This window comes from Dromiciops gliroides, chromosome 3, assembly GCF_019393635.1.
Source record: "Dromiciops gliroides isolate mDroGli1 chromosome 3, mDroGli1.pri, whole genome shotgun sequence".
In the NCBI taxonomy this organism is placed as follows: domain Eukaryota; kingdom Metazoa; phylum Chordata; class Mammalia; order Microbiotheria; family Microbiotheriidae; genus Dromiciops; species Dromiciops gliroides.
Genome location: NC_057863.1, coordinates 135,727,366 through 135,871,544, shown reverse-complemented (window position 1 = coordinate 135,871,544; position 144,179 = coordinate 135,727,366). Strand labels below are relative to the sequence as shown.

General features: G+C 34.9%; 1 protein-coding gene and 1 pseudogene across 1 annotated transcript; one reads left to right on the top strand and one right to left on the bottom strand.

Moving 5' to 3' along the window:
- The first annotated feature begins 43,160 nt into the window (after positions 1-43,160).
- Positions 43,161-48,379, top strand: LOC122751428 (ubiquitin-like protein 5). The gene is made up of 2 exons (XM_043998483.1): positions 43,161-43,180; positions 48,187-48,379. Exons 1-2 carry the CDS (start codon positions 43,161-43,163, stop codon positions 48,377-48,379), a joined length of 213 nt encoding a protein of 70 aa, XP_043854418.1.
- Positions 48,380-82,943: 34,564 nt separating this feature from the next.
- Positions 82,944-126,914, bottom strand: LOC122747236 (annotated as a pseudogene).
- Positions 126,915-144,179: the final 17,265 nt, after the last annotated feature.

The following is a 144,179-nucleotide window of genomic DNA, read 5'->3' as shown; positions in this document are numbered from 1 at the left end:
TTTGAGTTTTATCTTTAATTTTTTTATTTTTGTTTCCAAATGATATATTTCCCTTCTATTTTAATATCTCCTCTTTGAGCTTATATTAGCTTTATTATTTGTTGGCTTATATATATATATATGCATATATATATAGATATACATATACATTCAGTTGATTAATAATTTTTTTCAGTTTCATTAATGAGTTTTTATAAGGATATAATTTTTCTTCTGAGAACTACTTTAAATAAATTCCAGAAATTTTGGTGCTTTGTTTCATCATTTTCATTTTATTTTACATAATTATTATTCTTATGCTTTATTCTTTGCCTCACTGATTACTTTTGAGTTTCATTTTTGAATTTCCATTTTTTTCTGTTGCTTTCATTTCTGGTCCCTGGATCAATTTCTATTTTTGTAACATTATGGCTTATAAAGTATGCATTAACAGTTTCTACCTTTTTACAAAATATCTGTTCCCAAATAGATTGTCAATATTTATTAAAGTCTCACGTAGTACTGAGTAATATGTATATTCTTTTGATATCCAATTAGAAGGTGTCATAAGACTTTTGATTCTAATTTCTCCAATAATTTGCTCAGTTCCCCCTTTTCCCTTTTTGTTTACATTAGTTTGCCTTATCTAAAACCAAAAAAAAAATGACTATCAAAGTCTTCTTTCACTGTTCTGTTGCTGTCTTTGTTTTTGGAGTTAATATAATATTTCCTTTATTAATTCAAATTATAAAGTAATTAGAATATACAATTTTATTACTGATATTAATCAGTTTTTACAGTTCTTATCAGCACAATAGTTTCCTCATTTATCTTTTTTTATTGTTCAAATGTTTGTTTTGCTTTGTTAGATAGCATGATTGAAAATCCTCCTTTTTTGGATTCATTTGATGCATAGTTAAAAAAAATATATATATCCTCTGAGATTTACTTTATGTATGACTTTTTAAAAAATTGTTTCTAATAAGCAATGGATTTTAGGGTTTTGTTTTCATATTCAATCTGTCACTCTTTTTCATTTTATTGAACGTTTATTCTTTTCATTAAATAAGAGGTAGGTTTAATCATGTTCTTCCATCTCTAATATTATTCATTTTTTCCAAATTATGATTAATTTCCTCTTCTGCTGTAAACACACTATATTTCTTCAATGGTTTTACCTTAATATTTTTAAGATGCCCCTGTTCCCACTGATTCTCTTCCCCTGGCCCTTGGTTTTCTCCACTCATTTGTTATCTCTATCCCTTTGAGGTTTTGATTATTAGTTCCTTTTTTTTCTCCCATTTTTCTCTCTTTATATAATCCTGCCCTTTTTCCCTCTCAGCTAATCAAGTAGATACCTTTCTCTCTTCCTCTTTTAGTACTAGTATTCATTAATTGTTATTTTTAACTTTATTTTTGTATCCCTTTTTTGAGAATTTATCCCAATCTCTTCATTATTAAAACTCTATGCTCATTTTCTGATTTGTGATACCCATAATTATCTAGTCTCCCTATTATCACTGTATTTCTTCTCTAATAAAAGCTTCCAAAGTATCCATTTAAAGGTCTTTCCTCTAGGCAATTTCTACCACTTCCTTTTAGTATGTGCCCCATGGATTTTGTTTTTTCCTTTTTCCTTGTTCCCAGAATAATGACACTTATTGCAGATGTCAAAGAGGATATTGCCCCATAATAGGGCCCCTCCCCTATTATACCCTTCGCTGGTTATTTCACACACACACACACACACACACAATTGCCATAAAAGCACCTCCCTGGGTGCATACTCTCTCACTCCTCTAGGTGCCAATTGTTCCCTGAGGTTCCAACTCCCCATCTGCTGGTGTAGGAATAGTATACTTTTCAAAGCACCAAATCTCATAGGCCATATATATCCCAATATAAAGTCCTCATTTTCCATTACTGACCATCTCTCTTTACCAATAGGAGCATTTATCAGTGGAACCCTTTCCTATCATGAAAGTAAGGTCTCCTTAAACTTCTCTTCATTGCTAATCCTTTCCTCTCAAGTTGTAAGGTATCTTTTCTACCCCCAACACCCCCCAAAAAGGTTTAGATGTAGGCAAGATATCTTCTAGGCCATGTCAGGAGAATTTATCCCTGAAACCTCTGAATAAACTGCAACACCAGCAACTTCTGGAACTAAGCTCATGGTCTGATGAGAGAGATGAGAAGTTGACTGGGGGGAGATTACAGGGGTTTCTGCTGGAGCTGAGGTAGTATTTGGTTGTTCTACCCCAGCTGAGAAATAGAAAGCAATCTTGAGTGGGGCATGGGAACAGGCTTGCTGGAGCCTGGAACCACAGCAAACAAAATTTTGTTGCCTATTTGAATAGCAAATAGGCTTGGGGTTATTTATAGAACAGAGCACAGGACAGGTAAGTAAAGGACCTGCCTCTCTTTAAATCATACTACCATGGACCCTCTTAAGCTTGAGACAGTGCATTCTGGAAGCAGTGCCCCACATTAAGAAGGAGTTAAAAGTCAAGAAATAGCTTGGCAAGATGAGCAGGAAGAGAAAGATGCAGTCAGAGCCAAGATGGTGGAGAAAAGCCAGCAAGTTGCTTGATCTCTCCTGTGGTTCCTTCAAAAAGAATATTAAATCAGGCCTCTAAATGGATTCTGAAACTCAAGAACCTACAAAAGACAGAGAGACACAATCTTCCAACTTGAGATAATTTAGAAGACTTAGGAAGGGTCAGTTTCACTTGAGCAAAAAGCGAGCCAGCACAGCTCAGCAGGGATCTGGGCAAGTCAGCAGGAAGTTCTTGGCCACAGCAGAGCAACTGAGGCCTGTTGATACTAGCTCAGCAAGCTGCTGGCACAGTGGGCCAGTTGTGAGATCTTCCACCACCAGCTGAGAGGGCAGGATGCCACTTAGAGGGCCACCCATGGGAGAGATATGATAGGACCGGGTCATCCCAGTACCTGGAGGAAGTGCAGGGGGAAAGTCCAGGGTGCTGAGGAATCCACCAGCCAGAGTAGAAAGTCAGTGACAGAGCCCCAATCTTGCAGCATAAGAAGCTTGAAACCATGAACCTTGTTCCCCAGCAGCCTACCTCAACTTTAAAAAAATGAGCTACAGTTGAGAACTATCTTTACATGTAACAGAAAAAATAAAATACCTCATACATTAAAAAATAAATAAATTTAAAAAAATGAGCTACAATATGAGTAAGAAACAGAAAAGGGTGCTTACTATTGAGAGCTTCTGTGTGGACAGGGAAAAGCAAAACACAAACTGAGATGAAGACAACACTCTCAAATTGCCTATATGTGAAGCCTCAAGAGGGAAGATGAATTGGTCTCAAGGAGAAAAAAAAAAAAAACTTTCTTGGAAGAGTTCAAAAAGGATTTAAAAAATCAATTGAGAGAGGTAGCAGAAAAATGGGGAGAGAAATGAAAGATACACAAGAAAATTATGAAAAAGGAATCAACAACTTGGAAAAAGAAAAACAAAGATTCAACAGCTTGCAATAGTAAGTACAGAGATTGACTGAAGAAAATAATTCCTTAAAAATTCATATGGCCAAATGGAAAAGGAAGTGCAAAAACTGACTGAAGAAAACAATGCCTTAAAATTCGAATTGGATAGATGGAAGCTAATGACTCCATGAAATACCAGGAATCAGTTAAACAGAATCAAAAGAATAAAAAAATAGAAGAAAATGTGAATTACCTCATTCAAAAAACAACTGACCTGAAAAATAGATTCAGGAGAGTCAATGTGAGAATGATTGGACTACCTGAAAGCCATCATCAGAAAAAGAGTCTAGACACCATATTCCAGGAAATTATCAAGGAGAACTGTCCTGATATTATAGAATCAGAGGATAAAATTGTCATTAAATGAATCGACAATCACCTCCTGAAAGAGACCCCAAAAGGAAAACTCCAACGAATATTGTAGCCAAATTCCAGAATTATCAGGTGAAGGAGAAAATACTCTAAGCAGCCAAAAAGAAGCAATTTAAATATCATGGAGCCATACTCAGCATTGAACAAGAACTGGAAACTTCAACATTAAAGGATCACAAGGCTTGGAATAGGATATTCTGGAAGGCAAAGGAGCTTGGATTGCAATCAAGAATCAACTACACAGCAAAATAGAGCATTCTCTTTCAGGGGGAATAGATGGACATTCAATGAAATAGGGGACTTTCAAGATTTCCTGATGAAAAGACCAGAACTGAATAGAAAATTTGATCTTAACATACAAGACTCAAGAGAAGTTTAAAACAGTAAACAGGGGTGGGGGAGGGGGAGAAGATATTCAATAAGGTTAAACTGTTCACATCCCTATATGGGAAAATAATACTTATAATTCTTGAGAAGTGTATATATATTTAGGCAGACAGAAGGATTTTACACAGAGGTTATGAATATAAATTGTCTTTGATGTTATGATATAAAGAAAATTAAGCAGTTAAGAAAGGAGTTTATGGGAAGAAGCGGAAAGGGGAGGTGGAATGGGGTGAATTACATCATATGAAGTGGTACAAAAAACTGATTACAATAGTGTGAAAGAAGGGAGGGGTGAACATTGTTTCAACCTTACTCTCGCTAGATTACCTCCTGAAAGAGATCCCAAAAGGAAAACTTCTAGGAATATTATAGCCAAATTCCAGAGTTCCCAGATCAAGGAGAAAATATTTCAAGCAGCCAGAAAGAAACAATTCCAGCACTGTGGAGCTACAGTCAAGGTAACATAAGATATAGCAGCTTATACATTGAAGGATAAGAGGGCATAGAAGATGGTATTCCAGGGGCAAAGAAATTGGGATTACAACCAAGAATCACCTACCGAGCAAAACTGAGTATAATCTTTCAGGGGGAGAAAATGGGACTTAAATGAAAAAGAGGACTTTCTGGTATTTGTGATGAAAAGACCTGAAGTGAATAGAAAATTTGTCTTTCAAATACAAGATTCTAGAGAAGCGTAAAAGGTAAACAGGAAAAAGCAATTATGCAGGATGTTAAAAGGTTAAATTGTTTATATTCCTATATTGTAAGATGATACATGTAACTCATAAGAACTTTCTCAGTATTAGGGCAGCTGAAAGGAATAAATTTAGATAGAGAACACATGTGGGAATTGATTAGGAAGGGATGTTATCAGTAAAGAATTTATTTTTGTTTATCATTTCTTTGTGGAGTGGTCAGGGTTGGGTGGCATGCTTGGGGAAGAGGAGTTAGTGAGTGTCTTGTGGCTGAGGCTGGATTTGGGTTTGTGTCCCCCTCGGTCTCGGGTGGGTGTTTTGTCCGCTGTGTCACCTAGCTTCCCTATGATGACATCGTTAGGGTAAAATTGAGGAGGGAGAGAATTGCACTGGGGAAGGGGGAAGGGGTTTTAGGGTGTGGTGATATCTCACATGAAAGAAGCAGGAAAGGGTTTATAGAGTGGGGGGAGTGATGGAGGAGGCATGAGGCAGTTAATGAGACTTATACTCATCAGAATTGGCTCAAAGACCTTATTCTCATCAGAGTTGACTCAAGGATGGAACAACAAGCAAACTCAATTTCCAGCAGTAGGAGGGTAAGAGGATAATGATGGTGGGGTGAAAGAAGAGAGAATATAGTGGGGGATGGGGCAGTCAGAAGCAAAACATATTTGAGGATGGATAGGCTGAATGATGATAGAAAATAGAGTAAATATCAGGGGTGAGGGAATAGGATGGAGGGAAACAGTTAATAATTATTGTGAAAAAATTTTGAAGCAGAGGCAAGAGTAATGTAAGACGATGATGGTGATGATGATTGATAATGATTGGCATAAATGAGGATTGATTGATAGTGAGGACTGATTGATCATGAGGAAGACTGATTGAAAATGAAAATGAGGATTAACAGATTATGGTTGATTGTTGGTGATGACAAAAAGTATGGTACTTTGCTGGGCTATTGTGAAGAAAATTCTTTGTCAGCTATAAGATACTCTATAAATGTTATCTATTACTTTTGTTGCAATAATCAACCTCATGGATTTATTGTAACAAAATCTCTCTTTAAAGTACTATATAAATCTAGGCTACTCTAAAATATGATGAGCAGGAAGTAATCTGAAAAACCTGGAAAGGCCTACATGAGCTGATGCAAAGTGAAATGTACGGTATACAAAATACCAACAATATTGTGAGATGATCTGTTGTGAATGACTTGGTTATTTTCTGCAATGAAATGATCCAAGACAACTCTGAAGGTCTTATGAAAAATTCAATCCATCTACAGAGCAAGAACTGATGGTATGTGAATACAGATTGAAGCATAATATTTTTGTTAGTTCCTTTATCTGTAGTCTTGTTTTAGTATTTTTTCTTTCACAACCTGGCTAATGTAGAAATGTTTTGCATGACTACTCATGCATAGTTTATATTGAATTGCTTGAATTCTTGGAGGGTGAGGGTGGAGACGGAGGGAGGAAGCAAATTTTGAACACAAAGTTTTAAAAAAAATTGATGTCAAAATTTATATTTCATATGTAATTTGGGAAACAAAATTCTAAATATTGAAAAAAAAATTAAAAACTTTTTTATGTATAGTTAAACTCAGCTTTGCTAGGTAGTTCACCCTGAACTTTATCCTATGCTTCATTATTCTTCAGAACACATTCCATTCCCTCCTAAATTTTCTAGTGGGTGCATTATTTGAATTTCCTTTCCTTTGTATTTGAAATTCTTTCTCCTATTTACTTGCAGAACTGGGTATTTTTTAAAATGAATTGTTAAATTTAATGACTATGTGTCTTGGAATTTATATCCTTGTGCTTTGTTTTGTTTTGCCTTTTTTCTGGAAGTCATCTGTGGATTGTTTCTATTAATTTTTCTCTGTTCTGAAGGTATGCGCAGTTCTCTTCTGCATAGTTGGATTATTGACTTCATTATTGTATTAATGAGTTTTGTCTGGTCATGGTTTCTGGGAGACCTATGATTCTTAGGTTGTTTTATGCATCCTGTCTTCCAGATCAGTATACATTTCTTATATGATGAGCATATGTTTTTGTTTTGTTTTGTTTTGTTTTTGCTTTTCTTCTTTTAGATTATCCTTTACTTCAATGTATTTGCATTGTCAATTTATGGTTCTCTCTTTTTGTTCCTTTGGTGAGGTTTGCCATCAGAAGATTTCAATTTTTCTCTTCTGCCATTTATTTTTGTTGTGTAAATTATAAATTTTACTCTCATAATTGTTATTTCTCTTTTGAACCACTAAGATATAGTGTGTTCTGGTATGATGTTCTCCTCATACTTTACTAGCTCCTCTGTTTCATCAAGTGTTGTATTGTTTTCCATTATTTTGCAATATTTATTCAGAGACAACTGAATTAATTTACTAGATCTGAACTCCATAATTCCTCCTGTTGTTACTGTTTTTCCTCTTATTTTATCTGTTTATATTCAATGTCTTTGAGTTTGCTTATTCCTGATATATTTGGTTATTTCATGCTTATACCCCATTTATTTCCCCCTTCACTAACTTCCTAATTTACTGCCTTCTGATTATAGTTTCTTGTAGGGCAAGGTCTCAAAGTATCTCATTTCTTCCCAACCGAGGTAATTTAGGGTTCACAAGCCTAAGATTCAAACTCAAGTGATTTGTGTAGTCAAAATTGACCCTTATTGACCCTTGCTTAATGCTGTACTTCTTTTTTTTGTTTGCTTTTTTGGTGGGGCTATGGGGGGGGGGCTTAAATGACTTGCCCAGGGTCACACAGCTAGTAAGTTTCAAGTGTCTGAGGCCAGATTGGAACTCAGGTAGTCCTGAATACAGGGCCAGTGCTTTAACCACAATGCCACCTAGCTGCCCCCCCGCAATGATGTACTATTTAATGCAAGATTAATTGAGCATTGCATAGCCATTCCCTACCCTACCATTACCTTCATCAACAGCCCATGGCTACCACCACCTCCACCAAACAGGGAGTGTGCTGTACTAGTCTCTTGCTTTCTTTTTTTTCCCTAATTTTTGACACAGCACTAGCAGTTCAGAGCTTTTCACATTGGTGTCTTTGAGTTATGGCCCCTAGCAGGCTTTTACTACTGATAGACTATGGCTGCCTGGCTGTCTTTTCAAGAGAAGACAAATTTTCATGGTCTGAATCTGAAGTCTCAATGGCACTATAACGATGGGGGAAGAAAGAAGATATGGGTGTCATTTATGTTGTTAGCTTGTGTCTTGCTTTTTGGTCTGATAGAATAGCCTTACTGATAGTTGTTTGAAAGTTCAGGGAAAAGTGCTGAATAAGTTCAGTTTCAGTTGACAGTTACCAGTTGACACTTTTTTTTGCTTTTGTTTTTTACCTTCTTTTGGATTCTGGGTGTCCTAAATCAAGGAAGCAGCTAAAGTTATTTCAAGCTTGGTGCATAATTTCTATTTGAGAGAGGTTTGAGAGGTCATAAGGATCACAGGAAATGGGTAGTACTCTGTCTTACTGTTCATGTGACTAGGAAAAAGCTGTATATTCATTAAAATTGAATTTTGTTTTCTATTTTCAACACTTTGGAATTTTGTCAGTTTTCTTGCATTATTTCTTGGACTGTTGTGCTGAGGTTTGAGGATTTACTATGTTTTCTTTGGAGACTTAATGCTTAAGTTGTCTTTACACATTCTCCTTTGAGATTAACGTTTTTCTTGTATAGTAATCATGTTTTCATAGAGCATTATTACCTTTTACTTCTCATTTAGATTTTATATCCATTCCATGTATTTGCATTCACAATCATTTGTTTCTCTTTTCTTTCTTTAATGGTTTTTGCCAGCTTAGAGATTCAATTTTTTGTTGTTGTTGTTTATTCAATTGCAAATATTTCTTCTTTGAAGACAATAAGTTCTACTATTACAATTCCTATTTCTCATTTAAACCATTCAAAAACATCCTGTGGATGTCTACTCTCTTGGGAAACCATAGGGCACATAAGTCATTGGATATTGATTCATTTTCCTTTGTCTTACCTTAATTTGTCTACAGATCTGGAAGCCATATTGCTCTATGTTATTGTTATCTTCTTGTTTGTTTAAATGCTTATGTTCTAGTTTTTTTCTTCCTCCTGAGATCTTTGGTAATTTCTATGATTATTTTATTACTCATTTTCGACATCATCCCTTTGTTGGTTGTGTCTCTGGGGGCTATATCTCAGAACTATCTCAGTCTCCTTCCATTCTAGAAAATTCATTTTTCACAAGCCCCCACTCTGTCTCAACTGAATTCTGAAAGAATAGACCTAGACACAGGGGGATGTCAGGTTGCTTTCCCCCAGATCTAGTAGAATTCCATACATTTGGTGACTTGCCCAAGTTCTCCCTTTTTCTCAATTCTCTGGCTAAGCTGTGTTGCAGCAATATTAAACTGAAATAACAATCAGACCAAGCTTCTGCGTTTGTTTTTCTTAAACATAAGGAATAACTAAAGCAGAGTTGTATTCTGTTGCAAACCCTTGGATTGTTTTGTGCAGGCTTGTCAAAGACAGTCGGTCTTTGGGCTAGGGAATGCTAAGTGAGTATAATAGAGAATAAAGGTCATCCTTCTCTGATTTTAGGTAATCATGATATTATCCCATTCGATTTCTTGGTTTTGAAGCCAGGGGAGAGAGCTTAAATTGCTTCGTATTGTGTATATTTACTATTTTTGAGAGGTTATGAGGATTGGAATGCCTGGTAATTTGTGTTGTTTTTCACATGACCTCAAAAATTTCTCAGTAAGCCTTGAAGAAGTATTAGAGTAGATACCTAAGGACTCCTCTGACTCTAAATCTTCCATGCTTTTAACCTAAATAGATATGTAGATTTATAGAATACACACACATATATGCATAGATATATGTGTACATGTACATATCTATGTGAATGTATATTTAGATAATTATATGTAGATATACGCTTTTTATTTATATATGAAAATCACTGAGGTTTTCTTAAAACTGAGATCATCTCTAATTCTTTCACTCGTCTCTGTTATCATGTATTTAAATTCATTATTATATGGCAGGTATCATCTCAAAACATATGCATCCATGGATTTAATCAACATGTTCATTTAAGGCCAACAATAATTTTACAGTGCCCTTTGGGGACTTGATTTCATTTTTAACTTAATTGTTCAAAGTAATTTTATGCCTTCCCCTATTTTTCATAAACTGGTCTGTGTGTGTTAGTTTTTCCCATTTGTAATTCCTTCATGAATTCCCTACAGTTTCATTTAATTCTAAATGTTAGCTGAAAGCTTGCCTTTTATTCCCTTCTTCTTCATGTTACTCCTTTTCTCTCAGATTATAAGAGAAACCAGCAATTTGCATTAATGAAAGTTGATCTATTTCACAATGCTAAAGCTGTAAACTAGAAAGCAAGAAAATAAACACATGGATAATAAACGCATGCATTGCAGAAAGCATTTTTGTTAATTTATTTTGATTTAATATTTTAAATTATTTATGCATATTCTTCAGCCTGTACTTATAAATCTTTTGCAATGCATTTTGTTAATTTAAAATAGTCTTGGTAATATGAGATTTTACAATAGCTTGTTGCTGTTAATTTTTTCCTTAGAAGTAGGATGTGACAACTGGGGGTTTTAGCATGACAATTATTGAGTTTGTGGATTAGCACAATGTGAATTGGTAAGGTTCTTTTGAACTTATTAAATAGCTCTGTGATTATATTCTTTTAGTACATAAAGTGTTTTGCAAAGTACTTTCAAAATACTTATGGTCTAAAGTTATATTGTTTTAAAGAGGAATATAGATGCTTCAAGGCTCTTAATTTTCAGGGCTCTGTTTAATATTTTAAATCCTATCTAGTCCCATTTGTTAATGCCCCCTCTATTTTCTCCCAGGCATTTTGGTTGACATTCAGAAACGCATGGAGGGAACACCATTGAAGAAGAGGCAGAGAACAATAATATATTCTTAATAATGTGTTGAAGTTTCAATGGACAAAAAGTGAAGATGAATATTGAAAGGGGACTAACTGTAGTATTTTTTTGAGAAAATGAATTATCACCAAAGCATTGGACAGAAGGATTTTGGAAAAAATAGTATCTGTGAGAAAAGCATTCTAGATTTTCTGCTTTCTTCTGGACTTAGAGGTTGATACTATTGCAAAGTCAAAGGTTGGACTAAACATTGTGATATGGCAGACAAATAGAAAGCAAACTGTAAGTGTGTTGTAATCAATTGTAGCATTAACATTTCTTGTTCCTAGAATATTCCAATGTCACCTCAGTCTGTATTACTATCATTTAACTTTCAACTCTATAATATCCTTTGTCTTCTCAGTCCATTTTGAATGCTATAATTGAGCACACCCCTCAGCTTGGAGAACTTGGCAATGAAACATATAAATATTTCCAAAGTATGGTGAAGCTATTGCAGCTTCAAATATAAAGAAAATTCCTTGGCTAAGGAAGAAAATATAGAATGCTACATCAATTTGTTGACACATAAATAAAATATTACTTCTTTAGGTTTATGAATAAGCTAATTTACTGCATGAAACTTTCTCTTTATATCATATGTACATGTGTGTATGTATGTTTATATATACATTTACGTATAAATATGTTTTTATACCTTGTGATATATACATATGTGTATTGTGTACATATAGTTATGTATACACACACACACACACACACATATATATATGTGTGTGTGTGTGTGTGTGTGTGTGTGTGTGTGTATGAATAGATGTATTCACAAAACAAGCAGCCCAGGTAAAATATAATGTAGGATGTAAAAGTAAGCATGATGTGAGGTCATGTAGGTTGCAACTAGGTTCAGAATTATAAGTGCATTAAAGGCAATGGGGAGCAATTGAAGGAGCAGGAAAGTGAAAAATAAGAAGTGTGCTTTAGGACTATCAATTGGCATTTCATAGTTAGGTATATGTTATATTATATTGGGAGGAGGTAGACACAATGAAGCAATGAAGGAGTTTCTGTAGCATACCACAAGAAAGGTAATAAAGGTCTGGAATATGGTGGGTGGTTTCTGTTTAAGTGGAAAAAGGCTATCAGATCAAATTATGTATTGGTTAGGATTTTTTTGGTTTGTTTTTTATTTTTCCTTCTTTCTTTATTGTTATTTATTTAATAATTGATATGTTCATTAATTTTTAATATGTGTATATATTTATTTCTTTGTGCATATATCTGAAACTGAATTTTAAGACCTTATACCTTTGTATTTTATCTTCCCTTAGGTAAACAGAAGACAATGTTGGTGGTGAGAAGGTCATGAGATGCACAAGTTTTCAGTTGTGAATAACTATTGCTGTTGCTGTTTCCAACTCCATTCCTCCTAAGGACACCCTGCCATGTCTGGTAGGCTGAGCCTACTCTAACATTGAAGTCACCAAATATTATAAGTTGGTCTTTTTTTGGCACATTGATGATAAAGGTATCCAGGTCTTCTTCATTTTTTTCTTTGACCTCATCAGGGTTTTTCATTGTGGGAGCATAGGCACAGATGACAGTGGCATGGCATTTTATGGCAAGTGGCCATTGCATTGTCATAAGCCTGTAATTCACTCCTTTTGGTAGGCATACAAATTTGTTGATTAGATTAGTTTAAATTGCAAAACTTATACCATATTCATGGTGCCCCCCTTCACTGTAGCCACTCCAGAAAAACATGTATTCAGCTCCAACTTCAGCAAGCTGGCCTTCGTTTGCCAGCCTTGTTTCACTCCTGGCATTTGGATGCCATACCTGCTGAGTTCTCTTGCAACAAGAACTGTTGTCTTTCAGCTCTACTAAATTTTGTGTTTTCTATAATGTGAGCATCTTCCATATACCAATGTAGAGTGGAATCATATTTGCAGAAGTTTTCATACATTGTGTGTGTGTGTGTGTGTGTGTGTGTGTGTGTGTGTGTGTTTATGTTTCAACCTCATGGTGGGATCCCTGACTGCCTTCATAATCAGGCCAGAGTTGGGTAAGCAGATAATTTTAAGACACCTTTTCTAGTCCCTTCCTCTTACAAGGAAATGAGGAGTGCAGTCATTAAAAGGCTACTCAGGGGGTTGTTTGATCCCACTGCTGCTTCCAGTGAGAAGAGGACTCTATGGCATAGGCTGCTTGTGTGCAGGATTGTGACTATAGCTCCCAGTGTATCTAAATCTTCTGCTTTGCAACTTGCCTATGGCCATAGCATGTTGAGATAGGCAAAAATGGTAAAAATGGTGGGGGTGATGTCTTTTGACTTGTGCATAAATTGTATTTAAGTGAGGCAGAGTTGCAGAGTCATCAGCATCACTCTCTTATAGAGTTGTCACAGTTTAGTGGCATGACAGCGTCAAGATGACTGGTAATGGCTAGAGATGCAGTGAATGACCTTGGTATCTTAGATGTCTAACTAAGCTCTAAGTGCTCCTGCCTCAGCTGCTTTCCTGGATGTTGGAACAAATTGTTCTCTTTCATCCATTCCACCAGGGGATATCTTCACATACTTGGGGTAGACCCCACTTTACAGATGGATTTGAGACCCCTCCATTGCTCTAAGCCTGGTTTAGCCTGTCTGTGAAAACTCTACCAGAGTGTGGCAGCTGTGCATGATATAACTTCTTGGAGCCACAGGTGAGAGTTAGATGGATCATTCAGACAGAAAGGGTGAAAAGTATCCTGGAAAAGGACTAGGCAGTCCTCACACACATCTGAAGTACTAGTGTTCCCTGAACATATCCTATACTCCATATGTGTATGTATGTATGTAGGTATGTATGTATGTATATAAACATACACATATATGAATATACACATACATGCACATATATACAGATTATATATACACATATATGTACATTTCTATATGTGTGTTCATATATATATACATACACACATGTATGTATATAATCATGGAAAAGGTTGGAGGAGTTACAAGAAACATAGGGAATTATGGATGGAACTATGTATTATTATAGATTTCTGAAAAGCAACTTGAAATTATGTATGATTCTCAAATTGCTACTCTTTCCACAACCTTTAATCTATAGATATAAGTACTAACTCTATGGCCCAAAGAGATCAAAGAAAGAAGAAAAGGACAAACATGAACAAGAAACATTCACAGCAGTTTTTTGGTATCAAATAACTGGAAACTAAGGGAAGGGTCATCTGCACAATTGCTGAATGAATATGGTATACTAATATAATGTAAAATACTATATAATGTAAGAAATAGGACAAAGTAGTTTTTGAGAAACCTAGGAATATCCCTATAAACTGATACAGAATGAAGTGAAAAGAACCAGAATGGTTTATACAGAAGCGCTATTATGTAAATAAACAATTTGGAAGACTTAAGGCCTCTAATTACTTAATATCTAACCATGATTACAGACTACTGATGATGAGTAGTATTACAGATCATTTGACAGAAAAGTGATGGGTTCAATATGAATAATGAGATATACATTTTTGGGCATTCTCATTGTGGCAATTTCATTCTTATTGTTCATATATTTTATCTATTTTTAATTAATGAAAGAAGGAAGAGCTGGGTGGGAGAGAAAATAAATATGCATTAATTCAGATGAATTTATTTTTAAAATTAGGTACTTCTAACATACTATATACCAATTTTTTTTCCTATCTATTATTCCTCTTTCTCATTTACTATTGCCACCTAGAGAGGCTCTTGATGTTCTTGTTATTGTTGGTAGGCTTTGATTTTTCTTGAATTTAAATATCTTTCAGGTTTTGATGTTTAAAATCTAACTGTGAGTCCTAACCTGCACACCCCCCCCCAGTTTGGGGTTGGGGGGCAACTGGCTAGAAATTTACTGATAAATTCAGCAAGAGTTTAGGCTTTTAAGTATTTATTAAAGAGTAAGGACAACACATGGGATCCCATAATGCCAGAAAAGTCTATCTACTTTCCATCTGTCTATCTACTTTCCATACTTTTTCTCTTTCTCCCACCAAGCTAAAGTCCTGAATGAAAAGAGTCCCTTTTGTTTCCTCTGTCTGCTGCCACATGCCAGTTCTTGAACAATAAGAGAGCTCTTCTACTGTTTCTCCCAGAAACTGTCTGTGAAATAGGAAGCAGGGTCATCCACACACAGAGATCCAAGCTAATTGGCTGGTAGTTTTGATTGACATGACTACAGACAGTTCTATAGACTAAACTTCTGGATAATAAGTCACATGAGGATGCCAAGTCACATGCTTTCTCCTCAGGGCAGAGCTGCCTGATATCCATTATTTTATCACAAGATTAAACATCTTCTAATCCTATAGTTTGTAAACTGTAAGTTCAAATAATCACATTAATCAAATAAAGCACTAAAATTACAGAGATAAAAAACAGATAGTATATGATAGTTGATAGATAAATGAAAGCTGATAAATAAGGTAGATGTACAATATAGCAAAAACAGATCAACTTACATAATAACTAGAATGAAGTTTCAGTTTTAGAAAATCAAAGTAGAAGAAATACAGAAAGTATTAATATAAAATGAAAAAGAGGCAATGATATACTGACAAAATACTACTTACCTCTAACATAGTCTAGGTACAGTCTGTTCCTTAGAAGGAAGCTGTAGAAAGCTATCTGGAATATGTTTGCATTTATGTATGTGTATGAACAGATAGCTATCTAGCTAGTTAGATACAGACAAATAAAGAAAAATATATGTTTGTAACTTCCCTAGATACATATATATGTATACATATGTGTGTGTGTGTGTGTATATATATATATATATATATATATATATATATGTAGGTGAGGCAGTAGGGGTTAAGTGACTTGCTCAGGGTCACACAGCTAAGTGTTAAGTGTTAAGTGTCTGAGGCTGGATTTGAACTCAGGTACTCCTGACTCCAGGGCCAGTGCTCTATGCACTCTGCCACCTAGCTGCCCCTTTTCCCTAGATATATTAAAAAGGAATGGATGCATCTTTTGTCATTACTTTCAAATTTCTTTAATTTAAAAATGTTTTATTTAAATTAAGTTGTTACATTTGGAGTGACGCCACCTGCTGGAGAGTTACTGTAGGATAGCTCCACCATGAGGAAAAGGAGTCTGAGGGCAAACCATGGGGCTTGGACAATCAGTTCCTTGGTATCAGGAAGTGGTTTGCTTGTGGGTACTGTCAATCAAATCTACCAGCCAATTAGCTTGGAGCTGTGTATGTGAGGATGGGATGTTTCTGGTTTTCACAGGAGACTTGTGAGGTGAAGATTGGTTTCTCTCTCACTCTCACTCTCTTTCATCAGGACCTCATGGGGAGTGGAGCTAGAAATCCTGACTCCCTGAGATAGATAGATGTGGGCATCTAGGCCCCTTTCTCTCTCTTCACCAAATTCTTATGCTCCTTAATAAATGCTTAAAAGTCTAAACTCTTGCTACATCTTCTAACTTATTGGTGACCACTCCTTAGATTTTTAGACAGTATAGCTAGAATTTTAGCCACATTACAGGTCATTCATTCACTGTTAATGAAAATAACTTTCTTTAGAAAATTATATACATTTCTTTAGATATACCTGGCTTTAAATCAGTCCGGTCAGCAAAAGGACATACAATGCCAAGAGAAAAATATTGAGGTGAATAATGATAAATAATGCTATATAATTGTAGATTATATCATGCATTACATAAATGCTTAATGATTTATTTAATTTTACTGCATAAGCCAAAAATCTTTATAGTAAATCATTATATGAGAAAACTTGGTGTTAGATTCAAGTTGCAACATTGCAGAATCAGAGAAATAGAAACTGTCCTTTTATTATGACAAATCATGCTGTTACTTCAAAAGTATACCAATTATATTTATTCTTATATATTTAAATACACATGTGAATATATTAATATTTATTAGCTATTAATCTTTCTAGGGAGTTGGATTTTCCTTTTCCTAGGAAAAATCTCTTTGTAAATAACATATGCCATAATTTCTTTTTCATTGACCTATCTATTGAAAAATCCAAAATTGTTTTATCAAGTTATATTACAATATTTAATGAAATATTTTGGCATGTAGTATTTTGAGAAAATAATTATTACTAATAGATTTACTGGGGACCCAGGGATCAATCTTCCCCCCACTCCAGAAAGTCAGCTCTCCTTGAGAAACTTTATCAAATCTCATCTGTGATAAAGCAACAGGAACAAAAAAATTGAAATAAATGCTTTTGTCTATATGGCTGAATGACTGATGGGATTAAACCACATTTAAAGAATGGATTTTGCCCTAAGCAACTTGAGTGAGAGGTGTTTTTTTTGTTTGTTTTGTTTTGTTTACATTCTTTTCCCTCATGTCAACCCTAGAGTTCATTTTAATGTAGAAAACCTTCAAGTCATGTCAACCAATCGAGTAGAATTATGGTAACCATTTAGATTTGTTTGATGTATAATGACCCAATTAGCTTTGATCAATATATAATAATCTACCTGTATCAAAAAATGATTAAAAACCCTTGAAACAACACTATGGGGGGGGGTCTTTTGCGGTTTCTAAGGCTTTTTTGGGTCTCTCTTGATTTTCTGAGACCAAATGGTGTCTGTCTTATTCTCTCTCTTTCCTCTGGCTTTCTGGGACCACATGGTCTCTGTCTCTATCACTCTTTCTCTCTTGAGTTTCCTTGACACCACCTACTTTCTCCCTGGGAAAATCACATGGATCTTTTGTTTTTTTTCTCCTGCTCATCCTAACTGGCATGCTAAAGCTCTCCCCCTACTTTCTCTACCATGTGACCTAAGACCATGAGAAGTTAGGGAGATATATGGCCAATCCTTTACTGTTATAATAATAAAAATAATAAATTAATAATATGCACACTCAAAACTAGTGTCTATAGTAATTATTTTCAATGCAACTATATATACACACACACATAAACAAAATCTAAATCAAATATCAGGTGTTACATAAAAAGTTATTTTCATTGTTCAACCTAAAAATTACAATTTCCATTAAAGCATAATGATGAATTAATGACATATCCACCCATGGGCACTTTGTTGTCTTCTGGAAATAGCAGACAAGTTTAATTAGAAATAAGGATTTATTTCTAGGATTTAAGAAATAAGGAGCTATAATTGTTTATAAAACATTGCAGTTTGTTTTCAAAATGTTCTTCAAATACCTTTTAGCCATATTGTTTAAATAAGTCAGAAGAGAAGACAAAGACGTAAGAGAACACTCCTTGATATTTAAAGCAAATCTGAATAATTTAAAGTAGTTCAGTATTTAGTAGAAATATATTTATATTCAGAAAACTATTTGAAGATAGAAAAGTATAAGAACTGATAATAAAGAGTGACTATTTCTGTAACACCTAAAAAGAGATAATTAAAGCTTGCAATGAAAAGCCTTCAGAAACAATTCCCCTAAGGCTCAGAAAAACCAGTTTTGCTTTTTTTTTTTTTAATTAGGAACTCTAACTTTAAGATTAGATATGGCTGTGACTACCTGGACAAAGGGAAGACTTAAGCTGTATAACTACTTGATTATATCACTCAGTAAAGACTGTTAATGTGGGGAAAAAAACAGGCCAACAAAACAATAATAAAGCTGTGATGAAAAGTAGAACTAGTTTTCCCTACTTTTCCCTTGGATTCTCCAAATATCTCCTTCAGTTCCACACTTTAACAAGTATAGACTGTTTCAAGAAAAAGGCCATGGCCCCAAAGATTTTAAAATGATGAAAATGTCACAAAAATAAATCTGCAATGGGATGCCCAAGTTTATCCAGATAATTACAGGCAGAACAAGGATTTGAATCTGCATCTTATTGCTGTTTAGTATTCTTTCCATTATACCATGGATAATAAACCTTAATTTCAACACCAAATCTATTCAATTTGGTAGACTGAGGGTACTACTATCCTTTTCTCTTGCTCACCCCACATAAACCACTGCTTGCCAATTATTGTAATTTCTTTCTGTACACTTCTCACCAATATTTTCTTTTCTCAACTTACACAAGAACTACACTCTAGCACTCTATCCATTATACCTCCTAGCAGCAGAATGATGAAATTAATAACAATTTTATAAATATCTGACCAAATCAGAATAAAAGGGCATTATCCTTTCCCTTCTTTGCATACTACTATTTTTTAATGCTTGCCTAAGATTATATTAGCCATTTTTTACTTCCTTATTTTATGATGATTCACATGGGGCCTTTTAAGCCACCAATTTTTTGTTGTTTGTTTTTTACTTCAATGTTTTTTTTTTTTAATTTAGATAATCCTTGGGGCAGCTAGGTGGCACAGTGGATAAAGCACTGGCCCTGGATTCAGGAGTACCTGAGTTCAAATTCAGCCTCAGACACTAGACACTTACTAGCCAAGTGATCCTAGGTAAGTCACTTAACCCCAATTGCCCCACAAAAAAAAAGAAAAGAAAAGAAAAGAAAGAAAAGAAAAGATAAGCCTCCTCTATATGTGCATCTCTGTGTGTTTTGGAGTCCAAATGTAGGGCAATAGCAGTAGAAAAAAGAAGGACCAGCAAAGGAATTTAAAGGAAAATCTGACAAGTATGAGGAGAAACAAGAGAAAGAAAGGTTATAAAAACCAAAGTTATAGAGAGTAGTGTAAAAAATTAATTATTAACTATTTAATCTAATCTGGAAAATTTTTATAAGTGTGCGCTATATGAAAAATTATAGGTTTAGAAAAATTATGATTGGGCTGTAAGTCCTGCCACAGTCGCCATTCAAATGTAAAAATATTTTGGCTAACTTGCCTAATTTGGGGGGCTAATCTAACTGGAGGACCAATCTTAGGACTTTTGACTGACTAGCTATCTGACTGCTATTAATTTAATATGGGCCATTTATAAAGTTCCACCATAGTGCTCCCAAATTGATAAGCAAAATATTAAAAAGCCTCTTAACTAGATAATTAAATCAGAGTTTATTTATGAGATACTATTTAAAATTAAGGATACAGGGAAATAAAATGTACAACCTGACTGCGTTCCTTTGGTCTCCTTCCACCTGATGGGCCTGGAACTTTTTTAATACACTTTCATGGTTCAGCTACTTTCTTCTCCATGCCCCTTTCACTTTGTAAATCCCCCTGCTTCTAACTTTACTCTCCTTGCTGTCACCGCTGAACCCCTGTGTTTCTCTCCTACTGACATTCTGTCTGTCTCTTCCGTCAGTCTGCCCTCTGCTGCCTTTGCCGCCCCTCTAATCTTGTCAGCCCCTTCTTTGTTCTCCTAATCTTGTCAGTCCCTCAATCTTGTCTGACCGTCCCCCATCTCTTATCTGCCCCCTCTTCTGTCTAACTCCCAGGTCTATATATCTTTTCCTTCTCTCCACTCAAATCTCAGGGCTTTTTGCACCCCCAAAGACCAAGCTAATTCACAAGCCAGGGCTGCAGCTGGGGCTGTGAGAACGCTTGAGCATCACATGCCTCAGCACAGGCTATGCCAGGACATGACCTGGACAAGCCTAGGATCTCTGGGATAGATCCGCTCAGGTCAGAGGGAACTGGAGGCTTTTTCCCCCCAGCTGTCTGACCTGGCATCTCATACAGCCCACGGAGTTTTTGCCTCAGCTGAAGCAGAGGGGGAGGGGCACTAGCTCCTCCCACACAGAAGAGACCCTGATGGACTAAGGCTTTCTAATCTCAGCTCAAAGGTAGGGTCCCCAAATCAAAATAAATTTCCACAGAATCAAGAAGTAAGGGGGAAGATGGTGGAGGAAAGGCAGTGAACTCCCAAACTAATGACACGATCACACCAAAAAACATCCAAATAACACCTTAGGAAAATGCCTGGAGCAGCAAAACTCACAGAAGAATGTGCTGAAACCATCTTCTAACCAAGAACAGCTTGGAAGGTCAGAAGGAGGGAGCTGCTGTGCTGATATGGGAGTTGAGCCCAACCCCACAGTCACCCTGACACAGATCCAGTCCCAGGAAGGCCTCACCAGAGAAGGAGACCCCCAGAGCCTCTGAATCAGCTGAAGCACCAGTGTTGTCTGGAACTAAGCTCACAGCCTAGTGAGTGGGCTAAGCCCTGGGCAGGAAAGAAACTACAGGGGTCTATGCTGGTGCTAAGACAGAACTTGGATTTTACACCCCTGCTGAAAACCAGGAGGTAGGCTCGAGTAGCAGTGGCACAGGTCAGAGAGGGGCACAGGCTCATTGGAGCTAACAACCACAACACACAAAGCTGGTCGATTGGCAAGTTGGTCTGGGGTCATCTAGGTCCAGGAAACAGGCCAGGTGAGTGAAGAAGCTGATTCTCCTTAAAGCATACCACCTGGGACTTTTTAAGCTTGGGATACTGCAGCCTGGAAAGCGTGTCCCACTTTAAGGAGCTAGAAGTCTAGTAAAAGAAAGGCAAGATGAGCTGACAGAGAAAAGTGAGGACCATAGAAAGTTTCTTCAGTAACAAGGAAGACCGAGGGGCACCCTCAGAGGAAGATGTCAACATTAGGGCCCATATATCTAAAGCTTTCAAGAAAAATACAAATTGGTCTCAGGCCATAGAGGTGCTCAAAAAGGACTTTGAAGATAAAGTTAGAGAGGTAGAGGAAAAAATGGAAAGAGAAATGAGGGTGATGCAGGAAAGACATGAGAAAAATGTCAACAGCTTGAAAAGTCAAATGGAAAAGGAGGTACAAAAGCTCTCTGATGGAAATAATTGCCTAAGAATTAGGATTGAACAAATGGAAGCCAGTGACTTTATGAGAAACCAAGACACAATAAAGCAAATCCAAATGAATAAAAAAATAGACAGCAATGTGAAATATCTTCTGGGAAAAACTGCCGACCTGGAAAATAGGACCAGGAGAGATAATATGAAAATTATCATTCTACCTGAAAACTATGATCAAGGAAAGAACTTAGATACCATCTTCCAAGACATTCTCAGGGAAAATTGTCCTGAAATTCTAGAAGAAAAAGCTAAAATAGAAATTGAAAGAATCCACTGATCACCTCCAGAAAGAGAACCCAAAAAGAAAACTCCTAGGAATATTATAGCCAAATTCCAAAGCTCTCAGATCAAGGAGAAAATGTTGCAAGCTGCCAAAAAGAAAGAATTCAAGTACTATGGAGTCCCAGTCAGGATAGCACAAGATCTAGCAGCTTCTACCTAAAAGACCGGAGGGCATGGAATATGATATTCCAAAGGGAAAGGAAATGGGATTACAACCAAGAATAACCTACCCAGCAAAACTCAGCAGATGGGAGAGGAGCAGGGCAGTAAATGAATTTTATACTCATCAGAAAAGACTCAAAGATCTTAAACTCATCCGAGCTTCCTCAAGAAGGGACTAACAGACACACCCAACTAGGTGGAGTAATCTATTTAATCTGGGCAGTAAGTGAGCCTAACACTCATCAAAATTGGCTCAAAGCCCTCAATTTCATTAGAATTGGCTCAAGGAGGGAATAATGTACACACTCAATTGGGTAGAATAATCTCTATAACCCTGCAGGAAAATAGGAGGGGAAGGGGATAAAGAAAGAGGGTCAGAAGAAGGAAGGGCAGAGTGGGGGAGGGGACAGACAGAAGCAAATCCCTTTTTTAAGAGGGATAGGATGAAAGAAGATGGATAATAGAATAAATATCATGGGGAAGGGAATAGGATGGAAGGGACATAGTTAACAATAGTAATCATGAAAAAGAGAAAAGGGGGGGGAAATTGTACAAAAAATAGTTATAGCAACTCTTGGTGGAGGCTAAGAACTGAGAATCAAGGAAATGTCCATCAATTGAGGAATTATGGAAAAAGGTGTTTTATATGATTGTAGTGGAATGGTCTTGTGCTACAGGAAATGACAAACAGGATGATCCCCAAAAAACTTTGAAAGACTAATGAACATCGATGTATAGTGAAGTGAGCAGAGCTGAGAGAACATTGTGTGTAGTGACAGCAGTATTGTTCAGTGAGCAATTGTGAATGACTGAACTACTCTCAGCAGTGCAATGATCCAAGACAATCCCAAGGAACTAATGAGGAAGCTTACTATGAACCCCTATAGAAAGAACTGATAAAAAGAACACTTGTGGATTGTACATATATAACCTGATTTCGATCTTATGGAGGGGGAAGGAAAGGGAGGGAGGGAGAAAAATTTGGAACTCTAAATCTTATGAAAATGAATGTTGAAAACTACCGTTACATGTAAATGGAAAATAAAATAAATGTTTGTTGCTAGAAAAAAAAAAAAAAAAGAAGTAAAGGGTAACTTTTTGGCCAGATAGTTGCTTCAGTAGAAGACATCTAATTTCTCACATAACTACTACAGCAAAAACCCAAAATTTATACTAGATCAAGCAATAATCAAGAAATCTAGATTAGCATATATCAAATTCATTACTATGTATTATAAATAATACCAGCAGAAAGTAATAGAAAGAGAAATTTGATTTAAAGTAACAGCAGTCAGTATAAAATATTTTTTTAATATACCTGGTAAAAATATACATAGACAAAACACAATAAATAATAGTTCTAAATAATTACAGGCAGTCCTGGGAGCTTACAGCAAGGTTTTTGGTTTTGTTTTTGTTTTTTTCTAATAAAGGTTTAATTTCTCAAATATATAGGAAACAGAATTTTTTTAAAATTTCTCAATTGATATGTGATCAAAGGATATAAATAGGCAGTTTTTAGTAGAAGAAATCAAAACTATAAATACATATATGGGGAAAACGTTCTAAATTACTAATCATTTGAGAAATAAAAATTAACATAACTTAGAGGTACCACATGACAGAAAAGGGAAATGACAAATTTTGGTTGAGATATGGAAAAAATTGGTATACTAATTCACTTTTGGTGGAGTTGTGAACTGATCCAAACTTTCTGGAGAACAATTTGAAACTATGTCAAGAGGGTTATAAAATTGTATATACTCTCTGTCACAGCACCACCACTATTAGGCCTATATTCAAAAGAGATCAAAAGAAAAGGGAAAGGACTTACATGTACAAAAAATATTTCTGACATCTCTTTTTGCAGTATGAATGAATTGAAAATTGGGTGATATCCATCAATTGGGGAATGGGTAAACAAGTTGTAGTATATGCCACTTTTTCCTTTTAAAAAAAAATATTTATTTAGTATTTTCCCCTAGTTACATGTAAAAAAAAACAAATTTTTTCACATCGATTTTTTAAAACTTTGTGTTGCAAATTCTCTTTCTCCAACCCTCCTAGTCCCTCCCTAAGAAATCAAGAAATTCAATATATGTTATACATATGCAGTCACACAAAACATCTCCACATTAGTCAGAGTAAGGAAGAAAATAGACAAAATAACTTTAGAAAGAGGAACTAACAAAGAATATTATACTTCAATCTGTATTCAGATACCTTTAGTTCTTTCTCAGTAGATGTACTACAGTTTTCATAAGGCATTCTGCTTATCATTTCTTTCACAGTTATATTCTTAACTGTATTACCCTCCATCCTATTCCCTCCCCTTAATATTTACTCTATTTTCTATCTTCTTTCTCCCATCCCTCCTCAAAAGTTTTACTTTTTACTGCCCCCTCCCCCAATCTACCCTCCCTTTTTTCACTTCCCCTATTATTCCCTTCCCCTCCCACTTTTCCAAAGGGCAAGATATATTACTATATCCACTTGAACATGTATGTTACTCCCTCTTTAAGCCAATTCTGAAGAGAGTAAGGCTCACTCACTCCCTGGCTCCTTCCCCATCTTCCCCTCTACTCCATAAGCTTTTTCTTGTTTCTTTTATGTGAGTTACTTTTTCCCAGTCTACCTCTCCTTTTCTCTTTCTTCCAGTGCATTTCTCTTACCCCTTAACTATATTTTAAAGATGTCATCAAGGGTCAGCTAGGTGACACAGAGGACAAAACACCAGCCCTGGACGCAGGAGGTCCTGAGCCCAAATCTGTCCCCAAACATAAGCCACCCCACCATGCCTGATCCACCAAAAAAGAATTTTAAAAAATGCTTTACAGATATCATCCCTTCATATTCAATTCACACCTGTGCCCTCTAAGTATATTCCTTTCAGCTGCCCTAAGACTGAGAAAGTTCTTATGAGTTAGACATATCATCTTCCAACATAAGAATGTAATCAGTTTAACGTTTTAATATCCTTCCTGATTGCTTTTTTCCTGTTTACCTTTTTATGTTTCTCTAGGGTCTTGTATTTGAAAGTCAAATTTTCTATTCAGTTCAGTTCTTTTCATCATGAATGCCTGAAAGCCCTCTTTTTCATTGAAGCCCCATTTTTCCCCTGAAAGATTATACACAGTTTTGCTGGGAAAGTGATTCTTGGTTAAAATCCCAATTCTTTTGCCCTCTAGAATATCATATTCCATGCCCTCTAGTCCTTTAATAAAGAAGCTGCTAGATCTTGTGTTATTTTTACTGTAGCTTCACAGTACTTGAATTGTTTCTTTCTAGCTACTTGCAATATTTTCTCCTTGACCTGGGAACTCTGGAATTTGGCTATAATATTCCTGGAAGTTTTCATTTTGGGATCTCTTTCAGGAGGTGATTGGTGCATTCTTTGGATTTCTATTTAATATTTTCCTTCTAGAATATCATGGCAATTTTCCTTGACAATCTACAATGATTTTCAATGATTTTCAAATTCTCTCTCCTGGATCTATTTTCCAGGTCAGCTGTTTTTCCAAGGAGATATTCGATATTGCCCTATATATTTTTTTTATTCACTTGTATTAGCTTTATTGTGTCTTGATTTCTCATAAAATCATTAGTTTCCTAATGTGCTCTATCCTAATTCTTAGGAATAATTTTCTTCAGAGAGCTTCAGTACCTCTTTTTCCATTTGTCCAATTTGGCTTTTCAATCTCTTGACTTTTTATTCACAACCTTCCTGCATCACTCTCATTTCTTTTTCTACTTTTTCCTCTGCCTCTCTTACTTTTCCCTCTACTTCTCTTACTTTATCTTCAAAGTCTTTTTTTGAGCACTTCCATAGCCTGAGACAAATTTATATATTTCTTGGAAGCTTTTGATGTAGAAGCTTTGACTTTGTTATCTTCTTCTGAGGGTGTATTTTGATCTACTTTGCTACCAAAGAAACTTTGATGGTCTGCTGCTTTTTCTGCTTGCTCATCTTGCCAACATATTTCTTGGCTTTTAACTCCTTCTTAAAGTGTAGGACTGCTTCCAGGACACACTATCCCAAGCTTCAGGTGATCCCAGGTGGTATGATTTAATTAGAGGCTTGTTCTCAGCCTGCCTCGCCTGTAAGTAACCTGGGCCTCCTTGCTCTTTAGCCCTGAAGCAGAAATCTGATTGAAATATGATTCTCTGTGGTTGCAAGTGTGATGTGCCTGTGCCCCTCCCCCACTAGGCCACTGTCACTTGAGTCTACTTACTGGTTCAGAACTCAGTGGTCCATGAGCTGAGTTTCAGAAGTAGCTGTAGATCCTAATATTTTCTGAGGCTCTGGAGGCACAGCCTGCCTGGGGGTGGATCTGCTCTTCACATTTTGCTCTTCTCTCACCCTGGTCCAGCAGAGCTTCCCTGCCACCCTTTTAAGAAGTCTTTGGCTGCAAAATGATCTCACTCTATTCTTTTGTGAGTTCTGCTGCTCCAGGAATTGTCTTACGGCATTTTTGAAGGTATGTGAATGGATTGCCAGAAAGTGCCAAAAGTTACAGCCTTTCCTTGGTCATCATGGCTCCACTCCCCTTCCCTCCATAGTATATGCCTTTGATGGAATATTATGTGATACAAGAAATGAGAAGGGTGATTATTTCAGAAAAACATTGGTAATTATCAAAACCACCTGGTGCTGGCTAAGAAATAGAAAGGTAGATTAGAGCAACAGAGTACAATAGTACAACAGAATACAATAGTAGTAAATAATTATAGAAACCTTGTGTTTAACAAATGTAAAGATATAAACTTTTGGGATAAGAATATACTTTTATGGAAAAAGAAAAAGATATTGAAAAATCTTAAAAGTAGTCTGGCAAAAATTGGATATAGATCATGTAACGATTGGAATAACGCCACCTGCTGGATACTAACTGTAGAAGAGTTCTGCCCATGAAGCGAAGGTCTTTGAGGGCAAGACCAGGAGTCTTGTCTTTGGTATCAGGAAGTGACGCGGACTAGTGGGAGGAGGAAGGAAGAGACTGGCGCTCAGTCTCGCGCTCTTTCCTCTGGACTCTGGCAGAGAAGGGAGCTAGAAATGTGCTCTCCCTTTAATAGATAAGAATCTAGGCCTTTTTCTCTCTCTTTACCAAATTCTTATTCTCCTTAATAAATGCTTAAAAGTCTAACTCTTGCTAAAGCTTATAATTTATTGGCGACCACTCATTAGATATTTTAGACAGATTAGCCCTTAACAATCAGTATCTTACAACATATATTAATATATGGTCAAAATCAACACATGTCCTAGGCATAAAGGGAGACAACTAAAAAGACCAGAAGAAAATGGAACACATTGGTTACCAGACTCATTGATAGGAGAATTTGTCAATAAACACAAGACAGAGAGTATTTTGAAGTATAAAGTGGATAATTTTGATTACATTAAATTTAAAAGGTTTTGTATAAATAAAAATAATGTAGCCAAGAAAGGAAAGTAAGAAATTGGGGGAAGTTTTTATAGATAGTTTTTTCAGATAAAGGTGTCATATCTTGAATATATAGAGAGAACTTTGTCAAAATTATTTAAAATATGTCATTCCCCCAATTGATAAATGGTCAAAGAATATGAATAGATGTTTTTCTAAGGAAGAAATCATAATTGTATATAGTCATATATAAATGCTCGAAATCATTATTGAGTAGAAAACTGCAAATTTAAGCAACTTTAAGATCCCATATTACACCTATCAGATTGGCTAAACTGATAGAAGGAGGAAATGACCAATGTTGGAAGGGATGTTGAAAAACTGGGACATTAATACATTGTTGTTGGAACTATGAATTGATCCAACTATTTTTCTTTCTTTTTTAAAATTTATTGTAATAGTATTATTTTATTTTTCCAAATAATTTTAAATATATTTTTCAACATTCATTTTTTTAAAGATTTTGAGTTCCAATTTTTTTTTCACTATTCCTATGGCTCCTCCCTCCCCAAGAGAGCAAGCAATCTGATGTAGGTTGTACAGTAAAATCATGTTGAACGTATTTCTAAATTAGTCATGTCATGAAAGAAGAATCAGAAAAAATGTAAACAAGAGAGCAAGAGAGAAGAAACAAAAAAAAATTATAAATAGTGTGCTTCAATCTACATTCAGATTCCAGAGTTCTTTTTCTGGATATGGAAAGCATTGTCCCTCATGAATCTTTCAGAATTGTCTTGGATCATTTTATTGCTGAGAAGAGCTAAGTCTATCATAGTTGATAACCATTCTCTGTTGTTACTGTGTACAATGTTCTCACCAATGTATTCATCATTTCTTACAGCACAATAGTATTCCATTCTATTCATACACCACAACTTGTTCAGCTATTCCCCATTTGATTCACATCCCCAGCATCCCCAATTCTTTGCATCCACAAACAGAGCAGGTATAAATGTTTGTGTACATATGGGTCCTTTCCACTTTTTTATGATCTCTTTGAGATATAGACCTAGTAGTGGTACTTCTGGGTCAAAGGTTATGCATAGCGTCTAACTACTTAGAAGTTCAATCTGGAATTATGACCAAAGTGTTATAGAACTGGGTATACTGTTTGAACCAGCAGTAGGACTTTTAAGTCTGTTCCCCAAGGTGATCAGGGAAAAACAAAAAGAACTTAAATGTTTGAATATAGGTATAACACCTCTCCTTGTGTTAGAAAAGAACCAAAAATTGAGGGAATACCCATCAATTGGGGAATGGCTAAAAGAAGTTTTGGTATATGAATGTGATGGAACACTACTTTTCTGTATGAAATGATGAGCTGGTTCATTTTAGAAAAACATGGAAAGATTTGCATAGATAATGAAAAGTGAAGAGAAGAACCAAGGGAACATTGTATACAGTAATAGCAATATTATTGGAAGAGTAATTGTAAACAACCAAGTAATTTTGAGTACTATAAATACTCAAATCAATTATAGAAGACCTATGAAGGAAGATGCTATCTACCTCTAGAAAAAGAACTGATAAATAAAAGTATGCACAGCATGGTTTTGGGATATATTTATAAACCTATGTCAAATAGTGGCCTTCTATAGTGCAGAGTGGGGAGAGAGGGAGGAAAGCAGTTTGGAACATAAAATCTAACAAATAAATTTCACTTAATTTAAAAAATGAAAACCTTAGAAAATTTATGTGAACTGATCCAAAGTGAGCAGCACCAACAGTAATGTACATAATGTACATAATGACAGCAATATTAAAACTATAATCAATTGACTTTACTTCTCTGATTAATGTTGTTCAGTGTTTTTCATTTTAGTTGTTTCCAACTCTTTGTGACTCCATTTGTTTTTTTGTTTGTTTGTTTTGTTTTGTTTTTGTTTTTTTTTTAACAAAGATACTTGAATGGTTTGTCATTTTCTTCTTCGGCTCATTTTACATATGAGGAGAGTAAGGCAAACAAGGTTTAGTGACTTGCCCAGGATTATACAGCAAGTAAGTATTCAAATCTGAGGCCAGATTCTGATTCCAAGTCTGGCAAGCTATCTACTGTGCCACCTAGCTGACCATTGTTATCAATAAAATGACTCAAAACAATTTCAATCTACCTCCCAAGAGAAAATTGTTCTCTGAGTTTAGATTAAGACTTATTTTTCTCATTTTTTTCTTGCCTTTTATGCATCACAGGTGATATGGAAATATGTTTTGCATAATATCCCAAATATAATGGGTATCATATTGCTTGCCTTCTCAATAGGTAGGGTTCCAATAATTTGGAACTCAAAAAAAAAGTTGTCAAAAAATGTAAGAAGGAACTAATGTAAATAATTTATTTAACCTACAAACTACATAAAAAGGCAGCTAGAACTGTGTTTTAAAGGAAACATATGTACAGAAAGATTGTAAAGGAGAGAGAAAGAGGAAAGGGAGAGGGAGAGTGAAAGGGAGATGAAGGAAGAACTAACACTAAAAATGCAGAGATAATAAGAAAAAAAAAGGTTAAAAGGAAGCCCATGGGGCAGCTAGGTGGTGCAGTGGATAGAGCACTGGCCCTGAATTCAGGAGGACCTGAGTTCAAATCCAGCCTCAGACACTTACTAGCTGTGTGACCCTGGGCAAGTCACTTAACCCCAATTGCCTTACCAAAAAAAAAAAAAAAAGGTAGCCCAGACACAGGATAATTTTTAAAATAAGGTGTGGAGTTTATTAAATCCTTTTTTTTCCCAGTTTTCATATATCTTTGTCTTCTCCAATATAAATGAAAATGTTCTCTTTGAGGGGTGTCAACGTTCTGAATAAAATTTAATTAAACAAAGAATTAAAAAGTGATAAATACTATTAATTGCTATAGAAAAATACAACTTAAATTAGGACTGAGACATTTAATTTGTCAATTGGGAGGTAACTGATGACCTTAAACAATGGAGTTTTAGTAAAGAAAAAGGAACCGGTTTCAGATTGTTATTTGTTTTTCATTTTGAAGAGTACCACTGACATCACAGAGTAATATCTTGACTTGTCCATGAAATAAATTTAAATAGAGTTGCACAAAGTTATCAGCCTTACTCACTCTTCCAGAACAATCAAAGCCAAGTAACATGACCAAAGTCAAGATGACTGGTGATGTCCAGGGTGCAGTGGATGAATTTGCTGTCTTAGATATCTGACTAAACTCAACACTCCATAATCCCTGTTTCATCAACCTTCATAGCTGTTGGAATGAATTATTATCTTCTGCCCATTTTGCCAAGGAATGTCTTCATTGGCTTGAGGTATTGAGGTAGACATCCCCCTAACTCATGAATGGGTTTGAGGCCTGTTGGTCACTCTCAACCTGGTTTATCCTGTCTAACAAGACAATTTTACCTACATGTTGGTACAAGGCATGCTACAGCTTCTTGGATACACAGAGGACAACTGGATGAAAAGTGAGCACCAAAAGTGGATAAGCAGTCTTGAAAAGGACTCACCAAACCTTCACACCAAAGGTGCTAGTCCTCCCTGAATACCTCATATATCTGTTTCAGATTTTATACTGGAAGTTTAGAAGTGAAGGGAGGAAAGATGTAAGATAACTTGAGGGGATGGCAAATAAAACATTTTATATTTAAAATATTTTTACATGTGCTCAAACAACAATGTAAGGACATTTGTTTTGTTCTGTCATTTTTGACCACCTAATTTTAGTGGTTAGTTGACTTCTAGCTAGAAAATATTTATTTAAATATTACATCTTCCTATATTTAAACAAGAGCAATAAATGCAAATACAATGTTTTTTGAGGTCTATATTAAATCTGTAAAATAAACTTAAAAAAATAAGGTGCCAAATAGCTTTAGTTTAAATGAAAAAATATTAAATGTTTATTCTATATTATATTTTTTTGAGAAAGTGATTATATTCCAGGTAAATGAAATACATCATATAAATGATATGACAATAACTAAACACATCTTATAGATTTCACTGAAGTATTTAGTTGGCAATCATCCACCCACCAGAATTCTAAATTTGCCTCTAAAATACTAGCTATCGAGAATATTGCATTGTTGTTTTGTTCAGTTTTGTCTGACTTTTCATGATTCCATTTAAGTTTTTCTTGGCAAAGATACTGAAGTGGGTAACATTTTGTTCTGCAGTTAATGTTGCAGATGAGAAAACTGAGGAAAACAAGTTGAAGTGACTTGGTCAACTAATAAGTGTCTCAGTTCAGATTTGAACTCAGGAAGATGACTTCTTGCCTGGAATTCTATTCACTGTGTTAACTAGATACCCTATAGAGCACAGTAATTAGTACAAATTCCACTAACACTGTGTGCCAAATGTTCACCATTCATACCAACAGCTACCAACAAATTCTCTTCTCCTCCCCACGGTAATCATGTGATTCTCTCAAATAAAGTTTTGCTTTTCTGCTTAAGTTCATTTCCAAGGATTTAGATTTTATCAACTCCTACTGCCACCTTTTTTAATTGATTAGAATAGTCAAAATTTGTCTCTGTGGTAAAAAGTTTTTAACAGTCGGTTAGCGATAATGGAGAGATGACAGTTTTTAAAGGACCACCCTTTTGGGGAGGAGACCAATGGCATGGGCTACGCACGCCAGTCCACCTACTAAAGCAAGGAGAGAATGGAAGTGGGATCTCTTGCCTGCTTTCCTGGTCGGATGACTGGCGTGACACACAGACGCAGACTGGAGTTGGACGCAGCGCGGCTTGCCATTAGCATCACGTGCTTGACTCGGTCTCTTTCTCTCCCCAAAGGTGACCCTGGGCTTTTGGTGAGTTTTATATGGAATATAGACTAAGCTTAGACTTAAGACTATTTGTTTTGTATTTCTACTTTCCTATCCCTCTAATCAACATCACCTGGCAACTACCACACAATAAAAGCTCTAACTAGAGACAGAAGTTTCTTCCATTTACTAGTCTGGGAGATAAATTAAGGGAAAGGTTAAAGAGGGGAAATTAATGCTCTAGGATCCAATTTTAAATCTCACATCTCCATTCTCTCCTTTCCACTGAAAAGAATTAAAATTGTTCTAGTTGATAATCACAGAGGAATTGAAAATTCAATTAAATTCATTTTAATAAATATTTGTTAAGATCTTATTACCATGTCAAATGATTAATTTAACTTCCATTTTATTCCAATCAGCATTATTCACTTCAGTGTAATTCCATAGGGATAATGATTATTTCTGTTTTACTTGTCCAGTAATATACATTTAGTCAGTCTAGTTAGCTAATATCAGTACATATGTACATATTTTACATATCTTATATTTACAGATAATTGTTGTTTACCCATCATTCTCCAAGAGGACCATGATAACAGGAGGTGATATCACGACTTTCAATAAATTGGATTTACATGAAAGTGGGCTGTGAAAATTCACCAGCCTCACTTTCTCCTTCAGAGCCATCTGGGACTGGTCACAAAATATATACCACAACAGGAGATGCCCCTGATACAGTGGGAGACCCTGCTTTTTTTAAGCTAAGGTCTTGTACAGGTCTCCATAAACAACAACAATGACAACAACAAAAATCCCCTTGAATGCATGATTACCATGTCATGATCACTATTGGAAACTGAGGACATACTATGCAACCTATAATCATATGAATCTATGATCTCATTTTTGTTGTTATTTCCACAAAACATAAAGATAATAATATATCCATACCTATCTATCCCACATAATTATGATACATTATTTCTTTTAAGTTTATTATATCAATTTCTCCTAACATATTGGCCCTCCCTTTTTCTTTCACATCATAGTAATACCAGTTGCATATGTAGTTGTCCATCTGTTATTCTCTCTCCAAATATGAATGGCATTGTAGTAGCTTTTTTTTCCATACTGAAATATGTTTGGTGACATTTTTTATATCCCTGATGATTTATTATTTGCATTATATTGCAGTTTGTGCAATCCAATCATATTCCTCTGCATGGTACTTTGAGAGATATTTTATTGCAAATGTTTGGAATTACATGTCTTATACTCACACAAAATCACTAGAATGATATTGATATCACATACATATATGAATACATCTATATATGTGTGCCTATTTATATCTATATGCAATTGTCCATGTATGCATGTAAAAATACACCAATAGATATGGAGGTATGTGTGCATATATATCTATATACAAATGTATCCATAAATATCTATATATTCACACACATATCTAGATCCATATCTCTTTTTCTCTATCTAACAATTTATCTATCTACCTCTATGCATATGTGGGTATATATCTTAGATAAGTTTTGCAAATAGGCTTCAAGTTGGATGCAGAATTGAACTAAAGAAAGAGAACAGAATGGATTTCTTTTGTGGAATTGAAAAGCTCTTTTAATGATTGTAATTTTCCAGGAAACAACAATCAATTTTTCTAGTACTAATATTATTTCTGTTCTACTGTGTGATTAAAATAATATATTTTCTATTATTCTTGGCTTCATATATATATATATATATATATATATATATGCATATGTTTTTACACTTACAAATACACACAAATAGCAATCAGAATTTACAATATAAAAAAAAATCAAAAGGAGAGGTACAAGTTAAAACAGTAGGCACAAAGTCCCTAACTTTAAAATTCCAGAAGCAATTGTACTGGGGCATTATCAGTGATTAAGGTTGGGGAACACACCATTCCATAGCTCTTGATTTATCAAAGGCCATTTTACTGAATGTGTGAACTCATTGAAGCAGATATTTGAACCTGTGAACAGTCTTAAAAGGGTAATCTTTTCTTCACTTATATTCAATCTGTACCTAAAATACAAGTTTGAGATCAATGTTGAATAAAAAATGTAATACATGGAATAACATAGAGATTACATTTTAGGTATAAGATTAATAATTTTTTAGTCATGCTATATATTGAATTATATGTAATAGAATGGATATGATGCAAATAGTACTACTCACAATATTTGCATTCTATGTCAGGTTTGGCACTACCTGGCTTTGTAACCTTCAGCAAGTCATTTAATCTCAGTTTGCATTAGCTTCCTCAAAAGTAAAAAGATACCTTGAGGAAAGTAAACATTGCAGGCCTTTTCAGTTCTATGATCCTATGGTTTTATCATCTATATAAAACCTGTAAATATTGTAATATATGTATTTATGAGGATCAGAAATGATTAGGGATTAAATCATTAGTTTAGTTAACTAATAAGTGTATTTTAAAAAAAAATCCTTCCCAAACATCTCATTTCTTCCTACTGAGGATATTTTGAAGACCAAAAAATGAATTACTGTTATTTTTTCTCTTTTTTTGGCTTATTTTCATGTTATTCAAAAACACAATATTATTAAACAATTACTTAGTCTACACTTGGAGTTAGCACTGTCTAGATGAACAAGAACATACACAACCTTTATAAACTTTTATATTTATGTTTTAAATTATAAAATAGGAGACACAGTAATAAATTACATTAGTAATGCAGTGTTTGATAAACCCAAAGACTCCAGCTTCTGGGACAGGAATTCAGTATTTGACAAAACCTGCTGGGAAAACTGGAAGATAGTATGACAGAAATTAGTCATAGACCAACATCTTACACCTTATCCTACAATAAAGTCAAAATGGGTACATGATTTAGACATAAGAGTTGATACCATAGGTAAATTTGAGAGGAAGGAATAGTTTACCTTTCAGATCTTTGGAAAGGAGAACAGTTTATGACCAAACACAAGATAGAGAATATTATGAAATGCAAAACGGATGATTTTGATTACATTAAATTAAAAAGTTTTTTTACAAACAGAAACAATGCTTCCAAAATTAGAAGGAAGGCAGAAAGCTGGGAAATAATTTTTATGGCCAGTATTTCTGATAATGGCCTCATTTCTAAAATATATAGAAAACTAAATCAAATTTATAAGAATCCAAGTCATTCCCCAATAGAGAAATGGTCAAAGGATATGAACAGGCAGTTTTCTGATGAAGAAATCAAAGCTATCTATTCCCATATGAAAAAAATGCTCTAAATCACTATTGATTAGAGAGATGAAAATTAAAACAACTCTGAGGTACCACCTGACACCTATCAGATTGGCTAATATGACAAAAAAGGAAAACCATCAATGTTGAAGAAGCTGTGGAAAAAATGGAACACTGGTGCATTGTTGGTGGAGCTGTGAACTGATCCAACCATTCTGGAGAGAAATTTGGAGTTATGCCCAAAGGGCTATAAAGCTGTGCATACCCTTTGACCCAGCAATACCATTTTTGGATCATTTACCCAAGGCGATCATAGAAAAGGGAAAAGAACCCTCATGTACAAGAAAATTTATGGCTCCTCTTTTTGTGATGGCAAGGAATTGGAGGTTGAGGGGCTGCCCATCAACTTGGGATTGGCTGAACAAGTTTTAGTATATGAATGTAATGGAATTCTATTGTGCTGTAAGAAATAATGAGCAGTAGGAGTTCAGAGAAACCTGGAAGGACTTGCATGAACTGATGATGAGTGAGATGTGAAGAACCAGAAGAACATTATACACAGGATCAACTGTGATAGACTGGATTCTTCTCACCAATACAATGGTACAAGAAAGTTCCAGGGGATTCATGATGGAAAAGGTTCTCCAAATCCAGAAAAAAAAAGAACTGTGGAATATGGATGCTGACTGAATCATACTATTTCTTTTCTTTTTGGTGCTGTTGTTTTTCTATTTTGAGGTTTCTCCTTTTTGCTCTGATTCTTCTCTTATAGCATGACTGATGCAGAAATATGTTTAATGTTGTCATGTCTGTATATATATATATAGATATATATGTGTGTGTGTGTGTGTGTGTGTATTTATATGTATATATGTGTGTATACACACACACACATAACCTATATTGGATTGCTGTCTAGGGGAATGGGGGAGGGAGAAAAATTTGGAATTGGAAATCTTATATAAACAAATGCTGAAAACTATCTCTACAATTCAACTGAAAAATAATAATATACTTTTATTTTATTTTATTTTTTTAGTGAGGCAATTAGGTTTAGGTGACTTGCACATGGTCTCCCATCTAGTAAGTGTTAAGTGTCTGAGGCTGAATTTGAACTCAGGTACTCCTGACTCCAGGGCTGGTGCTCTATCCACTGCGCCACCAAGCTGCCCCAATACTTTTATTTTATAAAAAAAATTTAAAATAATCTCAAGGTATCCTATACCTTGTAACCTCACAATAATATTCAGCATTTTCTATTGTCAGATGGAATTTCCACTTTTTAAAGATTTTTTTTAAGGGAATTAGGGAATGGGGTTATTCATAGGTAGAGGTCAAGTCTCATGTTCCATAGGAAGATAATTTGTAATATTGGAAACTCCTCGGATATCAATATTTTATAAAGTCACACAATTGATTCTAGAATAAAGTAATTTATTGCCATACAGTTTCAGTGTGGAACAAAAGCAGCAAAACCATTACTCTTCAGGGAATGTAGATAAAACACTTTTTAAAATCATTCATTACTTTGAATAAATGGACTGAAATTGGTGAATTTGTTCAGTTAACATTAATTCCAAATGGAGGTTTCATGTAAATCTTTCTGTAAAATCATAAATGTTCAACTTATTGAATAAGAGAGAAAATTGCAGAGATACATTGACAATTTATTTCTGCAGGTCTGGTGCAATATGAAGGTGAAAGAGGCTGCTTGCCCATTCACTATAGTTTGAGACCAACCTCAAGTTCACCTAACTACTTAAAAAATAATCTCCTTTATTACCCTTCCAGTTTTGTACTTTGATATCCTCCCTAACCTGAAACATTCAATATTATAATCCTATATAACACACATGAACAGAAACACTCATACATATTTCTTAAAAGGTTAAAGGGGAAATATGAAAATGTCTCTTCCAACTTTTTTCCATCATACAATTTTTTTAATACTTTAATCACACTTTAATAGGCATAAAGGCTAGAGAGGCAAATAACAGAAAGTACAGAGAAAAATGGCAAAAAGTTGATGCAGTACAGAGACAGATGACATGGAAATGCAAGTAGAGTGGTGGAGGATTCAGGAAAGTCCCAGAGAAATTGTAGAGTGGAGAATATCTCAAATGTTATGTCAAAACCATTGTACATTTATATTATTACCTTCTTAGAGAAAGAGCCTTTACTTGTTAGGGTACGATTCACAGTAGGTCACTGTCAATGTGCAGGGCCAGTGAACTAATTAACTCTGTGTATTGAGGGTAAATTAAAAATATCAAATTAGGAAGTTCAAGCCTTGGATGAAGAAAGGGAAAGCATCTGCTGCAATAAAGATAACTCTATGAAATGGGAAGAAATATACAAACATGTTTCCTCATTTATACTTTTGAAATCTAAAGAGATGTTGGAGGATTTACTGCTTATTATTTGATAGATGCTATGCTCCTATGCTCACATCTGGGAATACACACATACTCAAAAACACAGACTTGCCAGTCTTTGCTTTCTATGACCCCTATGAGCTTACATTTTACTGGAGGTGGAAAAACAACATGTAAAAGTATTTGTATTTTTAAAATATAGGTAATTTATAAAAAGTAATTTCAGTCAAGCACAGTATTAGCAACAAGTGTGTAAATGAGATCAGGAAAAAAAAACTTTCTGTAGAACATAGTTCTTAATCTGTGTATTAAAGGAAGTTAAATACTCTACCATTGGCATTGAGAATGAATTACCAGCAAAGGAAACAACTAGCAGAAATATGAGGCATATTTAAATGTAAAGTTAACAGCAATAAACTAGTTTGATTACAACATTGATTATTTAAAGAGGAACAATGTGTAATCAGTCTAGAAAAATAAGTAAGTGGATCACTGTAAAAAGTCCTCTTAGGACAGGGTAGGCTGGGCCCTATTTGAAGATTTGTCAGAGTGGTAGAATCAACTAGAAGATGTGTTACATTTGCAAAGACCTGGAGAACCCAGAGTTACTTCTACCACAGAATGTTAATGAGCACTTTTAAATTTTTTAAAGATTAAAAATAAAGGTGGAGCCAAGATGGCAGAGAAAAGGCAGTGCTCGTAACACAATTACTCCAAAAATCTCCAAACATAGCCATAAGAAAACTCCTGGAGTATCAGACCCCATAAAAAGATGGGCTGAGATCTTTTTTTCCAGTCAAAGATGGCTTAGAAATTTGGTAGGAGGGAATTACTGTGCTGGGCTGGGAGTAGAGTCCAACCCCAGAGGTCAAACAGAGAAATTTACCCCCAAGCCTATGAATAAGCTGCAGTTCAGGCATTTTCTGGAACTAAGCTCACAGTCTGGTGAGAAGGATGAATGGCTAGCTGTGGAGGGGGATGGGGGGAGACTACAGGGGTGTCTGCAGGAACTGAGGAGTAATTTAGTAATCCTACCCTAGTTGGAAATGAGGAAGAAATCTTGAGCGGCAGCATCCCAGGTAGGGTAGGGGCACAGGCTTGTCAGAGCTAACAACCACAGCAAAGAAAATGTTGTTTCCTGGTTGATTAGCAAATTGACCTGGGGTTATTTACAGACCAGAGCATAGGTAAGGAGAGTGAAGAACCTGATCCTCCTTAAATCATACCACCTGAGAAACCCTGAAGCTTGAGACAGTAAAGCCTGAAACCTATGGCCCATGTTAAGAAGGAGTTAAGAGTCAAATAAAAGATGTGTACAATGAGCAGGCAGAGAAAATTGTGTACCACTGAAAGTTTCTTTAGTGACAAGCAAGATCAATGGTGAACCCTCAGAAGAGGATAGCAACATCAAGGATCCTATATCCAAAGCTTCCAAGAAAAATATGAATTGGTTCAGGCCATAGAGGTGATCAAAAAGGACTTTGAAGAAAAAGTAAAAAGGTAGAGGAAAAAAGGGTAAGAGAAATGATAGTGAAGCAGGAAAGTCAGGAGAAAAAAAAGTCAACAGCTTGAAAAGCCAAATGGAAAAGGAGATACAAAAGCTCTCTGAAGAAAATAATTGCCTAAGAATTAAGATTCAACAAATGGAAACTAGTGATTTTATAAGAAGCCAAGATACAATAAAGCAAATCCAAAAGAATAAAACAAAAATAACTGTTGACCTGGAAAACAGATCCAGGAGAGATAATTTGAAAATTATTGGACTATCTGAAAACCATTATAAAAATAAGTGCTTAGACATCATCTTCCAAGAGATTGTCAGGGGAAATTGCCCTGGTATTCTTGAAGCAGAATGTAAAATAGAAATTGAAAGAATCCACCAATCACCTCCTGAAAGAGATCCAAAAATGAAAACTTCCAGGAATATTATAGCAAAATTTCAGAGCTCACAGGTGAAGGAGAAAATATTGCAAGCAGCCAGAAAGAAAAAAAATCCAGTACTGTGGAGGCACAGTCAAGAAAACACAAGATCTAGCAGCTTCTACATTAAAGAGCTGGAGTACATGGAATATGATATTCCATATGACAGGAATTGGGACTGCAACAAAAAATCACCTACCCAGCAAGACTGAGTATAATCTTTCAGAGGGAAAAATGGGATTTCAATAAAAAAAAGACTTTCAGGCATTCATGATGAAAAGACCTGAATTGAATAGAAAATTTGACCTTAAATGGAAGACCCTAGAACAGGATAAAAAGGTAAACAGTAAACAGAAATCATGAGGGATGTTAAAAGGTTAAACTGTTTACATTCCTACATGGGAATATGATATGTCTAAATCATAAGAGCTTTCTGAGTATTAGGGCAGAAGATAGGAATAAATTTAGACAGAGGGCACAGGTGGGAATTGAATATGAAGGGATTATATCTATAAAACATTTATTTTTTGTTTATCTTTTTTTTTTGGTGGAGTGGTCAGGATTGGTGAGTGTCTTGTGTCTGAGGCCAGATTTCTGCTTGGGTCCTCCTGGGTCCAGGGTGGATGCTTTGTTCACTGTGTCATCTAGCTGCTCAATGATGACATCTTTAGGGTAAAATTGAGGGGTGAGAGGAATGCATTGGGGGAGGGGAAAGGGGAGAGGTAGAATGGGCAGAAATCTCACATGAAAGAAGAAGGAAAGGGCTTTTGGGGTGGGGGGAGAAATGGAAAAAGAGTGAGGCAGTGAATGAGTCTTATACTCATTAGAATTGGCTCAAAGACCTTAATCTCATCAGAGTTGGCTCAAGGAAGGAATGACACACACAGTCAATTGGATGGAGTAATCTAAGCCTGCAGGAAAGTAGGAGGGGAAGGGGATAAGGAGGCAAGGCTGAAAGAAGGGAGGGCAAAGCGGAGGAGTGGGCAGTCAGAAGCAAAATGCTTTTGAGGAGGGATAAGGTAAAAGAAGATTAAAAATAGAGTAAATATCATGGGAAGGGAATAGGATGGAGGGAAATGGTTAAGAATAGTCATTGTGACAGATATTTTGAAGCAGAGGCAAGAGTAATGTCAGATGATGATTATGATGATGATGGGTTGATTGGTGGGTTGTTGATGATTGGAGGAAGATGAGGATTGATTGATGAGGAGGACAGATCGATGATCAGGATTGAGGGAAGAAGAGGTGGATTGATCAACAATGATGAGGATTGACTGAGGAGGAGGAGGAGGAGGAGGACTGATGGATGATTATTGATTGATGATGACAACAAAAGTTATGGTAATTACTTTGCCGGGCTATTTTGAAGAAAATTCTTTGTCAAGGTTAAGTTACTATATAAAAGCTATCTATTACAATCATTGCAATAATCAAACTCATGGGTTTATTGTAAGGAAATCTCTCTTTAAAGTACTATATAAATGTAGTTTCCTATAAAAAATGATGAGCAGTATACTATCAGAAAGACCTGGAGGGACCTGTATCAGCTGATGGAAAGTGAAATCTACTACATTCAAAATAACAATAATAATGTGAGATGATCTGCTGTGAATGACTTGGTTATTTTCAGCAATGCGATGATCCAAGACAATTCTGAAGGTCTTATGAAAAATTCAGTCCATCTACAGAGAGAGAACTGATGGTATTTTTTTAATTATAAAAGTATTTTATTATTTTCCAGTTACATGTAGGGATAGTTTTCAAAATTTGTTTTTATAAGATTTCTAGTTTCAAATTTTCTCCTTCCTTCTGCTCCCTCCCCCCAAGACAGCAAGTAATCCGATATGTACAATAATATTTCACATATTTCTGCATTAGTCATATTATAAAAGAAGAATCAGAGCAAAAAGGGAAAAACTAAAAAAAAGAAAAACAACAGCACCAAAACAACAACAACAACAACAACAACAAAAATGATGAGCAGGATGCTATCAGAAAAACCTGGAAAGACCTACATGGAGTGATGCACAGTGCAATGTACTATATACAAAACAACAGCAATATTGTAAGATGAGCTGTTGTGAATAACTTGGTTATTTTCCCCAATGAAATGATCCAATACTCTGAAGAGCTTAAGAAAATCGCAATCCACCTACAAAGAAAGAAATGATGGTATCTGAAAACAGATTGAAGCATAACTTTGTTTATAGTTACTTAATCTGATGTTTTGTTTTGGTCTGTTTTCTTTCACAACCTGGCTAATGTGGAGATGTTTTGCATGACTACTCATGTATAACTTATTTTTTTGTGGGGCAATGAGGATTAAGTGACTTGCCCAGGGTCACACAGCTAGTGTCAAGTGTCTTAGGCTGGATTTGAACTCAGGTCCTCCTGAATTCAAGGCTTGTGCTTCATCCACTATGCCACCTAGCTGCCCCACTCATGTATAACCTATACTGAATTGCTTTAGTTCTTTGGGTGGGCTAGGGAGGAAGAGAAGTCGGAACACAAAGTTTTAAAAAACTGATGTCAAAATTTGTATTTACTTGTAATTTGGAAAAATAAAATTCTGCATAAACAAAAGAAGAGATTATTGGTAACTGAGAAAAGTTTGAACAAATGTTTAGAAATGAGAATGAAATCTTCTGGAGAATATGGAAGGGCAATTTATGTTATGATAGAGAAAATAATCATGGTTTCTTATTAGGAAATGTGAAGAATGGAAATATCTTTTACATTAGAATCCCTATGTAGGGCTAAGGTGGAGTGAAAGACTAAATAAGTCATTATATTTGAGTAACTTAAGGAAATTTGGAGTAAGAGAGTTTGATGGAGTATCTAAATGAATAATAACAGTGCATAGTATAAGGACATGAGGTGGAGAAGAAAAGCATATGGTGAATCAGGTGCTAAACTCCTTAAGAAAAGAGAGAGAAAGACATCAGTATCAGGATGGATACTTCCAATTTTAATTATGGGATGTTCAAAATATTGATGAGTTAGGGGGGTAAGCTGAATCTCAAAGTGACAATGGGGAGCAAAGAGTATTCTGATTCTCCCTTCAGTACCATAATGTGCACACAGATGAAATGAATAAAAAAATATTGAAAGTGAAACAGTCTTTTAGGAGACATTGTAATCATTTCAAGTTGGGTAGTAATGGATGCCTATAGTGGGCTAGTAGGAATGGTTTTAGATAAAAGTAATTGAATATAGAATTTACTGTAGAAAGAGGTAGGATAAATAAGAATTTGAAGGTTGAAGAAGAGTTGAAGGGAAGACCAAAGTTTGGACAGGGGAATAATGATCACTAATAAACTTCAAAGAAATTTAGAAGTTTATTGGGCAAGATAATAAGTTCAGATTTGGACATGCTGTGTTTGATGTGCCAGTGAAATATTTGGGCAGGGATTTCTTATAACTAGTTAGAAATGTGAGTCTCTAGCTTAGAAAGGAGATCAGGGCTGGAAACATTAAGTTGAAAGTGATTGATAGAATGGCAAAGGAAATGCAGTGAGTTCTTGAACTCATGACAGGATCACTCCAAAAAATATTTAAATAAAGCCATAGGACAATGCCTAGAGAAGCAAAATCCACAGAAGAATGTGCTGAAATTATCTTCTACACAAGAACTGCTTGGAAGGTCAGAAGGAGGGAACTACTGTGCTGAGACAGGAGTGGAGCCCAACCCCACAGTCACCATGACACAGATCCAGTCCCAGATAGGCCTCACCAGAGAAGGAGACCCCAGAGCCTGAAGTACCAGAGTCATCTGGAACTAAGTCCACAGTCTGGTGAGAGGGCTGAGCCCTTGGCAAGGGGGAGACTACAGGGGTCTATGCTGGTGCTGAGACAGAACATGGGTTTTTCACCCCTGCTGGGAACCAGGAGGTAGGCTGGAGTAGCAGTGGCACGGGTGTGCGAGGGGCACAGGCTCATTGGAGCTGATAACCACAACACACAAAGCTGGTTGATTGGCAAGTTGGTTCGAGGTCATCTACAGAACAGAGAAGAGGCCAGATGAGTGAAGAACCTGATCCTCCTTAAATCATACCACCTGAGACATCAGAAGCTTGGTATACTGCAGCCTGGAAACAGTGCCCCACTTTAAGGAGCTAAAATTCAAGTAAAAGAAAGGCAAGATGAGCTGACAGACAAAGGTGAGGTGCATAGAAAGTTCCTTCAGTGACAAGGAAGATCGAGGAACACCCCCAGAGGAAGATGTAAATGTCAGGGCTCCTATATCTAAAGCTTCCAAGGAAAATATGAATTGGTCTCAGGCCATAGAGTTGCTCAAAGAATAAAAAAAAATAGAGAGCAATGTGAAATATCTTCTGGGAAATATCTTCTGCCAAAAAGAAAGAATTAAAGTACTGTGGAGCCTCAATCAAGATAGCACAAGATCTAGCAGCTTCTACATTAAAGGACCAGAGGGCATGGAATGATATTCCAGAGGGTGAAGGAATTGGGATTACAACCAAGAATTACCTACCCAGCAAAACTGGTCATAATCTTTCAGAGGAAAAGTGGGACTTTAATAAAAAAGAGGATTTTCAGGTATTAGTGATGAAAAGACCTCAACTGAGTGGCAAATCTGACTTTCAAATACAAGACCCTAGAGAACCATAAAAAATTGGAGTTGGGGGACATATCTGGGGTCATGCAGTGGGTGACTGTCTTGTGTCTGGGGCTGGGTTTTGGCGGGGATCCCCCTGGGTCCAGGGTAAATGCTTTGTCCACGGTGTCACCTAGCTGCCCCATAATGACATCTTTGGGGGTGAATTGAGGGGTGAGTGGAATGCACTGGGGGAGGGAGAAGGGCGGAGGTGAGGTCCTACATGAAGGAAGCAGGAAGGGGCTTGTGGTGTGGGGGAAGAGATGGGGGAGGAGCAGGGCAGTATATGAACTTTAAACTCATCAGAAAAGGCTCAAAGACCTTAAACTCATCAGAATTGCCTCAAGGAGACATTAACACACACACCCAACTGGGTGGAGTAATCTATTTAATTCTGATGAGCCTAACACATATCAGAATTGGCTCAAGGACAGAATAACATACACACTCAATAGGGTGGAGTATTTTCTGTAACCCTTCAGGAAAATGGGAGGGGAAGGGGATAAAGAGAGAGGGGCAAAAGAAGGAAGGACAGATTGGGGTAGGGGACAGACAGAAGCAAATCGAAAAGGGATAGGATGAATGAAGATCAAAAATAGAATAAATATCATGGGGAAGGGAATACAATGGAAGGGAAACAGTTAACAATAGGAATCATGAAAAAGAGAAAAGGGGGAAAATTGTACAAAAATATTTATAGCAACTCTTTGTGTTGGCTAAGAATTGAGAATCAAGGGAATGTCCATCAGTTGAAGAATGACAGAAGAAACTGTGGTATATGATTGTGGTGGAATGATCTTGTGCTATAGGAAATGACAAACAGGATGATCCCAGAAAAACCTGGAAAGACTCGTGAACTGATGTATAGTGAAGTGAGCAGAACTGGGAGGACATTGTGCATAGTGACAGTAGTATTGTTCAATGAGCAATTGAGAATGACTTAACTACTCTCAGCAATGCAATGATCCAAGACAATCCCAAGGAATGAATTGCCTTTATTCTGAGTTATCAGATGCCAGGTGGCCAAGATGCCATCCAATTACAAGAGGAATACATGCAAGAGCAGACACTGAAATGTAACATGAGGGGAGACATACATGAAGTCAAGGTATGGCTAAGGGAACGGCTTTTGACAAATGTTGAGGTTGGATTCTCTTAGTTTAATATTTTATTTTATTTTTCCCCACAATACTGTACAGATGGATGGAAGTTTTGATCCTACCCATCTCATTGCTACACCTAGCTTCTATGCCCCCTCCTATTTGCCTGATGCCACAGACATCTTAATCCCATGCATCTGATTAAGTCTGTCTTAGTTTCCTCCAATATTTTTGGTGTCGTGGACATATACTCCATCCACCTATTTTGTTCAAGTGTAAAAATGCTCATATCTCATGATTTCTCTGTTCTTTTATGGTAACCCCATAATTATCTCAGGTGTCATGATAAATACAGTGTTGAATTTGGCCTTGACACCTGTTACCAATTATATTAGATTTTTTAATTTCTCATAATGGCATGAGGATTACTAGGCAGATGATGCAAAAAGTGATGAAACAAAGATAAGAATTATTTTTAGAAATTAATATCACAACAATTGTCTTCTCAATTTACCCCCATAAGGGGGGATTATAGTAATATTAATTTTAAAGAATGTTTCAATTTTTGTTTTATGATATGTTTCACGTGTAACAACTAAGATTCTGAATTCCCTTAGACATGTTTTTGAGAACTCTCATTGTTTGATTTGATTAGTGACAAAGGTATTTTAAAGTTGTGTTAAGCTCAATTTTGTAGGAAATTTTCCTGACTCATTACCAGCATCCACACATCAACCCCTGAAAAGACTTCCATTCCACAACTACACCTAGAGGACATCTGAGAAAAGACTTTCAGAGACTTTAAATCAACAGTTTTGTTTTGTTGTTGTTGTTGTTTTTCTTTTTTTCTTTCTGTTATAATATACACCATCTGTAACATATACTCTCTGCAGAGGCCCTCCCTTTGCAAGACTAATGTCAAAGCGCCAGTTCATGAGGACAAAAAAAAATTGCCCCTCAGGACAAAACTTTCCTCTTTCCCTTTTCTATATTTTTATTAACATATTGTTAGCGAGCATAGGTTATTATATTCTGTTATTTTTAACTGTTTCATCACGGAAACGCCCGTCTCTTGAAGAAACAAAGCAGGGACTGTAATGTTTGGAATGACGCCACCTGCTGGAGACTTACTGTAGAAAAGCTCCACCATGAAGTGAAGGTCTTTGAGGGCAAGATCAGGAGTCTTTTCTTTGGCATCAGGAAGTGACGTTTGCTGGTGGGAGGAAAAAGGGGGGAGCCTGGCGCTCTGACTGGGGCTGTTCCTGGGGACTCTGGTGGAGAGTGGAGCTAGAAATGTGCTCTCCCTTTAATAGATAGATGAATGTAGGCCTTTCTCTTTCTCTTTACCAAATTCTTATTCTCCTTAATAAATACTTAAAAGTCTAACTCTCGCTAAAGCTTATAATTTATTGGCGACCACTCATTAGATATTTTAGACAGACTAGCTAGAATTTTAGCTTTAACAGGACAATGTTCAGGGCTTTAATTGGCAATCGAAATGGACAGAATATTAGTTCAGAAGGGAAATGGCATATCATCTATTTTATTTCAGGATTAATTAATATTAATATTCATTTAGATGCTGCCTCAAACTCTCTAACCACTTATTCACACATTACATTGTGTGAAGTTGCCAAAGATAGTGTTTTTTCTATAATGAAATATTCCATTCCCATATTTCTCAGGGACAAGTGGTCCTCATACTATCACCTTTGCATTTCTTTTCTTACATAAAACTACATTTATTATTAAAGTAATCAAGGGTATTGGAGGTGGACCTATACTTTTCAGAGGACAGGCCTTCACTTTTCTTACTTGGCTGCTCTCATCTTCTTCCTTATCTTCAGAAACTCATCATTTTGTAAAATAACATCAACTCTTAAACTCATACATCCTTAAAACACCCAACTGACAAAGTCTCTCCATCTTCTCATTTGTGATGTTTAAAATCTTAATTGTGGTCACCAAAAATTAAAAGGCTTCAGTACCAATCTTTGGCCATTAAACATTTATTAAAGCATACAGATATTTACAAAGAGTTCAGAAGGTTATGAAAAAGAAGTCATACCTAGCCTAGAGTTCCAGCTAGGTTGGGTTCTTCCTCAAGTCCTCCTTCACAAGCCTGCTTTAATCAGGAACTCCTTCTCAAGCTGACTGTGGAAGCTTTTTTATAGTTCTGGAACAGAGGCAGTCCTTACACACTGCTTCAAGGTTGGCGTCATCCAAATCCATTGGCTTTGAAGGTGTTCTCAAGTTGAGTTCCCAGTCTAGTTTCTGAGAACAATACCTTCTTAAGGGCTAGCCAGGTGTGATTACAATCCAATTAACTTGAAGTAGGCTTGATCAGCAGTCAATCACTCTCACCTGATTCAATCAGTCTCCATTAATCTCCAGGTGGGTCTTTGAGTATCTGCTAAATCCCATTATTTAATCGCATTCCCCCCTTTGTTTCTTCTGGGAACAGGTGTTCTTAGATGAAACATATTGTAGAAAGTTGTAGATAACATCTGGTATCTCATCCTAGATTTTGTGTTTGAGGAGAGTAGCCAGGGCATTCACTTCATGATTTCCCACTTGGCTGCTCTCCTGTACTTCAAGATCTCCTGAAGAAAGTGCTGGTGGTGCTGTCATGCAAAGTGAGGCAGGGGCTGCATCTGGAAGTAGAGGGAGCCATGAATGAAGCAGTATGTTGGGCAAAAAGTTCCATGTGAAATGCAACACGGATGACATGATAGGAGACCCGAAGAAACTGATTGCGGCTCAGGCAGGCACCCACTGGAACAAGATTGTCCTTAAGAAATGGTACACAATCATCAAGGATCATGTTTGCTTGAGTGACTATGAGATCCATGATGGAACGAACCTGGAGCTTTAGTATCAGTAGTGGCAGCAGGCCTGCCAACTCTGCAACCCACCCCAATTTTTAAAAGTCTCACTAATAAAAATAACTTAGATGCCATTTTCCTTCTCCAGCTCATTTATAGGATGGAATAACCAAGACAAACATAGTTAAGTGACTCACTCAGGGTAACACAGCTGTTAAGTGTCTGAGGCAAGATTTGAACTCAGGAAGAAGAGTCTTCATGATTCCAGGCCAAATACTCTATCCACTATACCACCTAGGCACCCATCTTTGATGGCAACAACTACTTTATGCCTTTATTTTATCCCTATTGCTTAGCATAGTGCCTGGCACATAGTAGTCAATTAATACATGTTTATTGACTGACTCAAAAAGATAATTCTGATATGTGATAAAGCCTTTGATTTCTCATTCTTTTTTATCTCAGTTTTGGCTTTGCAATGGAAAACATTATAACTATTTGCAATGGTACTATAGTATACAAGTCCACTATTAAATCAGTCAAATATTAGATAGGTAAAGACAAGGATAATAAAAGGATACCATTACAATTAAATATTACATGAATGTACCTCTATTCAGCTACAAAATTTATTACCTGTGGCCCCTCTTGATTATTTTTCTATATCATATTCTACCTATGCATTTCAGCCTCTTCCATCTCCATTGTTGGTTAAGACTCTGATTTCAAGCCTTCTTCTCATTCATCATCCCAATTTTTAAATATATAATTCTTGGGTGTTTCAAGAACTGTTGTAAGATGTGTGGCTCCTTTTCTAGCATTAGCTATTTCTACCACGTATAAAGTATTGCCTTTGGCACCATCTCCTTGGGATGTGGAACCTGAACTTAATGTCCAAAGCAATACTTTATGCTGTTTTATCTTTTTTCCATATTACTGTAACCAACAGGGGGTAGAGAAAGTTTGCTACTTAATGACTTATAAATGATGTAATAAAGTGTCTCCTTGAAGTTGTCTTCACACTTCATTAGTGAGGTGGTTATTTATTGAGCTATGAATTGTATTGTCATGCTATTAAGTTATTCAGTTTTAGTTAAATATGAAAAGGTTTTGAAGATATTATTTAGATGCAGCAGAAAATACTAACAGGGAAATATGCATCTGACAAAAAAATCATGCTTTTTCTCCTTTTTTTCAAATCATTATTTGTGCTTTGTTCTTGAAGAGGATCAAGATGACATCACAATGTCAGGTTCAATGTACTAAATAGTAGACTGAAAATTAGTACATAGTAAATTAATAATCTCTGGCTATAGCTTACCATATTAGGCACAAATAGTCCATATGACCATTTGGGAGGGAGATGTCTCTAAACAAGAACCTAATATTTCTTTTGAGCTGCCACAATTCTGCTTTGTGCATAGAGTATAGTACCTTCTCTGATGAAGGTACACCGTGCTGGACGATCCTATGACAGTGTCTACTGCATCTCAAATTCAATATCAAAGTTCTTCAGAGAGACTTTGAGAATGTCTTTTTATCACTTCTGACCACTGTATGAGCACTTGTTTTGTTTGAGTTCTCTGTAAAAAAAGTCCTTTAGGCAAATACATGCTTGGCATTCAAACAATGTAGCCAGCCAGTCAAAATTGTATTCCCTACAGAAGAATCTGAATGTTTCGCAGTTTAGCACAAGAAAGGACCTCAGTACCTAATACCTTATCTTGCCATATGATCTTTAGAATCATCATTCATGTGGAATTTGAATCATTCAGAAGATAATTCAGATGTACACGTTTCAATTTTCTGGCATGGCACTATTCTATACTGTCCATGTTTCACAGGTATACAATGAGGTCAGCACAATGCCTCTGTAGACCTTGAGTTTGCTAGGCAGCCTAATAGCTCTTCTCTTCCACACTCTTTTACAGAACCTCCCAAATGCTGAGCTAGCTCTAGCAATGGATCAACATGATCATCTATGTGTACATCCCTGGAAAATATACTGCCAAGGTAAGTGAGCTTATCAACAGCATTCACAATTTCTCCGCTTGCTGTAACTGATGGTTCCACATATGGAGGTTTGAATGCTGGCTGTTGGAGAACCTCTGTTTACTTGGGGATCATTATTAGGCCAAAATTAGCATGTGAAAAAGAATCAATCCATACTTTGGTGCATGACAACCTCAGAAGCTAGATTGAGTGCACAATTATCTATGAACAAAATGTTCTGTACCAACTCTACCTCCACTTTAATCTTGGCTTGTAGCCTTTTTAAGTTAAATCATTTAGCATCGGTGTGGTAGTTGACCTAGGTACTGTCTAAGGCATCTGACAACATTGCTGAGTTCATTATCTTAAAAAGCATGGAAGAAAGCACACAGCCCTCACTCCATTAATGACTGGGAAAGTGCAAGAGCATCATTAATTATATAGAACATAAGCAAGTCTGCTATTATGAAACCAGCATATAATATTGATGAACTTCTCTGGGAAACAATATTTCTCCATGATCTTCCACAAGCCCTCATGACTAACAGTATCAAAGACCTTGGCTACATTGATAAACATTGTGTCCAGACCTCTATTTTCATTCCTGGCATTTTTCATGGAGTTTTTGGGCAGCAAACACCATGCTGATCACCTCTTTGCCCTTTCTGAAATTATTTTGGCTAAATGCCCATCTTCCAGTTAAAGGATGAGCTGATTAAGGAAGACTTTGGCAAGAATCTTGCTGGCAATGCCTGAGAGAGCCCACCCCCACAAAGTAACATATTTCCTTTTCCTTTATATAAATGGACAATAAAGACATCCTTTATCTCTAGGGGGATGCCATCCTCTTGCCATATAATCTAGAAGATTTTAGTAAGCTTTTGTATGAGCAGTTGATCCTTTGTCTTGTAAATCTTAGCAGCATCAAGGTGCTTTGGCACAAGAGGAACCTAATGGCATTCAAAACCCCTTTTTCAGTTGGAATTTCAACTAGAGAGGGATTGCTTTCACCTGAGGAAAATGATCAGTGGCTTCAACAGTGGCTGATAATGTTCTGTTGAGAATACTATGGAAATATTCAACCCATCTCTCCAGGATCATATCCTTATCAGTAATCCAGGTGGCTCCATCTGTACTCAGTAGTTGAGTAGCACCATAGGTCTTTGGCCCATAAATATCCTCTAGGGCATCATAAAAGTGCTTCAGATTATTAATATCAGTGTAAAACTGAATTTCATCTGCTTTCTTGCTGAGCCCAAAATCTTGATTCTCTCTGAAAATCATTGTACTTTACTTTTGATGGAATTAAATGCTGCCTTCTTAGAGATGAACAAAATAGCTAGCTGGTAAACCCTGTGGAGTTCTCATTTTTTTGTTTAGTATCTTCTGAATTTCCCTATCATTTATGTCAAATTAATCTTAATGTTTGGGAGTATTCTGGCCCAGATGAATAAATGTTGTGCCATACATAAAATCTCTGAAATCTGTCCACTCCTTTTTCTGCTCCACTGTTAATGACAGTGTGTTGGCTGAGCTTTCCTTTCTAGTCACTAATAAACTGTTCACCCATGGAGAAGCACTCTTATCTATTGACTTGAGTTTTTGTCATGCCCTGGGACTGCCACTTTTGTTAAATACAAATGTTTAACTTGCAGAGGATAACTACAATTGGTCTAACAATCTGTGGCCCATATCACCTTTGTCACTCTCACATCCTGACACTCTTCTCCTTATAATGACTAGTCTATTAAATTCCAATGTTTGCATTAAGAGTGTGTCATGATGTTTTATTGCATTTAAGAAAATGGAAGATAGTGTTGATGATAAGAAGGTCATGAGACACACAAGTCTTCAATGGTAAGTGACTATTGATATTGTTTTTTACTGTATTCCTCCCAAGGAATCCCTGTCATGTCTGATAATCTGCACCTACTCTGTTATTAAAGCCATCTAGAATTATAAACTTGTCCTCTTTTGGCACATTGATGATGTAGGGTTCCAGATTTTTATAGAATTTTTCTTTGACCTCATCAGGGTTTGTCATAGTGAGAGCATATACAGTGACAATAGTCTCATGGCATTTTCTTACAGCAGCAATCACTTTGTTATGAACCTGTCATTCATTCCTTTTGGGAAGCATATAAGCTTGTTGACTAGATTACTTTTGATTGTAAAACCTATGACAGCTTCATGGAATTCCCCATCACTGTGGCCACTCCAGTAAAACCTGTATCCAGCTCTAAATTAAGTAAGCTGACCTTCATTAGTCAGCCTCATTTTACTCAGGGCTGCTATTTGTATGTGCTGCTTGCTGAGTTCTCTCATGGCAAGAGATGCTCATCTTTCTGTTCCTCTGTATTTCTTGTTGTTCATAACCATGCATATATGCCATGTACCAATGGTGAATGGAATCATCTGTACAAGTGTTTTTATGGTTTGATAACAGGGTAGGATATCCATGTGCTTCAGTAAGGTGCTAGAAATAAGTTAGGTGAAAAGGGTCATTTTGAAGGCATCTTTTTTAGCCCCTTCTTCATACCAGGTGAGCAGTGCAATCATTAAGAAGGCTACTTAGACACCCAAGGCGCTACCAAATCCCACTGCTGCTTCAATACAGTGACAAGATAACCCTATAAAATGGGCTATCTGTAACTAGGGCTCCTAGTGTATCTATACCTCCTGCTTCATTACTACCTTGTCATCACAAAAATTACAAGGTGGGTAAAATAGAAGAATAATAAAAATAAAATAGTTGAATAGTAAAATTATCAAAATGTAAAATTATCAAATAGCAAGAAAATATAATAGTAAAGCAGAAGGGTAGTGTCTTTTAATTTGTGAGTAAATTGAATTTAAGTGAGGCACAGTTGTATGAAGTCATCAGGCTCACGCACTCTTCCAGAGTCAAGAGTCCAGGGGTAAGACAAAAGTCAAGACAATTAGTGATGGCTATGGATATAGTAGATGACTAGTATTGTCAGTGTCAGATCAAGCTCTTAGAAATCCATAGCTCCTGTTTCCACCTTCAGTTCCCATTGAAACAAAATGTCTATACTTACCTATTGCATTTGGAAAGTTTTCATATGCTTGTGGTAGCTAACCCTCCAACTCACCAAGGGGTTTAGTGCCCATTGATTACTTTCAAACTAGTTTAGCCTGTCCACAGAGATGGTTTTATAGGGGTGTGTTTGTTATGCATATTACAGCTTCTTGAAGCCACTGATGAGAGTTGAATGACATGTGAATTCTAAAGGTAGATAAGCAGCCCTGAAAAGGCCCTGGCAGCCCTCATACCAGAGGAACTAGTCCTCCCTAAATATCCCAAACACCCGTCCAACCTCCACATAAAAGATATAGGTGCATCTCCCATATAGGAGACTTAAAATTACATGTATATATACATATTTATGTGCATTCATACACATACATATATATGTATATACTTATGTGTATTTAAATATATTACTATATATGCATATATAATATAAATTATAAACATTCATATATCCATGTATGTGTACATTATAAATGTTCACACACATATCTATACTTGCATATCTATATACCTATTTATTAAATACCTGATATATATAATGAGAGATAAAGTGTTATACAGTGAATTTAGAATTGCACACACAGTGAGGAAGACCTGGATTTAAGTTCCATGTTTAACTTGATCTAAAAGTCTCCAACATTTTAAGTTGAAGAACAGGTTATGATCTGAATTAGTAGAGAAAATTTTCTCATCATCACTTCTCTAGCCAATTAAAAAAAAGCAATTCCATCTTCGGGCGGGGGCTGGGGGAGCAACGAAGGGTAGGTGACTTGCCAAAGATCACACAGCTAGTAAGTGTCAAGTGTCTGAGGCCAAATTTGAAATCAGGTCTTCCTGAATCCAGGGCCAGTGCTTTATCCACTGCACCACCTAGCTTCCCCCAGCAATTCAATTTTTTTAAAAGTCCTCTGAAATCTATCATAACTTGGAGGAGAATCTAAGTTTTGAGGTGCTGGAATTTTATCAGGTTTTATTAAACTATAAAAGATATGAGCACTGAAACACTGCCTGCATTTGTTTTCTTAGTATTAGACAAGCTATATACAGAAAGGTCCATCATTTATAGCTTGACCATTGTTAAACCTTGAAAGACCATAAAATACAAAAAAAAAATGCAAAATAACTCTAAAACTAGTGATATCCCTTTGTTTTCTTGAAAATAGGGTGCTGCCGAACAAAACCAATACAACAAAATTTAGAAGGAAAAGATGAAACTGGGAAACAATTTTACAGCAAATGAGTTATAAAGGCCTTATTTTTTAAATAAATAGATAATTGCATCAAATGTATAAGAATACAAGTCATTTTCCAATTCATAAATGGTGAAAGCATATGACCAGGCAGTTTTCAGATGAAGAAATTAAAGCTGTCTATAGTCACATAAAAAAAAAAAAACTCTAAATCACTATTGATTAGGGAAATGCAAATTAAAATAACTCCAAGATACCCCCCCATACCTGTGTGATAGGTATTATGACAGAAAAAAAATGATAAATGTTGGAGGGTATGAGGGAAAGTTAGGACAGTAGTGCATGGTTTATAGTGTTGGGAATAGATCCCAATATTCTCCAGAATAATTTGGAATTATGCCTAAATGGTTATAATACTGTATATGCCCTTTGATCTAGCAATGCCACTGCTAGGTTTCTATACCAAATAGAACATAAAAAGAGAGCAAAGTACCCACATGTACAAAAATATTTATAGCAGGTATTTTTGTGATGCCAAAAACTGGAAATTTAGGGGATGGCTATCAACTGGAGAATGGCTGACCATGTTATGCTATATGAATGGATTGGCATATCATTGTTATATAAGAAATGACTAGCAGGCAGATTTTAAAAAAACCTGTAAAGTCTGACATAGACTGATGCAAAGTGAAGTGACCAGAATCAGGAGAAGATTGTACATAGTAACAAAAGCTCTGTGTGATGATCAACTATGAATGACTGAGCTAAGTATTTTGTATTAGCTAAGTGTATTGTATTATTAGCAATAAAATGATTCAAGAGAAATTCAAAAGATTCATGATGGAAAATGCTATCCATGTCCGCAAAAATACCTTATGGAGTATGAATGCAAATTAAGATTGCTGTTTTCACTTTAATTATTTTTTCATAGGTTTTTTCCCTTTTTGTTGTTTCTTCTTTCATTAACATGACTAATGTCAAATTATAATTGACATGACTGCACATTTATAACCTATATCAAATTGCTTACCATCTTAGGGAGGAAGAAGGTGAAGGAAGGAGAAAATTTAAAGCTCAAAAGTTTATTAAAAATTAATGTTTAAATTGTCTATATTTAAGTGAAAAAACCAAAACACTGTTTAAAAGGAAAAAGATAATAAGGTGCTGGTTTTCTATTATTGATAAACTTAATTTAAATACAAGTGTTCTTAATATTGGTCCTTTGCTCAATAAAAAGAAAGTCAATATTTTTGGAGCATTTAAACTATTATCAACATAAATAAAAGTTGAAGCAAAAAGATATAAAGTATAATTAAATGGAAGGATGACTCACAAGGTCTTCTTGAAGAAGCAAAGAGCATGCAAGAATAACATTCTGAATTCAGATTTACATTCTGGTTTGCTTGATCATCTTGCCTTACAGCAGTTACAAATGGTATAAACAAATAGAATACCATAAAATATCTAAGGTTTATGCACCAATGACTTCATAATATTTACTTTGATATCATTTCATTGATTTCAACAGGCAAGCATAGTGGAAGAGAGCACAACTTGTGTTGCGAAACGTGGTTTGGGATTAAGAAATGAGATAAATCACTGCCTTGAAAATTATTTGGAAGTCTCCACTATGTACATTATTCATGTTTTTCTTGCATGGATCTAAGAAAAAAATTGTATAAAATAAAATAATTAAGTTGCTACTGGAGAAACAAAGATATTTGAGATTGATTTCCTGCCATCAAAGGAATTATCATTTCATATTTCTCTTTTAGATACAATCTCTATGACACATAAACCCCCAAATTAAAGGTTTTCAGCTTAGCTTACAACTAAGATACTAGTTCCCCTTTGGAAACTGATGTGTGACAAAGTATAAAGGGACAGTTTACTCTTTAAACAAACTAAAGAAAAATGGTGATAATAAAAACAATTTTGTAATTAGTGTATCATAAATGTGGTATAATCCTTTACATTCCAGCTTCCATGTCTATTCACCTGCTATAGGCAAATTGTGGTATAAAAAGTATTCAGAGGACTGTCTTCAAAATAATTGAAAGGTCATGCATGCTTGATTACAGAGTTCAGCATTCAGTATTTTCTTTACACTTCTCAGATTTCTTGTATGCTCTATCATATAGTAGTAATTTCTGAGCTTTTCTGTTTAATGGTCCCTCTTTTCTTGATATTTACATTGTTTGTTGTTGTCCTGATACACTTTAAAAAATAACTTAAAATTCAATCTTTAGCCACTCAACAGAAATTATTCATTAGCTAATTAATGCAGTTTTTAATATTAGTTTTTCTTCAGCTAATCTGGGAGACAAACAATAGATTCTATGTGTCTTCTGAACTCTCCTTCTATACATGGATTAATTCTATAATGCATCCTAAAAAATTCCTTATTTATATTGCAATATGTTCAGTTCAATGAGGAAAACTTTTTTGGGGGGGCGGGGCAATGAGGGTTAAGTGACTTGCCCAGGGCCACACAGCAGGCCAAATTTGAACTCAGGTCCTCCTGAATCCAAGGCCAGTGCTTTATCCACTGAGCCAGCTAGCTGCCCCCAAGGAAAAGTTTTTAAAATCATGACCAAATAATAGTGAAACTTGAAAAATGAATTTGCACCTCATTTTAAGATTTACCAAAGTCATTTTCAAGGATGAGTCAAATACTACCTTATTATCTAATTGATTGTTTTTACTAAAGAGACAGCATTATATATTACAAAAGTAGACTAAGTGCTGGGTCCAGTATTTCTAATAACTATGTGACTTAAATAAGTCAATTTAACCTACCTTGTCCTATGTTTTCTTATCTATAAAATGGGAATTATAATATTTGTGTATCTTCAAATGATTGTTATGAAGATGAAATGAAATATTATAAGGGAAGCAAAATGAAATAGTATTTCAACAGTAAAGCCCTATAAAAACTTAATCTAATTAATAGCATTCTTGTTCTTCTTTCAAAACATGAAAACTGTTTAGTTTAAGTTCCACAGTGATTATTTATGATCCACAAGTAAAAATCATGCATCATAAAGTGGAACAAATAATAAGTTTTTTCTCTGTGCATATAATATAAAATATAATATGGAGAATACATAAAGTAAATAAATTAATCATGGCAATAAATGGTATGTAAACAGTCTAAATCACTTGTTTAGAAACCCTTTATCATTAAATTTTGCAGGAAGTTTGCAAGTTGCAACAACATTACACTCAAAGTTTGATTTAATTGTTTCTGTGAAGCTTAATTGTACTCCTTAGTTTATTTTCTTAACAATATTTTGCTTAATATATCATTATAAAAAAACCCATTCAGAAGTAATTGTTAAGAAAAATTCAACGGACAAAGATATACATATAGGAAATTAATACAAACATAGAAGACGAAAAGTAATTCCTAGATATTAACAAAATTATGAAAAGCTCTGATTTTCTATCACTAGTAATATGAAAAATGGAAATTAAAACAGTTCTTAAGTTTTATATCATACCCAAAAGATGACAAAAAATAAATGGAAAGAAAAGCAGAGAAAAGCAAAAAATAGATAAAGATAGAAAGTTTTAAACTTGGAGAGCCTCCAAAAAAAGAGGCGTGTGTGTGTGTGCATATACACACACATATATACATACACACATATATACACACACACATATACACATGTATATATTTACACACACATATACACACATACATACACATCTATGCACACATACATATAATTGTGTGTATAAATGTTTTTATATGTACATATGTGTATATATTAATAAAGTGTTGGTAGAGTTTTAATTTGTCTAGTCATTCTGGAAAATAATTTAGAATTATTTGAATCAAGTGATTAAAACACTATAGTATATCCTTTGGCCCAGTTATTGCTGTTTCTACTTTGTTTTTGAAGAACACCAATGACATCACAGATGACATCTTAACCTGCATGTGAATTGGATTTAAGTGAGGCAGACTTTGTGCAAAGTGGTCAACCTCATTCTCTTAGAGTCATCAAAGTCCAGTGGCAAGATGATGATCAGGATGAGTGGCAATGGCCTATGATGGAAAGGATGATCTTTGTAACTTCAAAGTCTGAGCAAGCTCTCATTGTTCCACAGCACCTACTTCTGCTGCCTTTTGTTGCCTTGGAACAAATTGTTGTCATTTTACCATTCTACGAGAGAAAGCCTTCATATGCTTGGAATAGACATCTCCCTAACTTATTGATGTATTTTAGGCCTTTAGGTTACCCTGAGCTCAGTTTAACCCATCTGCTGATATGGTTTAACAAATTGTTGCTGCTTTGTATGCCACAGCTTCTTGAAGCCACAGATGAGAGTTGGGTGAAAGTAAACATCAAAGGCAGATGAGCAGCCCTGAAAAGGGCCCGGTAAACCCTCAAAGCAGAGATGCTAGTCCTCCCTGAACACCCAATGCATCCTCCAATAATTCAGAGGTCTAAGAAATAAAGTCATGTAAAGCAAATTCAGCATATTTTTTGTATTGTCAAAGAACTGGAAATAAACTACATGTCCATTGATTAGGGTATTAAACTGTGGTCCAAAAATTTGATGGAATAATATCATATGTCATAAGAAATGATTAAAAGGAAGAACAAAACAAGCTAAAAAATACAGACAGGAAGAATGACAAAATTTAATAAACATTCTGAGCAATTATAGTGAACAAATTGGCCCCAAAGAAGGAATAAAATGTATGTCCCTCCACTCTCTGAAGAGAAAAGGGACTGATCTATATTCATGTGTTCTGATAAAATGCTTTTCCTCTGTTCTCCTTTATACAAATTTAGAAAGGGTGGTTCTCTGGGTAAGAGAGTAAGGAAGGATATATTTGGAAATGAAAATTATATAAAAGCAAAAACATCAATAAAAATGTTAAAGAATATGATTTTATAATCATTAAGAAGAAAATTTCACTTTCGATCTTTAGCAGAGTGTCACTAATTACACATATCTGACTACTTGATATTCCCGAAACACAAACCTGACCATGTCATGTTCCTGTTTAAAACAAAACAAAACAAAATACCTTCAGCGGTATTCCATTGCCTAGAAAATGAACTCCTTTTGGTATAAAAAGTCTGAGTACAGACTATTGAAGTTGGATGGGCAAATGGAGAGAAGGCTTTCAATTTTAAAAACCGACTAGGAATTAAGATGCATATATGTAGGGAGAGATATATTTGGGGGTTTCTTCTAGAGCATTGTTGCAGCTGCTGAAGGTGAGATGAACAAATTAGTAGGGAATTAAGTGAGATGAAGAAATTAGTAGGGAATTAAGTTAGATAGCTGAAGAAGCTTAGCCATATATATGGGGACAGATTAGGCCTATACCATTCAATGATTCCCATGTACTAAAATGACAACTCAATCAATTCCATATGACATAAGTCTTCCCTTTCTTTGTTTTATCTAACCTCTTAACCTCTAGTAAAGTATTTAGGGGAGTGGGAACCCTAAGCTCTGTCTCAGGCTCTATGAAGGGAAGAAATAAGAATCAGGAAGTATTAATTAAGGGTTCACAATTTGTAAGGCAGTGCATAAATTCTGGATGTATTGAGACAAAACAAAAAATAATCCCTGCTCAAGAATCTTATATTCTACTATGGGAATAAAACATGCACAAAGATAAATAAATGCAAGATAATTTGACTAAGAAGAGAATATTAATAATGAAGATCAAGAAGGACTTTCAGTAGGAAGTAGCACCTGAAATTAGTATTAAAAAAAGCTAAAGATTCTGTAAGATGAATTTGATGAGAATACATGTCACACTTCAAAGATACAACCTGTGCTAAAACAGAGATAGGGAAAATGGAATTCTATATATAGACATAGACATAGACATAGACATACACATACACATACACATATGCACATGCATATGCAAAAACACATAGATATACATGCACATGAACATATGTATGTAGGTATGTGTATTTTGTGTGTGTGGAGAGAGAGTAGCAAATAGTCCAATTTAGTTGAAAAGTATATGAAAAAGAGTAGTATGAAAAAAGATTAGAAAGACAACTGGAAACAGATTTTGAAGGCTTTTTAAGACCAAGATAAAGTGTAGATATTTTATCCTTGAGATGACAGGGAGCTTCTGAAGATATATGAGTAGGAGAGTGGTGTGGTCAAATGTATACTTAAGAAAGATTATTTGGACCACTTTATGAAGGTTGAATTGGTGAGGGGGGGGGGACTGGAAATAAGTTCAATTAGGAAGCTATTGTTAGAAGTTCAGGAAGTTCAGATGATTAAGGGCCAGAAATACATTTGTGGCTGTTTGACTGGAAACACATAGATGACAATGTTGTGATAAGGTAGCATGTACAAGGTATAACAAGTGATTGGCTGGAGCAGGGGAGTGGAAGAACAGAGAAAAGTCAAGGATGAATTTGAATTTGATCTAGAGAAGGAAGGTATTAAGATATAAAGTTAGTGAATTCCGTTAGGTTAGGCTGATTTGAAGTATCTATGGGACACTCAAGCAATTAGTCCAGATATGGAAATGTGAAAGTCATCAAAACAAAGATGATGATTCAATACACAGGAAATTATGGAATCACAAGGAATGATTATATTAAAATAAAAAAGAAGGTATCTCCCCTAAAATTTTGGGGTGACATCCATAGTTAGAGGATGAAGCATGGATCACGCAAGGGTTTTGAGAAGGAGCAGGTAGCTAGGTAGGAGGAACTGTAAGAAAGAGCAGTGTTATGAGTATAGAAAATATATAGGAGGAAGGAAGGCTTATTGATTCCAAAAAGTCTCAAGACATAAATAAGAAAGTGAGTTAAGATAACAGTGATTATATTTGTCAACTGAGGTGATTAGAAATTCCTAAGAAATATTTTTTTTTTATTCAGACAATGACATCAAATATGATTTTGTTTGAGAAAGGGATGGAAGGTAGACTAGTGGAATCAGTGAATGAATCAGTAAGCAAAATTTGTCTGATATCTTGGATCCTGTGGACAAAATAGAAATTGAAATTTTGCAAATATCACTTCCTGAAAAAAATTTCCCCCAAAAGATGCCCAGTAATATTATAGTCAAATTCCAGAGCTCCCAGGTCAAGGGGGAAAAATTGAAAGTAACCAGAAAAAATCCCCAAATATTCAGATATGGTGGAGTCAAGTCAGAATTACACAAGATTTAGGAATTTTCATTTTAATGTAGTGGAAGGCTTGAAATATGATATTCTGGAAGGCAAAAGGCTCTAGGACAGCAATCTGGAATAATATACCCAGTAAAACTGAGTATAATACTTCAGGGGAAAATTGATATGTAATGAAATAGAGGACTTTTAAACCTCCCTAATGAAAAGACCAGAGTTGAAAAGAATATTTTTCATTCAAAGAAAAGACTCAAAAAAAGCATCAAAAGGTAAACATGAAATTGAAATCACGAAGAACTTAATAAGGTTAAACAGTTTGCATTCCTATATGGAAAGATGTATCCCTTCTCAGAATAACGTGTTTAAATCTATAAATGAATTAATATAAGATTACGTTGGAAACCCGAAGTTAGTGAAAATGATATAATTTCTTCGCATTCTATTTTACAGAAATTGCCTGCCCCTGATATCTGTTAATAGACCACTGCTTAAGAACCCCTGGTCTAAATGGGATGCTTAAGTTTAGTGAGAATTCATACATTTTAATTGAACTCATTGCCGTTGTATATATACTTTTTTTTTTTTGGTGAGGCAATTGGGGTTAAGTGACTTCCCCAGGGTCACACAGCTAGTAAGTGTTTAGTGTCTGGAGTTGGATTTGAACTCAAGTACTCCTGACTCCAGGGCTGGTGCTCTATCCACTGCACCACCTAGCTGCCCCTATACATATACTTTTGAAGACTGAAGAAAACCCTATACAGATTTTACAGTTTCTGAAGTTCAAAGCAAATAAATACAGGTAATTGCATATAACAATCTACTAGTAGTTGTTTTGATTGAAAGTAATTTTTATTCTTTTCCAGCATTTTTGCTTCCAGTAGAGCAGATTATGAGTCATGGTTCCACTTGTGGTTATGCATGCCACTGTATGCTTTTCTAAGTAAAAAAATTGAAAAAAAAACTAGTGAACATGTTGCAAATTTTATCATTTAAAATAAAATGAAATATAGATTTTTCATTGCTATACATTTCATGCATAATTATAAAGCTCAAAAATAAAACATAACTGGAAAAGGTACTTGATAGTAGATTTTCTCCATTTACCTTTTTCATTCATCCTTAAAATAATTTGCCTGAAATTTTCCATAGATATTTTGGTTCTTTTAACATTTTTAAAATAAAAAATCCCAATGCAAATTAGACATTATAGCTGTTAAACATAAGCTTCTTTTGGAGAGATACTTTTTGATTAGGCACTTAATAAATTCTTCTTGAATACAAATTGATGAATTGTTGTTTTTGTTTTTAATTTCCTTCCTGAAACATAAACCTGACACCTTCTGACCATACTAGTACAAAAATTAAAATATATTTGGGGAATCTAGAAATTGACAAAGGTTCAAGCAAATGAATAGATATACAAAGTATATTTTATGTGGATGCATCCTGATAGTAAATACATCCTTCTATACACAAATGAACTAAGTTCCTAGAAGTAGGCATGCTTCCATGCTGCCAAGTCATCTATAATGTTACCACTTGAAGAGCTAAAAGGTAGGAAAAACAGCACTGAGGTGGGCTACTAAAGGAAGCTATTTCTCTTTTGGCAACCACCAAACAGTGTTGATGCCAAGCACAGATGGAAAAGATGTTCCTGGCTATTGGTACTATCTTGAGACTCCAAATGCAATCAGGGATCACTAAAACTAGGTACTAAATGTCCCAACTCCAGGCTGAGAAAGTAGAAATAAACTATTGTTAGATTCTTCATGATTTGTATAAACATCAGGCTTGTTTTCTGTTACTTCTCTATGAGAGGCAAGAGAATAGAACATTCATTTTTATGATACTTATGAGGAGAGGTACCAACTATTTTACAGTTATTGATATTTGTGTGATTCCAATAATTTGTTATTTGGGCACATTCATGAAGTTTAGAGAACTACCATTTAGGAAGATTAATTTTATTTTTTAAAATTTTCCTGAACTGCTTTAGCATCATATGGATAATATAATTTTTGTGCTAGAAATAAACTTAAAGAAATTATTTTTCTTTTCTTCCTTTTAAGATGATAACCTAGACAGAGCAGTTATATGACATCCTCTAGGGTCCCATTATCAAACAGTGGTGCTAAGTCTACAATCTTCCCTTTTTAACTCTCAGCCCAATGGCATTTTCATAAATCTGAAAAGATTTAAAAATAAGCAGCAAAGCGAATGACTCAGTATGCCAAAAAGGTATACTAAAATTGAGGGTTGTGGTTTTTTTTAATGAAGTAAGATTAGTGGAGGAAAAAAACTAGGGAAAGAAATAAAAGTAAAAAAAGAAAATTATGAAAAGAGAATTAATGACTTGGTCAAAGAAGCTCCCCCCCACACTCCCATAAAAAATTCTTAAAAGCAGGATTGTCCAAATGGAGAAAAATAGGCACAAAAGCTTTTTGTAGGAAAAAAAATCCTTAAAATTAGAATTGGGTAAGTGGCATCTAACTCTTTATGAGACATAAAGAAACAATAAAACAAAGTCAAAAGAATGAAAAAAATAGAAAAAATATGTGAGATATTCGAAAAACAAGTGACCTGGAAAATAGATTAAAGAGATTATTTCAGAATCATTAAACTACCTGAAAGCCATGATCAAAACATGATAAAAAGCCTACATAATATATTTCAAGAAACATGTGTGCCTATAGATATCTGTATATTTGTACACATACAAACACACAAATACACACACACATACACATACACACACTCAGTTGGGTACATGGAAATTTATTTTACCAGGCAGGAAAGGAAGAGAGGAAGGAGACAAGAGAATGTTTGTAGGGGTCATAAAAACATTTTTGAAAAGGGCAGTGTAAAGAGAGAAGGATAAATGGAAGAAAATGGGATAGAACGTGTTAAGGGCTAAAATTCTAGCTAGTCTGTCTAAAATATCTAATGAGTGGCCGCCAATAAATTATAAGCTTTAGCAAGAGTTAGACTTTTAAGCATTTATTAAGGAGAATAAGAATTTGGTAAAGAGAGAGAGAAAGGCCTAGATTCCTATCTATTAAAGGGAGAGCGCATTTCCAGCTCCCCTCTCCACCAGCGTCCTCAGGAAAGACAGCAAGACTGAGCACCAGTCTCTTCCTTCCTCCCCCCACTAGCCCGTGTCACTTCCTGATGCCAAAGAAAAGACTCCTGGTTTTGCCCTCAAAGACCTTCACTTCATGGGTGGGACTCTTCTACAGTAAGTCTCCAGCAGGTGGCGTTATTCCAATCGTTATAAAAGAAATACATCTTTTAGATAAATGCAAATTAAAACAACTCTCAGGTACCACCTCACTCTTATCAAAAATAACAAATGTTAGAAGGGATATGAGAAAAATAGGTACACTAACAAATAATGCTTATAGTTGTGAACTGCTCCACCCATTCTGGAGAAAAATTTGGAACTCTGTCCAAAGAGATATAAAACTGCACATACCCTTTGACCCAGCAATATTCCTACTAAGTCTACAGTTCAAAGAGATGAAAGAAAAAGAGAAATACTATATATACAAAAATATTTTTATAATTTATAGCAAAAAAAAATATTATACTGCTTTGGAAAAATAATTAAACCATTTAAAAACAACCTTATGTGATTAAATGTGGTTCACACCCAGAATGTCCCTAGACTCAAATAACTCTCTAGAAATGCCAGAGACGGTTAGGTATTTCCAATTCAACTCAGGCCCTGGATCTACCCAAAGCATTCTTATTTTGGCTTACAAACCTAGAAACTCCTGAGGTTCTACCCCAAGCTTATGTTTTGGATTCTCTTATGTTTCACTTCACCCAAACCTTATTGAATGTCTACAATTGCTTATATCTATCTCAATCTACCTTGCTTTCAGGCTGAACCCCAAATTGCTTAACTGGACACTTCTACAGGTACCTATGTGGGAAATCTTTTTTTTTTCAAAATTCCATGTATTGTAAATATTCCAGAATGTAGGGAGAGGGGCTCATACCTCCTTTCCACTACGAAATGGCCTTTCTCCTTTATTTCTCTTTTTTTATTTATTATATTCCAAACTTAAGAAATTAAACAAGAATTACCATAATATAGAACAGAAAGGAAAAAAAATGATAGCATAGAATTTTTTTTCCCTTTATTCAAGTCTTGCACAAAATGACTAATATGGAATGCATTCCCCAATTAATAAATGGTCAAAGGATATGAACAGGCAATTGTCCAGTGAATAAATCAAAATAATTTCTTTCTAAAACTATTTCAGTATTTTGTATGACTACTGATATATAGCTTATATTGAAATCCTTGAGTTATTAAGGGGGGAGTGGGGAGGGAAGGAAGAAGAGAATTTGGAACACAAAGTTTTAAAAGCTTGTTGTTAAAATTTGTTTTTACATGTAATTTGGAAAATATTTTTGGGGGGAGGAAAATAAAAATTCTAAATAAATTTTTAAAAAAACAAAGCTGTTTCAGATTTTTATGTCTGTTCTCATGAACAACAATGGCTAATATGGAAATATATTTTGCATGGCTTCACATGTTTAATCTATGTCATATTCTTTGCCTTCTCAGTGGGTGGTGGAAAATTAAGAGGGAAAGAGAGAATCTGAAACGTAATTTAAAAAAAATTAAAATAAATATTTCATAAGAAAATATACTGTTTTACAAATTATAAAGCAACAGATGAGTGGATTATTATTATTAATTAACCATAATCCATTGATTTAAGATTTTATGCTAGTTCTTTTTGTGATGGCTCAGATTGGAAATCAAAGTGATAACTAACAATTAGGGAATGTCTAAACAAGTTTTATCATGGAATGTTATTATGCTATAAAAAATGCCAAGCTGGATGGTTTCAGAAATAACCTGCACTTACATGAAGTGTTGCATAGTGAAGTGAACAGAATTAGGAGAACATTTTACACAGTAACAACAGCATTGCACAATGAAGATCTATGAATGACTTTGCTATTTTCATTAATAGAATGATGGAAGACAATTCTAGAGGACTAATGATGAAGCATAATATTTGTCTCCTGAGAAAGAACTGGTATTGATTGAATACAGACTGAAGCATAATAATTTTCACTTTTTAAATTTTTATTCTAATCTTGTACAAAATAACTTATATGGAAATGTGTTACATAATTGCATATGTATGACCTATACCTGATTACTTTCTATCTCAGTGAGGGGGGATGAGGGAATGGATGGAAGGAGAGATAGAACTTAGAATGAAAAACTTTAAATAAAAATGTTAAAGATTTGTTTACAAAATCTGTTAGTTTCCAATGCACTATGGATCAGATGCAATATCTTCAGAGTCAAGAATTAGACTAAATTGGATTGCTTCACTTTCTCAATCTATCCTCTAGTCAATTTTCTTTATTTCCCTCAGAAATTTTACTAAAGGGCTTCATTATCAGTTTACGTCTTTTCTGAATTTTCTCAAGTAGTGACATATTCTTGACATTAATTAAAGTCTCTCTTGGAGAAGAGTGGGGGGGATAGAGATAGCACTGGTAAAGGAAAGTGGGGCAGCTAGGTGACACAGTGGATAGAGCACAGGCCCTGAATTCAGGAGGACCTGAGTTCAAATCCGGCCTCAGACCCTTGACACTTACTAGCTGTGTGACCCTGAGAAAGTCACTTAACCCCAATTGCCTCACCAAAATAACTAACTAACTAAATAAAAATAATAGAGAAGGGGAAAGTGAACTGATATAAGCAATAGTCTTGAGCCAGAAGGCTTGGGTTCAAGATACCATTCTTATACTTCTTGTTTGAGTGACACTGGGGATATCATTTAACTGAGTTTAACTTTCTTCATCAGTAAAAAAGGTCAGTGAAAGGATATATGGTAAATAAAAAGGGCTAAAACATAGTATCAAGTGTAACTTGGAAAGATAAAATACAGAAAAGTTGTCCTCAAAACCATACCTTGACTGGAAAATTATGCAGGTCTGACATGTAACAAGAGTAAGATGATACAGGTATCAAGCTTTATTCATAAAATATTTAATAAACTTCAGGCAGAAGGACTTGAACGTGCTCTATGAAAGATTAAATGAAGACATGGACAAGAAAAACAGATTGAGAAGGCTTTTTGTTTATTTTTTTCTTTTATATGAAATAGGAGTAGAGTGATTACATATACACACTGCAAAGAAGTATATTCTGTAAAAAGATAAAGCAATGTATAAGTATGAATTGTTATTGTTGCTGTGATCATGATGGTGATGGTGATGACATGAGTGGGATGAATGGTTGAATGATCAGGGAATCTAGATGAATCAGTCATGGCTGGGAAGGAAAATAAAAGTAAACATACTATAATTTATTTGAGCACATTCACTTGTTATATAAGACATTTTAAAAAGTCAAAAAAAAAAAAACCTACCAGCTTACTCTACAGTATTCTATACCCTCTCAAGTTGTAGAAACTTACCCTACCTTTTTTTTTTTTTACTAGAGCTGTGACTTGGGGCAGGTAGATGGCGCAGTGGATAGAGCACCGGCCCTGGAGTCAGGAGTACCTGAATTCAAATCCGGCCTCAGACACTTAATACTTACTAGCTGTGTGACCCTAGGCAAGTCACTTAACTCCAATTGCCTCACTAAAATAAAAAAAAAAACACAAAAACTAGAGCTGTGATTTATTATATCAGTAAGTTCAATATACTTTGTGCCATAATGTCAGTTGTAGAGGTGGTGATGTTGATGATGGTGGTGGTGGTGTGGTGGTGGTGGTAGTGGTGGTGGTTGTGGTTATAATGTTGTTGGGTAATGATATACATTTAGTTAATTAGGTCTGAATTTTAGTAATCAGATTAGTGTTAGTGAGACAGTTAAGCATTTTCTCAATATGTTAGACTGATTGATTAATGTACTAATTGCTTATGCTTCATTCAATTAAACATGCCAACCAAAATTTTTAAATTCAAGGTATTTAAACAGATCCATGATTTCATGAATGTAGGCACATGCTTTAATGGTAGGTATTCCTCAGGGTTCTCTTATAAGCCCTCTTTTCATCTCCCCATATCCTACTTTAGTTGGTGATCATATTAGCTCCTACAAACTTCCTAGTCCTCTTAATTTTACTTATTCTGACTTAATTTTATCTATTCCTTTTAATTCTAGTGCCTTAACTCTGCCCCAAAGTCTCTACTGACCTCCAATTTCACATCTTCAATTCCTTTTCAGACATCTGGAATAGATGTCCAGAAGATAACAAACACATTATGTTCAAAAAAGAACTTGTTATTCCCCTTCCCCCCCAATTCTCTCCACCTCCCCACCTTGCCTATTACTGTATAAGACAAGCACCTTCGGCAGCACCTTCCTTCCATTCTTTCAGGCTTACAACTTAATAGTCATCTTGTTTTCCTCTCTATCTCTCATCCCTTATATCCAATATGTTGCCAAGGGGTGTCAATTTCGCCTTTGAAACATCTGTCATATGTATCCCCTTCTTTCTTCTGACACTAATACTACTCTCATGCAGAAGTCATCACCTCAAGCCTGAACTATTGCAATAGCCTGATAGTGTCTCAAGTTTCTCTCCATGCTAATCAATCCTTCATTCAGTGCTAAAGTGATTTTCCCAAAGCACAACTCTAATCATTTCACCACTCAACTAAATAACCATGGCCACCACCATCACCTGACAGTGGCTTCTGTGAGAATCAGAGTGCCACCACCCTGTTGAGACATTGTGAGAACCAAGTCAGCACCACCCTGAGGAAAAAGCATGTGACTAGCACCTGAACAGTTACATCTCCTCTAAGTCATGTCAATCCATGCTACCAGCCAATTAGCTTGGAGCTGTGTGTAGGGACCTTGCCTAGGCTGGCCTGTAGGGAGCTTCTGCTCAAGAGAACAGGGATCGTCTTTCCATTAGAGGTTGCTAGAGGAGCAGCTGCAGGTTCAGGGAGTGAGGGTCTTTTCTTTCTTTTTCCACATGTTCTCTTTACTAACTGCTAATATACTTTTTTTTTTTTTTTGGTGAGGCAATTGGGGTTAAGCGACTTGCCTAGGGTCACACAGCTAGTAAGTGTTAAGTGTCTGAGGTTGGATTTGAATTCAGGTCCTCCTGACTCCAGGGCTGGTGCTCTAACTAATATACTTTAATAAATACTTAATGCCAAAAGATTGATGCTATACATTACTAATTTAAGGTGACGACTCATTAGATTTTTTAGACATCACAGTTAGATTTTTTATGCATCATACTTCCTATTGCCTCCAGGATCAAATATAAAATGATCAGTTTGGCATTCAAAGTCCATAATCTAGAACCTTCCTTCCTTTCTTGTCTTCTTGTACCTTCTCAATAAATACTATGATTCAGTATGTACTGACCTCCTGGTTGTTTCAGGAATAAGACACAATATGTCAACTCTGTGCAGCTTCTCTGACTATGCCTCATGCTGGGAACACTCTTCCTCCTCAGTTCTGACTATTGTCATTCCTGACTTCCTTTAAGTTCCAACTCCTCTTAATTCCAGTGCCTTTCCTCTGTTAATTTTTTACTATTTATCTTGCATCTAGCTTGCCTTGTATATATTTGTTTACGTGCTGACTCCCTTATTAGATTGTAAAGTCTTTAATGTAAGGGAATATCTTTTATGAATGTCCATGGATAACTTAGAAGTCAGGATGCTAGGTTCTCTCACCCACAGAAATCAGTGCCCATAACAGAACAGAGGGAGCTAGGTAGTGAAGGCCTAAGACTATAACAATAAAGGAATTGACAGGTTATAGAAACTTAGAATAGAAATAAATGAAAAATGAAGATATTTTGAAACTAGGTATGGGAACCAGAAAGAGACATGTGCAGAAAAGGCCAAATTTGTCCCCATATTCACCTTATGACATGTAAACCCCCAAAACACAACTCCACTGAAAAAGGTACCTGCCTTCTAAATGACATTTCTTTCTTTCTTTCTTTCTTTCTTTCTTTCTTTCTTTCTTTCTTTCTTTCTTTCTTTCTTTCTTTCTTTCTTTCTTTCTTCCTTCCTTCCTTCCTTCCTTCCTTCCTTCCTTCCTTCCTTCCTTCCTTCCTTTCTTTCTTCCTTCCTTTCTTTCTTCCTTTCTTTCTTTCTTTCTTTCTTTCTTTCTTTCTTTCTTTCTTTCTTTCTTTCTTTCTTTCTTTCTTTCTTTCTTTCTTTCTTTCTTTCTTTCTTTTTGTGGGGCAATGAGGGTTAAGTGACTTGCCACAGCTAGTAAGTGTCAAGTGTCTGAGGACAGCTTTGAACTCAGGTCCTCCTGAATACAGGGCAAGTGCTTTATCCACTGTGCCACCTTGCTGCCCCCTAAATGACATTTTTAATTCTTCAATTTTACTCATTGGTAAACTGGGAGGTGGGATTATAATGTGATAGTTTATCTTCTGGTGATGATAAAGTTGGATCTTTATAGAGAGATTGACATTCATTTGAGTTTACTCTTTGTGTCATCTATGTTGCCTTTTCCATTTTAATCTTTGAATTCACCTTGGGATATTTTGACTATTTTTTTAGCTTTCACACAGAGCTTTCTATAGTCTTGTTTTCATTTCCATTGATTTTTGTGATAAAAGTCAACATTACGTATAATTTTTGTCTTCTCCTTCCCTTCCCTTCCCTTCCCTTCCCTTCCCTAAACTTTTGTCCTCTGCCCTTCCCTGCCCTGCCATGTTCCACTTACCCTCTCAAACAAACCTATTATTTCAGTGCTATAGGTCAGTGGTTTCAAACTCAAATAGAAACTGGTTCAATGAAACCATACACAAGGAACCCTGTGTATTGAAAATTGACTTAGACAGTGCAGCTAGGTGGCACAATGGAAAAAAACACTGGACTTGGATTCAGGAGGACCTGAATTCAAATCCAGCCTCAGACACTTGACACTTACTAGCTGTGTGACCCTGGGCAAGTCACTCATTGCCCTGCCCAAAAAAATTGACTTAGAAAACCACATGTTGTACTTTTACATATTTTATTAAATATTTCCTAATTCAGTTTTAATCTACTCATGGTCACATTGGTGAGCATTGCCTTATCCTGTCCAAATAATGTACCTTTCCTAATACCCCAACTACTTTTGTATAGATCTAATTCTTATAGTTTTTCTTCTCAGAGAAAGCCTATATAAGCTCCATTGCCATGTCCATATAACATTCATACTTCTGCCCTTTGAATCCCATCAGAAGAAAACCAATTTTTTTCCCCCATTTGAATCCCCTTCAAATACTTGACAGCAAATTTCATATCTTCCTAACCTTGAAACCAAGCCTTCTCCTCCCCATGGCAAATATCCCAAATTATTTCACCTGATGGCATAGGGCATAATATTGAGTCTTTTATCATCCTGGTTGTTGTCCTCTGAATACTTTCCAGATTATTGATACTCTTACTAACTGAAGATACAGTATTCTAGATGTCATCCTTTCAGGCCAAAAAACACTATGGCTTTCCTAATGCAGTCACATTAACACCAGGTAGTGTTTGTTATGGTTTTAATTTCCATATCACTCTTTTGACTAATATTGAACTTGCTAGTTGTGAAAACTATAAGGACTTTTAAGATGAGTGCCCCCCTAATTTATATTTAGGAAGTTGAATTTTTGTATCTCAACTAAAAATTATAAATGAACATCTATTAAACTTCTTATTCAGTTTGGTTCTCTATTCTTTGGGGGGGGTGATGAGAGTTTGAGAGTTAAGTAACTTGCTCAGGGTCACATATCTAGTAAGTGTCAAGTGTCTGAATTTAGCTTTGAACCTCCTGAATCCAGGGCTGGTGCTTTATCCACTGCACCACCTAGCTGGCCCATTGGTTTTCTATTTTAACCCATAACAACCTTTTTTTTTTAGATTTCGGCTATCACCAAATTTATTAACTAATCCTCAGTTTGTGCCTTCAGTAAATAAGATAATCATGTTAATAATTTATTTATAATAGTCATTAATAAAACTATTTTCTTCTGTTTTTTCATCTGTAAAGAAGGATTAAATCAGAACTTCCTTCTTACTCTAATCTATGATACTAGAGAAACCATCATAGAGCTATGTATGTAGTTAAATGGTAGAGTACATAGTTCATGACACTTGGACTCAAGAAGAATTGAGTTTAAATCTAGCTTCATATACTCAATAAGTCTGTGACCCTAGTCAGATCACTTATGCTCTCCTGCCTCAGTTTCCTCATAGGTAAAATGGAAACAACAATAGTATCTGTTCCTAAGAGGGGCTTTTTTGAGCATAAGATAATATTTGTAAAGAACTTTCCATACCTTAAACGTATCATTGTTTTTATTGTTGTTGTTGTTCAGTTATTTCAGTCATGACTGACTCTTTATGACCCCTTTTGGGGGTTTTGCTGGCAAAAATACAGTATAGTTTGCATGCTATTGTTGTTGTTAGTTGTTTTTCAGTCGTATCACCAGGCTTGGCACTCTATCCACTGTGTCACCTAACTACCTCTTCTTCTTCTTGTTATCATCATTGTCGTCATCATCATCATCATCATCATCATCAGTAGGAGTAGTAATACAGATACAAAGATACTGTAATAATGACCTCATTTAACTTGACATTAAATCCTTAATGATTATCTGTTAGTTATTTTAGTTATTTAGTATTAGTTATTTGGCAAACTCTACATCAGAGCAGCTAGGTGGCACAATGGTAGCACTTTGGGCTTTGTGGTAAAAAAAGGAAAGTTTTTAACTGTCGGTTAGCGAAAACTGAAGGACCACCCTTTCAGGGAGGAGACCGTGACACGGCCGTGCATCTGCTAGGCACTCCACTTCTGGTGTGTGAGCTTAAAAGGCAAGGACAGAACGGAAGTGAGGTGTCTTTCCGCTCTCCTCATCTGCTGGTTGCGCTGCACACACAGACGCTGACTGAAGTGCAACTTGGCCCGGGTGTCCGTAACAGCACGTGCTTGATGCAGCTCTCAGCCTCAGAGGTGGCCTTGGGTTTTTGGTGAGTTATATATGGGTTTTTGGTGAATTCTATATGGAATATAGACTATTTGTACTTCTACTTTCCTATCTCTCTAATCAACACCACCTTGTAATTCTCAAACAATAAAAGCTCTAACTAAAGATCAGAGGCTTCTTCCACTTACTGGTCTGGGAGATAAATAAGGGAAAGGTTAAAGGGGAGTTTAATGCTCTTGTATCCAATTTTAAATCTCACAGCTTGGAATCAGAAAGAATCATATTCATGAGTTAAAGTCCACCTTCAGATATTTCCTGTGTGACCCTGAGCAAGTCACCTAACCCTGTTTGTCTCAGTTTCTTGAAATGTAAATTAAGCTAGAGAAGGAAATGGCAAACTACTCCAGAATTTTTGACAAGAAAACATCAAATGGAGTCATGAAGATCTGGATATAACTAAAATGACAAATATTCATCTAACTGTCCTAAAACATAGTCTACTTCTCTCCATCATTTTCATTGGAAATATATTTCATATTTTCTCATATGCTTGGCTTAAATCTCAGTACAGTGTATTTATAATATCCCTCCAACATACAAATTTAATAACCCTGTAAAAAAGGGAAATGTGGTCAATATGGAATGAACTATTCATTGATATCAAAATATCTCTTCCCAGATCTTCAGTAACCATATGTTTGTTAATGAATTCTATGGGTTTGCCAGGAATTGAAGCCAATCACTTGATTTGTAGTTTATTCTCTCCCATCCCCCTCCCCATTTTTGTGAGAATCCTTAGATTCTACAAATCTCTTTCTTTCAAAGACTTTTCTTTCCTCTTCTATCCATCTCTTATGAGAATCCAGACAATATTTGTTTATCTATAATCAGGTCTGGAGTACCTCTCATATTTTTTTCAAAAATTGTTACCTCTGGATTAGAAATCATATCTACCATTTTATTTAGTACTCACATTTGTAATTATTTTGGGCCTGGTGACTTTTATTCACAAAAGACATTAAGTTGTTATTTCAATTGTCACTCTATCCAGGTTATCAATTTAATTCTTTGCCAAGTTGTACTCCAGACTTTTCTAACATGCCCCCACTCCAAATAGCTTTGTCTTGTCCTCTTTCAGTTTCCTTTTTGTGTTGTCTTCCTCTATTAAAATGAAAAGCTCCATGAAGTCAGGGCTTATATATATATATATATATATATATTTTGTATTCTATTTCCAGCACAGACCTTAGTGCTGGAATATGCTAAGCATGTAATTTAATGCTTAGTGACCATTAGCTGATTGACTTGATATTAGAAATTTTTACCTTGATCTTTCTAGTCCAAAGATTATGGTCCATAAAAGATCAAATGGAAGCAAAATAAGAGTTGAGCAAATCTTCTCTCCATTATCTGTGATCATCTTTTCTATTCCAATTAGTCTTCCTCTTTTTCTCTGGGAAAAAAAAAAAAAGATACATTGTATATTCCCCAATGCCATCCTGGCAACTGACTCTTCCATGTGGTTAGTCATATCTAGAATAGAGTTTCTTTCATTTGTTCCTCTACCTTGTGAGAAATAACATTAGCCTTAAGACAAGTCAAGAAATTATTAACTATTCTTCTTGGGTAAGAAATAGTGTTCCAAAAAAGGTTCAAATAGCCTGGTATTTAAAATTTTAAATTTCTTTGACAGAATTATAATTTGTTTATGTAAGTTTTCATCCATTTCTTTATATCCAAGCAGTCCATAACATACTCAAAAGGCTATATCATTTCTATTTCTGCTCATGTTGATCGTCACCTGAATTCTCTCAACCCTTCTCAAATCCAGCTTTGTCCCATTGGGCATCTCACACTGGAAATAACTCATATCTCTAAGACCTCTTTCTCTGATTAATGAGTTTCTTCACAGAGCCTCCATTTGAGGAAGTCCTAATACCAGCCATACTCATTTCAATTTCAGTTAAGCCCCTGACATCCTGAAGTAGTTTTTTTTTTTTCCTTTCCCTCACACAGGTAGCTTCACAGGTAACTTGTTATAACTGTAAGGGACTAAAATTCTAGCTATGATGTCTAAAATCTAATGAGTAGTCACTTTAAATTAGAAGCTTTAGCAAGAGTTTAGACTTTTAAGTATTTATTAAAAGTGCATCAGAAGTTGGTGAGGAGAGAGAGAGGTAAAAATCTAACTATTTCTAAGAGACCCCTGTATCTGACCTGTCAAACCAGGGTCAGGAAGCCAAGAGAGCAACGCTTCACCCACTCCTCCCAGAACCTCCTGTGAAACAGCAAAAAGGGTCATCCACACACACACACACAGCTCCAAGCTAATGGGCTGGTAACTTTGATTGACACAACTAACAGGCAGTTCTATAGATGTAAGTTCCAGATGTTGGGAAACTTCCAGAGGCTAAAGTCACATGGTTTCTAAATCACATGCTTTCTCCTCATGGTGGAGCTTCCCTGCAACATCTCTCTAGCAGGGGGTGTCATTCCAATTCTCACATAACCCTCAAACTTTTCAATTTTCTTTTAAAAAAATAGCTGTCCCTAGGACTACAAATTGTTTTGTTTTCTTCATCAGAAAACTGCCTGCTCAAATGCTTTCACCATATATCAATTGGAGAATAGATGAATGAGTTTGGTATATGATTCTGATGGAATACTACTATGCTATAAGAAATGATGATCTTAATAATCTAAGAAAGAACATGGATAGACTTACAGGAAATAATGAAGAATGAAATGAACAGTACCAAGACAATGTTGCATATAGTAATAGCAATAATATTATAAGAAGAACTTTGCATGAGTAAGTCATTTTGACTATTACAAATCCCCAAATTAACTGCAAAGGACATGTGAAGGAAAATGTGATCTGCATATATGTACTTTTATTTATCACTTCTTTCTTTGGATGCACATTACATTTCCCTTCATATGTATATATGTGTATGTGTATGTGTATATATATATATATATATATATATATATATATATATGTTTATATATGTATATGTACACATATATACAAACACATATGTATATATGTAAATGTGTGTATATATGTGCATGCATATGTGTGTATGTGTGTGTATATATATATATATAATGATTTTACATGTGTGGGGGGGCAGAAGGGAAGAAGAAAAAGGAAAACAAATACATGATAACGTCATTATATATTTAAAAGGAGCCCTAAGTTATACATAATAGATTTAGAGTTCCACATGCAATTGTATTTTTCTTATATTCCTCTTTAGAAATGTTTGTTTTATTCCATAAACTAAAAATAAATAAAACTTTAAAAATAATTACCTTCCCCAATTTGAATGTTAGCTCCTTGAGGGTAGGAGCTATCTTTATTTTTTATTGTATTTTTATTTCCAGTGCTTAGCATAGTTTTTAGTGCATAGTAAATGTTCATCTATCTATCTATCTATCTATCTATCTATCTATCTATCTATCTATCTATCTATCTATCTGTCTGTCTGTCTGTCTGCCTATCTATCAATATACCTATCTATCTATGTCCTTATCATCTATCTAATATGCTTTTTCTCTCTAGACCCTGTACCTTCTCACATACTTATATCTTCTTAATACATATTGGTATTCCATCCCTTTTCTAATTTTTACTTATTCTGTTTTTTTCTATCCAGTCATGGGTCTCATTCTGCCAAGTATCAGTGCTAACTAGGAGATTAAATTTTCTTCTGCTTTTGGAGTTTTAGTTCACCTTTTTATTATTCAGACTTTGTGGATTTGTGTATGCCCACTGGAGACTTTAAGTTTCACTAATGGATCATTTTTTTAAAGTTTGTATACTATGAACTTCAGGGCATTTCTATATCTATTCATCACCCTAATTTTAGCTACTGCCTAGGGTATTCAGCTTAGTGAATATAAATAGATCTACCTTTTACTCTTTCCTTTTTGGTTAGAATTCTTATTTATTAAGTCTGCAAGATTCCAGGAAAATGCATTTTTACTGACATTTTATCTCTAACTAAGAGGTTTTTATTCCTTTATTTTAATCAGTAGTTTGAAAAAATCTCATTGTCAGACAGTATCTCCTTAACAACCTCTTCATTCCAAGATTTACTTTTTTCTTCTGAAGCTCTTGCCTTTAATTGAAAGTGGTGATGAAAATACCTCAAACATTTATCTTCTCACCAAAATATAGTAATTTTTAGGAATATTTTCTAGAATCCCTCTGTCAATTTCGTGCATGCTTAGATGAATCAAGTCAAATCAAGTCAGAAGGCATTCATTAGGTAATTTCTTTGTGCCAAGGACATTATTATGCACTTGGGATACAAGGAAAGGCAAAAATAATCCAAGCCCATAAGGAACTCACATTCAATTGAGGGGAACAATATGCATGCAAATAATATATAGAGAGAGTAAATTGGACATAATCTCAGAGGGAAAGCTTGGAATTGGAAGGGACAAGCCTTCTTGTAGAAAATCAGGGTTTTAATTGAGATTTGAAGGAAGGTAGGAAGCAAAAACAAGGGGACAGAGAATACTAAGCATGAAGGACAGGCAATGAAAATGCTGAATCAAGAACTGGAGTGTCTTCTGGGAGGAACATCAAGGAGGCCAGTGTCATTATATCACAGAATACATAGAAAATGAGAAAGTGTAAGAGGACTGGAAATGTAGCAAGGGTCCAGGCTATAACGGAATTTAAAAGCCCCACAGAGGAATTTATATTTGATCTTAGAGGTAATAGGAGCTACAGAAGTTTGGTGAATAAGGGAAGATGAAATTGTCAGAACTATAGTTCAGGAAGATTACTTTGGCAACTTAATCGATAGAAATCAATAGTGGTTAATATTGATTTTCTCTTCTGCATCTTTAATTTTTGCCCCAGAAATAGAGCAGGTCTCTATTTTTGATATCAAGTAAACAAATTACTGCTTCTATACTCTTTCATATGATGTTACCAATAAGCATTATTTGACTCCTTAATACAGCATACACTAAATAGCATTAAAAATATTTTTATATATGAATAAATGATAAAACTTATTTTTGCATGAATCATTTCAAAAATCAGCTTTCTGAGTATAGTCTAACCACTAACTTAGTAATCACAAAAAATAATATGAAATAATTAAAATGAGAAAGGATACATGATATACTCTAAATCATTCAATCCTAAGCTATTTAAATAAGTTGTATGGATTTTTAAAAAAGAGTATGGATTGATGAAAAAAATATATTAAAGAGTATGATTACTCCATACAGTAATTTCATTGGTATAAATAAATTTTCATCAAAAATGAAATACATAGACAGCTGCAGTAGAACCAGATCTCCTTTTTCCAGCTTTGCTCCTGCGGTGCAGAAACTTAAGTAAACTGAGGCAAGATTTCTCTGAAAGATAACAATTAACAGTGATGAGTATAACTATTAGTAAATGTATCACACTGTTCCTCCCACCTTGGTGGGTGAGCAACTCCAAAGGGATTGAAAAGGTCATATTTATTGAAATCCCCATAGCTGGGTATAGTGTAATAGGAAAGCCTTATGATTTGCTAAAATTGGGGAATGTGAACTAGCCTTCAGGTTTGCCTGATTTTGCCCCTCTCTGACACTTAAATAATGCTAACTGCTCTAGGGGGCCCTGCTTTTCTAACCATCTTGGCTAGAAAAAAAATAAAATTTCTCAAGTCCTGGTTCCCCTGGTTGGAGACCAGATTACTCTTATCTTTAATGAAGAAGAATTAGGATAGGAGAATCATCCCCTGGGGAGGGATTATCCAAACTGGTTCTCCTTTTACCTATAAACAAAGCCAGGGTTCCACTTTAAACTGGTTAGCTAGCAAATGCCCCAGGAATGATCACATTATTCAACCAAGCTTTTTGCTTATACTGGGAGATGGTCTTTTCATCTAAACAGAGAAATGGAGTTTTGACAAAATAAGGAATAGGATTATAGAGTAATACTGACTATTAAATAAGATGCCATATTATTAATTGTCCTCATTCCCTATATTTTCCAGATAGTCTGAAAAGTATTGCAGATTTTCATCTCAGAGTGAAAATTTCCCAACTTTTTGATTTAGGAAAAAAGTTGAGAAAAAGAAGCTCTTGAATAGCCTTCTCAATCACCAGCTTTAAGTGCTACAACTGACAGTTCAAAGTCATCTTAACTCCACACCACTCTTTTGATGTCAGTCTTCTCACCTATTGCACCTACTGTTCTGCACACTTATCTACTCATGTTTTGCTCTCACCACTCCACTTAATTCCTCCAAATATTATGGAAATCCTCTCTTCAAGATCATGTGAGTTCCCAAACAAAAGCTCTGGCATTTCTGAAAATGATTTTACCCAATGATGTCCTCTTATCATTTGAAAATTTTCTTCCAAATCTATGTGATCTTGGATCCTAGAAATGTGAAGGAGATCTCTCTCTCTCTCTCTCCTATCTAGCTACCTATTTTTATGACATTCATATTTGTATTTTTGCACACTAATCTACATATACATCATATATATTATGTGCACACACATGCTCATGTGTGTAACTGTGTATTTTGTTAATATGAATGTATGGATCACCTGGATTTGATGGAGCTGCCAAATTATCCAAATGGATTTTATGATTAATAGGAGCTAAATGCCCTTTGAAAACAACTTCAAACTGAAGCCAGATAGTCCCTATTCACTATACTTCCCCAAGACAATAAAACAAATTTAAATGTCCCTTTAAAGTCCCCATACACTATTTTCTTTCTTCTGGAGAGTAAATAGAATTTATTGTTCTCCCTATCAACTATCTAGGCTTCCTTGGCTTTGATAAAACCTTCCTGTTTACACACAATTTAATCATAGCATTTGCTTTAAGTTGAATGGTTAAATTGATGTGTATTGTTTAGCTGGTTTACATTTGCTTTAAGTTGATTTGTATCATGCTAATGAAACTGATAACACCCTGTAACCAGGAAGAAAAGAAAACCCAATATATCATCAGAAAGAGGGAGTCCTCCAGCCCCTTTGGAAAGGGTCTCTATAACCTCCCCAGATAGACACTTAAATTAAAGATAACAACCTTTCTGCCTAAAATTTTAGATATATAACACCTAATGTAAAGAAACAATTTTAAATGCACATAAAAAAGAATCACAGCCTATACAATCAGTATAGTTTTGTTTGTTTTTTTTGGTGAGGCAATTGGGGTTAAGTGACTTGCCCAGGGTCACACAGCTAGTAAGTATCAAAGGTCTGAGGCCAGATTTGAACTGAGGTCCTCCTGAATCCAGGGCCTCTATCCACTGAGCCATCTAGCTGTCCCAATAAAGTTTTTTTTTTTTTAATGTAAGATAAGTAGATCACAAAAGAATTAGAATTATAATTTGTGAAAACATAAGTGGTTATTCATGCAATCAGATGTGGCTAATTAATACAATATATATTATATTAATTTGCAATTACAATCTGTTTCAAATATTTCATGTGAATTATACTTTTCCCTATATAATAGTTAGTTACTATTGTATATTTGACCAAACAAGACTGAAAAAGTACTGAACAATGAACAAAAATATTTTATTGGTATATGCTTCTAATGTATATATGTAATGTTAGGCACGCATTATTATATATCCATTGATATTGCTCCTGATAATGTTGCATTGCTTATTCCTTCTTTTTATGATTACTGTTTTGACTACTGATTTTATATTATGGATATTCTTTTACTATTGCGATTTCTCAGGGTTGTTGTTGTTTAGTGATTTTCAATTCCGTTGGGGATTTTCTTGGCATAGATATTGTAGTGACTTACCATATTCTTCTCCAGATCATTATATAGATGAAGAAACTATGGCAGATAGGATTAAGTGACTGGCTCAGAGTCACCCAGCTATTAATTATCTAAGGCTGGATTTGAATTCAAGCAATAGTGTTTTCCTGACTCCAGGCCTTGTACTCTATTCACCTGGCTTCCCCCTTTTTAAATCTAGAGATATTATATCATATGTATAATATATTTAGGCATGTGGTCATTGTCATTGCAATATTCTGTAAAATGTTTTGAAATGTGGCAATTATATTATATATAATATTAATCCAGCACCCAAATGAATTATCATGAACTGGACTCATCTCAGTTACATGATAATTTTGTTGCATATTTGAAAGGAATAGCAAGTTGTCAATAATAGATATGCAGGTTCATGTGAAATCATTTTTTTATTGTACTATGTTATGCGACTGCTTATTTTATTCCAAAAGTTAAATTAAATTTTTTAAAAAATTTATTTATTTTTTGTTGAGGCAATGAGGGTTAAGTGACTTGCCCAGGGTCACACAGCTAGTAAGTGTCAAGTGTCTGAAGCCAGATTTGAACTCAGGTACTCATGAATCCAGGGCCAGTGATTTATCCACTGTGCCATCTAGCTGCCCCTAAAATTAAATTTAAAAAGGAAAGAAAAGGAAAAAAAAAAGTACAGGTCTCATTGAGAAAATGTGAACCCAGCTTCCACAGCCCCTCTCACAGAGACTTTGGATATTGTTATTCTTAATTTCAAAAAAAAAAAAAAAAGAAAATTAGGGAGTAACACAAGTGTCTTTCTTGGAATGTAATCTCATTGAGGGCAGGGACCTTCTTTCTTGCTTTCCTTTATGTCCCCAGCACTTAGCTCATTGTCTAACATATAACAAACACATTGGATCAAGTATGGGTTAAAAGAGATGATCTCCGAAATCTCTTCAAAATCTAAGATTCTGTGAAATGATATCATTTGGGGAAGATCAAGGAAAGTTTCTTAGAGAAAGTGGTCCTCAAATTTAGTATTAAAGAATGAATGAGATCTCAAAAGACATGGCTCAAGGCAGAAGGAACACAGAATGGTCTGAGTAAAGGCATTAAAGTAAAAAAGTATAGGAAATGCTTTGGAATGGTGACAAATTCTTTGGTTGAACTGTAGTCCGGAAAATTATTTCTAAACTATTTCTACTCTCATCTTAAACTTTGCTGCTCTTTTCATAAGGTTTCTCCCAATTTTTTTTTTGTCAATTAACAAGCATTTTTTTCCTTTTCCTTTCAGAAAAAAACCTCACAAAAACATACTTTTAAACCAAAAACATTTCCATCAATTGCCTTGTCCAAAAATGTATGTCTCATTCTTGATCTTTCATTTCTTTCTTCTCATTTAACAGCCATTGATTCTCTTAGTTCCCTTTATACTTTTATAGGCATTCACTTTTTTTTTTTTTTAAGAAATCAAGATTTATTTTCCTTCAAGAATCTTTTCCTTCTCTATTAGAGCACCTGGGATAAATTTAGGACCACTCTGTGGTAGTCCCTACCCACTAAGTGGCCTGAGCAGTAGGAGCCGCAGACCAGGCCTCGGTAGCAGGCCGAGCACTCCAGTCTTCAGTAGGGGACTGCTCAATGGGCACAGATGGCACCTACACTACCTCAGACCAATCAGCCACCTCTGGTTGAGCAGCAGTGAATTCTGGGGCAGGGGCAGTCCATTCACCCTGAAATTCGTCCTTTGCCACTGCCTTCTCAGCTGCTGCCTGCTCTTCCTTCTCAATCTCCTCTGGATCCCTGTAGAAGTAAAGATCAGGCATCACTTCCCACGGGTGTTCATGGGAGATGGTACCACGCATACGTAGGACTTCACGGGCCAGCATCCACCACATCAGACCCACAGAGTGAGCTCCCTTGTTGTTGCATGGAATGGCAATGTCCATATAGCGAAATGGAGAATCTGTGTTGCACAATGCAATGGCTGGGAGGTTAACATATGATGCTTCAGTCAGAGGCTGGTGATCTGCCCGAGGATCAGTGACCACCAAGAGGTGAGGTTCCCAGGAAAGCTGCCTGAATCTCCTTAGTGAAGGTGCCCGGGGTGAAACATCCAGCAATAGGTGTAGCGCCAGTGGCAGCAGCAAATTTCAGAACAGCTCGCTGGCCAGTGTTCCTGGATAAGATGACACTAACATCAGCAGGGTTTTCAACGGCAACAATGGCGTGAGCAGTGAGCAGAAGCTTTTCTCAAGTTCTCTTCAAATTAATGATGTAGATGCCATCACTCTTCCTTTTGTAGATGTACTGTTCCACCTGGAAGTCCAAATTAGTGCCACCCAAATGAATTCCTGCAGCAAGGAATTTGAGGTCATCCTTTTCCTTCATCTTCAAGACATCCAGGTCTCCGGACAGTGTGGACGTTTCCCTTTAAAGTTACAACAGAAACCTAGTACAAGGCCGTATGGATCCCTCTTCTGGGTAGCGCAGAAAGGGTGGCATTCATTTTCAAATCTTCTCTAAGAGTTTTGTAGGGTCCCAACTCTTGGGAATCATCAGAGATATAATCAGCTTCACATCACTTTATCCATTTAGAATATTGCTTTCATAGGCTTCCCCCTAATAAGCATTTACATGTTGAAACTAGCTTGCATTACTTTAGATACTTTTCAAACAAATGAAATCCACATTTCTGTTGGAATATTGGTAATTCTGACCTCTTATATGAATTAACTCCCCTCATATGCACAACATTTTGGTGAAAGAAAGGAGAGCATTTTAATATATCAGACATAGGTAAAGCAAAGTTGGAAGTTAAGGAATTATGCCAGAACTATAGACTTTGAAGTTATTGAAAACAAAATGTTCAGCAATTTGTCTTATCTTCATTTTCTAGACACATATTTTAACTCTCCACTTGTGATTGTGCAGACCCAGTTTATTCTTAAGTTACACCCATAAGGCCCTTGTTAGAGCCATAATTTTCAAGACTAATTTTGATTGTTGTACCTTTTGTTACTTGGTTACTACTAATTATATAAAGATTTTCAAGATTCTGCAGACAGCATTATTTCAGTATTCCATGCCAAAACACCTTTAGAAAAGTGTTTGAATGTCTCCTTGCCATAAAGTTCCTTTTCATTAAGATAATAATTGAGTAAGCATAATTTATGAAGCAATGTGGAACAGACATGATTGTTTTTTGCTATTAGAAGGTCACTTCCAGGAATTGTACATATTGACTATTTAACATCCTTTTTTCTAGCAAAATTTTTAAAAAATAGTTTTAATTAAACATTTTTCTCTAAGTACCTCTTCTAAAGGAAAAAAAAAACACACACAGAAATAGAAAGACATTCTTAATTTAATTGCCAAGGCTTCCTGGAAAAATGAATTAGTCAGTCTTTTGCAAGGTGAGATGGTTTACAATGTCCTTTGAAATGAGTCCAAAATATTTTGCTAATTAATTAACTTTTGGACAAATTCTACACAAAGGGCTTTAGATGTGATTTTCATAGGTAAACCAACACATATGAGTTTATCATCACCCACAGGGATTAAAATGACAAGATGTGGATCAACAAATTTCAAGTGAATTAAATCTTACCAAAAAGTATTAAAATGTATAAAGTCACTATAACATTTTGATTGATGATGAAAACCTCATCATCCTTTACGATCCCATCAGTCTTAGAACTCTAAAATCCTCTCTTTAAGGGGGTAACCCAGACTAGATATCTCTTCATTTATTTTACCAGCTGCACTACTCTGGGACTTCTTTTGTTTCTCCAAAGTGCCCTTTGGCACCTTCTCTTCCTTCTTACTCCCACTTTTCAGCTTCCTTGTGTGTATTTCCCCTTAGAATGTAAGCTCTTTGAGGGCAGAGACTGTCTTTTTTGTATTTGTATCTCAAGAATTTAGCACAGTGCCTGGTAAACTGAACGTACTTAATCAAAGTTTATTAATTGACTGTCTGGTTGACTGATAAAAATTATAAGCATTAATGATCTGGATTGAAAATAAAGAAACAAAAAAGTTATTCCTATTGAAAGAATTCTAGTATGTCAAAGGTGAAAGGGACTTTGTAGGTCACCTAAGTTTAATATGTACCTGAACTAAAATGCCTTTTACAGAGAAATTGTGGATTATACATTGGTAATTGTTATGGAGGAAATTGGTGGAAGTTAGGGGTGTGGGGTAGGGGTCCTTAGGAATTCCTCTTTAAATAATTACATTCTCAGGGGCAGCTAGGTGGAGCAGTGGGTAAAGCACCGGACCTGGATTCAGGAGTACCTGAGTTCAAATCCAGCCTCAGACACTTGACACTTACTAGTTGTGTGACCCTGGGCAAGTCACTTAACCCCCATTGCCCCGCAAAAAAAAAAAAAAAGAATTACATTCTCATGCACACCAATCTAATTAGAATAAAATAATGTTTTATTTGGGTGCTAGAAAAAGGAAATCAAGAGAGAAGTCCTTGGACTTCTCATGGGGAGAAGGCATGGCACAGAGACATGGTTCTCTGAGATACCTATGTTCTCAAGCAGGAGACAAATACTTTTATAGGGGACTGATGGCATCAGTGGAGTGATCATATGACTATAGAAAGTTCCCTTATTGGGTGTGATCACCAGAGGGAAGACCATGTGGTGGCTGCGGGAAATTGGGTGAGAGGTGGCTCAGATCTCTCTCAATCCCCTTCATGCCACTCAGGCAGCAGCCTAAAGGCTTCTCTCTCTTGCTTCAAAGTGTGTCTCAAGGAGAAGACCCATATCAGATGGCCAGGTTAAACTTTAGTAGTCAACCCTGTAACAGTTATTATCTTTATCGACAAATTACTGTTCCATTTTTTTTTCTGCTTACTGTGGTAAAATATGAAAGTTTTTAACAGTCGGTTAGGATAACTGAAAGACGCCAGTTTTTTCAAGGACCACCCTTTTGGGGAGGAGATGAACAGTCCGCCTGCTGCGCATGTCAGACTGCCTGCCGGGTACAGTCCGCCTGCTGCGCATGTCAGACTGCCTGCCGGGTACAGTCCGCCTGCTGCGCATGTCAGACTGCCTGCTGGGTTTTTTTTGACTTCCGGGGTGGAGAGAATGAGAGTAGTCTTTTTGCCTGCTTGGCGGGACTCCTGGCGGCGCGGCACAGACGGTCTCCCTCACTCCAAAAGTGGCCTTTTTCGGTTTGGTGAGTTTTTATAAGGAATATAGACTAAGCCTAGATTTGTACTGTATTTCTATTTTCCTATCCTTCTAATCAACAACACCTTATATACAATAAAGGCTCTATCTAGAAAACCAGAAGCTTCTTCCATTTACTAGTCTGGGAGATAAATTAAGGGAAGGGTTAAGTAGGGGAGATTTATGATCTAATATCCAATTTTAAATCTCACAGTTTGGCGACCCCGAAGGGACCTTAAGGACCCTCCCACCCTCCCTAGTTTGGCCATAAGCCGGCTAATTCGGTGGATTTTCCAAATACCCCCCCCCCCACGGACTTTCCCTTTGTCTAATCTCCCTTAAAGACTTTAAGCCTCTAAAAGTCTTGCTTTAAACAGAAAAGCCAGCCCAGTTTAAAGGGCAAGATGCTCGAATATTCTACTATCCCTTTGATTTTTCTCATCGGAATGTATTGGGACAGCATAACATCCCGACTTAGAGGAATAGTTTACTCAATGGTCCTTCATAACATTATTGGTTTTTTCCTCATTCAGGCAGCAAAAAGTTTTTTGTATAATAGTATACGTGAGAATCTTTGGGAAAATACATTTAATATAAGTAGAAATTTTTTGCCTGCAATTGAAATACCTTTTAATACTACATCCATAGTTCATACGACTAAGGATTTTATTTTTTTTTGTTTTTTTTTTTGTTATTATCATTGTTTTTGTTATTATCATTGTTATGATATGGGGGAAACTCTCACATATGGAGAGAGACCTCAAAATGGCTGTTTCTACTAGAGATGATCCAAGTTCAGAATCAGATCAGCAGAAACTACTCCCTCTGCAGGAAGCTATAGAACATAGTAAAAAGGGAGTGCCAATTCAAGTCAGAAAATATAACCCCTTTAGACCAAGTGACTTGAGCGCATGGAAATCAATCATCCCTAGTTTTGAGAAAAATCCAAACACTGTAATTTCACAGTTAAGGACTATATTTAATGCATATCAACCCAGTTGGGCTGATGTTACTTGCCTTTTGGAAACTTTACTGTCCCCAACTGAGATTACAGATATTATCTCAGCAGGAAATGCCCTTGTTGCGAAAGGTAAGGCCGATGTGGAATGGCCTCTAAAGGATCCAGAGTGGAATTATAATGATGATAGGGATTTCCAAAGATTAAAAGATGCTAGAGAAACACTTCTGAAGGGAATGGAATCTTGCTCTAGAAAACCGGAAAACTGGCAGAAATTTTTAAGCCTACCTCAGGAGGCTAATGAAAGACCAAACAGATTTTATGATAGACTTTGTGAGGCCGCTAGACAGTACACCAGATTGGATCCAGTAGATTTAAGAGATTCCTGTATCGTTCTCAACACATTTGTTTATAATTCACTGCCAGAAATACGCAGATACTTTCTGAAACAATGTCCAGACTGGAGAAATCTCACAGTAGATAGAATTAAGGAACTTGCAAATTATGTCTTTGACTCACATGAGGAAGATCCAGATCACCCTAAACAGAGCATTCTGGCACCAGTGATTCCTAGTCAGCCATGTGGACACCGGAGCAAGGACACTAAGGTGTGTTGTTACTGTCGTAAGGAGGGGCATGAATTGAGAGAATGTAGGACTTGGAGAAGAAATTCTAATTCTAATTACAGGCGAAATCAAAATAGAAATAGATCTTTTTGGAGGAATACAGAAAGGCAGTACCAGAATAATGGTAACCAAGATCCCCCTCAGAAGAGGACACAGGAATGATGGTGTCTTGGGGAGGAATGGAACATAGATAATGAAAGCCATATATTCCCAGATCCGGATTTTTTGAATGCACTTGTGCCAGTCCATTCACCTCCCCAGAGTAATGAACCACATGTCACCTTAAAAGTGGGGGAGGCTTATTATGATTGTCTGCTAGACACAGGAGCCTCTAAATCAGTATTAGTAAGCAAACCAGATGCTGGGTGTAGACCTGTAGGATTTTTGAATTTAGTGGGAGTCTCAGGAAAGAACCAGAGAGTGGCAAAATTGAATCCTCGCATATTATTAGTCAGCAAAAGTTATTATATTCTTTTTACTCTTCCATCAAGGAAACATTCCATTTCTTGAGGAAGCAAAGGGGGGAAATGTGGTAAAATATGAAAGTTTTTAACAGTCGGTTAGGATAACTGAAAGACGCCAATTTTTTCAAGGACCACCCTTTTGGGGAGGAGATGAACAGTCCGCCTGCTGCGCATGTCAGACTGCCTGCCGGGTTTTTTTTGACTTCCGGGGTGGGGAGAACGAGAGTAGTCTTTTTGCCTGCTTGGCGGGACTCCTGGCGGCGCGGCACAGACGGTCTCCCTCACTCCAAAGGTGGCCTTTTTCGGTTTGGTGAGTTTTTATAAGGAATATAGACTAAGCCTAGATTTGTACTGTATTTCTATTTTCCTATCCTTCTAATCAACAACACCTTATATACAATAAAGGCTCTATCTAGAAAACCAGAAGCTTCTTCCATTTACTAGTCTGGGAGATAAATTAAGGGAAGGGTTAAGTAGGGGAGATTTATGATCTAATATCCAATTTTAAATCTCACATTACATGACTCTTTGATGGTTCCTTTATAAGTCTTCTCTAAGACAGTACTTAGTTGGCAATATGTTGTAGTTTATATTGTGGTAAAAATTATTAGAGTTTTATCTGACTCATTTGGGAGGGGCCACACCTGGCCCACCCTGAAGTTATGTATGCTTCTGAGGTCAGAAGGAGAACTCTCCATAGGCAGTTTTGAAGGGCCTCCCCTTTTGGGGAAGGGAGATTGGATGCTTTCTAAGGGAAGGAGAGCCTCTTCCTGAACTCTCTCACACTCGCTGGCTAACTCAATTTGTCTTCTCAGTGATGTGAGAAAGCTAGGAAACTTTCCAGGTGTAGTGATTTAAGAGAATTTATCTGTATTTCTTTTTCCTACTTCCTTATCTTTGAATTTTATTAATTTCACCTTTGTTGTTTAATTAATTCCCAACTAATAAAATCTGATCCTTTTGTGGAAAAGAAGCTGTAAGGCTCCTTTCTTATTGGCCTGGGAGAAATATCTAAAAGGGCAGTTCCTAGGGGAGGGAGCTTTGAACCTAAAAGGTTCAATTCAATAACCTCATTATTTCTAGGATCCCAATATTTTTGCAAGTCACCCAATTAATGCTATGTATATTAAATTTCAGCCCTCACAATATCTAACATGTACCTCCCCATTGTTTTATTGATTACCTTCAACTTTAATTATTCAGAACATGGCATTAAATGATTCAGTAATATAGCACAATTGTTAAATATATGTGGTTTGGCTTTAGGAAAAAAGCTTGAGTAATTAAAATCATTTTAAAATTCCCCCAAATAATCTAGTCCATTCTTGTCCTACTAATTTCTGAGGTAAGCTCTATTTATTTTCTATATGTAATATCTATAATGTGACATAATAACCAGTGTATTACCCAGTTTCCTTATTTGTAAAATGAGGATAACAATGCATCTATGCAATGGGGTTGTTAGCTAGTATTATTATAATTGGCTTTAGTTTCATTTTCAAAAGTCCACTGATTTAATAAATAAAAATAAACCAATGGATAGTTATTACCTAATTAAATAGAATTCATTTGAATTTTTATATAGCTTAATTATTCATTTTTATTTCATTGTTTTATCTTGATGGTTATTCATTTTAAAATATAAACTTTTTAGTTAAAATATACACTGAACTATATTATAATTATGTAGCTTGGTTAACTCATATCAACAATTTAAGGTTTATGAAGTACTTTGTATACATTTTAGATATTGTCATTACAATCATCATTATCATCCTTAGGCGAAGAACATGAGGCTCAGAGAAGTTAAATGATTTAGCTAGGATTATAAGAAAGTGAACCTAGACTCACATCTAGGTATCTTTTACTTTAAAACAAGTATAGAACAATTTTCTTTAGGGAAAGAACCATTGTAAATTAGCTAAGTGTTATGCATATTGGCCACAGGTGATAGCCTAAATAGGTCACTGGGTAATAGACTAAAAGGCTTACATATAAGTAATACTAAGGAGTATTTCAATTACATTATCTTTCAAGTTAATTTTTAAAGATACAGTTATCCAAAAATTCTAGGAAATCTAGGGTTTGAAAAGACCTCTGTAACCATTTACAAAGAATTCATGCCTGACAAGCAATCCCAACTACAACATGCAGTGAAAAGTTGCAATTTTGCCTCTGCTTGAAGATATCTGGTGAGAAAACATCGACTATTGCCTGAAGCAACCCATTGTACTTCTAAAAAGCTTTAATTATAAGGATTCCCCTACCCACCCCCTGATTGTTTACCACAATTTATTTCCTTGTAATTTACTTCAAAGATTTGAACTAAAAAGAACCTCAGAGTAAATCAAGTTCAACTTCCTAAAGTCAAAAATGAGCCTATTATGGCAGAGAAAGATGCTCCTGGCCAGACTAAACTGTGGCACAACTAGTAAGTCTTATATGAGATGCTTCATGAATCAAATCCAGTGCCCTTAACATTATACCATAACTACTTCCAATTGCTCTTAGTTCTGTTCTGTGGGGCCAAATAAAACATGTCCAATCTCTTACCCACAATAATTGATGATAGCTGTCATTCTCCTCTTTATCCTCTCCAGGCCAGACATCCCTAGTTCTTTCAACTAATCCACAACTGACATGGACTTAGTGCCTTTCCCTATGTTGGATGTTTTTGTCTAGAAATTGGCCAACTTCTCAATATCTTTCCTGAACTGTAATGTTCAGAATTGAATATTTCAGATATAATCTAACTAGGGCAGAGTACAGATGGACTATCAGGTCTTTATTTTTGGAATCTATGACTTTCAGAGAAGTCCAAAACCACATTGACTGTCACATCATACTTCCAAATCATATTGAGCTTACAATCTACTAATTTAATTGTAACTTACATATATCTTAATCTATTCAGCTGAAACTTGTAGCCTATATAGATCATTTTGAATACTGATTCCTTCAACAGTACATTACCTGCCCTTCCCAGCTTTGTGTCATCTGAAAACTTGATGAGTATACCTCTGATCATTGATAAAAATGTTAAATAGCACAAGCTCACTCTCAGATCTCTGAGAAATTCTATTGAAAGCTTATCAGTATAGCAAACTCACTTTACATCAAACTATTAATGACTGATATTTCAGGCTACTACTAAAGTTCCAAATTCATTTAATTATATTGTCACTTTATCCACAATTTTCTACCTCCATAATGACATGATGGATAAAATTATTGAATGTTTCTTAATCTATATGAACACTATAGGAACATAATTTCTCTGAATTGCTAATTTAATAAGCGTGACAAAAATGAAACAGTTATTGTTGCATTGCCTGTTGTTGATGAAGACATGATGGTTACTTCTGATCCCTGTCTTCCTCTTCCCTAAACACTCATTAGAAATCCAGTTGATATATTTAATAATTTCTCCAGGAATTAAATTCAAAGTAATTTTTATGTTTGTTTATTATATTTTCTCTCTCTCCCTCTCCCCCCCTCTCTCTTTCTCTCTCTCTCTCTCTCGACCTTTGAAATCCCAGAAAAGGTCAGTTCCAGGACATTCAAACCATATGGCCTTTTCTCAGACCAGAGCTCACAAAATGTTCCTCCCAGCAGGGGGCATTATTCCAACTTTCTCACAACTAACGAGTCTCACAGTGGAACATGAGAGAGAGAGAAAAAAAAAAACTTAAATAGCATGATAAAGGAAATAACAAGAAAAAATGCCCAGAACTTTTTCAATAAATGAAAAATAAGTAAAAGTTCAAAGGATCTATAGGTCTTCTCTGGGGCAGTATGTGGATTATTAGAGAGGAGAAACTTAATAAAAATACAAGAAGACACATGGAAGTTATAATTAACAATTCCAATGAGGAAACAAAAATTCTGTAAGTAACCACATAGAAAAACCTTCAAGTATAAAAGAAAAGAAATTTGAATAGCATTATTTTTACATCCAGTAAAAACCAAAGAAGGCAAAAATATAATATATTGTGTAAAGTGAAGGAGCTCAAAATGCAACTGATTAGGGATATGTTTTGCTGAAATCATTAATGAAAACGATAAATAAAGGGGAAACAGGGTGTTTGAAGAGTGAGGAATATGAAGAGAATGTTTGGCTTAAAAATACTTCAAAGAGAAACATAAATCAGATAAAAATATAACTACCACAAAAGGAACATCATGAAATAAATTATCCCTTCTCTTGAGATTTTTAAGAGAAAGAGAGAGACTTACCTATGTGGTAAAATGGAATCATAAATATTTTAATTTCTCAAGCAGATTAAAAAGAAGCCTGAATTAAAAGAATTAGGAAAAACAAAGATGGAAGAGCAGAATAGAAGTACCACAAACTATGCCACCCAACTTCCCTACAGGTGAATCAATGCATTACCTTGAACATATTTGTAGACCATTAGGATGTATAAGTGGGGAAGGAGGAATGGGATGATAGAGGGCTACATGTCATGTATCTTATTAAGTCCATAACTGAACAATGAAGAGATGACTCTAATAGAGCCAAGATGGCACAGTTAAAAAGAATGTCTCAAATTAATTAGAAAGACAGAGCCAACAAAAGTTCAGGGTGAGATTTTTCCATCCTGAGACAACTTAGGAGGACACATGAGAGATCTGTGACACCAGGGTGGTGTTCAGCATGGAGCACATGTAGCAACATCACCAGCAGTAAACCTTGGAGGCAACAATGGCAACAATTTAATAATTTTCAGCCCAATGATGGTAAGGGGGCTGAACAACTGATCAGAAAGAGATTACAGGGGACTCTTTGCTGACACTGGGTACAGGAGGTGGTACTATTTGACAACTATATTGCTTGTATTCAGAAGACTTTGACAAGACTGTTTTTGCCAACTCTGCCCTGCCCATCATGGAAGACAGGGTATTTGTTTCCTCCAATTAATAGAGAGTCCCATACAACTGGCTTTGGGGCCTGGATTTACACAAGTATAAGGGATAGGATGTATAAATGGCTCAAAATAGAAGATGGAGTGTCATTGATGAGGAAGAGCAAGAAGAATCCTTTAATTGAACTACAGAGTGCTAGAAACTGAGCATTGTGCTATGTGTTGGGGAAGATTAAATAAAGCATATTATTTCCTCTCTTGGAACTCACAGTATACTAAAAAAGATATGGCATACAGGACTAAAGGAAAAACAGAAATTGCCAGAGTATATCAGAAAAGTAGCAATGAAAATTGTCCTCCCTAATGTTAAACTGAAAAGTTATCCTGGCCTCTCATATTAACTATAAACTCTTTCCATTTGTAAATTCCTCCAAATACATTCAATATGTTTCCCTGTTGCCGACTCAAGTTAATGTATTTCTTAAAAAAATACTTTTTATTGTGCTATATTTCTTAATTAGATTTGTGTGAAGTAGTTTTCCCTTTTATTTCTGTATCTCTATTGAAATGTAAGGTATTCATTGTTCACATAATTGCCATTCTTGTTAATATTATTAATGTTACTATAAAAGCAATTCATAAAACATTTTTTAAGTACCATCTGTATATAGGACAACATATTGAGTACTGTGGAGGAGACCTTGGGGCCAAAACCTGAACCAAAGGAATTTACAGCTTATATGGGGAGTTAAATAAAATGAAATAAAAATTTAATAATAATTAAAATGGAAAATGGGGACAAAGATATTATACAGTGGGGAGAAATATAACTGGTATTTTGGTAACCATATCTGACTTTACAAAATTTATGAGAGCCAGTCATATAGAGTGGTTGCCTTTGTAATCAAAAAGCTATCTGGGTTGAAGCAGTATTGTAGTAATACATACTAGGTGTGTAAATCACACATGCTAGCTGTATGAATATGAGCAAATTATTTAAACCTTAAATGTCATAATAAATTTTAGATGAATTTTGCATCTACCATGGTGGGGGACTTCAATCATTTTTTTAAAATACAGAATCCTAAGTTTGTACTTAAATCAAAAAAAAAAAGGAAGGAAAAATATCTATTCTCATACATATAAATCTGTACTAATCCTAACAGAGCATACATTGTAGAAAACTTTATGTTAATGTTACTGATGCTGCCAATAGTGAAAACAGTTTTGGACTCCTATTTCTAGAATGATCTTCAAAACCTACAATACAACCTTTTGGATTTTAACCACTGAATTAATTTTCAGAACCCATCCAGAGGCACTTAGAGCTATTTGTGCTAAGTGAATTGGGATTTGTAGTACTGTCTTTGGTTGTTTTATATGTACATAAATGTTTGTATGCAATGCAATGTACATACATGCATATATATTTGTATTACACATATCAATCATAAAGATGTATACATCCACACATTCATGCATACATATATAATACACATTTTTTTTTTTGAGCTAATACAGCATAGTGGGTAGAGAGCAAGCCTTGAAGTCAAGAAAACTTGGAGAAACCTTTTAACTTTTTGGCAATCTTAAAACATCCCTACGACTACAAATTGAAGAAAAGAAAATTATTTGTATTGATAGATTTTCCACACCTGGGAGATCCTTATGCCAATGAAGTAATAGATTCAATCCTTATGCTCTTAATATTGTTTTTGGTGAAAAATAAATTTTGCAACAAAATAATGAGACTAATTTTCATGTATGTGACTCATAAAGCGACTCTGAAAGCTGAGCCTATATATCAAAACATATGTATACACACCTATTTGTATGCACATTTATGAGTGTGTGTATATAAAAAATTTACATAACACAATATGTAGCACATAATATGCATTCATATGGGTATATTTATATAACTTCCAATGAGTTGAGGATTATAACTGACACAAGAACTTTGGTTTTGTTGGGGTCCTGGCTTTTCACCATACTTTCCCTATTGTAAAAAGGAGGATGAGTTCTCACTTTTGACGTTATAGAAACAAGAAAGGAGAAGAACTGGTGATAAAAGGAAGTAATATCTATCAGCTGTAGTAGGAAAAAACAAAAACAAAAAACCTCAGTACTGTTAGTGATGCTGCATGCCCCAAATCAAAGCTGAATAAGTAAACAAATGACTATTTAGAATAAAGTCTAAGGAAGGACTTAATTACTGTATACTCCTGTCCACCCCCCCCGCCCATTTTCTTTTATCAGGATACTTTTTTTAATAAATTAATTTTAGAAGATTAAGGCATGTATATGGGCTTGAGGCTCCTGAGGATTATAAAACCGCAAGTGTGATCTAAAACTGCATTGTAGATTCCAGCATTAGTTTAAGCACTAGACACAAATCTCTGATTTTGAAATTCCCATGGCTCAGCCTGAAGTCAAACTCAGTCCTAAGAAGCTGTGTTTGAAGAAATTCATTTAAATTCAGCTTGCAGCTTTTCTATTTTCTTTCAAACCTCCCATTTCCCTGGGTCACAAGTAACTTCCCACAGCTCCATTGCTCCATAAGGATTTCAAAAATAGACAATACACTTTCCTTTTTGTGATATATCTTTCTTTTGGTATAAAAAAAAAAGAAATGTGAAACTGGAAGTATATGGAGGCACCTTAAATCCACTTAGAGTAAGGATTTAAGTAGCTATAAGAGTAATATTTCATGTTGATATTCCTCTTCATAGCTGAAGTTTACACAAACTGAGAGCTTTATAGAAAACAATATAAGAAATTTGGCTCTCAGTAAAATAAATATCAGTTCAGTGAATCTTATTGTTCCAGTACTATCATTATATTAAAAAAAAATAAAGGATTTAATCCAATGAGGGAGAAAGGACATAGTTCAATGCACTGGAGAAAAAACTTTGACTACATTGTCATAGTAAGTGAACCCTTTGTCAGACTGAGCAGTGAACAGCCACCTAAGTCTGCTGGGTCTTTATAGTCCCTATGTAGCAGTTTCCGTTTATCTTGCATTACTTTATTGACTTAAATACTTGATTTAACTAATTTTCATAAAACTCAACAAATCATTCATTAAATAAGGACCTAGTCTGTGCTGGGCACTACATTAGGCACTGGGTCTCCAAATTCAAGAGAGAGACAGACCATGCCTTCAAGGAACTTACATTCCACTGTAAGAAAATAACACATAAATGAATCAGTAATATGAAATGTTTACCAATTAAATACAAAATAATTTTGAAAAAGGGAATTCTGTGAAGATTGAGAAAGGCATATGGCAGAAGATGGTCCTTGAGTGGAGGCTTGAATATAGGTAGGGATTTCAAGAGGTAGAGACAGAAGTGAGGAGGGAGTGAGTTCTGAAAATAAAAGTTGGAAACAAAATTGTATATAAAGGGAAGAGCAGGTTTGATACAAACTTGTGAAGATGAGCAATATCTACAAATAGTAACTGGGGTCAAATTGTGAAAGATTTTAAATGCCAAACAGAGGGAGTTGTATTTTCACATCTCTACGCCTTTGAAATAGCTGTACCTTAAGGCAAAAATGTTCCCCCCCTCCTTACACCTGGCTCTTATAATTCTTGGCTTCCTTCATGACTCAACTTAAATGCTAATTTTTGGAGAAAACTTTTCCCAGTTCTCCTAACTGCTACTATCATCCCTTCTAAGGTTCCTCTTTAGAATGTAAGCTCTGTAAAGACATTATTTGTTGCTGTTGTTATTTTCTTCTCCTTGTATCTATAGAACTTAGCAAAGTACTTGACACATAAGTGATTGATAAATGATTTATTATTTATTAATTCATTGAAAGTTTTAATATTAAGTGACTATTTATCCTAACATTTAAATGAAGCATAAGACATATATTCTTTAAAACTGTGAATAAATGAATATCATATTAAATACAGAAAAGTTATATATGACAAGTATTTTAAAATAAATTCATTATATAGAATAAAAAAATCAATCAGTTGGACATCTGCTGTCATCACATTTGAGTGAAACACATTAATTGAATTTCATATTTAAACATCTCAACATCTTATAGATTAATTTTACTATATGTAATATCATTCAGCATGTCCAAGGTTGGGCATATTGAGCTCTTTAAGATATATCAGCATCTAGGATCTTTATTCTACATGCTTTCAGAGAAGAAAACATTTCCAATGATAAAAGAACTTTCACATGTTGTAGGAGTGAATTGAAACCAATTGTTTCCATACCAACTTCAGAGAGTTGAATGAGGGTTTCTCAGTGCTCGGGTTGATGGACAAGAATGAAGTTTCCAGCTATGTATGAATTGTTTTCTGGTCATCATAGGTAAATCACATTAAATTTTTGACCAGTCAGGATTATCTCATAGGGAACCTATTATTCTTCATATTGCTAAAAGGAAAAAAAATGGGGCTTAGTCCACCACATAATTTCAAGTACATAAGGAAACATTTACTTTTTACATCTTCATCTTAAAATTTCCCAGGTATCTAGAATTATATTATATTGCTCTGAGAGAATTGTTTGACTCTGGATGAAGATTATTTAGATGTACTTGAGAAGACCTTTTTCTACCTGCTGGCAAAAAGCATTTGGATATATGAAACTATACACTCCCCAGATTGAATCACTGAAGTATTAAGCCAAAATGCCATAATTGTATTTCTCTATGGTACAAGACTACTTAAAATGTTTTTCATTCCTAAATTGGGCATTTGTATTCTAAGTATCCATATATAGATTAACTTTGTGTAGATTCATGAAAAAGTGGAATATAAAGATTCTCCTTTTGAAAGTAACAAGAGTGGGGGTGGAGAAAATAAAAAGTCAGGGGGATTAGAAAGATGAAAAACAATTGACTTGCCCTTCTATGACCTCAATGAATAAAGCCTTCTATGTAATACTTAGGGGACATATAAAATTGCATGCATTTTTATATCTTTAGGTCACTATTGAATAAAGATACATGTACCCTCAATGAAGCTATATTAAGATGATATATGAAAAAAAATTAAAAACAAAAACAAAAACAAAAATGGGGCAGCTAGGTGGCACAGTGGATAGAGCACTGGCCCTGGAGTCAGGAGTACCTGAGTTCAAATCCAGCCTCAGACACTTAACACTTACTAACTGTGTGACCCTGGGCAAGTCACTTAACCCCAATGGCCTCACTTAAAAAAACAAAAACAAAAACAAAAAGAAGATATATGGGAGATTTAAATTAAAACAATTTACCAGGTTCTTGATGTCATAAGCCCTCAATATTTGGAAACATAAAACTTTGAACATATCATACGATAAATACTAATTGAATAAATCACTTTGTAAAGGAAATATAACCAATAATAGTCTATATGAATTCAAAGGATCATAAAAAGCAACAAAATTTATTCTTTTACGATTATCATTGATGACAATGAACAAAAAGAAATATAGATCTGAGAATATGGAGTTATGTTAGTACATAGTAAAACTGCATCACCTTACTCTCAAAGTTTGATCGGTTTCACAAAAAAAAAAAAACAAAACCAAAAAACACAAACCCCATCCAGAAATGCTCATTGATTCATACTCATTACATTGATTCACAGTCATAGGAATGTGGAAAATTATAATGTATAAAGCACTGCCCTATATAGAAAAGAATGATAAAAAGGCTGGGGAGATTCCAAATATCCAGCTTATTATGCAGACTATTTTTAAAGAGAAATTGATCAGATGTCAAAGAAAAAAATCATTGTAACTCCAAAATGAATAAACTGGTCTTCAGATAAACTCACATCTTATTTTGATGTGCTGACATTTGACAGGATCATGGTTAAGTGAGAATAGAAAAGCTGTCATGAACATATTCCATGGTGTCATTTATCTGAAAGATAGACTAAAAGTGAACTTTTGAGCTATGTTTCAGTCAAAGAGGATTATAGTCATAACGGCTTTATCCTAAGTCCATGAATATATAACAAAAAAGAGAACGATGAAGGTAGTCACATATTAATATCACTATGGATGTGGTTAGAAAACAAAGAAGTGAAATAACTAAGATCAAATAGAGAGTCCCTAGGCTTTTTGGTAACATTGGATTGGTGGCCAAATATCTCTATGTAGTATCAGGATAGAAGAGCTCAAAACATTAAGAAAGATCTTATTGACAACCAAGAGGCAACAGAAGCAAAGTGAAGAACATTTTAAATGGAGATGAGTGCTCTGTATTTAAAAGTAAATCAAGCCTACATTGACCTTGGTTTTCTATATCTCTGATGTTTGTATCATATAATATTGGAAGAAGTAGTTATTTGTGTTTTTATCATAATTCTGCTGGGATATACCTTTTAAACATCCCTTTCTCTCCACCCATAAGTCTTCAAGTCACCCCCTCATCAGCTCACACCTAGAACAATGCAATGACCTCCAAACTTATCTCTTGATCTTAAATCTCTCCCCAATAAAATCTACCCCCAATCATCTATCAAAGTGATTTCTTTCTTTTTGTGTTTATTGGATGGAACTTTTCATTTTAGTGCAGCAAGGAATTCAAGAAGGGCATGAGGGAAAACAGAAAGGGAGGAAGAAAAGGAGGAAGGGAGGGAGGGAGGAAATATATAAGCTAGTCTAATTTGCTTATAATAGCATCTTTTCTTTGGGGGGGGGAGGGCAAAGAAGGTTAAGTGACTTGCCTAGGTTCACACACCTAGTAAGTGTCAAGCGTCTGAGGTTGGATTTGAACTCAGGTCCTCCTGAATCCAGGGCCAGTGCTTTATCCACTGCACCACCTAGCTGCCCTATAATAGCATGTTTTAAGAGGAGGAAGAAAAAGTGAAAGAGGGATGGTATCAAGGGAGGAAGGAAAGGAAGAAGAGTTGGACTGATGGAGGAAGGAAAAGAAGGAGTGAAGAAAGAAGGAAGGGAAAAGGGAGAAAAGGAAGAAGAGAGGAAAAGGGAAAGAAAGAAGGGCAGGAGGGAAAGGAAAGAACCTGAGGAAAAGATAAAGAAACATAAAGGAAAAAGAAAGAAAAACAACAAAAAATGGAGACTGCCTGTTTCAATTCAATCCAAAAAATAAGCACACTGTTTTGCTGAACTATTTTATACACCAGGGAAATAGCTGAGGCTGTCTCCCAAAGGAGTCACTAAAGGGTGAACAAAGTTTTCACTTGAATGCAGCAAGACACCTCTTCAAAAATTATGGAGATTTATGCTTCATTCTGAAGGGGAAAAAATGGAAAATGTGAAAGCAGAATAGAATTATACAGCATATTAAGATTTATTCATATGAGGAAAGAAGAAACCAAGAAACATGGTAGAGACCATTTGCATAATGTTCAGCTGAGAGAGAAGTAGAAGTAATATTTCTGTGGTAGACCACCTGGAATGAAAAGATATAATGATTTCTGGAGATCATGTATTAGATATGGGAATATAATATATTGCTGTGGAGGGATTTCAAGTATCAGGATATTTATTTAAAGTATTTTTGCCCCAGAGATTAAGAAGCAGCTGTTATGTTCTTCAACTCACATAAAGATTTTGGCTACAAGAAGTAAAGAAAATGAGAGAGGGAACTACTCTAATTATATTATTCTTTTTTTTTTTTGCAGGGCAATGGGGGTTAAGTGATTATTATATTATTCTAACTAAAGGGAATAATGGATTATAGAAATAGAAATTAGGATTGAGGAGATGAGGGGTGAGATTCTACCTTAGAATTTATGGAAAAGAAAGGAAAAGGAGGCAAAGATGGAAGAGTTCCTTGAATTTCAAAAGGATTGGAAATTGGTGAGAAACAGGATATGTAGAAACAAATGGCCTAAATTCTTACAAGAATATAATTGAAGACAGCATCTAGGTGGTGCAGTGGATAAAGCACTAGCCCTGAATTCAGGAGGACCTGAGTTCAATTCTGTTCTCAGACATTTGACACTTACTAGCTGTGTGACCCTGGGCAAGTCACTTAACCCTCATTGCTCTGCAAAAAAAAAAAAAAAATATATATATATATATATATATGCATATATATATATATACACACACATATATGTATATATACATATATATGTATATATAATTCAAGAAGAGTTGGTAGTTACAAATAAAATAATGCTTGTTTATTTTCAACATTTTATTTAATATTGAATTCGAAGTCTTCTTCTCCCACCCACCCATTGAGAAGGCAAGCAGTATATCAATCATAATAGTAAAGTCATGAAAGACATATTTTCATATTAGCTATGTTGCAAATTGAAACAGGCCTAGTATTAGTATTGCTCTTGTCATCTTCCCCCTCTTTATCAATTTTGCCAGCATAATGGAATTGAAGGTTGTTTGTATTAGTATTATTCTAATTATTAAGTGAGTTGGAGCACATTTAAGTCTATTGATAGCTTGTATTTTTTTCTTTGAAAACTTTTTATTCATATACTCTTAACATTTATAAATTGGGAAATAGTTCTTATTCTTCTCAATTTGAATCAATTTCTTATACATCTTGAACATGACTTGTTAATCAGTAAATCCTGCTACGCAAATATTTCCAAGTTAGCTATTTCCCAAATGATCTTAGCAGTATTGTCTTAGCTTGTATAAAAAATTAAAATTCATATAAATCATTGTAAAATGTTTTGTTTTATTTTCCGTGATGCTCTTTGTACCACAGTTGGTGATATATATATATATATATATATATATATATATATATATATATATATATATATATATATGAGCCCTATGATAACTTGTGTTGTACTATAGGTATTATTTCAGAGAGGGGCTAAATAACTTTCGCATGATCACACAGCAGGCATATGTCAAATGTAGAATTTGAACCCCACCCTTCCTGACTTTACACTCAGCACTCTATTCAGTGTGTCAGGCAACCTCTCTCCTTATCCCTACTTTGTTAGTTTTGTTTTTTGTTCCTTCTTATAAATGACACTGGTCAAAGCATATTAAGCATACTTCACAAACTTACAGATGATAAAATGCTAGAAAATATAGCTAAGACCTTGGAAGAAAATTGGAATCTAAAACAAATAATTCAAATTAAGTGTGGTAGGATAAATCTGATATAATGAAATTTAATAGGGATAAATGTAAAGGCTACCAATAAGGTTAAAGAAAATTCATATCAGAAATGTAGGATTAAGTAGGCATTACTTGAGCAGTCTAGGTTAGCATAAAAAGCAGTAAATTTTAAATCAGAAAACGTGTGTTCAGATTTTTACATCATTGATAAGTAAATGATAATAACATTCACAATGATGATAACATTGCATTATGAAAATAACAGGCAGATATGAAAATGATGTACATAGAAGGATTAATTAAAGTGATAAGTTGCCAGAAGATGTAGAATGGAACAATGGTATAACTTCATTGGAAACTCTTTAAAGATGTATTCAGGGGCAGCTAGGTGGTGCAGTGTATAGAGCACCAGCCCTAAAGCAAGGAGGACCTGAGTTCAAATCTGACCTCAGACACTTGACACTTACTAGCTGTGTGAACCTGGGCAAGTCACTTAACCCCAATTGCATCCAAAAAAAAAAAGATGTATTCATCGGAAGCTAGATAAATTTACCTAAATTTAGAAGCTATGCCTGAGGTAAGGAAGACTCATCTTCCTTAGTTCAAATCTGGCCTTAGATACTTATTGACTGTATGACCCTGGTAAAGTCACTTAACCCTGTTTGCCTCAGTTCTTCATTTGTAAAATGAGCTAGAGAAGGAAATGGCAAACCACTCCAGTACCTTTTCCAAGAAATCATAAATTGCATCACAAAGAATCAACTACAACTAAACAACAATGAGAAAATAAATTTAGTTAAATTCAGAGATGAGTTGGTGGCACACTGAATGGTGTCTGGGCTTAGAGTCAGGAAGACCTGAATTGCAAGCTAGCTTCAGACACTTAGTAGATGTGTACCATTGACAAATCAATTAACTTTTGTTTATCTTAGTTTGCTCAGCAGTAGCACCTACTTAAAAATAGCAGCAAACTCTCAGTGTTGTTGCAAGGATCAAATGAGATTAATTTTGTTTTTAAGAAAGCAAAAAACCAAACCATTTATCACAGTGCCTTGCACAGTGTAGATGATTCAGAAATGCTTGTACCTTCCCCCACCTTCTAATAATAAAATAGTTTTATGGTGATTAGTTTAGACTGTTTTATGGAAGGTGACTATGATGCCTTAGGAAAACTATATCAAATTATCATAGTAATTATATACTACCTGGTTTATGACATACATCTCAGTTGCATCTTAGAGCATCTTCTTAGGAAGATAGTAACCTTATATATTTCTATTACAATGATACATTATAGAAATTAATCAGTACAATATAACCAGCAGAAAGTATTTCGTAGATATAAATGTCTTAGTTTTCAAATATTCCTTTATCTTTCCTGTTTTGAAAAGAATTGGCTTTCAAAGATTTCATATTTGGAAAATTCTACCAACAGGAAACATGCATTTGGAAAGCAGGGTATTTAAGACATTCCACCAGCCTAAGATTAAGAATTCACCCATAAATTTTTAAAAACCTCTGTGAAAAAAAGTTTTAAGCTAGTCAAATAATGTGTGAGATTACTTGATATTCTTTAAATAAGACAGAAAATGTACCAATTATGATAATTACAAATTATGAGGGAATTTTAAAACATTGAAGCTGAATACAAAGTACAGATATTACTCAAACTATTTCTTTTTTTAATAGTTTTTAGAAGTAAAAATAAACATTTATTTCAACAGAAAAAAATAAGAGATAAACCCTCAATAAGAACTAGAATTCATGCAGTTTCATTCAAATCACCTTCCCACACTGTCTTTCCAATTAACATTCATTGAAAATATTTTTGCATGGTCTAATAAAATAATTTTATACAAATTATATTTCCAATGATTGGTCTAGCAGTAGTAATATTTTATTTAATATCCATACATATGTGAGTATCATCAAACCAAACAATCCAGTATCCATTGTTCATAATCAATTTGAATCAAGTTTTCCTATTGTATATTTTCTTTCTGAACACACTATGCTTTCAAAGAAATTACCCAGTTTCTTTTATAGTCAAAGGGAGATTCATTCTTGATTCAGAAATGTATGCCAAAACCCTCTACTTTTGCAGTGATAGTCATGGTTAGAAATCTTTCCCCATAGTCATCTTTGTGGAATTCTAATGAGCTTTTTACCATGGTGTCTGGAGGATAAGAATGAATAAGAAAACTAGAACCACCAAGCTAAAATAAATTAAGGATGCATATTATAGTGATATGTAACTGTTATTTTAAATGCATGGTTTATTTTATTCCTATTATTCTGTGATGAAAAAGTTAACATAAACTACTTCTCCTTTAGTCAGAAACTATTCTTCATATTGAACCTCAACTTCCATCCTATAATTAGCAACATATATTTTAATCATATATGATCATGTCTTGAAGGGTTTTATTACCTCTGGGATAAGAATGGAAAGAATATCTTCCTCCTACTCACTCTGATTCATCCAGGCTTGGATATTTGCCAGTAGTTGCCTGTGGTCCCCATATTTCAGCTTAAAAACTAAAATATATTATAATCCCCACTTGATAAGTGAGCAAATGTCTGTATATCATCTTCCTTTTTTGGGTTATTCAACGCATTCTTCATGTCAGCTTCTTTATCAAATAATTGTTACTGTTTCCTCAGTGACTTATTAAATATAAGCCATTAAATTACATTTAGAGAGCTACAAAATATGGTTTCATACCCCTTTCCAAAATACTTGCTGGTATCTGTTTTTCCTTGAACATTCTATGTTCTTTTATATATTTCCATCTTTACTCAATCTGTTCCTATCATTTAAAATCATTTATGTTATTTCTCCCTATCCAAACCCTACCCACATTTTACTATCAAGTTTCCTGAAGTTTTCACTTATTTCCTCTTGTGGATGGGTTCTTTCATTTCTCTGAATATCAATGATACTCTTCATGATTTTCTTATATACCTTCTAAGGATTAAAGTGATTTCTATGTTTTACTTATGCCTTTCAGTTGCCTGAAGAAAGTAGGAGATGGTTAGTCATTTCAGTCATGCCCAACTCTTTCTGACCTCATTTGGTGTTTTCTTGGCAGAGATACTGGAGTGCTTTGCCATTTCCTTTTCCAGCTCATTTTACAGGAGCAAACAAGGTTAGTGACTTTCCCCATATCACATGGATAGTAAGTATCAGAGGCTTTATTTCAACTAAGGTCTCCATCCACTGAGCCATTTAACTTCCCCTCTGAGGAAAGTAGTCATATTTTTATCTTCAGTTCTGAGGCAGGCCAGCACTCTGTGAATTAAAGGTTGGAGTTAGAAAAAAAAAAAAGAAACATTGATTTAACATTCAACTATTTAAAAAGCTTTACTTATCTATATCAAAGAGAATATTTTCAACAAGAATAATGAAGCATTGGGCTTAGGTTCATTTAATGCATCTCAGCAACATATAGAAATTCATCTAGTTGACAAGAAAGTATGATCTATGAAATCTTGGGACTTCCAACAAGTCTGAAGGGCCCCATTTCCACATTGATGGGCTTACTTTTGCCTTTCCCTGACAAAGAAGCCACATTAATATTTCCAGGAACCACAAAGAAATTTCATCAAGATAAGAGTAACTTAATCCTTAGCCTCTGGACCAAGTAAGTCACAGGGAAAATAATAGTTATTCAGTGAAGAGAGGAAGAACCCTAGTAGGTAATGGTCCTATCATATCTTATCACATTGTAAAGAGATAGTAAAGATCTCACAAAGCATTTTCTACTATTTTAATGTCTTTTGACATTTTATAAGATAATCTTTATATTTAAAATGTGCAAATAATGATCATGGTGGTGGTTGCAATGATGATAACTAACATTTATATAGCACTTTAAGGTTTGTAAAGTGCTATATAATATGGTATTATATGGAATAGGAACACATCAGTAAATTTCTTCCACTGGTCCATTGGTCCCCAAAGGACATAGCCTTTGATTGTACATTTGAGTATTTTCTTGGCTACTCTCCAGGATTCATTATAGATAAAGATCTTCTGATTCCCAAACCTCAAGGTTCTATTGCATATCAAAAATGCAACCTGCAATTGAGGCAATTGGGAAAACTTGCTTGAACCTCCTTTCTCCCATTACTGGGTTAATAGCCACTAATGTGAAGTTGTATATGTATTTCTCATAAAGGATGGAGTCAACCAGGAAAAACAGTGGAAACCCTTTGAGTTATTGAAGAATGCAGGATTCTCTATCCTTGACTGGATGCCTCCTTCTCTGACACAGTCACAACCTGTTTGTGAAGGACACTAAAACTGAAGGGACCAGGTTAAGTGATATTTTGAATGTCATTTAGCTATAGAAGCTGCCTGTGTCTTACTTGTCTGGTTAGGGGGACCATTTGCATTATCCAAATCATAATAGGCAACTTTGGACAAAGGTTGATTACATGACCCTTCTTCAGTATTCCTTAGAGAACAACAGTAGATAAGAAATTGTGCTTTAAAATTTTCATAGCAAGTGGGGGCTATTGCCACTTTTAGTAACTTGCATAAACACAAATTTGGAAATTGTTTATTTTTACCACCTCTTTGCTGCATATCTAAATTCTACTCAGCATGGTATTTATAAACAAAGATCTATAAAACCATGGGCCTCATAGGGTTATAAGGACTCAAATATAGAGACTAGTGGATGATTTATTTTAGGGCTATATTCTATTCAAGGTTCTGTTCAAGGGAGGCAAACTTGATTTAGATCTTACAGGTATGCATCCTGTCCTTGATTCCACTTGAATAGGGCAAACTTTGAGGTGACTTTGTAAATGATGACCATATGTGGAAGGTAAGTTACCCCAAACCCACATTATCCAATATGTAAAACGTGCAGACATATCCACCTTAGATTATAGGGATTATGGGGATTATTTTGGATTGTGCTGAGAATGCTCTGTTTTCTTACCCAATTAATGCCCCTAACTTTGACAGATTGGATCCTGGATTTAACTCAGGATGGTTGTTTATCCTTTGTTCTTTATATGAGCCATTATCTCATCTGGAGGCTCTGTCACAATTGGTCTTCCAGCCTACTCAGGATTAAACCAACAATGTGTAGTGTATCTCAGTGCCTTAAACAAAAGAATCCTCTTTGGGGTCTCTAACCCTTAGAATGTGGCAATATGAGAAGACTGTCTTTAGCCGTGAGAAAGACTGGCAAAAGCAAATTGTTCCTGGCTATTCTCAGTCACACGAAGAGAGAAAAAATAAATCATTTATAAGGTACACAATGCCACATTAGTCAGCCTGGACTTGGGCTATCTGGTCTACCAAGCTGGTGAGGTCAAAGAAATGAAGTGGTGAGCATGTTGTTGTTTAATCCTCCATACTTCAGGTGAGCTGCTAGGTACCATTCACCTTCCCCATAGACCATGCATGAATGTTATAAGGCAAGGGGGTAGAAAGAATTACTCTGACTTCCACATCTCTTCCACTACCAGATAAGAAATACCTTTCACATAAACCCTAAGAATCCAATATTATCTGGTATTAATTATCTGCTCAGAGGTTCCATAAAGCGCTTTCAGAGATATTGGCTCAGAATTCCTGATACCCCTTCCTTCTACAATCTGGGCCCTGTAATCCCTTGTGGATGATTCAAATTAGACAGAGGCTTTAGGGCATGATTTAGGTTTGAATAGACTGAAAGGCCTCTACTTCCCAATTCAGGATTTTATAGTAGTTTTACAAGTACAACTGTAAAGTGGCCATTAATTATTTTCTTGTCAACCTGCTATTTCAGAAGACCTAAAGCTCCCTCCAGAAGAGTGTGTTATTTTCTTTTTACCAAGCAGGCAGAGGGGAGTGGAGGGAGAAATGAGGAACTCTCTGTACCTTCTCTTCTCATACAAGAATACTTATTTGAACTAATAGTAGTATTAGCCCAGGACACTGATTCCCCCAATATCCTGCTCAAATTTAAGTTTTATCCCCCCTATTTCTTTGAATCTAAGCTGGGTTTGTTGAAGTAGGTAATTTGGTAGCACTTAGAAAAATAGCATTTCCTAGAATTTTTTCTTCTCCTACTTAATTTCTAGTTGCTCATTGACCAAAGAATTCATTATGGTATTTGGGGGAATATTTATCTTAGGGAAAGTAGTTACTCTAAAAAGTACATTGAAAAGACTCTCCAAAAATCTAAGACCATCTATAGCCATCACAAATACTCTCCAAAAATCTAAGACCATTTAGAGCAATCACATGTGAGTAAAAACAGGTAGCTTCAACTGGTAATTTGTACAGGCAAAAATAGCACTCCCTCACGTCAGCAAATCTATATGGGGACAATGAAGGAAATACATTTTGTGAATTATTTCAATCCATAATGGTAATCGGCCTTTATAAAATATTTCACATCACATCAAGGAGAAGAAAGGGATGGTTATATCACCTGTCTATATTAATAACTATAAAATATTTTTCAGTCCATTGAAAATGTATTATGTTTTAATCATGTGGGAAATTTTCCTCCATTAATGTATATTTGTGACTGGCTTCAATATACACACTTAAGAAAGTGGCAAGGATCTCTTGTGGTTGAAATACTCATGTAGGCATCATAAAATTCTGTCACAGGTTAAGACTTGAATTCAGGTCTTTCAAATTAGAAAACTGAAATTTGAAAGAAGCAAAAAAAGCCTTTGTCCAATATTCTCTCATAGAATATATATATATATATATATATATATATATATGTGTGTGTGTGTGTGTGTGTGTGTGTTACATACATATATATACACATATATACATATAATTAAATACATACATATATGTATATATGAAATTTGATTAGATATTCACACCAATCCTGTGAATTGAATAAAACAAATATTACCCTCATGTAAATGAAGAAACTGTAGCCCAGATAAGAGAAATTAAGCTCCCCAAACTAAGTAGTCAGAAAGGGTGCAAAATTGGGAATTAAACTAATATTTTCAGATTTTTGCCTAGGGCTCTTCTTTCTGCAATGTAAATTTATTATGACACTTAAATTTGAGATGAGCTATTCATCATAGAATGTTCTTAAGTTATCCAAAACCTTATCATTTCACCTCTCATTCTTTAGGTAGAAAATTCAGTTGAAAGAGGATTGCACATTAATGAATTAAGATTGAGCATGATATTGTTGAAGCATTTCATTTTTAGTTTTTATTTAAAGGGCTTTTAAATTTTTTTTTATTTTTATGTTATTTTGAGATCCTGTGCCAGCCAATTCCTTGCCATTATGACAGTATAGAGTATTCTATCATTGAATTTTATCCATTTTCAACATGAACTGAACAAATGTTATTTGTTAGAAAACCCTGAGATATAACTCTTAGTGGAAAAGAGGACCAGCTTTCTTCAAGCAAAGGGAATTTTAAAGATGGCAATTTTGTATATTTCTTTCCAGTTCATAAGACTTCATTGGGTTCTAACTCTATCATCATTCAAATGAATTGGGATACTACTGTCCAAGTTACAAATAATTTATGGAGTCACAGAAAATAAAAGATTTTCTGTTTCTTTTTACCCAGGAGCAAACCTGAGTTATGCTCCTTTACTTAAAATATTACGTGGATAATTTTTGAAAAGGATGTGCTGTGGCAAATTCACATGGATAGGAATATGGCTCATAAAAGCAGTCTAACCCAGGAACCGCATTAGAACAATGAGCATTTTAATTTCAGGTTAGAGCAGCAACAAAAGAAAAATTTTTAAAAGGAAGTTTCACTGAAAAATAATGGCAAACAAGGAGAAAACATAACTGCCCATAAATTATAATCCATTTCCCCTTCAAAATAAAAATATAAGACTGTACATCAAGGCAATGCAATAATAAAATGAGGACAATAAATATAATGAAAAATTTCCTTCCTGAATCCTAATATTTAATTAAATATTGGATGTTGTATGCTGGACTTTATGATTAAAATTTAAGCAAATTGAATTTTGTTTCTTGAATTTCATTATGGTTCCTAGTAGGAATACTAGTTATAAATAGTATTTTTCTCATTAAAAAGCTATTTTTATTTGGCATGAAGCAAACAAAAGGCACCTCAAAAATATAACCGAATATTGTTTAGGTTGCATTGTCATAGTCAAATATGATTCATCCATTTATTTCAGCATTTGATTAAAATGATAAAAATTAAACTGAACTACTTCTCTGAACTTAAATACTATAAATATATTGTGTGCCTCAAAGCTAACTTTTAATACATTTTGTAATAACTGTTTTATTATGGTTTAGTCTAATTTTAAGGTAGTAAAGGGGTAAAAATCATTTTATGTTCAATGACTTTAATATTTTTTTAAAAAAATACTCCTTTTTTATCTTTCTTTATGTATTGCATAGCTACCAGAATAATGTCTTCTTTGAATTAATTTGGATAAAATAGTAATGATGACCATGTAACTGACAGTTAATTATTTATTCATCATTCTCTAAATGGCAAATAAACATTTCACAGTAGTGAAATAAGTTAAAAAATTTAGGAAAGGGGCAGCTATATGGCGCAGTGGATAGAGCACTGGACTTGGAGTCAGGAGTACCTGAGTTCAAATCCAGCCTCAGACACCTAACACTTACTAGCTGTGTGACCCTGGGCAAGTCACTTAACCCCTATTGCCTCACACACACACAAAAAAAGGTTTAGGAAAAAAGTTTAAAAAAAAGGTAATTTATTGACTTTTCAGAAACAATCTGGCTATTTCTTGAGAAAATTTTCACTGTCATAACTAAATCACCACCGGCTGGGAGAAAAACACTACATTTGAGTTTCTTCATCACATTTTAAAAGAAATAATGCTATTTTCTTTTTATCCAACATTGAACTTTGGGCATAATAGCTGGAGAGAAATGCCCTCCTCTCCTCCAATTATTAGGTAGAATTGTATATACTTATCCATTTACATGACATACCTTCCCAGGACAATGCATCCTCCCTGTGGCAGGCATATAATTAGTGTATCTCTAATATCTAGCAAAATGATTATTTTATGGATGTTATATAAATGGGTAATTCTGAATTTGATTGGTTGGGATTATTTTGATTGTAATTATCTGCCACTAATTTTTTTAAAAGTACCTAAGTCTCCTAAAAGCTTTTAAGGAAAAAGATCAATTGTTATGCTACTAGCCCAAGCACCTATGTGAGAATTTAGAGGGAAGCAGGTAAAAGAGCCACCAGTTCATATACACTGTAATATATTCATAAAGCTCTCAAAAAGGAAGTAAGCTGTCTCCTTGAGTACTCTTTATTACCTCACTTCTTATCATAACATTTTTGTAGTTATATGGCTAGGATTAATCTTAGGACAAGATTTCATTCAGAAAGAAAGCTAAAAGGTGACACTGAAAAGATCCACCATATTTTCCCATCATTTCTTTTTCCAAATTAAGGAGGATAGAAATGCATTTCATTATCTTTAATAATTATTTAATATTAAAAGATAAAAAGGATATGGCAAGAAAAAATGAAAAGAAAAAAATAGTGGAGAGGAAGCAGTAAGACAGGAAGATGGTATTGAAAAATCACTTTGTAATTCTGTTTAAAAAAAAACTAATTGAATTAAGTCCAACAATATTTTTATGTATTGTGAAGTATGGAGAAAGATACTAAAAAGTTTGTTACACGTTTTCTTATAAGTATTTTCCCTGTGTATCTGTCTCTGTTCTCTTTCTGTTTCTCTGTATCTCTCCCTCTGTCTCTCTCTCTATCTGTCTCTGTCTCTGTCTCCCTCTGACTTCTGTAATTCCAAAGGTACTAGCACATCTCCATACTTCAAGAGATTTTTTTTTTAATTTTACAAGGGAAGTGGAAAGAAAAAATAAAATAATGCCATTTAACAGAAGGCAGGATAGTTATTTTTGTTACTTATCTAAACTCAGTGTACTAGAGGGCTCTTTTCCCTTCATCTCTACATTTAATTGTACTCATCAAATACCTAATGAAATAAAATAAGAGACATGTATCTGTGAAAAATGAAAACAATAACAAAAATTTTAAATAGGCTGGTTTAAAGAGACACTTATAATGGAGGAACAAAGAATCATATATATTCATCACTGGAAGGAAACTTTGAGTTCATCAAGTCCAACTTCCTAAAGTGAGAGAACAAATGCAAAATTGTAGCTCAGAGAGTTTAAGTGACATCTCCAAAGTCACACAGCTATTTATTGAGATGGGACTATTTTATGGTGAAAATTTAAAATGAATAAATGGGACTAAATTCTTCTTTGTGTATCACAAAATCATTTTGGTGATTTTAAATAATAGCAGATGGAAATAAAGGAAATTCTCCACTAGTAGGAAGTAATGTATTCAAATTGACATTGAAACTGCTCTGTCAATATCCATGAATACCTGTGTACTTCATGTGATTAATCACTGACTTTGCATGGAAACTTTAGAGAAACTGTAAGGAAAATCACAACTTTATAACAGAAATAAGGTTTTTCTTTTCTATTTTTAATTTTTGATGGATTTTTTCCATTAATGAGACAAAAAATCTTGTCTGGAAGTGTTGTTTTATGCCAAATCCAGGTAAATATGTTAGGAAAAAAAGTATTTATAGTGTCTATTTTTTTTTTGTAGTGGCAAAGAACTTTAAACTGAAAGAAGAAGGAGGAGAAGGAAGAAGGAAGAAGAGGACAAAAAGGAGGAGGAAGACCACCAGTAATGAAATTTAATTTCAAAATCTGATGAAAGAATGCAATAACCAACAGAGATGTCAGAAGCACTCTGGTAATTCATGCTATCCACCTCCAGACAGAAATGATGCTTCAGAGATTCTGAAACAGAAATACTTGTTTTAGATGAAACCTTTGTGGGTATTGGTTTTGCTTTACTATACCAATTTGTTACAACATTTTTGTTTTCCTTTTACCTTGGTTTCATTTTTTAAATTTGTGATAGGAGATGGTAGAAGGAGAGAAAATAAATTCTTATTAAATGAAAGAAAGAGGAAATTACAAAATAAAAGAGATTCATACTACTAGTTTTTTTTCTTTTGGTGGAATATTAACCAAAAATAATTCTTAAAATGTTTAGCACACTGAAGCTATCAAAAAAGGGGACGCTTGGGGCAGCTAGGTGGCACAGTGGATAAAGCACCAGCCCTGGAGTCAAGAGTACCTGAGTTCAAATCTGGCTTCAGATGCTTGACACTTACTAGTTGTGCAACCCTGGGCACTTAACCCCAATTGCCTGACCAAAAAAAAAAAAAAAAAAAGAGGCGACCCTCTTCAAAGAATTCAAGCTTTGCATTTGTCGTTTTTTTTTCCATTCTTAAATCCATTCTCTCAATCAATCATAAAATGACATGTGACTATTATTCCTAACAGAGAATATATAACCCATAATTCCGATGTATTAACTACCCTTTGGCGATTGATAATCACAGTGTTTCACATAAAACATAGGCATTTGCTCATAAATGTAGGGAAATCCTAAGAGAAAGAAGAGTTAAAAGGAGAGTTGAGGAAATCTTTGTATTTATATATGCTGACATAGTAGGATAGTTTCCTAATGTCTGAAGTAGAGAACAACTATGAAAAACTAGACAGTTAAGAAAATATTTTGATATTTATATAGACAAAAACCTTATAAATAGCTTGGCAAGATGCTAATTCAATATAAGAATCCATAGACATGAGAATTTCAAATTGGGAAGGAATTGTTTATTTAGTCCAATATATATGTGAAGAGTAAGAAAATGAAATTGATTCTAATTTGTAATTGATTCTATTCTGTATAGCTGCTGACATTTTGTATAACCACCTAAATCATGTTTCTTTGTCTCTAAGTTCAGAAGTTCAGTTTTTCTTTCTGAGTTAAGTTTAAAATTTCAGTTTCCTTATAAGTTATTTTAATCAAAAGAAAATGCATTATCTCTATGCCAATACCTGGCTCTGTACATTTGAAAGAAACCTGTTGACATCAAGAAAGTCTGGTTTGTTATCCATATACCTATAATTAATCTTGCAGGTGGGCACAGTCAGCAACAAGTTGGAAGGAGTAATAGCCCGGCATATCTGATTTCCAGCCAATCATATTATTTCCACATACCTGTGATGCTTCAGACTTTGTAACAAATAATACTGTTTTCCCCATCTATCATTTTCTAGTTTTTGGATGTTCCTTCTTTTGTCTATAAAAATTATGTCTGCCCTCAATAGGGGTCTTTTGGCAGAGAGACCCCTTTCATTGGTAATTGCTAGCCTTGCCAATACATTGATTGTGCTCAGAACTTTATGCCTCCATTTATCTTAATTTCAATCACAAGAGGGCTCCTCCCTACAGTATTATTTCTATCTAGTCACGTATCCTTAATTTGAATAACTCCATGAAAATTAAGGAGGATGTGTTCTATGCAATCCAGGTAGGATAGATAAAACTAGAGTTAGATTAAGTGGTAATTGAAAAAAAAAGTTAAGTATCAATAAAAATACAAGAAATTATACATTGGGTTTTATTTCTTTATGTATCAATATAAAAACAATGATTATCAGTTAAAACTAGCAAATTTTTCCATGCATATGTTGTGATGAAGAATTATGTGTATATATATTTTAAGGCACCTAGTGGAAAAGTATGCTGATGCTGCTAAATAATAATTATTTTGCCAACGTCTTAGAACTAAATAAGATAATACTGCTTCATAAAACTTAAAGCATTATTTAAATGGCACATATTGTGGTGGTAATGACAGTGGTTGTGATGCAATAAATATTCTTGGCTATTCAGTTCATAAATCCATAAATGAACTATTACTTTAACCCTGGTGGCTACATATTACATAAATATAGTTCTTGGTGCTGGTTTTGCAAACCACATTATATTACATAGCACTAAAAATCACACATGCACTATAGCTTCAGAAAGAATGATGGGAGTAAGACAACTTTTCAACAGGACCTACCTCAAGCAATGATCTGATTTAGATTCTGTATCATTTACAGTTCTACTAATGCCAAAACTCCCATTAAGATGTAATACCTTTGATGACGTGTTCAAATACAGTATTAGTTTAAGATTGTTATATTTCAGCAAGTTTTGACGTCTCCCTTGATATTGTACATTTTGTTCAATGGCCTCTGCTAAAATTATACTGTGCAATGTCTTTCCCAACCTTATCAATTACCTTATTTAAAAAAGAGTTATTAAGCTATTTTGGCACTATTTAATATATGGATGCTGATAACCACTCATTGAATTCCTCTTTGGCTTTTTTTCAACAGATTACTTTATTATATTTTCTCCTCAGTTGTCTAGAAATAATAAAGGTAACAGAATAATTTTTAAACTTGTACTTTCTTATTGTTAACTTGATAAATTGATAAATTCACTTCAAGATATATCTATTTAAAATATATTCAATATTGTCATCACAGAAGAGAAGGCACCTCTGGTAACACAATATAAATTACATAGATTTTATACATTTTCATGGCCACTGAAAAATTACAGTGAAAATTATATGATATCATCATGGTATCATAATTAACTTTTCTTCTGCATAATATTCCAGACTGTTATTTTTTCTCAGCATCGTTGATTCTCTCTCTCTCTCTCTCTCTCTCTCTCTCTCTCTGTCTCTGTCTCTCTTTCTCTCTCTTTCTTTCATTCAATTAAATTCAGCAAGTATTTTTAAATACTTATTATATGAAAAGTATTATACTAGGTTTTAGGGATAAAAAAAACAAAGAAAAGAAAAAGAAAAAGAGAAATTGTCCCAATATTCAAGGAGCTTAGAGTCTATTATTTCTGTCCTCTAGACCTACTTCCTAAGAAATTTGGATAATGAGGGCCACACAAATTTGCTATTTAAGATATCAAACAACCCAGCTAGTCTTTTCTGGGGCCTATATCTCTAATCTAAATCTAGGGCTGTGGATTTATATTTTCACGTATCAGATGACTATTGCCTGCTAAAGAAGTGCCTTCAAAGCCGAAAGTCACAAAGGGCACTGAAGTAAGCTATAAGATGATGTTTTAGTATTGTTCTTATAATAAATCCTGAAAAGAAATTTCTAAAATATTCCAATTGGGCATGCTAACAACTGGGGGACAATGCAGCCCTGACTTCCTAATACAATGATAGTCTTTATGAAGTCCTTATTCTACACATGTAAAGCTTTGGCCTTAGCACAATGACTTTGAATTAAAGGCACTTGAAAAACGTATAGGGCAAAAAGTAAATATATTCAGTCATTCAAAAATCACTTATTAAATGCCAACTATATGTAAAGTAATGTGCTAGGAATAGAGGAACTAAATTATTATTGATATACAAATAAGTTTATATTGTAGCAGGATGGTACAATTCATTCATCCATTAAAACATATGTATTGACTCTCTACTACATGCTAGGAATTGATTTCTTTTTTTGATCAGAGATATAAGTATAATGATATTGTTCCCTATTAATAGGAAACACCATTTATTGAAGATGATCAGCACCTGCCCTAAAATTTATGGTATAAGAGAAACAGCTATAATTTCTGAAAGTTAATTAATTTGTCCAGTCACACAATGGCCAGTATGTGTCAGAGAACAACAAAAAAAAAGAAAACAGGTCCTGTTCTCAAGGAGCTGATATTATGCAAATGAATATAACACAGAGAAGATGAATTTATAAACCAAATAGATAAAGAGTATATGCTAAGTAACTGCAACATAATATTTGGACAGAGAAAAACATTAACATCTTGGAGTTCAAGAAAAGGCTTTCTGTAAGATATGCATGGGAATTGTCCTTTTTAGAAAGCTAAGTGAAATGAGGTACAGGTGGTGAACATATTTAAGGAATCCATTCATTTGTCAAATACTTATTGTTGTTATTTGCTGAATATTTTAAGTGTTATCTGAACAGGTGGGGCTCGTTAGCCTTGGCAGGCAACCCACCTAGGGGAAGGAAACCCTGATTTTAAACCTCCTCTGCCTTGCGGCTATACCCATATATGGGAAAGGCTTCAGGAATTAACTCTGAGGAAAAATCAGGAGTCAGAGTCCCTTAGGCAGTTGGATGTTGGACATCACATCCCTCTGGCAACTCTTGCAGTGGCACAAGTGCCAAACTGTATTGGCTCTACCTCTCCTTTGGATCCACCAATGTCGTGGAGAGGGAAAACCTGCTGCATGGGCAACAGCTTGTTTTCCATATTGATCTGCCCAGTCCAGCGCCCTGGAGAGGACACTCCAGCTACTCCTCATGGGGTAGATACAACACAGGATGTGGCAGTTACTGGTTACAAGTCACTCAGGAGCTTCGGCTCCCATATTGGACTGCACAGCCAAACTGTGGCCTGTGGCTCTTCAAGCTGCTGATCCATTGATCCATTGTCGTCCGTGCCTGGTGGAGGCCTATAACTCTCAGAGATTAAAATACAAGAGTACAATAGAGCACAAACCAATCCATGTAATATTATATGATATTTAAATATAATTTTAAAATGCCAGACTTATAACTTAAAACAATTGGAATAAGGAATTCCTACTGAGGAAACTCACTTTAGCAACAGAGGTTAGCACTTGCTCTGCAAATTTAATGTTAAAGAATTATGTGGAAATACAAGAAGCTAAGTGATTAGCTTGGGGATGAACAACCAATGTGTCAGAAGTAATTTCCAATGTGATATGAACATAAGATTTATACAAAATGTGATGCCCATTAAAAATGTTTTATTGTTGGGGGCTAGGTGGTGTAGTGGATAAAGCACTGGCCCTGGATTCAGGAGTACCTGAGTTCAAATCCGGCCTCAGACATTTGACACTTTACTAGCTGTGTGACCCTGGGCAAGTCACTTAACCCCCATTGCCCTGCAAAAAACAAAACAAAACAAAAAAAACAAACAAACAAAAAAATGTTTTATTGTTCCTGATTGGAAGATGTCATATTGCACAACACAAAACTTAGCAGACCAAGTGAAGGGAGGAGGAAGGATGCTGGAGGGAATTGAAGCAAAAATATATAAATAAGAAGATTCTAGAAGTAGATGAGACATGGGGAGTATTACAGTTTGATTGGGATGTAATACCTGTAGAGAGTTGTGATTGGAGGAAAGATAACAAGATACAGGACTATGGAAAATGTCAAGTTCCAGACTAAAGAGCTTGGTAGGCCATCACTTTTAAAATGAACAGCACAAAGTAGAGTAGACTGTTTAATATACTAGAGATAAAGACAGATTTGATATCAAAAGAACTGAGTTGGAATCCTGACTTTGTGATTGAAAATCTATGATACCCTACAGTCATTAAAACTTCCGGAGTCTCCTTCTAGTCCTTTTTAGGATTACTGATCTAGGGGGCTTCTAATGTCCCTTTAATATTCATATTTTTGAAACCACAATGACATGTTAAACAAAACATTGAATGTAGTATTCAAAAGGCTCTTATCTTTTAAATCCCTATGACTACTTAAAAGAGTATATATGTTAGATACTTGTCTAAAAAACATTAAACAACTTCTCAAATGCATAACAGTAAATGCTAGTTATAATGAAAACATTTGTGATGTGTCTTTTTTAAATGCAACAAACATTTATTTTATTATTTCCAGTTATATGAAAGGGTAGTATTCAACATTCATTTTCATAAGATTTAGAGTTCCAAATTTTTCTCCCTCCCTCCCTCCCTTTCCTCCCCTCTTGACAAGACAACAATCTGATATATGTTATATATGTACAATTCACAAGTGCTTTTTTTTATCAGTTCTTTAAATGGGGGTGGATAGTATGCTTCCTCATTAGTCCCTTGGGATTGTTTTGGATCTTTGCATTGCTGAAAGTAGTTGTCATTCACAATTACTCATTGAACAATACTGCTGTCACTATGCACAATGTCCTTCCATTTCTGCTCACTTCACTATACATCAGTTCATATGAGTCTTTCTGGTTTTTCTGGGATCATCCTGTTTGTCATTTTCTATAGCACAATACCATTTCACCACAATCTTATACCATAGTTTCTTAATCATTCCTCAATTGATGGATATTCCCTTGATTCCCAATTCCTAGCCACCAGAAAGAGTTGCTATAAATATTTTTGTACAATTTTTGCCCTATTCTCTTTTTCACAATTACTATTGTTAACTGTTTCCCTTCATCCTATTCCCTTCCCCATGATATTTACTCTATTATCTATCTTCTTTCACCCTATTCCTCTTCAAAAGGGATTTCCTTCTGTCTGTCCCTTTCCTTAATCTGCCCTCCCTTCTTTTGCCCCTCTCTCTTTATCCCCTTCCCCTTCTATTTCCCTGCAGGGTTAGATAGATTACTCCACCCAATTGAGTGTATATGTTTTTCCCTCCTTAAGCCAATTCTGATGAGTGTTAGGCTCATTTACTGCCCAGATTGAATAGATTCCTCTACCTAATTGGGTGTGTGAGTTCATCCCTCTTTGAACCAACTCTGATGAGCTTAAGGTCTTTAAGTCTATTCTGATGAGGGTAAAGTTAATTTACTGCCCTGCTCCTCCCCCATCTCTTTCCCCACTCCATAAGCCCTTTCCTGTTTCTTTCATGTGGGATTTCACCCCATGCTACCTTTGCCTTTACCCCTTCCCCAGTGCATTCCTCTCACCCCTCAATTTTACCCTAAAGATGTCATCATGGAACAGTTAGGTGACACAGTGGACAAAGCATCCACCCTGGACCCAGGGGGACTCCAGCCAAAACCTGGCCTCAGACACAAGACAGTCACCCTCTCTACTTCCCCAGGTATGTCCCCCAACTCCAATTTTTTATGGTTCTCTAGGGTCTTGTATTTGAAAGTTAAATGTTCCATCAGTTGAGGTCTTTTCATCAAAAATACCTGCAAGTCATCTTTTTCATTGAAGTCCCATTTTTCCTCTGAAAGATTACACTCAGTTTTGATGGATATGTGATTCTTTGTTATAATCTCAATTCCTTTGACCTCTGGAATATCATATTCCATACCCTCCAGTCCTTTAATGCAGAAGATGCTAGATCTTGTGCTATCCTGATTGGGACTCCACAGTACTTGAATTATTTCTTTTTGGCAGTTTGCAATATTTTCTCTTTCACCTGAGATCACTGGAATTTAGCTATAATATTCCTGCGAGTTTTCCTTCTTGGATCTCTTTCAGGAGTTGATTGGTGGATTCTTTCAATTTCTATTTTACCTTCTGCTTCTAGAATATCAAGGAAATTTTCCCTGATAATTTTTTGGTAGATGATGTCTAAGAACTTTCCTTGATCATGGTTTTCAGGTAGACCAATAATTTTCAAATACACTCTCCTTGCTCTATTTTCCAGGTCAACAGTTTTTCCCACAAGCTATTTCACATTGCCCTCTATTTTTAAAATTAATTTGGATTTGCTTTATTGAGTCTTTGTTTCTCATAATGTCACTAGGTTCCATTTGTTCAATCCTAATTTAGGCAATTAATATTGTCAGAGAGTTTTTCCATTTTGCTTTTCAAGTTATTGACTTTTTTCTTATGTCTTTCCAGCATCTCCCTCATTTCTCTTTCCATTTTTTCCTCTACCTCTCTAACTTTATCTTCAAAGTCTTTTGTGAATACCAATTCATATTTTTATTGGAAGCTTTAGATATAGGGGCCCTGATATTGGCATCTTCCTCTTAGGGTGCACTTTGATCTTCCTAGTCACTAAAGAAACTTACTATGGCCCTCCCCTTTTTCTGTCTGCTCATCTTACCTTTCTTTTACTTGACTTTTAGCTCCTTAAAGTGGGGCATTTTTTCCAGCTCACACTATCCCAAGCTTCATGAGGTCCAGGTGCTTTTATTTAAGGAGGATCAGTTTCTTCACTCACTTGGCCTGTTGTCTGGTCTGTAGATGACCCTAGACCAACTTTCTAATCAATCAGCTTTGTGTGCTGTGGTTGTCAGCTCCAATGAACCTGTGCCCCTCCCCCAACCTGGACCACTCCTACTCAAGCCTACCTCCTGGTTCCCAGCAGGGGTGAAAAACCAAAGTTCTGCCTCGGCACCAGCAGAGACCCCTGTAATCTCCCCTCTGCCAAGGGCTCAGCCCTCTCAGTAGATTATGAGGTTAGTTCCAGAAGACACAGGCACTGCAGCTGATTCAGAGGCTCTGGGCATCTCTTTCTCTGGCAAGACCTTCCTGGGACTGGATCTGTGTCAGCATGATTGTGGGTTTGGGCTTCACTCCTCTCTCAGCACAGCAGCTCCCTCCTTCCAACCTTCCAAGCTGTCCTTGGTTGGAAAATGATCTCAGCACATTCTTCTGTGGATTTTGCTGCTCCAGGAATTGTCTTATGGCATTATTTGGATGTTTTTTAGACAAATTGTGTCATGAGTTTGAGAGCTCACTGCTTTTCCTCCCTGTGATGTGTCTTAAGATATATGGTTCGTGGGACCAGTAAGTATATGGGACAGGATCAGAACACTGATCTTCCTGAGTCCAGCACAATAAACTATCTAGCTGAATTTGTCTCATAATAAGCCTAAACTTAAGTTACTTGTTTAAGGTCAGACAACAAGTTATTTTTTAGATTCAAATACATTAACTTAGTCTATTTTCCCTCCATATAGCATGTTACCTCTGATAAAATCATAATTCTTTTATTTTTTTTCCTAATTCAAGAACTCCATTGACAAAGGCATTGTTGGCATTATCCTCTAATCATTACTCTCATGCCTTGTCAGCTGCCAAATCTTGTTTCTATCTTTTCAACCTCCTTCACGTGTGCCATCTTCTCTCCACTCACACCGCTACCATACTAGATCATATCTTTATTAACTTTCATCTGGGACAACCATTAACCACTCTCTGTGCCTTGTATCTCTCTCCATTCAAAACCAACTTCCATATAACTACCAAAGTGATTTTCCTAAACTGCTCATCTGACCATGTTGAACCTTATCACTTCAAAAACTCCAGTGATTATCTATTTATTATATTTAGGCTCAAAGATATACTCATCTGTATAGCATTCAGAGTTCTTTACACTTTATACACTTTTTTGTTCTCCAGAGTCCTCTTCTTTCATTATATGATACATTCATACAGGTCTAATTAATGTTTTTGCAATATATTCTTTCAGTATCCATCTCTATAGAACCTTTGTATAGGCTATCTTCCATTCCTCTCATATTAACCTCTTGGGACACCTCCAAGGAAGATTCAATGTAAGTTTAATCATTGGAAGGGGTCCTTTCCTCCTGGTGCTAATGTTTTCCCATTCAATGTTGTCTTGTATATGTTTTTAAAGGCCTTATACATACTTATATTTTCACATGCTGTTCTCCAGGATAGAATGTAAATGTTAGGGACTGTTTTATTTTAGTCTTTTTATCACCAGTCCCTAGGGAGTTCCTTGCCCAAAGTACTCACTTACTAAATATTTTTTTTTGTTAGTTAGCTAAAAGAATTTTATGCCATTCTTTTAATTGTCATAGTGAACATAATTTGTCTCACCGTGAAAAAAGGAATTATGACCAAGTAGAGTAATTTATCCATGTAAAATGGTTATCTTTGCATTTTGACACCAAAAACAGTTCTACAACAAACATTCAACAACATTTTTTTTAATATTTTAAATTAAGAGAATGGTCAAAATGCTTTAGTTAAAGAAAAGAAAAAACATTGTCACTAAATGATTTTGACTAGTTTATTTTCATCTTCTGAAAAAATTCACATTTCATACCTTATTCCATATCTTCCAGACACGATCAAATTTGTGGCCTAAAAGAAAAAAAAAGGCATATCTGATAAAAGCAAGGTAAAACCCAAATGCAAAATGTTTGCATTAAGGATAAAAAAGTGAAAAGTGTGCATTAATTGCTCCTCTAACCTAGCATGTATTCTATCAAGCACAGGGTACTCTTGTTTTTATTCCATGTCTTTTGGAAGGTAGAAGCATCAAAGATTTACAAACAGGGCACAAACATAAAGTTTTACTCTCTTCTAAGAGGTACCTCTCCAAGATTATGAAAATTAGATTTAGGAAAAAAATACCCTATCATGATGTATGAGGACTTCCTCTGCACCATCTGTGCTCCTGAAATGTCAGCACTATAAGCATCAGATACTGAGAACATGCAACAAGAACTAACAGAAATAGGACAAAAAACTTAAACCATAATCAGCCCACTACTTGCCATATAGGGAAACAGAGCTGCAATCTCTACCTTTATAAAAGAGGGTCTTTGCTAAAAAAAAAAAAAAAAAACCCTGGAGAAAGATCTTTTAAAGCTAAGAAGTTGGAAGAAGGGACCATAGCAATCTTAAGAAAGGTTTTTGATAGGTGCTGATTAAGAATCAGAATGCAGATTTGAACTTCACAAATTATCATTAGAACTTTGTTGTTATATGCCTGGAAGAGAGGTATGTTTAACTTAAACATAGTTGCATAAATAGTAATGATTAAAACCTTTATATTCTGACCATAGATGACAATGCCTTGTCCATATTATTTATGTCAGAAACATGGCTGTAATTTCAAAGTTCTAAAAGTTACATTAGTGAATTCAGTATATTCCAGCACACAAAGTTCCTTAAAGCAATTGATATAAAAATACCAAAATGAATAGTACAACATAGCCTAATGTTTGAAGGTAGTTTGAAAGACTATCTTTTGATCATGATCTAAAGGAATACAATTACTAAATGCATCTTAGTCCTACAATTTCCAACTTGTAAGTTTTTACAACTGGATCTTGGAATTCTTAGGCACCATTTAGCCCAAAGTCTTGATTTCATAGGTAATAAAACAACAATAAAAAAATAATGAAAAAAACAAACTATGGCTCAGGGAGTTCAAGTGATTTGTCCAAGGTCATACAGACTGTAAGCAGCAGAGATGACATTTGAACATGGGTCCTGGGACTTCAAGTTCAGTGTTCTTTCTAATATGGTATATATTAAACATTCTAGCTATATGCTGGGATTCAATTTTCAAAACACTTCTTTTATCACTCTCTTCCAACGTGTAAAGAGTATACCTGAACAACATTCTAAATTTTGGAGGGAACTATTCTGGGAGATCACAACATGGGAGGTAGTATTTTATAGTAGAAAATTCTGTACCTGGGACACTGGGGACCTGAGATAATCTCAATGAATTTTTAAAAAATAGATTAACATTCAGGGATACTTTTTTGGAAAAATTGAAGTAATTACACTACATGATCTTTTAAAATTATTCTATATTTGAAATAATAGAATTAATATGTATCTATGTTTGGTGGTAAGGGTTAATTCAAGTAAAGACAACAAAGGCTTACTAAGATTCTATTTTGTATACCTCTAGGTACTAAAAATATGAAAGTGAAAAGCAAAACAAGACAAAAAGACATCACCATTAAATAATGGTATTATGAAGAGTATGGAGGCATGATGGGCTACAATTATACATATAAATAAAAATAAAATATTTTAAAAGTAATAAAATGCAATTTGGAACTAAGGAGAGACCTGGTAGCAAGTGTTGAGGAATAACAAAGTGGTCTATTGAATGACATCTGTCAATATGGAGTCTGCTCCATGCAGTTAGCAACATCTATTATAGTTTTGTTTTGTTTTGTTTTCTGGTCCTCTACAGCAGAACTACAATCAATGGGCCAACTATATTTGGAGGAAGTATTAGGCCCAATATAAAAATCAGTTTCTTTACAATTAAAGCTGTTCAAAAGTAGACTAGGATAAACTGAGATATACTTCTTTGGAAGAGGGCTAGACATTAGTGTTTCAGAAATATCTCCAAATACCTTCAAAAGTGCTTAAGCAATTTAATGCACAGGATGAAATATCTGAAGAACTGTTAGGTTATTATAAAGTAGGCTAAAGAATCAATGACAAAATCTTAACAATTTCTTTTTCCATTGAATCTAGTTTACTGGAGCTCCTTAACACAAATTTATGTCAAACAGAAGTCACTTTGTCCAATCCATATTTCATATTTCAATTCAGTTACATTTCAAGAAATTCAAAAATTTGAATATGACCTTACCTTAATGGATTATAAAATGATACATTTAAGGGTAATAACTTGCATGGCATTGAGATCTTACCAATACCTAATCAGTTACTAGGCAAGAAACAAGTTAGCTGCAGTAACAGCAGAAGCATTTCTCTGCTGTAGTAATCAAGTTATGATCCAGGTTTCAAACCTGTCAACCTTTCCTAAGTGGCTTTACCTGCTGCATTAACCAATTTGGGGAATTTTCAGTAATTTCATTTTTAGCTTTTGTTGTTTTTGAAGTTTTAGAACATGAATTAAAAGCTATCTTCAATGATAGGAATTATCTTAATTTATTCTATGTAAGATAATTTTGAGTGTGTTTTGAAACCAAGATAAAACAAACTCACTTTAGAATTTACATTTGAATTGTATATACCTTGAAATTGAAACTAAATTTCATGGATAACAATAAAATAAATATTGATTATGAAGTGACATGCCATTTATAAATTAATAAACTTTTTATTTTATCATAAGTGTAATACACAGAAATTTCTAATAACAAAACTTATGACAATAAATATTTATAGGAATATTTATAGGAAATTAGAATGTCAATGTAACAGGCCCAGAGGAAAATAACTCCTGAATCAGTGAAAATGGTAGTTACAATGACCTTGGCTAAAATACTACCATTAGTTAATTTCTATTTTACTTAACATTGTTATTTTCTTTTTAGTTCTACTATTAACAATTTTTTAAGGAAAGTTTTGCAAACTATTAAAACATACTTCATGCTTAAGATACTCAATTTTAAGTAGAGAAGCATAACTACAGGAGTGAGGTATACAAAATTAGAATGTGGGATTCCTATACATCATAAAGATAAAACAATTGCTTTACCATATCAACTTTTTGTTTGTTTTCTATAAGTAAGATTTTTGAAATGATTTAACTCTAGATTCTACATGCTCAAATTCTTTGAATTCTTGAGAAAATCATTGGCTGTGAGTGGAGCTAAGATGGAAAAAGAGAAGACAGGAAGTTGCCTGAGCTCTCCTGAGTTTCCCTCAAAAACAAGAAACATTAAATCAAGCCTCTAAATGGATTCTGAAAATACAGAACCTACAAGAAGACAGAGAGACACAATCTTCCAACCTTAGGTAATTTAGAAGACTTCAGGAAAGGTGGGTCTCATTTGGGCAAAAGGGGAGAGCACTACAGATGAGTACAGTGAAGTAAAGAGGGGGTCTGGGAAAGTTAGCAGGAGGCTTGAATCCACAGCCCAGCCACTGAGACCCCTTGTTCCTCTCTCAGCAGGCTGCTGGCATAGCAGGCCAGTTGTAAGATACACTAACACCAGCTGAGAGGGCAAACTGCCAGCTAGAGAACCATCAACAGGATAGGAGCAACTTGTCCAAGCCATCCCAGCACAGGGAAAAAGCCCAAGGTGGTGAGAAATCCAAAAGCTACAGAGATCTCAGAGCAAAATGGCATTCACCAGGCCCCTATCCCCCAGCACAAGAAGCATGCAACAGTACTCCCTGTGCCCCAGGAGCAAACTTCAATTTTATAATTATAAAAATGGGCTATAGTATGAGTAAGAAACAGAAAAGGACCCTCAACATTGATAGCTTCTATGGTGATAGGAAAGACCAAAACACAAACTCAGATGAGGACAATACTGTCAAAATGCCTAGATGTGAAGCCTCAAGGGAGAAGATGAATTGGTCTCAAGACCAAAAAGCCTCCTTAGAAGAGATCAAAAAGCCTCTTTTTTCGGTGGGTTAATGAGGGTTAAGTGACTTGCCCAGGATCACACTAGTGTCAAGTGTTTGAGGCTAGGTTTGAACCCAGGTCCTCCTGAATTCAGGGCTGGTGCTTTATTGACTGTGCCACCTAGCTGCCCTCAAAAAGGCCTTTAAAAATAAAATGAGAGAGGTAGAAGAAAAATGGGAAAGGAAATGAGAGAAATAAAAGTTACACAAGAAAATAATGAAAAAAGTCAACAGCTTGGAAAAGGACTCAGAAAAATTGACTTAAGAAAATAATTACTTAAAAATACAATTGACAAAATGGGGGAAAAATTGGTCAAATGGAAAAGGAGATCCAAAAGTTTATTAAAGAAAACAGTGCCTCAAAAATTAGAATTGGGCAGATGGAAGCTAATGAATTCATGAGACACCAGGAATCAATAAAGCAGAATCGAAAGATTGAAAAAATAGAAGAAAATGTGAAAGACTTCATCAGAAATACAACTGACCTGGAAAATGGATCCAGGAGAGATAATTTGGGAATTACTGAAATGCCTGAAATACATGATGAGAAAAATAGTCTAGACACCATATTCCAGGAAATTATCAAGAATTGCCCTTAATTAGTAGAATCAGAGGATAAAATAGTCATTGAAAGAATACACTGATCACCTCCTGAAACAACACCAAAAGGAAAACTCCGAAGAATATAGTAGCCAAATTCCAGAATTATCAGGTGACGGAGAAAATACTGTAAGCAGCCAGAAAGAAACAATTCAAATATCATGGAGCCACAGTACCTGGCAGCTTCAATGTTGGTTCACAAGGCTTGGAATATAATATTCTGGAGGGCAAATGAGCTTGGATTACAACCAACAATCAACTACCCATCAAAACTGAGCATACTGTTTCAGGGGATATTCAATGAAATAGGGTACTTCCAAGGTTTCCTGAAGAAAAGACCAGAACTGAACAGAAAATTTTTTCTTCTAATACAAGACTCAGGAGAAGTATGAGAAGGTAAACAGGGAAAGTTATTCAATAAGATTAAACTATTTAAATATCTATGAGGGAAGATAATTTTAACTCTTTAGATCTGTATCTCTATTACAATATAGTTACTAAGTAGACTTTGATGTGGTGATATAAAGAAACTTAAATGGCAAAATAAAATGAGAATACAGGGAAAAAAAGAAAGGGGAGTGGAAATGGGGTTAATTACATCAAATTAATAGGCTCAAAAAACCTATTACCATAGATGAAAAGAAGGGAGAAGTGAGCATTATTTCAACCTTGCTCTTATCATATTTGGTTTAAAGAGGAAATAAGATATATACCCATTGGCATAAAAAAATTTGGCTTACTCTGCAAGGAAGTAAAACAGTAAGGGGAAAAGGATGGTACTAATAGAAGGGAGGGCAGAAGCAGGGGAGGAAAGGGGAAAGAAAAGGAAAGGTCGCTGATAAAAGGGAAGGCAGATTGAGGGAGGCAGTGGTCAGAATATATTATGCTTCAGCTGAAGTCAAAAAAGCAGGGGTAGCAATCCTTATTTCAGCCAAAGCAAAATCAAAATATATCTAATTAAAAGAGATAAAGACAGAAACTTACATCTTTCTAAAAGGTACCATAGATAATGAAGTAATATCAATACTAAACATATTTGCACCAAGTGGAAGAGGATCCAAATTCTTAGAGAATTTAAATGAGTTGCCAGAGTAAATAGACAGCAATACTATACTACTGTGGGATCTTAACCTTCCCCTTTCAGAACTAGATAAATCCAACCAAAAATAAATAAGAAAGACATTAAAATGAAAAATAAATTTTTTTAAAGTTATATATGATAGACATCTGGAGAAAATTGAATGGGGATAGGAAATAATATACCATTTTTTCAGTGGTACATGGCACATGCATAAACATTGATCATATATTAGGACACAAAAACCTCACAGTCAAATATAGAAAGTCAGAAATAGTAAACACATTCTTAGAGCATGATGCAATTAACATTATAAGCAATAAAGAGCCACGGGAAGATAGACTGAAAATTAATTGGAAACCAAGTGTCTTCATTCTAAAAATGAGTGGATCAAACAACAAATCATAGAAACTATCAACAAGTTCATCTAAGAGAATGACAGCAGTAAGACAACAAAACAAAACTTATGGGATTCAACCGAAGCATTCTTATGGGAAATTTTATATCTCTAAATGCTTACATGAATAAAGAGATCAATGAATTGGGCATGCAACTAAAAAAGCTAGGAAAAAAAACAAATTAAAAGTCACCAAGTAAATACTAAATTAGATCTCCTGAAATTCAAAGGAGAGATTAGTTAGAAAACTATAGAATTAATAAATAAAATTAAGAGCTGATTTTATAAAAGTAATCAATAAAATAGATAAATCTTTGGTTAATTTGATTGAAAAAAAAGAAGAAAATCAAATTAACAGTATCAAAAATGAAAGGTGTCAATATATAGGGAATAAAATCAAATTTATAAGAATTCAAGTCATTCCCCAATTGAGAAATGGTGAAAACATGTGAACAGATAGTTTTCAGATGAAGAACTCAAAGCTATCCATTGCAATATGAAAATATGCTCTAAACCAAGATTGATTAGAGAAATGAAAATTAAAACATCTCTGAAGAATGACTTCACACATATTATATTGGTTAATACAACAAAAGTGAAAATAATAAATGTTGCAGAAGCTATAGAAAAATTGGAACACTGATGCATTGTTGTTTGAGTTGTGAACTGATTCAACCATTCTGGAGAGCAATTTGGAACTATGCCCAAAGGATTACAAAACTGTGCATGCCCTTTAATCCAATAATACAACTAATAGGTCTGTATCACAAAGAGATCACAAAAAAGGAAACAATACCCACACATACAAAAATATTTATAGCAGCTCTCTTTGTGGTGGCAAAGAACTGGAAATCTAGGGAATGCCTATCAATTGGGGAATAGCTGAACAAGTTGTGGTATATGAATGTAATGGTATTCTATTGTGCTGTAAAAAATGATGAGCTGGCAGATTTCAGAAAACTTGTAAAGACTAAAGTGGACTAATGCTGAGTGAAGTGAGCAGAAACTGGAGAACATTCTACATAGTAACAGCAACATTGTGTGATCATCAAATGTGATAGACTAGGCTCTTCTTAACAGTACAATGATCCAAGACAATTACAAAGAACTGGTGATGGAAAATATACTCCACATCCAGAAAAAAGAACTGCTAATTCTGATTGCAGATTGAACCATGCATTTTCTTCTTTTGTTTTTCTTTTGTGAGGTTTTTACCTTTTCTTCTGATACTTCTTTCATATCCTGACTAATGCAGATATGTGTTTAATGTGATAGTACATATATAACCTATATCAGATTGTTTTCTGTCTTGGGGAAGGGGGAGGGAAGTGAGGGAAGGAGAAAAATTTGAAACTAGAGATCTTACGAACACAAATGTTGAAAACTATCTTTTCATATACTTGGAGAATAGTAGAATACTTTTATGATTAAAAATACATAAAAAAATTTAAAAGAATATATAAAAAGACAAAAAGAAAATCACTCAATGTATTATTTCATTCTCTCTTCTGCACTTTTAATTTAAAACAGATTGTTTGAAAATTCACAGTGTAGCTAAACTAACAACTTCTAGGTTAAGCTATTAAAGCTTAAAACTGCACTAAAATTATTGGGGAACATTGTATTGTCATAGAGTTTACTGCCTATATTTCTATGTATGCTTATATGTGTTTGTGTTTGTGTATGTGTGTATCCATCCATATAACTATTATATTTTTTTCTGTGTATGCTCTATTACGTGTATAGATGTGTATCCCTTACCACTGACTTATCCAGATACTTTTAAATTGGGAAGAAGTTTGAAAAGATATATAATTGTATCCATTATTTTGCAAGTTTAGATCTCCAAACATGGACAGGATGTTTTTTTTCCAGGACAATGAGTGTTATGTGATTTGCCAAGGGTCACACAGCTAGTAAGTGTCAAGTGTTTGAGATCATATTTGAACTCAAGTCCTTCTGAATCCAGGTCTGGTGATTTCTCCACTGCACCATCTAACTGCCCCCTGGATAGGATTTTAAAAAAATACCACTATATTAAATGTAATACTAGGATGTATCCCCTTTGGGAATGCCTTCCACTCTCTAAGTCTAATGCTTTGCTTTCCAGGTTCTTTTTCTCCACCAAATACTCTTCTTCTTATTATTGTGTCAGGAGTTGTGCTCCTCTTCCAGTCTCCCTATAGGACAAAGTGAACTTACTTAACCTGTCATTCTTCTTCCCATCATGTTACTCCTTTTTTGATTCATTATTTAATACTTCCTTATATGGTTATTTTCTGTGTTTATGTCATTGAAAGGTCAACTCCCTGACACCTAGTTTTTAGCTTTATTTCCTCAACTTTTCTATAATTTCTCAATGATTTGATATAGACATAACTGACATTAAGTTTTGTACATATTTTGTAAAGGCAACCTGACTGTTGTGGTTTAATTTAAATGATTGCCGCTTTCAAGAACTCTTCCTTTATTATCTAAAATGATGTGCTATCTCTTCTCCTACAACCCTCAATGGACTTTGTCTTACATTTATACCATGTCAATAATCATAATTTTCTTTTTCAAATTTGCCTACCTGTTTTATCCCCCTACCAGATTATATGCTACCTGAGTATTAGTTTTATATCACTAATATATCATACATATATTCTAGAGCTTATATTATACTTCTTTGAGCAGAGTATATACCTAATTGTTAAGTGGACACATTGAAGGAAACAACAAGAATGAATTCTGGATGAAAGCCAACTAAAATCTATTTGTGACCTACTCCTTAGGAGGGAATATAGAGCATCTATACAGCATCCTATAAATGACCATGTACAAGCATTTTTCTGGAGAATAAAATTTCTTCCACTTTATCATTCTAATGAGTTTCCTTTCTTTTCTTTCTTGACACTTCCCATGAGGCTGAGCCAGATGTTGAGTCTCACAGCTTTGGGCTGTGCATTTATTTTTAAATTCTTGAATATTTCAAATAATATATGCATATATCTAAATAAAACCTATTGTGGGTCTGTAACCTAATAGTTACAATGCCCTTCTTAAACATCTCTGACCCTGAAGAGTGATTTTAATGTCTTAGAGGATATCCTTGTTTCCTATAAAAACACATTTCTTATTTCATAATCTTACACAGGAGAGGATGTTGTGGATAGAAACCTAGAGTTGGACTTGAATTCTTTTTTGGCCTCTGAATCATAGGTGCTATGAGATTCTGAAAAATTCACTTAAATATCCACTGTGCCAGAAAATCTGAAAGAGGGTAAGTTGCAGAAAAGATGCAACTCTGTTTTTTTAAGAGTTTCTTCTCTGGGAGTTTGCTATACCAAAGAAACAAGAACAGAAAAAGAATTGAGTTAAGTAATCTTAGCTAAAGAAATAATAAATGTAATATACAAAGATATTTTGAATACCAAATTTTTCCAGGAATGCATCAATTTCATATATTAATGACTGTCTATATTTATATTAAATGCAAGTTTTTGTGTGTCTTTATTGAAAGACCCATTAGCACAAAAGAAACTTTTGAAGATATTATCGCCAGAATAGGTCTCTATGATTAGATCACTGTATCTTCCTCCCACAATGCTATGAAACTTCTTATTTGACTTCTGGGAGTGATGAAACAACTCTGTCAAAGATCTTAAAACTGATGACAGGGGCTCACTAAGTCACTGACTTCCTTTGGAATGGTTTCTTTTTAAAACTGAATTTATTGTGTAAAATCCACTTGAATCTGGATTAACAAGAACAATAATTTATATACAATACATACTGCAATACATGACAGGAACATTTGGTAGATACAGCAATAGATAAGAAGAATATTTGGAAGCTAAAGAAATTGAAAAACAGTTGTCACCAATCCAGATGACCAAAGAAAAACAAACAAAAAAAAAAACAAAATCACCTTGCCACAAATCCAAAACCATTTTCTTGGTGAAACATGGGGTGTTTCCTTGATGAAACATTACATTCTTTTCTTTAAAAAACTGACTGCTTTTTTGGTGTTTGTTTTTGAGGTTGTGACTCCCTTTCTCCTCAAGTCTTGGGTAGCAGCAGCTCTGCCAAGCCAGCATGGAATTTTTTAACTACTCCATGTCACATAGGCAGATTCATTTCTCCAGATTTGTGTGTGGATCTTTCCTTCACATGCCACTCAACTCTCTATTCCTCACTCTTTAGGGCTTCCCATATGGCTGATACTCAATCAACTTTTCTCCTATTGCAACTCAGAGCACACAAGTTCAAACTATCCACAAGCCTCAGTTTCTCAACAGTAGAAATTATAAGTATGAAACTCTATGCTTTATCAAAAATTCTTTAAATAGTTTGGTCAGACATTGAATTAATAAATTCATGTAGGAATATCATCAATAATAAAAGCTGATAGAATTTAAATGTATTTAATCAAACATAGCCTACATGTGTATAGCTATGAAAACTACAGTTTCATATGGCTATATCTTATAATAACACAAGAAAATATGAACTTCACAGCATGAAGCTCTTGATTTTAATACAGAAAGTAGCAATGTTTGTTATAAGAATAATTATGCAATATACTTACTAACATAAGTAGAATGTCTTTGAAAGTTCAGTATCATATTATCATTCTAGGTTCTGAACAATGTATCTATGCTACTTTTGTGTGGCTGAGAAATAAGATGGAAAAATTAACTTGAAAAGAGCCAATTTGGGAGAAGATTAATCATGGGAAATATTTAAATGTCTTTATTCAGATTTCATAATGCATAATATATGATTTTGGAATGTGCAATGAAAGGAAAGATAATAAAATATTATTTGCATTGGTGTGTAATGATTCTGTTAGGTGGCATGAAATTGCAAGTAGAGTTGTGACAAAATCATTGATTAGACAGCATTTCTGTGTTTTAATGAATTTAACTATAGAGACATGCACAAAAAAGAATTATGGCACTGACTTAATCGTAGAAATGCTTAAGATAAAGCTTCTTCCTTTTACATTTCCTGAAGGCATGACATTATTGAAGACCTGTTAAAATTGATGGATTCTATACCAAACTAAATGTTGAGTCTACTTTTCACATAGGGTACTTTACTAAGGCCACTGTCACAGAAGTATCATTATTATTATTATTATTACTATTTGGCAATTGTTCTCTATCCAGAGTATTTGTATCCAGATTATTCTATCCAGAGTACTAGCATTTTTTACAGCATTCCTGTCTAGCATGTTATCATTTTCATTTTCATTAGCAACAATGTATTCATTCTGGCTACTCATTCTGAATTATTTATTACATCATTTGTCTTACTCCACACCACTTGTATAATAATAATTTCAACTTTCCTCATTGCCAGCATCTCTTCTACAATGTCCTATGAAGCTTAAGATCCCATCTATATTGACAAGTTCCAGAGATGGAGATCTCATTACTTTCTGCATAGTATTTCCTCCCTTGTCACTGGTAATGACATCGTAAGATTATAACCCCAGCTTCTCATGAACATGGGATTTGGAGAGCTACAACTTCCAGAATATCATAAAGATATCTTTATTTCCTCTATCACTACAATTCTACTAAAGTCTTTCCTTTAATTTATTAAGTACTTACTACATGCTAGGCATTGTGCTAAGTGCTTTACAAATATTATCTCTCATTTCCTATTCATAATTACCCTGGGAGGTAGATGCTTTTATAATCACCACTTTATAGTTGAGGAAACTGAGTCAAACAGAGGTTGTGACTTGGCCAGGGTTACATAGCTAATAAGTATCTAAGGACAGATTTAAATTCAGGTCTTCCTAAGTCTAGTGTTCTATCCACTGAGTTCCCTAGCTGCCTTGCCTTATCACAGAGTGCCTAAGGACTTAATTTGGAAACTAGAACATGAGTTCCATATGGAATAATGACCCACTTTATTCTTCATTAAACCATCAGAAAAATAACATCTAAGTCAAATGTAATCACTGAGTGTTTAGGTACCAGATCTTCTTGCTACTAGACCCTGATAGAGCTTAAAACAATAGTCCTGTCACTTCTAGAACCCTTTCAAGGACCAAAAATTATATTTTAGGAATGTTGCCAACAAAAAACATACCAAAATAGGAACTCAATCACCAGACCAAACTAAGAACGAAATAAACATTTTATATGGAGTATATCTTCTGACTCTATATCATTCTCTGATGTCTGAGTAGAAGGCAAATGATGACACTATTAGAGAACAAGTCAACAAATATGTGTTGATCCAGATGCTCCACAATTCTGTTGTTGTTGTTTTTTTTTCTTAGGTGGATGAGAGAAAATAAATTTGTACTACCAAACTCATCATGGGATTTTTGAGGGAGAGATCCTCAGGAAAAGATTTCTCCAAAATACTACTAGCTATCACCTTCTCTCTAAATCTCCGTGCTTTAGTTACCAACTACCTAGTAGAAAATCTCTTTCAGATTCAGCCATGTCCCCTGTTTTCTTCCTTATCCACCTCAACCTTCTCCTTCCTAAGTTCTTTTTTTTGTTGTTGTTGTTTTGTTTTGGTGACACAATTGGGGTTAAGTGACTTGGCCAGGGTCACGCAGCTTGTAAGTGTCAAGTGTCTGAGGCTGGATTTGAACTCAGGTCCTCCTGACCCCAGGGCTGGTGCTCTATCCACTGCACCACCCAGCTGTACCCCAAGTTCTTCTCTACCTCAGCTAGCCATTATCTTCCCTTTCATCAATTAGAACCCATTACTCGTCCTTTCAATTTTTGAGTTTTTTAGATTTATCAAGGATTTTTTAAAATATTTATAGTACAGTCATGGGACATATTATTCAAGCAAATACTTTGAAGTATATCTTGATCCACTAAAACAAAATTTTTAAAATTTCCATCAAATGATTAAAAAAATGTGATCTTGTATTCACCATACCTCTAAGTATAATATGTGATTATAAATGGAATCTGCTGAATAAGGTCATTTCAAAAAGCATGTTTATAAATTAATCAAATGTATATTTATTGATTCCATGAATTATCTTAATAAAGATTTATAGGGGAGGCAGAGCCAAGATGGCGGAGAGAATTCAGCAAATCACCTGAGCTCACCTGTGGTTCTCTCAAAAAGAACATTAAATCAAGCCTCAAAACAGATTCTGAAAGTACAGAACCTACAAAAAGACAGAAAGACACTATCTTCCAACTTGAGATAATTTATATGACTTCAGGAAAGGTCGGTCTCACTCCGGCAAAAGGGGACCACAATCCAGTTCCGACAGCTCAGGACAGCTTGGAGGGGGTCTGGGAAAGTCAGCAAGAAGCTCTTAGCCAAACTGGAGTAACTAAGATCCCTTGATCCTTGATCAGCAAGCTGGTGGCACAGCAGACCAGTTGTGAGATCTGCCAGCACCAACTGAAAGGGCAGGCTACCAGCTAGAGGGTCACGCACAGGACAGGTGCAACTGAAACTAGCCAACCACACCTGGAGCAAGCCCAGGTACCAAGTCCAGGGCAGTGAGGAATCCACAAGTTATTGAGGCCTCAGAGTAGAAAGCCAGTGACATAGCCCCTATCCCCCATTAAAGATTAAAGAGAAGTTTAAAAGGTAAAAAAAGGGCAAAAAAAAAAAGTTATTCAATAAGGTTGAACTATTTACATCCTTACAGGGGAAGATAATATTTATAACTTTTTTAATTAATAAAGTATTTTATTTTTTTCCTGTTGCATGTAAAGATAGTTCTCAACTTTTGTTTATACAAGGTTTCCAATTTCAGATGTTTCTCCCTCCCTCCCCCTCCCCTAGACATCAGGTCATGTGATATAGGTTATATATATACACACACGCACACACACACACATATATATATATACACATATATACACATAATAACAATAAACATATTTATGCATTAGTCATGTTATAAGAGAACAATCAGAGCAATGACGACAAACTCAAAATAGAAAAACATCAGCACCCAAAACAAAAGAGATAGTATGGATCATTCAGCATCTACTCCACAGTTCCTTTTCTTTTTTTCCTGGATTTGGAGATCCTCTTCTATCATGAGTTTCCTGGAACTCTTCTGTACCACTGCACTGGTGAGAAGAATATAGTCCATCACAGTAGATCAACACTCAATGTTGATGATACTGTGTACAATGATCTTCTGGTTCTGCTCATCTCACTCATCATCAGCCCACGCAAAACCCTCCAGGTTTCTCTGAACTCCTCTTGCTCATTGTTTCTTACAGCACAATACTATTCCATTGTATTCATATACTACAAGTTGTCCAGCCATTCCCCAATTGATGGGCACCCCCTCAACTTCCAATTCCTTACCACCACATAAATAGCAGCTATAAATATTTTTGTACATGTGGGTCCCTTTCCACTTTCCATGATTTCTTTGGGCAAAAGACCCAAAAGTGGTATTGCTGGATCAAAGGGTATGCACAGCTTTATAGCCCTTTGGGCATAATTCCAAATTGCTCTCTAGAATGGTTGGATCACTTCACAGCTCCACCAACAATGCATTAGTGTTCCAATTTTTCCACAGCTTCTCCAACATTTATTATTTTCCTTTTTTGTCATTTTAGGCAATCTGATAGGTGTCAGGTAGTACGTCAGAGTTGTTCTAATTGGCATCTCTCTAATCATTAGAGATTTAGAGCATTTTTTCATATGGGAATAGATAGCTTTGGTTTCTTCATCAGAAAACTGCCTGTTCATATCCTTTGACCATTTCTCAATTGGGGAATGACTTGGATTCTTATAAATTTGATTTAGTTCCCTATATATTTTAGAAATGAGGCCTTTATCAGAAGTACTCGCCATAAAAATTGTTTCCCAGCTTTCTGCCTCCCTTCTAATTTTGGATGCATTGTTTCTGTACAAAATTTTTTTTTAATTTAATGTAATCAAAATCATCCATTTTACATTTTATAATATATTCTATCTCTTGATTGGTCAAAAACTGTTTTCCTTTCCAAAGATCTGATAGGTATACTATTCCTTTCTCTCCTATTTTACCTATGGTATCACCTCTTATGTCTAAATCATGTATCCATTTTGACCTTATTTTAGTATAAGGTGTAAGATGTTGGTCTATGCCTAATTTCTGCCATACTATCTTCCAGTTTTCCCAGCAGTTTTTGTCAAATACTGATTTCCTGTCCCAGAAGCTGGAGTCTTTGGGTTTATCAAACACTACATTACTAGTGTCATTTACTACCACATTTCCTGTGCCTAGCCTATTCCATTGATCCTCCACTCTATTTCTTAGCCAGTACCAGATAGTTTTGATGACTGCCGCTTTATAGTAAAGCTCCAGGTTTGGAACTGCTAACCCCCCTTCCTGTGAATTTTTTTTCATTATTTCCGTGGTTATTCTTGATTTTTTGTTTTTCCAGATGAATTTTGTTATTATTTTTTCTACCTCTATAAAATAATTTTTAGGTAGTCTGATTGGTATGGCACTGAATAAGTACATTAATTTAGGCAGTATTGTCATTTTTACTATATTAGCTCTGCCTATCCATGAGCAATTGATATCTTTCCAATTATTTAGATCTGATTTGATTTGTGTGAAGAGTGTTTGGTAGTTGTGTTCATAGAGTTCCTGCGTTTGTCTTGGTAAGTAAACTCCCAAGTATTTTATATTATCGAACGTCACTTTAAATGGAATTTCTCTTTCTATCTCTTGCTGCTGGACTTTGTTGGTCATGTATAGAAATGCTGATGATTTATGTGGATTTATTTTATATCCTGCTACTTTGCTAAAGTTGTTAATTGTTTCAAGTAATTTTTGAGTTGATTCTCTAGGATTCTTTAAGTATACCATCATATCATCTGCAAAGAATGATAGTTTTGTTTCCTCCTTGCCTATTCTAATTCCTTTAATTCCTTTCTCTTCTCTGATTGCTAAAGCTAACATTTCTAGGACAATATTAAATAACAGGGGTGATAATGGACATCCCTGTTTCACCCCGATCTTATTGGGAAGGCCTCTAATTTATCTCCATTGCATATAATACTTGCTGATGGCTTTAGGTAGATACTGTTTATTATTTTAAGGAAAGCTCCCCCTATTCCTAAACTCTCTACTGTTTTTTTATTAGGAATGGGTGTTGTATTTTGTCAAAAGCTTTCTCTGCATCTATTGAGATAATCATATGATTTTGGTTGGTTTTCTTATTGATGTGGTTGATTATGTTTATAGTTTTCCTAATGTTGAACCAGCCCTGTATTCCTGGTATAAATCCCACCTGGTCATAGTGTATTATCCTGGTGATCACTTGCTGTAATCTGCTTGCTAATATCTTATTTAAGATTTTAGCATCAATATTCATTAGGGAAATCAGTCTATAATTTTCTTTCTCTCTTTTTGCTTTGCCTGGTTTTGGTATCACCACCATATTTGTGTCATAAAACGAATTTGATAGAACTCCTTCTTCACCTATTTTTCCAAATAATTTGTATAATATTGGAATTAATTATTCTTTAAATGTTTGGTAAAATTCACCTGTAAACCCATCTGGCCCTGGGGATTTTTTCTTAGGGAGTTAATTAATGGCTTGTTCAATTTCTTTTTCTAATATGGGTTTATTTAAGGATTTTATTTCCTCTTCAGTTAACCTGGGCAGTTTTTATTTTTGTAAATATTCATCCATTTCATTTAGATTGTCAAATTCATTGGCATACAGTTGGGCAAAATAATTTCTAATTATTGATTTAATTTCCAGTTCATTGGTGGTAACATCACACTTTTCATTTTTGATACTGGTAATTTGTTTTTCTTCTTTTTTTTAAACAAATTAACCGATATTTTATCTATTTTATTGGTTTTTTCATAAAACCAGCTCTTAGTTTTATTGATTAATTCTATAATTTTTTTGCTTTCAATCTTATTAATTTCTCCTTTAATTTTCAGGACCTCTAATTTAGTATCTAAGTGGGGATTTCTAATTTGTTCTTTTTCTAGCTTTTTTAGCTGCATGTCCAATTCATTAATCTCCTCTTTCTCTTTTTTATTCATGTAAGCATTTAGAGCTATAAATTTTCCCCTAAGCACTGCTTTAGCTGCATCCCATAGATTTCTGTATGTTGTCTCATTATTGTCATTCTCTTGGATATAGTTATTGATTGTTTCTTTGATTTGTTGTTTGGCCCATTCATTCTTTAGAATGAAATTATTTTGTTTCCAATTGATTTTCATTCTACTTTTTCCTGGCTCTTTCTTACATGTAATTTTTATTGCATCATGATCTGAGAAGGATGCATTTACTATTTCTGCCTTTCTGCATTTGACTATGTTTTTGTGCCCTAATACATGGTCAATTTTTGAAAATGTGCCATGTACTGCTGAGAAAAAGGTGTATTCCTTTCTATCCCCATTCAATTTTCTCCAGATATCTATCATGTCTAACTTTTCTAGTAATCTATTTACCTCTTTCACTTCTTTCTTATTTATTTAGTAAATAGGATGCAGGGAAATAGATGTTTAGTAATAATAACTTTGAATGTGAATGGGATGGACTCTGCCATAAAAAGGAAGCAAATAATAGAGTGAATTAAAAACTGGAATCCAACAATATGCTGTTTACAAGAAACACATTTGATGCAGGGAGATACAAGCAGAGTAAAGGTAAAATGTTGTAGCAGAATATATTATGCTTCAGCTGAAATAAAAAAAAAAAAGCAGGACAGCAATCCTTATCTCAGACAAAGCAAAGACAAAATTAGATCTAATTAAAAGAGATAAGGAAGGAAACTACATCTTGCTAAAAGCTACAATAGATAATGAAGTAATATCAATGCTAAACATGTATGTTCCAAGTAGTGTAGCATCCAAATTCTCAGAGGAGAAGTCATATGAGTTACAAGAGGAAATAGACAGGAAAACTACACAGATGGGGGATCTGAACCTTTCTCTCTCAGAATTAGATAAATGTAACCACAAAATAAATAAGAAATATGTTAAAAAGGTGAATAGAATGTTAGAAAAGTTAGATATGATAGATGTCTGGAGAAAATTGAATGGGGATAGAAAGGAACATACCTTTTTCTCAGTGGTACATAGCACATTGACCATGTATTAGGGCACAAAAGCCTCATAGTCAAATGTGGAAAGGCAGAAATAGTAAATGCATTTTTCTCAGGTCAGGATGCAATAAAAATTACATGTAAAAAAGAACCATGGAAATGTATATTGAAAATTTATTGGAAACTAAACAATCTCATCCTAAAGAATGAATGGGTCAAACAACAAATCATAGAAACAATTGATAACTTCATCCAAGGGAATGAAAATAATGAGACAACATACCAAAATCTATGGGATGCTGCCAAATCAGTGGTTCGGGGAAATTTTATATCTCTAAATGTTTACATGAAGAAGAAAGAGAAAGAGGAAATCAATGAATTGGGTATGCAAGTAAAAAAGCTAGAAAAAGAACAAATTAAAAATCACTAATTAAATACTAAATTAGATATCCTGAAATTCAAAGGAGAAATTAATAAAATTAAAGTAAGAAAACTATAGAGATAATCAATAAAACTAAGAGCTAGTTTTATGAAAAAAAAGTCAATAAAATAGATAGACCTTTGGTTAATTTGATTTAAAAAAAGAAAGAAGAAAACCAAATTAACTGTATAAAAATGAAAGGTGTGAATATACCACCAATGGAGGAGAAATTAAAGCTATAATTAGGAAGTATTTTGCACAACTGTATGCTGATAAATTTGACAGTCTAGATGAAATGGATAAATATTTACAAAAATACAAATTGCCCAGGTTAACTGAAGAGTAAATAATATCCTTACATAAGACCATATTAGAAAAAGAAATTGAACAAGCCATTAATGAACTCCCTAAGAAAAAATCTCTTTGGCCAGATGGGTTTACAAGTGAATTCTGCCAAACATTTAAAGAACAATTAATTTCAATATTATACAAATTATTTGGAAAAATAGGTGAAAGAGTTCTACCAAATTCCTTTTATGATGAAAATATTGTGTTGATACCAAAACCAGGCAAAGTCAAAATAAGAAAGAAAATTGTAGACCAATTTCCCCAATGAATATTGATGCAAAAATCTTAAATGAGATATTAGCAAGGAGATTACAGGATAATACACTATGAATAGGTGTGATTTATACCAGGAGTGCACGGCAGGCTGAATATTAGTAAAAACATCAACATAATCAACCACCTCAATAAGAAAACTAACCAAAACCATATGATTATTTCATTAGATGCAGAGAAAGCTTTTGACAAAATACAGAACTCATTCCTAATAAAAACACTAGAAAGCATAGGAATAAGTGGAGCTTTCCATAAAATAATAAGCAGTATCTACCTAAAACTATCAGCCAACATTTTATGTTATGGGGATAATTTAGAGGTCTTTCCAATAAGAACAGGGGTGAAACAGGGATGTCCATTATCACCTCTATTATTTAATATTGTACTAGAAATGTTAGATTTAGCAATCAGAGATGGAAAAGGAAGGAATCAGAATAGGCAAGGAGGAAACAAAACTATCACTCTTTGGAGATGATATGATGGTATACTTAGAGAACCCTAGAGAATCAACTAAAAAACTAATTGAAATAATTAAAAACTTTAGCAAAGTTGCAGCATATAAAATTAATCCACATAATTCATCAACATTTCTATACATGACCAAGAATGTCCAGCAGTAAAAGATAAATAGAGAAATTCCATTTATAATAACTGCAGACAATTTAAAATACTTCCTAGTTTCCTTGCCAAGACAAACCCAGGAAGTGTATGAACATCATTACATAACACTTTTCACACAAATAAAATCGGACCAATGTAATTGGAAGAATATCAGTTGCTCATGGATAAACCTAGCTAATATTATTAAAATGACAATTCTATCTAAATAAATGTACTTATTCAGTGCCATGCCAATCAGACTAGCTGAAATTATTTTCTAGAGCTAGAAAATATAATCACAAAATTCATCTGGAAGAACAAAAAGTCAAGAATATTAAGGAAACTATTGAAAAAAATGCATAGGAATGTAAGTTAGCTGTATTAATCTGAAGCTATACTATAACGTGGCAGTCATCAAAACTATTTGGAACTTGTTAAGAAAGAGTGGTGGATCAATGGAATAGGTTAGATACCGGAGACAGAACAGTAAATGACTATAGTAATCTACTGTTTGGTAAATTCAAAGACTCTAGCTTCTGGGATAGGAACTCAGTATTTGACAAAAACTGCAGGGAAAACTGGAAGATAACATGGTAGAACCTAGACAAAGACAGATGTCTTACACCTTATACTAAAATAAGGTCAAAATGGTTACATGATTTAGACTTAAAAGGTGAGACCTTAGGTAAATTATGAGAAGGAATAGTTTACCTCTCAGATCTATAAAGGAGAACAGTTTATGACCAAACAAGAGATACATAATATTATGAAATGCAAAATGTATGATTTTGATTACATTAAATTAAAAAGGTTTTGAACAAGGAGAAGCAATGCAGCCAAAATTAGAAGGGAAGCAGAAACCTGTTAAACAATTTTTATGGCCAGTACTTCTGATAAAGCCTCATCTCTAAAATATATAGGGAACTAAATCAAATATATAAGAATCCAAATCATTCCCCATTTGAGAAATGGTGAAAGGATATGAACAGATAGTTTTCAGATGAAGAAATCAAAGCTATTTATTGCCATATGAAAAAATGCTCTACATCACTATTGATTAGAGAGATGCAAATTAAAACAACTGTGAGGTACTACCTGACACCTATCAGATTAGCTAGTGTGACAAAAAAGAAAAATAATAAATGTTGTTGAAGCTGTGGAAAAATTGGAACACTTATGCATTG

Excerpts from the sequence above, each read along its gene's own strand:
- LOC122751428 (XM_043998483.1), top strand. The coding sequence starts at position 43,161 with ATGCTGTGTTTGATGTGCCA. Across the intron at positions 43,181-48,186 it reads ATGCTGTGTTTGATGTGCCA|CAGTATGTTGGGCAAAAAGT; the intron begins GTGAAATATTTG and ends CCATGAATGAAG.